Raw genomic sequence first — 144,179 nt, forward strand, 5'->3', positions numbered from 1 at the left:
ATTCATTTTTCTGTGTGCTAGCTTACACACTGCGGTATTTATTTTAACTTGCATGACTTTTAAGAAAAACCTGCCTCTGTTATGAGAAGAAAGACTGCCCTGTATTTTTTTCAGTCCAGACCCTTCTGATTGCATTTGTGCTTCCTCTGCATTGAAGACAACTGATGCAGAAGTTTTTTTGGTCTGGGTACCCGAGACTAACTCAAAAGGTACCAGCGAAAGAAACACAGCCTGCAGGATACGGCCTTCGCCTTGATGCACGCTTCTCCCCTCCTGTTATCTGACTCAGAGTGTGTTAGCTGAAGTGGATGGAAGATGGGACTCTAACTCCTCGGCACACAAAACCAACCAGAGAGGGAGGGAAGCCGTGAATACACAGCACAGACTTCCCAACAGTCAAGCATTTATTAGGCCCCTCACATATAACAGAATTCAAAACCTTGGAAAAACGGAGCTCCAGCATTCATTCATTGGCTGCTCTTACAAAGGATATAGTGGCAAAAGATGTGCCAAAAACGTTGACCTCAACTTTTCTTGTTTTCCACTGGTGTCACATATCATTAGTACCCTGGTATTTAAGTAACCTACTGATATATGGGGGCCAGCTGTACTCTACGTTGGAAAGACAGCCTATCCTTCTGGTTTAGGAGTTTAAAAAATAGAGAGCAAGACGTAAGCATGCAGTGTAGACCCCACCAGCAGTAAAAGCCATTATAGATCGTGTTTTTAAAGACTAATTCACACATCTCTTCCCGTTCCTTCGTAAGCCTGTGTTTCTGCTGTATGCTCGTGTAACACCTCACACAATCGCACCATCACGAGCAAGCCTGGTTAAGCTCCTCAGTGCTACAGCAACACAAACCACAAGCAGCTTCTGCATGCCAGGCAGGCACCCCTAAAGGAAAAGTCCACTAAGAAAAGAAAGCACTTGGCTATAACGAGTGGGCATTGCTTTACACATTGCATGGCTATTATTTATCCGTATATTAGCTTCGAATTCCAAATCCTTGCCTGTAAGAATTACTCACCATGCTCAAAACTGACCAAAAAGCTGCAGCCATGTTTGCAAAAGGGACAATGAGCATATTTGATGGGCAGTCTTCAAAATCGAAGCAGCATACCAAGGGAACTAAATCCCAGCAGCTGCTATAGCTCCACAGAGCATTTGCTGAACAACCCGGTACTAAGCTCCCTCTAAAAATTCTTGCTTATACAGCTGTGCAATATAGCAAGCATATTTTATAGATGTATATATATAGCATGTATAACGGGCAGAGATCTTTAAAACCTTAGAAAAGTTGGGAAGCCTGAATATACGCTACTCCACCCTTTGTAAACAACCTCTTGTCATGAATTTACTTCCATATGTGTGTGAAGCTCTGCCTACATAAAATAGGCTTTCAAAATAGTGGCTTAGCACTGAAAACGTATGTTTTCCACCCATCAGTTCGAAGAGAATGCAAGCAAGATAAAATCCCAAGAGTGAAAAAGCACCGATTCATCACGTCACCGAAAAGTAAGTTTATTACTTGTTGGATATTTTATTATAGTTTTAGATTCAAAGGCTGTCTCATTGGCATGTACCAGTATTTGGGCAGGGAAAAAAAGAAAAAAAAGAAAAAAAAAACCACCTCTAGAGAGGAGTCATAAACACAGACAGAAATTAGGTGACTCAACACATGCCTGACCAAAAGGCAACCCAAAACAATCAGCCTGAATGTTCTCCACACCAGCCCGCAGTGGTGCACAATCACTGTGTCCCCAGGGAGGCAGCACTCTCCCGTCGCTGGTTTTCAGTGGGATGCTGGAGCATCTCCATTCTCTTCTGATGCTGCATCAGCACCCATCACAGGGAAGGCTCTGCTCCTGGGACAGCTGCCCTGCCTGTCGCTGGTTACCACAGCTTGCTGCCCCTCTCCGCTTAGCTTTTGAAGCGCTGACGTTACCCTCCTGGGCACCCAGAGACAATTTCCCACTCCTCTGTCCAGATGAAGGTTTATGCTGGCATCACTTGCACGTGCCCCTCCATAAAAGTTGTTCCAAGCATTTATCCTGAGCGCGCAGGTTTTTGTATGCAAGTAGAGGAACGAGAGGAGGCATTCTACAGCATCGGGTCTCAAATTTCTATCATCACCATGCAAGAAACTTAACTTCTTCAGCTGGGGACTATTCCAACTGAATAATTTCTGTTTTACTAAGTGACGCCCTACATATCAGCACAATCTGTTAAAGCAAAGTACCAGCCACAGGGAGCTTTACTGCTTTTTCTACATACCCTTCTGTATTACTGGGTGGCTGCTGGTTGTTTTATTATTAATTCATTTGGTTTTAGGTGTGAAGAGGGACTTGCTTCCAAAGGAGCACTGTTACCTCCCAGATTTTCTGGAGGTCAGTGCAAGATCTTTAACTCTTCCATGGCGCTAAGCAGAAGGGAGCAGCACCCAAAGTCTCAGTTTAGAGAAATGCTTATAACATAGTGCTTGAGTGTCGCGCTGGATATAAGAGAAGTCTCTGGTGTGAATTTTTCAACCTACGAATTTCCTACCAGAATCAAGGCAGAGTAAAGTGAAACGTAGATGTTATGAAGAAAAACATACCATATTACAAAGGAATGTCACTGTTATAGCCAAATTAAAGTAGTGAAATTAAGAAAAAATAAACTAAAATCTAATCAGAAAACGACAACAAAAAAACAAGCCTCCACACTAGCTCTGAAAAGCATACTCCTCACTCCCACCACAAAGGAGTACTTACATCTTTTAAAACATGTGAACAGCACTGGCATAGGATAAGGTTTCTTTCAAAATGCTTTTCATATTATAATGAATTTTTGTGATGCATAGAGAACCACTTACACTTAATATTTCTGGAAATCTAAAAAGATCTCTCTTTTTTTCCAAAGAAGCAAACATCTTAAGTGAGATAATTTACATGAAAGCGATAAATTTCTTAGCACTAGAATTCTATTTGGAAGAATTATGCACAAAATGAAGAGCTGGGAAGTCTTTAGTCTTCATTAAAACTGATCACTATTGAGCTGAACTCAATACCTTCACCAACCAAGTGTGGTAAATCTTATTAGCGATGGTGCTCATCTCAGAAGCTCTTGTAGGGAGCCACCAGGTTTCCATACATAAAAACTTCAAGTGCTTTTCACCCCAGCTGTCCCAGGGATCAGGAAATAATTATGCCAAACATTTCTTAGTTTCTGACAGAAGTTAAGAGAAACTCCTTAAGCAAGTGCTCAGCGACTTGCTTGTGATCTGTTTCGTGATGGGGGAGATGTTTGGTAACCTTCCCATCTCCCAGACAGTGTAAAGTAGCTCAGGGAATCTTCCTTCCCAACTGGCAGATTTCAGGAGATTTGTCAGATCATGGTGCTAATGCCAAATCCTTTTTTTCCTTCCTCTCCAAAGATGGATCTTGTTGTTATCCCAGCTGATGGAACCAAGACAAAATAAATACAGACATCAAGGACTGAAACAATGATAGACTGTCTTGAGAAGGCATTTAGGGGCCCTCAGTTATCCAAAGAGTAACAAGTTAAAAAAGCAAGTACTTCTTTTTATTGCCCACACCCTGTTGTAGTGCTTGAAAAAAAAAATAAAAAAACAACCAACAACACACAAACCCTATGGATTTCTACCCATCAGTAATTACTGAAATAACAAAGAATAGGAAAAAAAAAAAGTATTTCCAAAGCCTGATGCTATTACTGAGCTGCCAATGAAAAAACTCCCACTAACACCTCCCAAATCTATCCTCCTGCACTCCTAATCTGAACACAAAGGGTTGGGTTTAAACCCCCACCACCCCGGGATTAAAACCGCCTGCAGTTTTCAGCTTCAGGCCAGCAATGACAATACTTTAAATCCTTGGCTACTTGCTTCATGAAGATGCAGCCTACAGACAGTCCCAAAAGTTCTTTGAAATGTTAAATACAAAGCAGGAGGAGGTCATAAAGGAAATATTCCTTATAAAAGGAACAGATATCATATGCAGACTTTTCAAACACGTTCCTCAATTGCTTTGCTTTCAGCCACCGTATTCTCAATTCTGCATTGTCTGAAGCTTTTGAAATAAAATTCAGGAGCAAAATGAAACACACAAATTAATGCTGAACACAGCTGCCAATATATGCATGTGTTACCTTTTAGCACTCATAAATCTCTCAAATGTAAATGGTATCCTAGTCCTTATCTGGAAAGACTAATTATTTACCTAATAAATAGTCCTACAGCAATTACCAAAAACCCAGCCACTTAAAAGTAACATATAGGTTTTATCACATAATCTTCTGTACCATCTACCCCATTATTTCAATACGAACCAGCATGGCTCCCTGCTGCATTGGAAATCCAGCTATCTTTCTGCCAAAAGCTTTCCAATGCATACAAAAGGAATGAGGATTGAGAGACTTGTTTTATCCCCTCTTTTCCCGTAAACTAACAAGCCTTTTCTCAAGCAATTTTTCTCAATAAGTGCAGGTAGTTAGGTAGAAGGATGGGACTTTTGAGGTAGGAGAAAAAAAATCAGTTTAGCATGCCAGGTTTGCCAAGAAATGCTGTCAGTTTTAAACTATGAGGGGAGCAGGCAAAACAAAATGGTACCCTGCTGCCGAGCTGGAAGCAAAGAGTGAAGCTTTGTAGTGCAGGACTGCTGGTAGGTGGTCAAGTTTTCCTGCCCACCTGCATTGACCTGGAGGTAAGCGGGATGGCAGGAGTATTATTTCTGGCCCCTGCCCCACCCCAGACACTCAGTGTCTGGCCTTCCTCATTTGGGTACCTTAAGCTCAACTTAAACTAATTGAAAAATGAGCTTTACATTCATTTTGAGAATGTGTGTTTGCTTTGCTTATCTTGTAGGGTCTCGCAAACCCAATTCATGTTAGCTTCTGGCTAGATGCTCCACCAGACATCCCTAGAAACATCCCTGCCCAGATTTACAGATCATGTAATTGAGGGGGAACGTAACCAGCTGCCACGGTGATGCCCACAGTCTGAGGAGCATTCAGACTTCAGTCTCATGGAAGGTACCAAGGGTTAACAGAACCTTTAATTAGATGAAGTGGTTAATGGAAGCAAGTGCTCCAGCCAGCAGCAAACGCGTGGCTAATTCATCGGTGATCCTGAAGAACCAGGCTGCTGCGGTTTGAAGTTATTCAGGCTGTTTAATGTTGGGTTATTTGCAAATTAGTGTAGCCCAGCCTACAGAAACTGCCATCGCTGTGACTAGCTGCATGCTTGACAAGATGCCCTCCTCTGCTTCTAGACATAAGTACGTTATTTGGGCACCTTCACATGTCTGTTCACAGAAATATTCGAGCTACAGGAAAGACTGAAAGGTGATAGCAAGCTCAGGAACATCACATGGTTTGGGCAAGGTGGGAGGGAGGAGGACGGTAGGTTTGATTTTTTTATTTTTATTTTTTTGACTGAAGCACACTGTAGAGCAGGCTCTGCTGGACATAGCCCTGGCAGACAAAAATCCTCACTCCTCCTGGCAGGATGCAAGGCAAAGTACCCGGTGACCTCTGCCTGCTGTGCGGTCTGGTGGGCTCCTTCCCCCAACAAAACAAGCAAGAACAAACTCCAAGCAGTTGTAACCTGCACCTAGGCTACAGCAAGGTGTGAAGCTAAAAACATGCTCCTAGAGGAACCACAAAGGTAGCTCTACCTTAGTGTTGGAGGACATCAGGTCCGGAGAATTTGCCAGGAGGTGGGAGCAATGATTCAGAGGCACAGATCAGCCTTGCCTTGACTCACACTGCTTGCAATATGAACTAGAGCCTGATTTGTGCAAGAGCAAAAAAAAAAAATTCACTACAACACAAAACTATTAGCACTCTCTGTCCCACTAAACCCACCCATCTGCCTCAAAATAATTTTGATGGTTCCAATATTTATTTTAAAAATCACATATTTCTGATGAGTAGCCCTTTTGATTTCTTAACAATGTAAATGATATAAATGCCAATAACATTATAAAAGTATGGTTTTTTTCATAACTGTATTGCATCCACAACTCATTTAAATTTTTAGTATTGCTTCTTGTTTCAGTGTAACCAACTAGATGAGTTTACAACACATCTTACTTTTTCCTATTCGAAGGACAAAGAAACCCAAACAGCAACACTGATCTCTGAGCACATGGCTGCAATAATGCCGAATCCTCTTTTAGCAAGTTGAGATGTTGAGCAGGCCACTTCAAAAGTGATAAGACCTCGATTCACAGGGTGTCTGAACAGATTCCTATTTATCTGTGCCACTTCAGAAAACCACGTTCTCCCTGATTGCTAAGTCTTGAAAGTTAGTGTGAAACTTGGTGATTTGAGAACAGACCGAGAGAAGACACAGCCAGAAACACAAATCTCACCGTATCTGCCTTCCAATAGCAATATTCCACCACCCCTGGTATGGTCAGGTAAGTAATTCAAACCTCCTAAGTCATAACATAATGTTCAGGAGAAAAAACCTGGGTTTACCAACTGTGAGAAATTCCAGGATTCCAAAACCAGAACAAATCCAGAGACTTTCTTTGCCATCTCAAATTAAAAAAGGGGACATGGAACACCTTTAATGGAAGGAACTTCAAAAGTCCTTACCAAAACTGGATGCAAAGTTTTAGTGCCAGTTATGGAGACAACAACACGAACACAAATTATTACAGGTACTATGAGCAGGGACATCTTCCAACTGATGGAAGCCACTTACTGGTACTGAATGCTCCTAGGAAAACTTAATTCTGTTTACCCATCTTTGAACTAATCCCTGCACAAGCCAGGGCTCCATATTTGTGGAAACCTTTAGATTAAAAATAAACAAATCCAGTAGCAAAATAGTTATTCTGACAAACTGAGTAAGTCACATTCATAATTCATGCATGAGTTCACGGTTTGCTTGGCTTTCTTAGAAGTCAGCTTTTTTTTGGATACCATGACTCTCATGGCCAGAAGCAAACCGTATCACACCCCATTCCCCAGGATGACCACAACAACTGAGCCGTCTGAAGATGGCGGGCTGAAGCTCTCTGTGATGTATTTTTGTATTCGAAAAGCAGGCAATGAAAACAATGTCGCAGAGAGAAGCAGATGGCCAATGAGTTATCACTCTCGGTCTGATGACTTATGTGGGCTGAACTTGTTTATTTACTCACATATTTGCAGAAACGAAGCGTTCCTTATGTTGGCAGCAGCTCTGTTATATGGCCCTCAGGTGGCCGCAGCTACACCGCACATACCGCTACCTACACGCAACACTGAGGGATTAGGCACATACCTTCAAATCACCTCTCGTTTTCCTACAATGACAAAAGTCACTGTTGACCCTTCCCCGGGCCACGGAGTTAAGCGACAAGTATTTCTAACAGTGGAGCTCTTGCTGGCCCGTTTGGAGGAACGAAGCCGCAGCACTGGGACGCCAGGATCAAGGCAGCAGCAGCAGCCCCTGGCCGCCCCGCCTGGGCTTCCCATCCACGGGGAGCAGGGCAATGTGAGCTGCTTGATAACAGTGCTCACCGCTTTAAGTCGGTCTTACCAACTGTTTGTCTGTGTCTTTTTGAAAAGGAGTGCCCTTTGGCTTCAGGTCGCTGAGGGTCCAAAAGAGGCACCTGAGAAGTGGATCATCATCACTTTCAAAGCACGCTCTGGAAAGAACATTTACACGGAAGAAACATTTCTTTGAAAGAGACCAACAACTTCTTCACTTCTTTGCCCATCTTCTCCTCTGGTATTTCTGACAAACAGAAATAATGCTATTCTAACGCTACCACACTTTCTCTCTTCCTTTTCTCCTAGCATCTTCATGCTAGGAGATGAGCAATTGAGATGTTAAGTTGAACAATTTCTTGTCATGCTAAAACCACCGTCATTCAGCGTGCAGGCATGTGCCGTGACGTTGTTCCCTGGCCACAACAGCTTTGCAGGAAACTTTTTTAGGCTGTTCTTGCCTAAACTGTTGATGCAAACCCTGTGCTCACCCAGTATGATGCATGATGAAACTGCCGTCATATGGGTGTGAAGCAAAAAGCACAATTTGTGTGTCAGCGAGCCCTGTCATATGAACCATCCCGGAGAATACAGATTCTTCTTAGATCATCTCACCCCCTCTTCAGAATTGTTCTCATTATCTTCTCTTTGATTGTTCTCATTACCTTCTGGGTATATAAAAATAATGCAGCCTTTATAAGCACATAACAACCAATTATGTATAAATACAGTATTAAGAAAATAACTCAGATATTTTTGCCAACAAATTAGCTGCTGAAAATAAGCGAAAAAATGTCATTGTATGACCATTTAACCCACTGAAAATCATCAGAAACAATCTTCTGTCTGCAGTTACAATAATGCCACTGCCCTCAACTACAGCTAGCAACCAGCCTTACTATTGTAAAGGTCACAGACCTAAGACCTAAAACCCTAATGGCCTGGGTTTTCTGGACAAGGAGCTTCTACGTTATTTTCCCCCTAGCATAAGTTTCACCACGTTCCTGTACCACACCTGAAGCGACTAAAGGCTTAAAAGCAGTCAGCGTGATTTACGTACTGGCAAGAGTACTGGAACTAGATCAAGCCATCCTTGAGGGTTCAGTGGGTCCTTTGAATCACCAGGACGTGGATGTGCCACTGGAGGTGCTCATCGGTGCCCTCGCAGACCCGTACGCTCCGAAAACATGCAGGATGGCCGCATGGGCCCGCCAGTTAGGGATCAGACCCTCTTCACACGCCCGGTACAAGGCAGCCCCTCGCTGCATCTCGTGCAGCATCCGAGCCCCAGCGCCAGTGCAGAGAAGTCTGCCCCCAGCTCTCCGCCCACCCAGCGGTGTGGGAAGTGTTACACAGAGAGACTCATGAACGCCATCTGCTCAGCTGTGGAGTCTGACTTTTTTTTTTCCCCTGGCGTATAACAGTCGGTGACAGTATAAAGTAGACTAATACAATCTTACATCTTCCATTTCTATACGCAGTGAAGAAAAAACAAAGTCCAAATGTACTTTCCATCTCCCACAATATTGCTCTTAGTTTTCTAACTGAATTTGCTTGTAGTGTTTCTTTAAAAAAAAAGGAAAAAATCAGTGGGTGCTTGAAGTTTAGCTAGAAGAAATTCTTATTCCAATAAAAAGTAAGAGGCGTAAATATGCACAGTACTGACACCTGTACAGGAACATCAAGTCTACAGAGGAAACAACCTTTTCAGCGGTGTCTTTATTCATTCTACTATGAAGAAAGAACGCTAAATTTCACACATTAATGCAAATGCAATGAAAACTTCAATGCAGACATGGAAAAAAAAAACACTCCCTTCAAAATACGTGAAAACACTACACATCTTTTTCCTATTCTTCACATCCACCAGTAAGCAATCAATCTTTTTTTTTTTTTTTTCAAACTATCCAAGTACCTGGGTTATCAGATCAGTGGGGCTGATTACCCCACACAACAGTGTGGTCTCTGTTAATTACAGTGTATGTTACTTGCATCATTTCTGTGGCTTGGAATACCAATAACCCAAATAGCCTCCCAGCTCTCTGGAAGATATGGCAGCTAGTTAGAGGCACACAGCCCAGTACTCCCCATTTTTAAAAGCTGTCCAGTGTGCTTTTTCTTGCTTCACCTTTCCTAGTGAAAAAGCTGATGTTTCTAATTTTTTTATTATTATTTTTGTTTTGCCCACAGAAGACCCTCAATTGCAAATGCAGCCACTTGCCTCTCATGGGGTTTCCCGGGGAATAAAAAAATATATAAAAATAATAATTAAAAAAAAAAAACAAACAGGGAGAAAACCAGTTCCCAGCGGGCTGCAACTGAGTGTCCCCAAAGAGGAAGATCCCAGCTGACTCTCAAGAGCATCACAGGGAGCTCGCCCTGCACCACGCAGGGAGCAGAGGTAGAAACAGCACTGACATCTCCTGAGCACCAGCCCTGCATCCTAACAAGAGAACCAACAGATGTTCCTCAGGCATGTATTACCTATGGGCTACACATCAGCTTTCCCTAGACTGATGAGCAGATAGAAGGACATGAGACATGCAGATACAAATGATCCCAAACTTTCCTCTGTCTTTAATGCTAAATGATCTGTACAATGTCCCCTAAAAATAATAGGAAAGGATTTTATTTTTTTTTCTCAACTTCATTAAAAAAGAGTTGTTTTGTTTGTTTTGGGGGGGAATGGCAGAAGAAAAAAAAATGTTTTTAATGGAGCAGTGATTTAGGGCAGGAAGGAGAGAGGAGGCTGTTCACAGGGCTCATTAACACACCAAAACCTTTCACCTTTAAGAGTAAGCCCCACCAGCCCCAGGCTCATGCTGTGATCAGCTTACATCCAAAAACTAGTTCTGCTCCTCCTCAGCCCAGTTCCCAGTGGGCATGCATCCGCGCGCCTCTAGATGATCCCACCATTTCCACAACTGGCAGTCTCTCTGCTCAGAGCTAGACAAAAAGGGCAGGCAAGAGGATTTGAAGTGCTGATGCTTATCTGAAACTGTATCCACAAATAAGCAAAAGGCCGACTCCAACCAAGGGGGTTGTTTCTGACTCCTGCAAGACACAGCAGCTACCAAATATGAAACTATTGAACCAAATGCAAAAGGGTGGCACAGTTTGACACTTACAAAGCATTTGCTTGCGTACAGGACTGGCCTGTTGGGGATGATTAAAGCAAACTAGATCAAACCTAGGAGCACACACTCCTGAGCGCTCTCCCAGGCGGCCAAGTCTGGGCAGGCTGCAGCAAAGCCCAGCCGAGGGAAAAGCCATCCCTTCAGAGGCTGGCAAAAATTCGGCACGCACCGCCCGCCAGGAGCCAGGCATCCGCAGCACCACCGTACCCCCGGCATTTCCACACCTCGCTCAGGGAGCATGAGCCCCACCTGGGGAGGGGAACATCCCTCGCCACTCAGAGGGGCTGTGCCACAACCAGCTGGGCTCCCTCGCTCCACAAAACCCCTTGGCACAGGGCGAGGAGGATTAGGCATTGCTCAGAGGCTGTGGCTAAGGGAAAGACTCCCTGCAAAGGTGTGGAGAGAGGCCTTTGATGCCAGCGATGCTCTGCTGGACGGAGATGCAGCGAGCGCAGTAAGCGCATCCGCAGTGACCTGCTAGGGTTGGCTGCTTGCTACCAGAAGACAAGCCCGGGCTTACTGCTGTGGCTGTGGGACTCCTACAACAAACACACATTAACTTCATCCAGTAGTCTACGTTTTTAATCACTTGAATAGCAGATGGCATTTGTAACCTGCTCAAATACATCGGCTCTCAAGACGACACGAAGACATTAAATAAAGCAACTAATTCAACTTACTGCTCCAGCATCTTGCAAATTAGAGATCTATTTGTGGAACTGACGGAACATGGGAGGTGGGGGGAGGAAATGTTAATAGCACAATTATGCAGTTAATACCATTTTAGTAAGTTATTCAACAAAAAAAAATGAGAAAGCGGCATTTGAAAACATTTAGCAAAACACATTCTTAAGTGAGGATCGAAAGCCATCTGAATAAACTCGGCAGAAGTCTTCCACAGGCGTGGGTTTATAACTATGATTTATGTTCTGATAGCCAGGCAATGAATGCAGTTTGTCAGGCACCTGAGACAGCTTTACATTTATGATTCATTTGCACAAGAAATGCTTTCAACAGCTTCATTTTTTTTAATTTGTATTGTAAGGCTATTACATTATAAGAAAGGCCACAGCCAACCCAAATACGCATCTAGCCTAATATTCGGTCTCCTAAAGTGGCCAACAGTGCAGAGCCAGGGAAGAATATGGAGGCAACTGTACCGGCCCGTAACACTCTGCTGTCTCCCACCACTTGCAGCTCAAGGGACTTGTGCCCGCTGGGAGCCCTCTCTTGAGTTGCCTCCATACGTGAGCGCAGATTTGTACAACATTATTGGCCTTGCCTGATTTGGTAGGAAAGCAGCTACTGGGCACTTGAAACAGTTTTATTTTTTGAGGATAGCACCACTCTCAATATAGAAATAATTCAGTACAGGCATTACTGAACACTGGAATATGTACTCCAGGTTGCATGCACAAACATGCATGGATGACAAAAGTCTGACCACAGTTTGCTCTTTCTTTAGGGAAGAAGCAGTTCACCTCCTCGTGTCTTACAGAGAAGAAAGTTTTCATCCCTGATGTATTGCATTTAAATACAACGAACTCTTGCCTTATTTTAATTTATTTTTTGAACCAGGAAAGCTGAATGCACTAAAAAGACGGTAGTGATATACACTACTTTTTAGTGTAGGGTGATGAAACTTGTAATGAACCATCCCACACACTTTTTATATCAGACGGCTTCCAGAAAAGTTATTTTAGATTATTTTTCTGTTGAAAAGTGGTTATGGCATTGTGAAAAATAGCCTACCCGTAGAAATCATCAAAATACTTAAGTCCCCAATCTTTCAGTCAGCTCTAGACTGGCAAATTATTCAAACTCTAACCTTGTTTTTCAAGGAATTCACCTACACCTCCATTGCAGGATCAGGCACCTCATCACAGGGATCTGCCTAGGTCTTCCCCAGTTTCATCATTATTGTGCTTGGATACTTAGGAGGAGTCATAGTGACAAGGATGACTGAGGATTAACAAAAAAATTGTGTAATTTTTGATTTTTTTTCAAAATGCAAACCACTGTCAGACTGCCTTTGCATGGGCCAGCTCCCTAGATTTTATAAAGACATAATGGAAAGGATCTGGCAAAGCGCACACAAAAAAATGTACTAGACGGAGACCGAGACGCACAAGAAGTATTTTTAAAGCAGCTCTCTGGGTAATGAAGACAAACATGCAGAATTTTGCTGTACTCTAACCTAAGCACCACGCAGTGCCCCCTGCTGCATACACAAGACAACAGGCGAAACACCACCGAACAATGACATTATCTGATATTAAACAAGATATGCTGTATGCATGAGTAATATTTATTTCCTTGATTACTCTTGTTTTCTAAAAATACTAATAAATTATGCAAACATCTTCAGTACTGGCTCAGAGCAGATGTTTTGCACGCTCCCTCTTCCCATCCAGCCTCCTGGCGTTGTGTCTGTGAGCAAGCTGTCACCTTACCTCCCACCACCGAGCAGTGGGAAATTCGTGCTGAGAGGGAGCCGAGACGCTGGGCGGCCGGACAGGGGGAGCATCCGGTGCCGTTACCATGAGATTTAATCACAAGACACTCATCGGGGCTAAACAGCACAGTGCGGCATGGCCTATGTGCTGCCCTTGTCCTAAATACCTAGAGTAAGACATATATTCGGGAAGTGACGAACGCAAGTGAAGTGCCCATCTCTCTGTACTCTGAGCTAGAAGAAACAAAACAAAGAGAAACAAACATAAGGGAAGGTCAAGCGTTTGATGTAGTTTCCAACTTCCAAATAAACGGGCATTAACAGCCTATAAAAGGTCCCTCACACGCAACATGAAAGGGGTAAATGCAGACTGAGGAACCGTGAGCCTGAAGAGGATTTATCGATCGTCAGACAGAGCCAGGGAGGTCTCCTAATGTGGAACACAAACATTTAATCTGATTCTGAAATCTTATCTGCTGCCCTTAAGAAGATTAACATAAATTCTCTTTCAGCAGACTATGAATTTCTGATCTATTGCATGAACTAGAAATCATCAAGAAATTATCAAGAAGCAAGACTTTAGCATTTTAACCATTTTATTAGCATTCTACTCAAAATCAAATTCAACAGAGGTGGTCAAAGTTCAAATCAGTTCAAGGAAATTACATCACACAAATGTTATTTGCATGCATACGTGTTGCATGATGCAGACATGTTGCATCCATACACAGAGATGAAATCATAAGGAAGTTGTTCAAGATCGCCATTCTTGAACAACAACAAAAAAATAATAATCAGGCATGAAGATGTTACAGCAGGAAAGTTCTTTCTAAAAAAAAAAAAAAAAAAGTTAAAAAAGTCCCGAACTGGTAATATCTGCACTAGCCTGGAATGAAAGGAGATATTTAAGAGAAGAAGCTATATTCAGGGGGAGGAATCCATACACACACCCTTTTTTCTGCCGTACACAGACTGAGTACAAGGCAGACTGCTACCATCATGGCTGTGCACTGGTAGGCTCTGGTCTATGAATCCACATAACTAGCCGGGTTTTAGGCTTGTCCTTGACATTTCCTTTCCCCCAAGTGGAAAGGGATGGGAGGAACAGCCATGCCGCAGAAAACTTGCTCCCCTGGAGCAACCCTTCTCATTTCTCTCATTTCTGCCCATAAGCTCAGCTGGCAAAGGGCCAGATAGCCGAGTCAAAAGCTTGTAATGTGTATTTGCTAGAAATCTGAGGTCCCCAGTATGGTTGGTCTGAAGTAAGAAAAACATGGTGGATGCCACAGTGGAGGAGGCGGGAGGCTCCACAACCCTGGTCGAATTCAGCCTCTTCCTGTCCAAAAGGAGCTGACCTTCAACACTACGTAGGGTTTCAGGTGGGATCAGTCAACACGATGAAGCCAACCCAGCAGCACACGTACTGACATTCCTGCTTTTTTCCTCAATAGTCAATTCATACTCGAGCCACCAGGCCACAGCCAAGCATTATCTCTGTGCTATTAGCCCTGGGGCTTTTACCTGTGATGTAAAGCAAGTCAAATAGCCTTGCGTTTGTCATGAGCAACGAGTCTGCACACAGTTGCAGCACCTCACCTAACTGGAGCTGAGCCTTTCATCTAGCCTTGACCCAAGGGCAACCCAAACGAGTCCTCAAGTACCATGCTGTGTGGGCTTCTGCTTGCAAATTTCGAGGCAATGTAATGAATGGCATATGTACATGCGAACGTTTGCATTTTCCCTGTAGTCAATAAAAAATTATAGTTTCATGATGAAGAACAAAATGCATTACCATTCTCAGGCTCTATACTAATTCTTTTTACTATCTAGAGCAGAAATACTTGTCTTTCAAAGAAAACAGCACAGGATCACAGAGAGAAGTTGTTTCCTTCCTAGCCCACTGGAAGCCCACATGGCTGAGGCCTGCTCTTCAGCAGGGCACAGCAAATACCTCTTTGTTCTTGCTTTTGCACATAATAGCTGCAGTCACAAAATGAGTCTCCCCTCAAAAGTGTGCAACAAGGATCCTTGCATAATTTCAGGCCGAGCATTTTAATTTCCCTGCATCTTCTTCCAGAGGTACCTAGTTAGCGAGAAGATGTATGAACACCTGAGGCAACGCAATAATGTCACAGGTCAGACAAGTCCACTGACATAGGACACCTTTTCTAGTACAGCAGGCTAAATTCAAGTGGCCATTACTGTATTTTCCTCATATACCTACTGTGCAGCTAGTATGAAGCAGAAGTCCTGTGGAAAGCCACAGTATACGATCACATATTCTCTCCTGCTCTCAGCTGTAAAACGGCAACAGCAATACATCCTTCCCTCAAAGAGTTTCTGTCATCACAGAAATGGAAAACCATCATACATGTTCTGGTATGGAAATAGTGAGGCCCACATACCTACCCCAATGGAACCTCAGTCCATCATAATCCAGAGGCAAAACAGTGTCAAAAGTTAAGTTTGTACCAGAAATCATAGATTTGCCATTTCTTAAGCTGTGAACACTTGCCTTGTGAGCTTTTAACTTTAGGTTTTAGCACATAAATTCCTGAGGTACCTTAAGGAAAATAGAAAAACTGCTAATTCCACGTGCACACACACGCACACACGCACATTATATGTGTACAACCCTGGATTATCTGCTTTCTTACATTGTGAAAGCCATTATTCCAGAAAGTACTACCCTGGTGGGCCTCATTACTGAAGGCTAATCTAGTGTTGCCGCTACCGCTCCTGCCACCAGGAGTACTTAATGCCAAGAATACAAGCTTATATAAAACTTTAAAAGTTTTTCTTCCTTCTTTTTTATCTGCAGCCAAAACACTAATTTTCTGTGCAATATACCCAGTAATACATATGCAGAAAACTTATTGGCACCAGCTACTACTGCCTTATGCTCATCACAAACTTAAACTAGTCCAAAAAACTCCACGTGAGGCAGGTTGCATTGGACACTGCCTGTTGGACTTGATCCTGAGCTTCAGCACGCATGTTCTTCACTTGAGCAACATCAGATGATAGGGAAAGACTGTGGTTGCTTTGGGAGGAAGCAGGAACAAGAAAGCGATGCATCACTAGCACCAAATGCAGGGCCCGGGGGCGCTCCGGCCAACTCCCAGCTGGAAGATGAGAGACTCGTTTATCAGCTGGTGCCCTTCAGCAAGGTGCTCGGGGTAGGAGCTGGGCGATGGGAAGCTATTCTCAGTCTCGCAATTTCCTAGGCAATCCCAGAGCTGTTCTGGATGCTGCTTTGAAGGCTGTGTGGTGAGACAGAATACATATTTTCTGGCACACCTCAAGTTTTCTCAGGGGATAGAGACCACAGTAAGAAAATTTTCAATTTCTAGCCTTCCCTTGGTAAAAGCAGAACTTCATGAATTGAAGAAAAGATGCTCCCCTGAGCCAAAGGCACCTCCCCAGGTGGAATTTATAAGCCTGCCACAAACAAAACCAGTTTTAGAGCTCCTCTCCCCCACTCCCTGCTTTTCCTAAAACGGGGGAAAATAAGTCTTTCATAACACCGTGCATTTGGTGGCCTAAATATAGGTGCTACCAGATGCCCCGCTGACGCAAGGGGGTCAGAATTTGAGAACGCGAGAAAATGACTCAGTTTCCATAAGAAAAGTCGACCTGGCACAATTAGCCTGAGAGCGGCACCGGGACGATGTTCCAAAACACTCATTTCTAAGGCATGCTTCTACTGGGAGAAGTTAGGCAGTTCAGGACTGCCGAGGGTCAGTTCTCACATTTACACCTGACAGAATTAATTCGTTTGGACATGAAACACCCTCAGAGCCCATCTGAAAAAACAACGCCTTTCTGCTGTGACATCCTGATGTCATTTCCTAATCTCCTTATTCAGATGCTAAGAGTAACACACCACCACATCCAGCCTTATTGGCATCTGCCCCCAGTACAGAGAAAGGAAAACTTTGTTACATGCTTGCAAAACCATCGAGCTCCTTTGAGAAACATCCCCATTTGCCAGGATGCTTCTCACGTGGGCACCCGATGGCCACACACCCCTCCTGATCATCTTTCCAAGTTCTGATGCACTTCAAAATGCTTTTCACAACTACAAGCAGTTTAACACTTTTTCCCTTAAATGTGAGAAGTAAAACACCATACTGTGTTCTGTCCTTCCATAAAACTGCCCACACAGCTTCGTCTGACCCAAGAATGCTTTTCCTCCCTCCCATTTTTCTCCGCAAGCCCACACACATAAGGCAAACTTACATTACTTGATTTTTATGATTAGCCGCCTGCTGGACCTCTATTAGAGCAGATAAACACGAGCGCATGAAAAAATTACAAACAGAAGGAAGAGGGGCATATAAACGGGCTCTCACTAACCTTTCGCCAGGGTGGGGGAGCTGGGAAGGTTGGATCCAAGGGGGCCCAACCCGGGCAGCAAATTCGCTCCCGTCGGCGGACGAGCAAGTGAGCAGGCAGGGAGAGCTGGTGGCTGGGCGGGGAGGAGGAGCGTACCCGGGCAGACGAGTGGTTAGCAGCTACGTTAGGGAGTAAGCAGCCAGGAACTGCAAATAACTGTCAGCTGCCTGGGAAGCAGCGAGGAAGGAGTGGATGTTCGCTGCCAAACTGCCCTGAGCTGTCAAGTAGATGCTCCCCTCGCTCTGCGCGGGGCTAACCCTAACCCTAACCCTAACCAACCCTAACCCTAACCCCTATGCCACCAGCAGGCTTCTCCGCAGCTCCCTTGCTGGGAATGACGGGCAGTCAGCAGGGAACAAGCACATGCATCTGAGAGTTGCTATCACTTTTGGGCACGACCTGCTCCTGCAAGCTTTCCTCCACACCAGCTTTAAGGCTTTGTATTGCCGAGGTAGCCGAGAAGTTGCCGAAACGCTGAGATTGCCACAGATGCCTTGATGGCCTCAAAAGGTCTCCAAAAGCCCAAAGCGAGGCAGGCATGGCTAGTCTCCATAATAAAATTTCCAAATATTACTCTGGTGTGGAATAGCAAGCAAACAACAACAAAAAAAACCTCACAACCTCTGACCTACAGCATTGCTACCCAATTTTCTGTTAGAACATACCTCTGATGATTGTAACGCTCATAACTACAAAGCTGAATGCGTTTTCATCATGGATGGATTGTTGTGGGTGAAGTAGCTTTTGGAAGCCAAATGACTAAAGATCTTTCGCAACCACAATCTCAGAGCAGACATCATTTGAAAACCCAAGAGGATTCAGGTCCAAGCCCACAAACTCAAACCTCAATGAGATCGAGCTGAAGCCAAAATAGCAAAGACCTTAATTTTCCAGCCAGGATGCAACAAAGCCCTCATATAGGAGAGGAGATCCTGGGGGTTGCCACTGGGGATAACAACCTCTCCATAGCTCTCAACACACTTCTGGTTTAAAATAATCAAATTCTTGTGAGAATAATCAGCTATTATTTACAGCGTTTTTGACCAAAGACTTTGCAGGATGCGTTCACAAGATTTCAATGTCACTGAAGCATATAAAACATGGTCTTACCTCCAGCCCACATGAAAATATATTATCTCTTAGTAAAAAAGAGCCTTTACAGCACCACATCCGATTTTGACTCTCGTTTCGTTCGCGTTTCCACACCTAGAAGTGATACTTAATCATCTTTTTCAACAGACTTTCTGCCTTGTTTTCCGTAAACATAATTTGCGTCAAAATGCATTACAAGGGAACAGGTCAGAGCATCACCACACCTCGCTGCCTTTTCTCCAGCGGCATGCTCGGCCCTGCATTGTACACAGAGACAAAATTGTTGTGTGGTGGTTAGTATTGAGCTTTCATGTTAATGGCCAGCCTATAGCACTGATAGTCTTCAGCGTATTGTGCAGGTCTAGCAAATAATTATGCCTTCAGTGTTTCTGGCTATTTTGATGCAGCTTTGGTTGATCCTAAGATTCAAGTTCCTTTCAACTAGCAGAAATGCAAATACACGTTAGAGAAAAATGCATCCTTTGCATTATAATTTCTACTTATGCAATCTCCTACTGGTGGTTCCACAAGTTTCTGCTTCACAGGCTCTTTGTAACTGAAATTTACCTTCAGACGCCTATAGTTGTAGCACAAACACACTGAAGAGGTTTCTAACACCCATTCCTGAACAGTTTTTGATGGCAAAAGTGTTACACCCAGCCTGGCACACCTTCCATCTGCAGCACACCTATCCTGTGAACAGTAAGGGGGACTTTGCCTTCGAGTCCAGCCAAACGGATACATTTAAACAAGTGAAGAGCAAAAAAATAAGAGAGGAATAGTTCTACAACATAATTGCATACTTATAAATAGCATGTTTTCCACGTGTGTCAGATATCAAATAGCTTAATGACAACTGATAACTGGCTGATTTCTGCAATCTGCCATCAGCTGCTATTTTCAAGAGAACACGAGCTATTCCTAATACCGCAGTACAACTCCACTTAGTTGTGTAGGAAGCTTACATTTTTCAACCAGATGGCAGGTATATACTATTTTAACCAAAATCCTGTTTTAAGAACACTGGTCGATATAATGACAGTGCTTGACAAGCCAAGAGGCAGATGAAAGCAGATAACTACATAATACCATTTAGTATCGCCCTTTAAAAAAAAATCATACTTATGAACAGCAACAGATGGGCTGGGCAAACAGGCTGCATGACCTCATTTACTGAAAAAAAAAAAAAAGTGTTTTTTTGTTTGTTTGGATGTGTATTTTTAATTAAACTTCAGCCTTTATTTCCAAAATACACTTTGCAAAACTTGGATGTGATTTTTTTCTCAATCCAAAGGCTCTGTTCCCAAGTCCCTTGGAACAGAGCTGTTCTGCTATACTGCAGCGTGATTAATGCACACAACTGCCTTAACACCCAGCAAGGGAAAAAAGCCCAAGATGCACAGCCACCTCTAGAATACAGGGCTTGATACGATACAAATAATCTGTTGTAAAAGCTCTCTGTCATTACAGCAATGTCTACTAATTAGCAAATAAATTATTTACACTGGCATTTCTATTGCAGCAGAAGCCCATTATCCTGTTCTGTCTCATTGGCATCTCTTAAATAGCAACAGCAAACAGGAGCTGTGAGATACAGATTACATCTTGCAGAAGCGAAATAACTCAGCATTTTTAATAGGCAGGAATTCAGAACTGCCTTAGCCTGGACACATTTCCTCTTCTTTCTCAGCCCCTTTCCATGCCTGACCAACCGCAGCCCCATATTCCTCCCTTTAGCGCGGGACGTGGTTTGCCCTCCCATACTCACACGGTGCCTGGGGTCCTTCCTTCAAACGCAGGCGCTGGCTCAAGAAGAGAAGCAGGCGCAGGTGAAACAGCCCAGGTGATCCCCGCAGCTTCTCCTCTCCTCGGTGGCACACCCTCCCTTATACGCAAAGGTAATCTGAGCGGAGAAGACCTGATGTCCTACCAGTCACATACACTGAGCCTTTGGGTTCTCTAAAGCCATACCGAAGCACTTAGGAATAGCTGTCTGTATATTTACTTTTGTCTTTTTTTTTTTTTCCCCCCTTGGATGTATGCCTAAGTGAGAAGGAAGCAAACTCTCTCCATATTTCACACCCATTCACACTGCATTTTTTTAAGGGTGTTGCTTAGAAAAAAAAAAATTTACAAGCTCGTTCAGCTCCAAATGTCCAACCAGACAGTCATGTATTTTCCTCTGGTTATACTGACTCGGTTATTTTCCCACACACTCCTGATGCAGCAAAGGACTTGTCTGAGCAAGCAAGACAACGCTTTAGGCAGCAGATTAGAAAATACAAATGCTCGTGGAGCCTAGCACTGTGTCCCGTCCGGCAAGGCTTGGCTTTCCATCAGCAGCCAAGGCATCGGGAGGTGCACAACTCTCTGAAGGCTTACACCATGGATACATGCTTGAGGTTCAGGCAACCACCAGTGCAGGCCCCAGGAAAACCAAGGGGCTGTGTGGGCTCCATGCAGGCACTGAGGGAGCGCCATTAACAAAAAGATTCTCAGGAACATCTGTAAAGTGAGGGAATGAACAGCACATTATAAAGAATGTCCTGGAGCATGTTTCCCAGCGAGGCTGTGCTGTCTGAGACCTTGGAGGCTCTCAAAACCTGACTGGATCGAGCCCTGAGCAAGCTGGTCTGATCTCAAAGCTGAACTTGTCCAGAGCAGGTGGCTGGCCTAGAGACCTCCTGAGGTCCCTTCCCATCTGAGTTTTCTTCTGGTCTTCTTGTGTCTGATGTCCTCACTCATTCCTGGCCTCATTCTCCCAGGTCACCTAGCATTTCAGCATTGCAGATCAATGCACTGCTGACCATGTACTACCCAGGCCAGCAAGCTCTCACGAGTCCAGCACCCTCACAAGAATTTCAAGGCCCATTCACTACAAAGGCATAGCAAGGCACTCTCCTCCAGCCACGAAGGTCTCAGGCCCAAGATTTCCCTCATGGCCCTCACTGAAGAGGTCTTGGTTGACCCAGTCCCCAGAATGACCAAAAGCTGGCTGTCCAGCTAGCCCGATAAACCATCCCAACCACCAGTCCCTCAGGAATGGTTTCCAGTAGGTCCACAGCAACTTTTTCTGGGAAAGAAGCAGAGAACTGAGCTCCCATTTTGAGAAAAGGATGGTTCTGGGAATTACATTAGAGGTCAAGTCCTCAAAATTTTTCTAAAATGCCTGAAGGCCTTACAAAATCTTTGTGAAGCCATTCCCATAGCTGTGTAGAAAACCTGGGAAAATGTAGCCATACACTAGTTTAACTGAAGTGGTGTCATGTAGTCGTGGGGCAAATGCAGTCCAGACAATGGGTTTGCCCCCATAACCCTTGGCCTGGGCAATGCAACTGATAGTTTGTCTTTCTCAGCTCATTTTCTTAGTAGACAGATCTTCAGAAACAGTCAGTTCATCAGAAAAGGAAGCCAAGTTAATCTCTGTAATTTCAGGTATTTGGAACTACTTTTAGGCGCACACCCCAACACACAACACGCAGGGGGTTAGGAGCCAAGAAATGCAGAGATAAATAATGTCTCAGCTCCAAGGAAGGATTTTCTAGATTTCTCTGTAAGCTTGTACTACTCACTTTTTTTTTTTTTTTTCATTGAAAGAAAATCTGCATGAATCTAGCAAGAATAAAGACATCACTAGAGTAACTGAAAATTTGTGTCACGTTAAAATCTTAACTGGAATCAGGAGTGAATCTTATAGGTGGCAATAATGAAACAATGCTGAGAAGTAGCACCCTGACACCTCTTTTCACAGGCTCTTTGCTTGAAATTGCAATTACAGTAAGTAGGAAGACAATTCTGACATTAAAAAAAGTGACGTTGTAACAAAAGAAAATGCTGTTTTCAGCTAGAGAGGAGATCCTGAATCACAGGCATGGCTTTACGATGGAGTACAACCCACTGGCTGCTGAGGCCCCAGCAGATCATGCAGGGAGGGTTGGGCAGAGTTGTCTCCAAGTTACTGGCTCGTGCTGTGCTCAAGAGCATGGCCAAGGTGCCTGGGACCACATCCCACCGGTCAGCAGCACAGAACAACTCGATTTTGTCTCCAGTCACTTATGGGAGCACTGGTGGTCTCCTGCAATGCCACTCACAGAAAAGGGCTGGGCTGGTGGTCCCACCGTGAGCTCTGAGCTGCAACCTCCTTGCAGGCAGACGTGTGGTTAGGGACAACGTCCAGTTGAGAGCATGTACCAGTTCTGCTGCACAGACATCCCAAGAGTTGAGCACCTCACAACACCAAGTCTGGAGGATGCGGAGTCAGGTTGGCTTGCTTCCACACAACGGGACCACAGTTGGTGCATGGCTGTGGAGGGAAGGAAGCTATGTTTCTTCCCCAAGGGAAAGCTTGATTCACACCACAAGGTATACCTGTGTGGATCTCATGAGAGCTACCTACCCGCTCTGACTGTCACTGTGATTTTTCAGCTTTCTTCCAGTGCCTGACCCAATAGCATCAGCGCTTTCGGGGCACAAAAAAAAGAAAAAGAAAATAAATAACTAAATAAAAGGAAGAAGAAGAAAAAAAAAAGTGAAAAAGATGTGTCCACAGAACCCTGAAATGCAGACAGACAGCAGCCCTGCTATCACTGCTGCAGTTCATTTAAAGCTAGTATTTTTCTATGCTTTTCCATGCTGCAATCACATTTCCAGTTCCTTTGCAGACCTACCTGGAGGGTCTGAATAATTTGCATCTATCTTTTCCCAACATTCCACATATTATTTGCATTTATCGTGAATGGGTGGAGAATAATAGTGCTTAGTGCAAGAAATAAATACATTTAAAAAACAAATCAGTCAGTGCTGCCAGTCAGACAGATGCAAAAGTTGACATAATATAGCCTTTCATTATTTTTTCATTCCAAGCAATGCACAAAATACATGAAATATAAAAGAGTGCCTCACATAGATTTTTTCCAGCTGAATGGAGCTTTGACAGTCAAGAACACTGCATTTTTCACATAATAAAATGTGATTTTCCATCAATTGTACCGGTAATGAAAATGTAACATACAGCACAATCCCTTGAAAGCCAAGGAGTCTATGCCAAGGGTGAGACTGAAAGTTGCAAAACCAGGAGCCTCAAGGCAAGAGAAGCAGGGGAGAAAGAAGAATGGGTCCTCCACCACTCATTTACTTTTCTACCAGTCCTTCCCCTAAAGGGCTCCCCCTTCTCCCTTTCCTTCTGTTGGGTAGGAGGGGCAGCCTGAGCAAAACCATCCATCTGGTTCCCATCACAGGAAAGACTGCCTATTCTAGCTCCTGCCAAAGCCTGTCATTAGCAATCAGCATAAGAGAGAGCATGAGAAAACACAGTACAGCTAAGACAACAAACCTAATACTTTTAATACACTAATCATAACAGCAGTACTCAACTTCGTTCTTTATAAAAATATCACAGGAGTCAGGTGGGTCATCCTGGTAGCCTCGTTTTATCAGAGAAACTAATTTAGCAGGCAATGCAAATGACATTTTCTTCTGCCACAGCACACCCATCAGCGCCTATCAGAAGCATCTGCAAGAGTGAAATACGGAAAAGAAGGATAATTTGATTAAGCGGATGCAAAACCTCGCTACCCATTAATATACTTTGTCTCCTTCTAGCTACAACAGAATAGACACGGTGTTTAAATCCTGAAGCAGCCGTTATATCCCAGACCTAGTGTTTTATGAAAGCTTGGAGAGATGACCACCAAACTTCCTGTGAAGGAGTCTTTTAATTACCTATCTGAGCTAATTAAACCTGACTGGGGTCAAAAGTGATCTGCCAGCAGGGGACAGAGAAAGCGGGCAAGCTCTAATCCTCTGCTATTCACTGAAGCAGCCTCAAGGCTCAAACCAGAACCCATGAGAGCTCCTTCTCCTCCCTGCAAGCAACGCAGATGTCTTGCTTGGGGCTTTTGTCCAGTCTCTACGAGCAGCGTTTTTCCCCGTCCTTTTGACAAGAGTGGCACCTGCTCCAGTTGGCTCAACCCCACAGCCCCGGAGGAGCACATCCATCAGGTGAACACCCTGAGATCTCCAGGAGAGCAATCTTTGCTCCACAACTCCTCCCTTCAGTTCCTTGCACAGAGCAGCACCAACATCACCACTGACACATGCAATTAGTTTCTTTTTAAAGACTTCCCTTCCCTCCAGTGCTCTGTACTGGGGGCAGGGGGCAGAGATAAGAAGTGGGGAAGAAACCTCCTTCAAGAGGAACCACCACATCTCCATGCAAGGATGACATGCCTCCAGCTCCTTAGGACTCTCCCCATCAACATCCCTGCCACCTGGCTTGCCTCTTGCCAGCTTCCTCCTTTTGTTAGGATGTTCCCACGCAGATCTAATAATAGCCTCAACAGACGAGTGAATACGAGTAACAGCTCTTTCTGCCTACTTTCAGGAAACTATTCCCCCCGTTTGTTTCTCTCATTTTCCTGCTGCGGTATTTAGCTCCAAATTTTAATGGCCCATTTAACAAGGGGAAAGCGTCTTCTAGGAATAACTTGCCCTGGGCTATTCCATGGGCTGCTCAGAAGTGAAATCTGATCATTTATACTCCCTTCAGTAGAAGAGGACCATCCTCTGAACCCAAATAAAGCACAAATAGACACAGAGATGGAAAGCGAGAGTATTTTTTTTCCCATTCTCCCTCTCATGCCCCTTTTGCCATGTTTGTTATCGAAGTGCTTTAGAAAGTAAACATCACTGGGAGGCCAGAGCTGAGCTAAGTCTGCTAAGTCTGCTCTGACTTCAGGTGGAATAATAAATAAGAAATGTTACAAAAAGTCATTAATTTTTGTGGGGCAGGGCATTTATTTCTCAGCCCACAGTGGTGAAGTGACACTGCACTCTTGTGTGCTGGTTGGTGACACGCCTCGTGCTGGTGTGACTACTTCAGGTTGCTCGCTGGATGCTGGGGATCAGTCTGCCACCCAGGAACGAGGTGCACAACCATGGGAGAATGGTATGGAGAAGTCTGTGGTACGGAGAAGTCCTTGGGCCAGCAACGGGGAGGTGCTTGTCCATGGGAGCTAAGGAGGACAGAATGGAGAATGGGGACAGACAGCTCTGTGAAAAGCCAGAGGGGCAGCTTTGAAGGAAGACATGTGGTAGAAATGGAAGTTGGTGCCAAAAAAAAAAAAAATAGAATGAAAAATGCTGTGTAAGAGCAACCAAGTTGCCGAAGGTCAACCAGTTAGGACAGGGAAAGAAGCAACCGGGCTACTGCTGATGGATGAAAGTTCAATTTCTTCCCCAGAAGATGGGAAAATTACTCTCCCATCTTAAAAAGAATAGATAAAAGGGTAAATAAAAGCCCTCAGGAATCAGACAAAGCCAGAATCAAGGACGGGGAGGACCAAAAGAGGAAATACCCCCAGCAGTACTGGAAGATGAGATAAGGAGAGGAAGGTGAGGCAAGCCCTTGGGCAGGAGAAAGCACTGAGACTGTGGGATAGGAATGGGGGAGTGATAGGTAATGAAGATGGAGAGAGAGAAGGACCAGGGATAACAGGGAATAGAGCAAGTGGAGGGAGGTGGAAGAAACATGACTACAACAGCAGGAGGAGGGAGAAAAAAGGAAAAAATGATGAGGGCTGAACAACCAGAAAGACCTGGGAAGGAAGATGTGGGAGGAATGGAAATTGCAGCACCTGACCAAATTTTTCCCTATTGATCTCCCCAGGGTGCTCGACAGAAGTCTGTGCTGCGATTCCCCTCCCCAAAGGTCACGTGTTTTAAAATGATTACTGGGAGGCGTAGGAACTCCAAAAGCAGCATTACTCCTTCCGGACAGCCCGCGGCCCACCTCTTTCACTCCTGTGACCCACACAGAAGCAGGGCTCAGGCCCCCATTTCACTTTTTACCTGCTACCACCTCACACCAGATACACCTTTTACACTGTAAAGGGCATGTAAATGTAAACTTTATACCAAAATTAATGCAACTGCATAGAGGAAAACAAATTCCTCTATAGAATTCAAAAAGGAGCCCAGGATAAAATAAATATTTTACATGCAAGCCACTGCTATTCAGGGCATCCTATTCCAGCCACAGAGAGATGTATTTTGTAGGAAAGTGAGCTAGTAGAAATTCATCTTTATCTTTTAAAAGTTACAGATCTTGAAGGCTTTGCTTCCCTTTCACCATTATTCTAGGTTCCTAAACATTTTTGCTGCTGTTTTTCACTTTGGAAACATTTACTCTTAAATAGCAGAAGATACTATGCATACGAAGCCTGTGAATTTTTAAGAGTCACTCAGACCTGAGCAATACAAAGAGAAAAGAAGTGAAGGGTTGGAGACGGGCAGACGGTGAGCTGTGCAGACAAGCACTGCAGCCGCAGTGTTATTGCAACATGCTAAAGCATGGCTTGCCAGAACTTCTAACTCCTATTTTTACAAGCTTAAAAATGCAAATACAAAGTCTCACTGTAAGGCTGAAAGTTGGGAGCTCAAGTTTCAGCTAAAAAGTACATTCCTCGTGCTGTCAGTACTTAAGATTATGAAAGAATTGCACGCATATTGAAAAACCTGATTTGGTGTGTCTCTAAATTAGAAAAAAAAAAAAAAAAAGAAAGCTTACTTTGTAATGATTTTGGAAAGGTAAAGAAAGGGATGAACAGCATGAAAGGTGCTTTTCATCAGTTGATTACATATGTTTGTTTTAAAGTGATTGTATAGGTATCGTTTTCACAAAAGTGCTCACCCGAACTTCAATAGAGGTTTTGAATGTGAAGGAGTACATCAGTGCTGCTGGGTTACCCTGTATTTGAAAAAATAGCTTTGGACATTTTTTAAATGCATAATGCTTACTATTATATACACACGACATACACTTTCTATACTATAGTTACAGGACAGAACCTGGTAACACTTCCCCAAATACCCTGAGCACCCAAGCAGCTCTGGCTTGGGTCTCTGAGCTGCCCTCCCTGCATCTCAAACCATGTCAAGGCGACCGGGCTGTGATGAACTATCCTCATTAACAGTGAACTTCTGTGTTTTGATGAGGTAAATGAATAACTATGTTTCCTCCCTAAGTGGTCTATAAATCATCAAGGCATTTAGCCACTTAGCTGTGTGCTGTCAAATATACTTTGCAATGGCCAAACACAATCCATATGATGAACTTACACAGCTGGAATTTTCTGAGCACCGGTAACTTCTTCCCTCATGACTGAAAACAAAAAAAATTGGATGAGAAGCAAAGCTACACCAGTACTTTGTTGTCCACCTGAATCCACAAGCAGCCTGACCCCAAGATGCTGTAGGATGTCAAAGGTGTGAACTGTAGGAAAGGAAGAAAAAAAAGAAGTAGGAAACTCACAGAGAAAGAAAAGAGGGGGGAAAAAAGGAAGAAAATAGATAATAAAGGAAGTATCAGTGACCCAAGGAGGCACAGATTTCCTGCATAATGTGCAAAGTAGAGGCAGAATAAAATAATCTATAGCTAAAAGGCAGAGATAATATTCACCACAGCTTTCGTGCACTGTCACACTGTGTGTCAGCAGAAAGACCAGTGTTCACAGATACACTAGAGTCAGATTTGGAAACAGAGCTGCCCCTGTCCGCTGCTGGGGCCGGACTCGTGCCATTCTCTGCCATTTCAGCTCAGCTCGACTTTGCCTGTGGGACCGCCATAGTGATGTGGTGGACACAGAAGCATAGAGTTAGAATGCATCTCCTCTGCCTTCCTTTCTGCTGAACTGATTTTAACCTAAAATAAATGGGGTGTGGGGGGTGTGGGGGATAAAGGATCTGACTGTGCTTGACCTTTTTGCCTCTGGCAGCACAGTGAGCGGAGCCTGGGGGCAGAAGGATGAGCAGAATGCTTCCGAATCTCTGACACAGACATGCAGCGTCGCCCAATTCACCTGGTCCTGCCAGAGCAGCAGCCAACCTGCCTCCCTCGTGCTTGTTCAGACCCATCGACCCCAGGGGCTGCTAAAAGCGGAAGGATGTATTTTCCCTCACATTAATTAAATATATATATATATCTGCACCCTTTGTGCATTCAGTTAAAAATTACACACTGAAAATCCCAGAGGGCTCACAAAAGGGAAGGAGTCCGCTTGCCTTCAGGCTAACCCCGCTAACCCATGGCAGATGAACGCGGCCCGAGCCCCATCCCCACCCCACTGGGGTGGCTGCCCCCAGGCCCCAGGCGTGAGGCCCGCAGGCCCCCGCCATGTCGCGCCCAGGCCGGCCGGCCGCCATCCCCTCGCCTGGAGGGGCCCCTAGCGGCACCGTCCCGTCCCCGGGAGCGGAGGCCTCTCTCTGCTGCCTTTCTAAAGCTGTGTATGTATCGCAGGTGTTCGTCTGTACTCGAGACATACTCACAAGCTTCACTTCGACCTGGGGCCCCGTGAGAGCACAAGCACAAACGCAAAGGGGCGCGGACAGACAGCCCACGAACCCTTCCCGTGATCGCTGGTGGGGATGTGATTAGGCAGGCAGAAGTCAACCAGAAACAGAATCGCCCACTAACACCAAGTTTAGCAGTCGCCACGGAGTCTCTACAGGTCCCACAGAAGTGGGACACCAAAGGCCACCGGCTCAGGCCACGTGCATTTGGCTCCCCTCCAGAGGCGATGTATTAGGGGAAGTCACTAAATAAGGTTGATGAGGTGGTGACGGACCTCGGGAGGTCTCCAGCCCAGCCTCCTGCTCCAGCAGGACCAGCCCTGACTGCACATGGAGTTGTATAGGGCTTGGTCCAGCTGGGCATTGAAAACCTCCAAGGACAGAGCACCCGCAGCCCCTCTGGGCAACTTGTCAGTGTTTAATTATCCTCACAGAGATTTACTTTTTTCTAATAGTTGCTCAGAAAATCCCATTTCAGTTTGCAACAATTGTCCCTTGGAGGCTGGCTCCATCTTTTATTTAACATCCCCATAGGTACAGGCAGGCTGCTTTAAGGTCACCCCAAAGCTGCCTCTTCTCCAGCCCCTGTCCCTCAGCCTCCTCCACAGGGCATGCTCTCCGGGTCCCTGGCCATCAGAAAACCTAGGACTCTGACTGGTATACATGATTAGCTACTGCCATATAAACCGGCATAAATGCTAAGATGTATATATGTGAAGCCACAGCTGGAATATTAGATAGTTGTCTAGCACAACAGCAACAAACTTCACAACTACACATCTGTTGAAATGAAAGGCTGGCAGCAGAGATCGTGTATGGTTTAATAAAAGGGCAAACCTCTGTCAGGGCAGCAGAGGGAACCTAGTTACCATTTTTCACAAGGCATGACTCACTATGAAATGCACATGAATATGCTAAATGCCTTTAAAACTTAATGCTTTCAGTATGAGTCATGCTCCAAAATGCTAGTGTGTTTTATACCAAGAGAGCCCTCTGATTCACATACCAAAGAGGAGCATAATGATAATTCGATGCAGGTAAATTATTTGTAGCAAGACAGACGTCACACTAGACAAATACGAGCTGCAGTCCAAGAAACCGTGCTCAGTGCCTCACACTTGGGGAAAACTAGAGGAATGATTGGCACCTTCGTATACATTGCTGGGAGTAGCAATAATTAAAAGAGCATTAGTGGGAGAAGCATACCTCTTCCAGGAATTTTGGCTCAAACTTGAAGCCTGCATGACCACAGGCACTTAGCATCTGATGACAAAACACTTTGAGAAAATGTGGAGCTCTGACAGACTGCAGGAGACCCCTTCCCTTTGTACACCATCAAAACCCACCTCTAGCAGAGAAAGGAGGCCTGAATAAATCTCAGAGTCAAAGGAAACACAGGAGGTGGATCTGGGCACCCTGGGTGGTTCTCTGGGAGCAGCTCTCCTCTGCTGTGGCCAGGAGCCACATCCCTGGGCAGAGGCAGAGCAGTGCTGCACCCAAGCTGGTCCCTCGCACTCATTCAGGTGCCCTGGCAAGTCACTGATGCGTACATGGCAAATTCAACCCCTGTGCAAAACGACCTCAGTACACCCAGTAAGCTGACAAGGTCAAGAGCTGCTGCACAGAAGTAGGCACAAACTCAGTACCCTGGCTCAGGGACACTGAATAAAAGTCACAGATTCAGCTTCTGCAACCTGTGAAGACAGCATCAAAACCACCCAGTCAGACTGGTTAGCTGGCCACTCCACTCCCCTGCACTGGAATCAGGATTTCCAACTTGCTCCCCAAGGGAGCTGGAAAAATAAGTCGTCACCATTACAGAACTGCACCAAGACATGAGGAGATCAGCAGCAAGACTCCCACTGACACAGGTAAACTCAACCAGGTACCCCAACAGGCTCCAAAGAAACTTGACCCAGAAAAAAGAAAACTAACTGCTATTCTGAATGGGGGAAAAAATAAAAATGGGGAACAAAAAGGAAAAAAAAAAAGGAAAAAAAAGTACTTCTTATCCTTTCTTTTTCCTTCCATTTCTTCCATTTACAAGCTTGTCTCTGCCTAGCAGCTAATCACTCATTTGTCTATGTTTCTAAGGGAAAAGTATTCAACATGCCCAGAACAAGAGAGTATCAGAACGGTCAGTGCAGTCTGCCCGTGAGCTGCAGAGCCATTGATCTCAGAGACACAGAGACACACATATTTCTTCTTTCAGCTGCCATTGATCACTATTTTTTCAGACTAACCAATGCAGAAAAAACACCATGAACGTTCAGCATGCCAAAGCATACTTGAACTGCTCCGACACGTTACGCTGGAATTAAAACAAAGAGTTATTTCTGGTTTGTTTTATTTCCTCGCTAGTGTGTCAACTGTTTCAAGATCCCTTGCCGACAGCAACTACCCTTTGCTGAGAGCTAATGAAGTTAACTTCAAAAGTAGCCGTGTCCTGGGCTAGACCTGATGCTGGGGATCAGGCGTAGGCTACCTGGTAGTACGAGGTATTGCGCCCAGCACCAATGTGCTGCTTAAAGTACGGACAGGATGCTATGGATTGTGAACTCACCAGAAGTGAATCAAAACCTTAATACATCTGGGGGGTCTCTGAACAAGACAGGCTTCCCTGCCACTGCAGCAGGGAGAGGGTCTGCACACTTGTCCCGGCTTGAGGACACTCGCGGCACAAGAGCATCCCACCAGAGCTGGGGCTCAGCTACAAAGGGCTGGCAGCCAAGGTGCTAATTCATAATGTATCCATAAACACTTTTATTTTTCTGGAGCTACATCAAGGTCTGGAAGCAGAAAAAACAGTTACTCCAAACCAAAACTTGGCACTGTGACCCTGCTTGTGATTATTTCAAAGCCAGCAAATTCCCAGGATAGTTAATAGCATAGTGCTCTGCTTAGTAGGGAGAAAATCCACAAAAACAAAAGTGGAATAAATGGAGAGGCAGTGGTACCTCTGAGACACCAAAAATACAGAGGGCTGCAAACCAACCAAGGGTCAACAACACACAGCTTTTGCAAAGACCACCAAGGCACACGCTTAGAGGAAAGCGCAGACACATCTTGAGAGGTAGCTACTTCTCTCTGCTCAGCCGCAGTGAGGCTTCAGATGGAAGACTTTGCCCAGCCTGGGAAATAACCCTTGCAGAAAAAGGTGGGCACATTTGGGATAGCGTCCAAGAAGCAAGCAACATGTTTAGAAGAATGATCTATAGGTAAAAGCTCAGAAGACTGAGTGGGGAGAAGGCAACAGAGGTGACAAATACATCCCAAGATGTATTGAGACCAGATAACAGTATGAAAAGGGCAGTTATCAGTTCTGCAAGCAGGAAAAACAAACAAACAAACAAAAAAACTTCCTCTACATTTAATAAGTAATAAAGTAAGTAAAAGTAAATTTAATAAGTAATAAGTAATTTTAAGTAGAGGGTAGTAGGAAAATTCTTTTTGACTGCACGGAGAATAAAAGCCTGGCATGTTTTGTGTTTTTTTTTTAAGGTTGTGAAATCACCCTCATCAGAGGTTTTGAAGATAAATATCTATCCTTCTTGGGGGCAAGGAGATGGACTAGGAGATATCTTGAAGTCCCTTCTGGCCCTAAATTTCTAGAAGTACTCCAGTTGCACTATTATACCCTTCCTTGTCAGTAGGCTCCTACAACAAGCCTTAAATAAAAATAAATAAATAAATAAAAGTGCCCTTAATTTAGTTCCATAAAGATGATTCTCATCTTCCCCCTTGCTTTGATTTTATTGAGTCATCAGCCCATACCTCTGGGTCACACCTCGCTGAACAGAAGAACCTCTGGTGCTCTCCCATGCCATAAACATGGTGGATGCAAAACCCATCAGCTCTGGCAGCTTTATGACAAGATGATGTCATAATGTCAGCTTTATGACTACGTGGCAGCATAACCCCGGGTCTTGCACCATACCCACAGATAATGGCTTATTGAATATACTGAATTTCACCAAGGAGCGGAAAGCAAGTCAGAGGTGAGGGGCAGGAACGGATAATTGAAAGATTTAAAACAAATATGTAATAGTCATATCTGCTTCCTGTTTCCAGAGTTAAAGGAATTTCCTGTTTCCAGAACCAGCTATTTAAGGAAAATACTGACAACAGAGGGTGTTTTTTTTTTCCCCTCAATACCGCCAAATAAAATAAGTTAATAGGGCCAGTGTTCCTGAGCACATTCTTTGGGGAGGAGTGGCTGCTCGTTTGCAAGCTGCGCAGATCAACGCATCCCTGGTGGACGAGCCACCAGCCTGCCCAGCCACCATGCGTGGTGGCCACCTGGAGAAGAAGAACGAGGAGAGCTTAGAGAGCACCTGCAGCCCCTGCACGAAGAGGGTTCTGCCTCTCGGCTCCTTCTTTCAACCCGTGACACTCTCACCTGCAATTAATATTGGGGTCAATCCAGACTGAGTGGAATATCTGCACCGGTAAGGTGGGACCCTGGGTCAGAGGGCCAAGGTCTGCACAACAGCCCCAGCAAGGAAAAACGTGACAGCTTCAGTGGTAGGTGCACAGAAAACCAGGCTGGATGAATGCAACCTAAAGGCACACAGTATGTTCAGCTCCAGTTCAGCTCCATCTCTATCTTCTCTATATTGATATTATCTTTAAATTGAAAAAAAAAATAAAAATAAAAGTGGCACAATAGAATAGAACAGAATAGTTCAGTTGGAAGAGACCTAGGAAGATCATCTAGTCCAGCTGAGTGACCACCTCAGGGCCAAACAAAAGATAGAGCACGTTATGGAGGGCATTATCCAAGTGCCTCCTGAACACTGACAGCATCGGCATCAACGATCAGACGGGTGGGAGCTCCTTTATCACTCAGTGTTGGATATTAGCACAAGTACGTATTTTCCAAACAGCCTACAATACGCATCCAGTGGAAACTAGTACTCTGGTGGAAGGCAAGACAAAAAGAAGCAACGATTTCCATTCTGCAAGAGGAAAATGACTGCAGTAACAAGGGTGGCCGGAGCACCAGGGGTAGGTGCTGCAAGAGGGGGATCTCCGAGGGGAGCCCGCTGCCATCCCCAGGGCCACCCACACCGACAGACGGGGAGAGCCAGCATGGGCGAGGGGCCCCACAACCAGCCCCGGCTCTCTGCTCCTGCGATTACTCGGCAAAATACCCGAAGACTTATTTTCTCCGAGGATGAAGCCGGATGCCTTTCATTCCAGCTGTTTTTACAGATTAGTCAGTCAAGGAGACACAAAAGAAATCCTAGATTGCTCACTTGTGTAGTATTGCTGTCATGCTGTAATTTTAGTAGTTTCCATCTCCGCTTCAGGGCAGCTCAGACATGTAAAAGGAAAAAAGAGTGGGGTACCTTCAGTTTACAATAGCAGCTGAATGTTTGCAAACTGCTTTAATGTAATGTTTAGCGAGGCATTAGAGAGAACCATTTGCTCACGTTTAAGTGACTTAAAGGTATATCCCTGCTGACAAATGCAGTAGGGCCCTGACCTCCCCAGAAATATATACCCAAAAAAAAGTTTGTAAGCAGGGCTTCATACCTGTTTATGAACGAAAAACAGATAGATGGGGTTGGTGAAGGGTTTGCTGGGCTTTCATGCGGGAGGCTGTGCAGGCAGAGGGGAGCTGGCGCTGCTTTATGGGGGGACAGAGGTGGGTCGCGTGCCCGCCGCCACCCGGTGCTCGTGGCATGGGGCCCTTCCAGGGTGGCAGTGCGTAAAAGACGCGATGAAGCATTTCTGCTGGTACAGCAACAGCAGCCTGTGAGCAGCCTTCTCCTCCCGTCCTCCAGGGTCTGCCGCTCTCCTCCGTACCTCACACGGCATGGGGCTTAGCCCTAGCCTCGATCTTGATCAACAAGTCTTCCAACACAAAAATGTTAGGGCTCTGCCATCGTCCCGATCTCAAAGCAGAAAGCGGAGCCTGAGAAGTCGCACCAGGCTTCATAATTCAGGAGTTTCCTGATGGTCTTCTTCCTGCCTCCGCAGGAATCCACGGGCTTATCCATCTGCAGTTACGCAAAGCACATTTAAGCAGGCGCAAATTCGGGGGAAAGGAGGCGAAGGGAGTTGGACGGGATTGCCGCTACCCTTGCATCACTCCCGTGATTAACCGGAAAGATTTGTTATGGGGAAATGCACCAAATGGGGGGAGCAGAAGGCAAAGACAAAGGCTTGGCAATGGTCAGTTTGGGTGTGAGAAACACACAAAAAATGTTGCTTCAGATTTTTGCAGTATTTAAATGAAATGTTCTTGTGTTATTGATACTTTTGTCCGTGAAATATTTGGGGTGCTTGAGTTAATACACAGACAGGTGTCCAAGCGATCTCTCAATCCCATTTCCTGCCATTTTGCACCAGCAAACACAATGCTGGATGGAAACACGCCTGTTTGCCCCAGCTGCCAAACCACATATGCATATTGCACAAATCTGGCGTGTTTTTCCTGGACACTTTTTCCACCTGTTTCCTGGAAGGTAACGACAGTCAGCAGGGAAAGAGCAGCGTTTAAGGGTCAAGGTGCTGTCAGCAGCCACACAAATGGGTGCAAAATCCATACGCCAGCTCTATTCCCTTGGGGACGCCTTCACCCCATTGCACTCCCTGTGTGGTTTTCTGGAGGGGGTGAAACACAAATCCTCCCGTTTCTCCCCTCAGGCCCATCCCCTGCCCCTCATCCCAGGCAGCGGGAGCTGTGTGGAGCTCAGGTAGGTGAACGGGTGCTGTAGGGCGTTCCTGTGGCCAGCACCGTGGTGGGCTTGCACAGAGACCTCCAACAGCAGGCTGTGGCACTACCAGCTTGCAGAGCCGGCTCAGCGACAGCCCACTGATGGCACGGTCAATCTGGGCAGCAAGGAAGCTCCCAGGGCTGATGTGAAACCTTCCTTCTCACGTGCCCTACAGCCCAACACTTCTCCTGGGCTACGTTTCAGAGAGGGTCAGGCACAATCAGGCTCCGGGAAGCCACGAAGATCCCCTACAAGTCCCCACACTGCCAGGTGATTTTTTTCCCGCAAGCTAAGGGAACGTCTTGCAGCTTCAAGGGCTTGGCCAGAGCTGTAAAGGCGTTGTGTCCATCTGACCACAGAGTAGCTGCAAATGTTTCGGGATGTGATCAGCAGAGCCTGTTTGCCATGATACCGTGGGATTCCCAGCACGCAGCCACCGCGGCATTCCCGGGATCCCAGGGCCTGAACGTGTGGTGAGCTCAGGACGTGTCCAAACAGCTCCGAAGTGCTAGCTGGTGCTAAAAGGCAAATTCTCACCGCCTCGCTCGCACTCCCCATAGCAGAGCACGGGGCTGGACACACCAGTGCTGCTCTGTGACAGAGCTGCTCTGTCTGCCCCTGACAGCACTGCCGAGAGCTGTGGGAGATGCTTCCTGCAAGAGAAGGACCAAAGTTGCCTCCAGACCAAGCGTCCCGCAGTAACGGAGCACACAGTGCGGCAAGGCTGCAGAGTCGCGCCCAGAAGCCAGGACGATACATCACAAGCAGCAATATGTTACTCAGTGACCTGAAGCACCGAACCTGACGGACCCGCAGTCGTTCAGGAAGCCTGGAAGAAGGCAAACTGGGCTCCGATTTCACAAGCAGCTGAACAAGTGCAAGCTTGACAGCACCTACTCTGTAGCTCCTGACCTTCGGAAGGTATTGGAAAAGGTGTTGAGCAGGGAGAAAAATAAACATAAAAGAAATCAACCCCAGACTGGCTATGCCCCACCATTTCACAGCCGAGCACTCGATGCCATGAGGTGGAGGTGGCTGGCAGGGCTGAGCAAGGAGGGTCCCCAAGGCCGGTGGCGACGACCTGAGTGACGTGACTGGCGAGAGCCACAAGCCGTAAGCCTCGCTTACGAGCTCACTGCCACCTCTGCCAACACCAGCGGGAAGCATCTGCCGAGAAAAACCTGGTGCAGACCGCAGCAAGGCAGGGAGCTGCCTACCGGCCGGGGAACGCAGCCACCAGCGCTTGCGGCTCCGCTTCGCCCTTGCCACACCGGGCTGCGACACCTCGCTTCATTTGGAAGAAACGTATGCACAGGAACCAGATCTTTTTTTTTTTTTTTTTTTTCCTCCCAATGTCAAAATAATAGGCGGCAGCAAGTTTGTCTGCTTTCTTGGCATATGAGCTGTGCCCCAGACAGCACAACCGAGGACACCAACTGAGGGTTTGCTGAACGGGAGCTTTGGTGAGTGATGCGGCAGGGTTTTCCTCCCGCACCAGGCACAGCCAGTGGCCTGGATCCTGCATACTCCTGGCTTTCTGCACTGTGATTTTATGCTACCGTGGCTTCAGTCTGAGTTAGTAAGGCAGCTTGCATACCAAGAAAATATTTCACTAATATTTACGAACAAGTTCTGGGTTTGCATGTTAAGCATAACCAGAAGAGAAAAATTAAAACACTCTGCATAGGCTAGGTGCTTGAAAAAAGTATTGCAAGATATTCTAACACCGTTCCTGTGAAACCTTTGTTATCATGAATTACTCCAAAGCCAGATATCCACAGACCACACACATTAGCAGAATCTAGATGGAAGTTATGCAGAACGTTCAGATAAACGAGCAATTACTTATCGTGTCGAAATCAAGCACAGTCACTTTCCCCTTGTTCTTTTACAGGTAAAATAATTTCATTATATGTACATCATTTTTTATCTTTTAAGTGCTGTTGAGATGCCATTTACATTTACCAACTTGCATTTCACAATGTTTCAGCTACTGGGGGCATACCCCCAGAAATCTCAGGCAATTTTAACTACATTTTACTCCCAGTGAACTAGCAAAAATTGACACAGCAGAAATTCAGGCATTTCTGCACTTGAGTTTGTTCCAAATGGGGGCTGGGACTCCCTGCCACTGGCTTTCACTTCGGTGAAAGCTTATCACAGGGCTCATCGAGAAGAAAAAAAAGGCTTTCAGAGCCATTTTAGGAGGCAAAAAAAAGTTTGGCACATGCAGCATTGGAGACAAAATGGGTTTGCAGGTGAGAGAGTAAAAAGAGCAGACGTGAAAGGTAAATTCAGAGAGGAAGGAGCTGTGGAGGGCGGGCAGCTGGAAGAGACAACAGCAGCGATGCAGGGAGGGAGGGGGGAAGAAGGCGGCTTGCACATGCAGAAGAGAAAATATAATCCTCACCTCCACACAAGAGGAAAGAAAATAGCGATGGAACTGGAAAAGGAAAAAAGTGGTGAAGAAAGGCAAACAGTATGTCAGGTAGTGCATGTGATGCAGGGAAGTGGCTGGACTGGAACAAGCTCACCGACATCGGGAATACCCTGAAACGGGGATTTTCAGACTGCATCCATTAATTTATATTTCACATACCTAGAAGGGAAGTCAAGGCTCTCCGTTCTACCTGACGGACCTGACTTTTTTACTGAAAGATACCACTATTTGCATTAACTGGGTAAGCACAGTGAAATCAAACAAAAGATGCAGCAAGACAAAACCATGAAAAATAGAGAGGATTTCATCAGCTGCTAGACAGCAAAGCACCTTAGGGCTTTTAAAAGCTAGGGGCACGTTGATCTAGTTTTACACTTACTATTCATTTTACCTAACAGCAACTGATGAGAATAACAAAATGTAAGCTCGCAAGATGCAGTCTTACTAGTGGCAGACACAGCAACATGTAGATCTAAGGCTGATTTAACAAATCAAAGCAGGTGACATGGATTTGGTCTAATATATCGATGTCCACACAAACCTCTCGGATCACTATCAACTCCCCAAATTTTTCAGGGAGTAACACACTACTCTAATCAGATTACTCCTTGAAGACATAAAAAATTATGCGACTTTGAAGATCAGCTCAAAACCATGTGAAATGGCCTCATGGATTGTCTGCTGCTTTCAAGCCAAGGAGCCTCGTACTCAGGAGATGGAGGAACTGCTAACAACAGGTCTTGCTTCTCAAAACTGTTGATTCCCACATGCAGTTTCAACAGTGAGATGGGGACACAGCGTATGTGCACTGAATCCAAGGCATCAGCCTTTGCACATAGGCTTTGTACAACTGGTGTAACGCTACAGTGCAACGCAATGCTTTGTGTAATTGCTTCACACTACTTTTTTTTTTCAAAGCCACTGGTTTATTTGCAGGGTTTACACAGTTACTCGTAAATGGAAAGATTTAAAACATACAGATAAATGGAAAGGTTTAAAACATACAGATAGCATCAGCTCACATATACCTATCATCAGACCACAACACATCTGGAAGGCATGCACACTGCTATCAGCGGTCCAGGGGCCTGCTCAGCCTGCCTCCAAAATCTGAAAGTCCCCTTCTAAAGCAGATTCTTCCTGAGATGAGTTTAATCCTTTTTAGCAATGAAAGCATGCCATCTGCATTCACAGTGCGTACCCAAGGGCCCCAAATCTGAAAGGTCAATCGTCTGCCATTCGTTAATGACGAGGAAATCTGTGTAGCCATTCCCCATCCCGTGACCCTCAGGGTGATGGGAGACTTGAACTCGAATTCAGTAGACCTTGTCATGACCCCATGAAGCAGCTTCTTGGGGCTGAAGGATGCGATAGGCACGTGGTAACCACATACCTATCATATATACCTATCACATACCAACAGTTTATATGGATTAGCTGGTTCGACACACTTCTGATCTTTCGAAGTATTAATACAACTTCCTATCACCTAGGAAGCAACTTTCCCCTTGTATTCAGGCTCCCTGGTCAGAAGAGGAAGAACTTTGTTTTATTTAAGATCAAAGCACGCTTTCTCCACCATAAATCCTCGCTCCATTCGCACCCCCCCACTTTGAAGTGGCCAGCTGGCTAACGCCGGGTACCTTTGCCAGTGCTGAAGGTCAGGGCCCAGCTCAGCCGTGGTGCGGTGACGTGGGAAACACAGCGCTCACAGTCACGGGTGTTCCCCGTCCATGGTCAGGCTAATTGAAGTACAAGCAGTCAGCCCAATAATTACATGTCAGGCTCATATTTGGGGCTTTTCATCTGTCTGCTCCGAGTGCATTACGAGAGGAGAGGTGTGTCGTTATTGCTGTGTGCCGCACGGGGAAACTGAGGCACGGAGCGGTGAATCTCCTTACTAAGTTCACTTAGTGGGTTGAAACAAAGCTTGGGAGGGGACCTGTTAGCACAAGTTTGAACCTAAATAGCAAAGAAAATGAAGTTATTATCTGCATTCCATCGAGTGCTGTACCATATGGTTACAGGTGGGCATGAGTCCAAGCTAAGCACCCGAACGGCTCCTTCGGCTCTAGCGAGACAAACAAAACCCAAAACTTGCATCCCCGTATTAATCAGAGCACTTCTTTAAGCTTTCCCGACGTTTCTGCTGACACTGAAGTATGAGGATCCACGTTGAAAATTTAACGAAGGATAAATCCAGCAGATGAGAACAGCCATTAACACGACATGTACCTGATCCTGTCTCCTCAAACGTCTCAGCTTCTGGGAGGATTTTTATTTCTTTTTAACATGACTACAGGCTCTTTCCTTTTCTGGCAAGACAGTATTTGGAAGTAAACTTTAACAAAGCTCTTGCTAAGAGCACCTTGGTTCCTGATTACATCTGTAGCGTGTATCAAGCAGATACACATTAATTATTCTTTAGCAAAATCAGAGATTCTGAGATTTAATAATTCAGTGCTCGTGATACAAGAACTAGCAAGTCTTTCATTATTTAGTAGCGTGCAGCTTCCCAAACAGAAGAAAAAGCAAATGAAAACCGGGTATAAATTGTTTGGCTTTTCTTTGAAAACTGCTTTGTTCTGCTGCCCTGCTGCTTCAAGCACCTGACCTCTCCCACTCCAAACTCGTGTGAGCTTGGGAAAAGGAGGCAGGGGACAAAGGACAGGGCAGGAAAGCCCCCACCTGGGTGCCCTGCGCAGACGGGATGGGCATGCAGAGAGCTTCAGCAGTAAAAGGCTTGGTTTTGGTTTAAAATGATGCTTTCCTGGGTTTCTGCTCTCAGATGTAGGATCAACCCGTTCTGGATTGCACGTTCTCTGCTGCCAGAGGGTTTCCATGGAAAAGCATGGAGAAGACACAGGGTGGTACCACTGCTACTCCCATCACACTAAAATCAGACAACCACATCCAAGCTGGAGCGAATGCAGCAACGCTACACCGTTCCTCACGTTCAGAGGCACTTCCTCCTCTGTATTGTAAAGGCTCGAGCATTTAACCCAAGAACCAGAGCCAGCCTGCTCAGACAGAACAAGGCTGAAAGCCAGGCAGCCCCTCAGCACCGCGCAGGTTCCCGTGCTGCGGGGAGGAAGGGGAGGCACCCTGCTCCGTCTTGTCCCCGCGCATCCCGTGGCTTCGCCAAGGCGCATCTGAAGCACGCAACACCACCACAGATTCAGACAAAGGCCCCCAGTTCCCTTTTAAACAACGGCACTATTTAGGGAAAGGTTTACGTTAAGCAGGGGTGTACACCAAACTGAGAAACAAGCCTAGTGCAGGCTGAAGTGTTCGTTTTCTAGTATCCCTAATTCAATACTTACATCCACCTTCAACTCTGAGCTTTAGTAAGCTCTTAACATCTCTCATACCTCTTTCCCCATAGTAAGATGTCACCAAGCCACTTCTCTAAGAAATCCTACTTTATTTTTATGCCCTCCATAAACTGACAGACAGACACCCTTGGAACTAATTGCCAAAGTGCCAAACTACTTTTTTCTTCTTTTTTTTTTTTTTTAGCATAGAAGGGTCAGTGTAAGAATTTAACCTCACCAACGGGGAATGTCACCCTAGGAATGAGTTGTTAATAAGCATTTCGGTACTGAATAGGATGCTGTGCACTGTCCAGGAGAGGCTGAAATATAAAAGCACCCTTATCTAGATGGGTGCCTGCCTGCCTCAGACAACAGGGGAGCTAACGCAACAACAAAAACAAAGCAGTTAACATGCAGCTGGGTGTTGGAAGGGGGCAGGAGATGCTGAAACAAGGGGATCTCCCCCCTGCAAAGGTTAGGAAGGTATTCAAAGGAGACGAGCACCGAGGGTATTTCGATATGGCACAAGCAAGGCCTGGCCAACCCAGGCAGACACAACCCCCCCTCACCATCCACACGGGGAAGGGGTGACCCGAGGGTGATACCTGGCTCAGCAGACGGCAGGAAAATTAGGCAGAGCCCAGAGCAGCTCAGCAAGGGGTACGGAGAGGCAGCGACAGAGAAGATCCAGCGAGGATGACCCAACAGTTGCCCAGGCTAAAGAGACCCGGGGGAAATGGGGATGCTATATATGTGTACGTGTTCGTATGTGTGCCTGAGTGAGGTAAACCAGAAGGAAGGAGGTCTCAGCGATGACAGTGAAAGATAATTACAGCCTGCGAAGGTCTGAGCTCGTAAAGACGGAAGCAGATTTCCTCGAAAGTTCGCAGCTGAGGATTTGTACACGTAGCCTGGACGCAGGGGATGAACGAGAGGCAGGAGCAGAAGAACTGCTCCCTGCATGCCCAAATGGGATGGGACTGGCAAAGACAGTGAAGGGATTAAGAAAGGGTGTTTGGGAGGGTGTCATGGCCTAGAGGCAGAACATAGGGAAGAGTGAGGGGAGGGGAAAAAAAGAACAGAAAAAAAAAAAACACCTTTGTATATAGTGTTAAAACCAAATCCCCGAAGTGAGGTAGCCCAGAGGTGAAAGGACTCAGGAGCTTATATAGGTGTTTTGCCTCATGCAGACCATGCAGTGCTTCAAACTGAAGACATGTACTTTGCAGGGCACATTTAAAGCCTGCTCACCTCCTCACCTCTCCACAGAGGAAGATAAAAGGCTGGCTGGATCCCTTTTAGTTCATGGTTTCATTTCTCCTTGCACCACAAAGTCTGAAGCAGCGTGGTGACAAGATTCAAAGGGATCTGTGTTTATTTCCACTTATAATGTGCAGTGCAGTCCAGCCAGAACACTAGCAACAATTATTTCCTACAATTATTACCACATTTCACACCCTTTCCTCTGGGTTATGAGAAGCAGCACCCCTTCCTTAACAACAGCTGCAGCCAGCTTCCTTCCTCACCAGAGACCTGCATAGCCCCCATGTGTTTCTGGGTTTGTCCTAATATCCCAGCTCCCCTTCCTCTCCCTAAAGAAACAGTTTTCAGGCCTCTACCAGAAATAACCTGGTCCTGAACTTTGTTGAAGAAACGGATGATGGTTTAAACCTTAAAACTTTCCATCATTTCTAATGCAGTAATTTAGACAGAAGGGCTTCCTCTACCTCTTAGTGCTACTTGGTGCTTGCTCAGTGTCCTCTGCCCAGGATCTTCCAGGGACGTCTAAACAAGGAGCCACAGAGCACCAGCGATTTCAAAGAGCTCCCCATCAATGCCACCGTGAACTTCACTCCTTAACAATGGAAGTGCATGCGACAAGGACTTTATTTTCATTTTATAGATGAAAGAGGTTGAAACAAAGAAATGGTTCACTTCCCAGAGCCCTAAAGAGTCTGTCGCAATTGTGCAGGGTCCTAAAATGCTTCAAGCCAAACACACATTCTGTGCAGGTCATCTTTAAACCCCACATACCTTCTCACCCCTCTGTAAAGAACAATAAGTATTCTTATTAGAGGAAAATACTTTATCTCAGTTAGGCAGCAACACCCCACGCATGGACAGGGTGATGTGAGGAGAGCATTGTAGACGAAATCTACATCAAGTGGCAAAAAACCTCTTCAAATAACAGCACAAATTGGACATTGAGGGAGCAGAAATCTCTTTTTTTTTTCAGTAAGAAAGACACTGTGATGGCTAGAAGACACTTGCACATACTTTCTTTGCAAGATGCTTCCTGTCCGCAGGCCCAAACACATTCTGCCTTAGATCAGTCTCAAGCTCCAGCTTCCTGACCCACCTCCTCTCACTCGTTCCCAGGTAACACACATTTAATTACAACTGAGATAAAACAGCTAAATGGCCACTAGCAGGCTAATAATGACAACACACCTACATGCATAATTTCGGGAGATTACATCAAGCATTCTTAGCTGAGCTGAAACTGCTCGCATAACTGTGGGGGGAAGAGGAACGTGAGCTCACCTTTTCACCAAAACTTGTGGATGTTTTAGGAGAAAAAGCAGGAAGAAGGTCCTGTATCACCTTTAGGAGAGGTCACTGGAGCAAAATATGGGTGGCCAGGTCCTCAGTCTGTGGAAGAGTATTCAGTGGATCTGTTGGGCCCTCTCAAAATCCTGCCCAGGAAAGCACTAGACTTCTGTAGACCAGAAGTAGCTTGGCAAGCAATGAAGATGAAAAAAAAAAAAAAGAAAAAAAAGAAAGAAAGACGGTGTGAATGCTGGATAGTGCTCTGGTATTTGAAGCATTGTGGCTATTTCTTAGACTTCTTTACCTGTCAGAAATGTCTAAAATGCAGCACTGCTTGACAGCAGCACTTAACCATCCTACATTCTTTATCGAGATAATTACACCCATAATAGCTGAACCTCTGCTCTGTACTGCGTCAAAGCGTTTTACCCTTTGTAATATAAACTCAAGAAATGGCTTAGAGCAAAATGAACTACGCTTTACCCACCAGCTAGCAAGATGCACATATCTTAGCTTCCACAGTGCGGCTAATAAGCTGGATGGACAGAAGCAAGAGAGAGTAAAAGCAGTTTGTTTACACAACCTAGTGCAAGATGCCCTTTGCTAGAATGCTGCCCTGTAGTAAAAAGAAGCTCACCAGAAGTAAACATAAAAGCCCTGTTTTATAAAGCTCTGCTACTAGTTTAGGAGCTCAGGGTGAGTACCCATAACGTCAATGGAGCCAAGCGGGGATAAGTCCTCAAAATGTGCACGAGTACTTGGTAGAACAACCCTATGCGACAGCGAGGAAAGCCACTGGATCCCATGCACACACATATCTGATCTGAGCTTTTTAATGGGAATGAAAAGTTTGGAGGGAAAAGAGCTCACTGGTATACTGAAAACCCCATATTCAATCTCTATTCAATCTTACATTAAACTTGTAAACTATTTCTTGATTTTCAAGGGAAAGGGTCCTTTGGACGCTGCTCAGAAGTCCAAAGCACTGCAACCCCAGCCACATCAGGCACACAGCCACAGCACAGCATACACACATACCTGTACAAGGTCCCGAGCATGACGTGCATTGAATTTCTAGTGGGTTTGCTCTTCAAACAAATGCATATTCCATCTGTTCTGTTCACTTTTACTATTTCTGTTCAGTCCCTAACACACTCAACTTCTCTCCCCCAACCCCTACAAGCTGCCAATGCCCCACGTGGGGTGGACCTTACACCCTGACCTTCCTCCCTCCCTTCCTTCTGCTCTCCCCGCTGCTCCTGGAATTTTGGGGGGTGCACATTAAGGAGTTAGCCGAGTACAGACAGAACTATCCAGGCAGCCGGGCTGGGTTTGTTTTCTTCAGGGCCAGCAAATCAAAGCAATTCTTGGAGAGCCCAGTAAAAGCTCATGTCAACACAAGGGAAGTAGCAGGAGCGCACTGCTGGAAGCAGTGGGGAGAGAGGAGATGTCATGAGCTCTTAATTCAGCCGGAATAATTCTTAATTTCCTGTGAAACCACTCCTTGAGCAGATCCACCTAAAAAAGGATGCCCAAGCAACTACCTCTCAAACCACTGCATAAGATGTAAGAAAGGCATCTCTCAAGTGAGCATCTTGCTTCTTGGTGTTCCCTACAGGAGTTACAGAGTGCCCAGCTAGTGCCACCCTTATTATCACCCCTTACATACAGCCCAATACAATAAGAAAAAATATGTAGATCATTCTCATTGCCTGGCCCAAGCTGAAGGAACAACACCAACAGAAGGAAAGCCCACCATGTTTAATGCCACGTAATTTGCCCCAATCAAGTATTCCACCAGGAACATTAAACAAAGCAACAACACACAAACCTATGCAACAACCAGAAAGCGTCAAAAATCCTAAATGAGACCCTGTGTTCCAAAAGAGTTCAACGGGTATGTTTTTACTTGCCAAATAGTTTCACAGCACACAGGTAATCCTTTTTTTTTTTTTAATTTGTTTCTTGGGGGAATTAACAAACTATATTATCTCTGTTCTGCTCATGCTACTCAAAAGAGGTGACAGAAAGAATTCTCCTCACCTCCCTAGATTATGTGTTACCCCAAATCTTTGTACGTTACGGTCACGCTATGGAAAATATTCACATGAGTAATCACACTGAAGTCATTATAACTACCCCTGAGAAGAAGCATTTAATCTCTTTATGCATTTGCTGAGATCAGGACACGAACGTGCTGAACTCATTTTGTGCAATGCACAGCATCTGTAAGTTAAACAGTCCATTTTTAAATGAATACCGTAGTAAAAATCTCCTTTTGTAATGAGTGCCAGACACCAAGAACCCCTGGCTTCACGTAGGCCCTTGCAATCCTATAAGCTCTTGGGAGGTCCCCATGTTTTTCTTTCAGTGTCAGGGGCAAATACCACAGACTCACTCTTCTGGTCCTTGAAACAAATTATCAGATGAAGAAAATGATGTGTCTGTACAAGGAAGATTGTACAATCAGCGGCATACCAGTGCACTGACCCCATTCAGCCCCACAATGGGGAATTGAAGCCCAGCACTTCCAAGCTGGGATCTTTCACTCAATACACCCAGGCTTGGGCTTTCAGCTAGAAGGGTTCCCTATCTCCAATTCCTACTGCCCAGCTTCTCAATGAAGTCAAACCATGGATGGCAAGCCGTAATTGCTCTGAGACCACAGCCAAGACACTTCCCTTTGGCCCCTTGGACTTGATGACCACCTGTGTTACATGGAGCAGAAAGGAAACATCTCCATGTGTGTCATCTCCTGTAACCCAGGAGCCCTCAGTGGCTACAAAAACTAGCTTCACATTTGGCACAGGCGGAACAAGGCAAGAACTGGCCGTACACAAAGAGGTTCTTGTGTATGCTAGATTTTTTGTTCTATGAATGTATCTATTTACTTTTGAACAGAAAAACCTTCAGGGTTTTTTATTATTATTAAGAGAAATGTTTCATAAAGAAACATGGAGTAGGCTAAACGTTTAAAACATGACTTTCTCACTATTTAATTACGTGTTGTGAAAAGGTAGCTCTTTTGTTTGTTTCAAACTTACCTCCTAATAACTTAACTTGCATGCTCCCAAATTCTTACATCAGAAAAGACAGAAGAACATCATCTCCCTATTAATTTTCTCCACAGGACTCATAACTCAACAAGCTCCCACAATATCCCTCCCTCAGACACCTCTCGTCCACGCTGTAGAGTCATGACCTATTCAGCCTTTCCTTGTACTGAAGCTGCTCTGCGCTTTGGAGCACCCTTCTCTTACATCTTTTCCAGTTCTACTTCTTTGTGTGTGTGTGTGTTTTGCATTTTTGTTGTTGTTATTGTTGTTGTTTTGGTGTTTTTCTCCAAGTTGGGGAAACAAACTTCACAAAGTATGCAACAAACCTATGCACCACAGTAGGTATGCACTGGTATAATATCAACTTCAGTTTCATTTTCTATTTCTTATACAATAGCTTTACAGACAGAAAAAAAAATCACAGAATGGTTGAGGATCACACATTACTAGGTTTGAAACAAACTCGTAAAACAGTATAAATGTCAAAAATCAGAGACGAAGCCTAACTTCCTGTCTTAGTTTCCCCAATTCTCCATCTACCTTACTGTTGTCAACTGTATGTTTCTCGAATATTTTTTCTATCCTTTAGGTTGAAGTGCCTGAGTACTTGGGCTGCTGCCTAAAGAAGACTGAGCAAAAGCTCTTGGTCCAGTTGTCTTCTCAGCCAGAATAAGTACGCAAACACTCCTCCAGTGGAAAAGCTGTGACCTTCAACAAACAAACCAACTCCATTTAACAAGGTAGCTCACCCCCTGCAGTTAAACTCCCATACCAAACATGTTCTGATGAAAAAGAACAAAGACATTTGAATTGTGTTTGTAGTGCATCTGTGTTCTCAGCACTGTCCACTCATCATCAGTCATGAGCGTTACGAGCACAGCATGCCCAGTGCCACCACCATCAACTGTAACACACGCTGACACCCAACACAACGTGGGATGGTGAAGGAAAAGAGATTTCATTTAAATATGTGGCAAACACACAGAGAGAAGGAAATAGAAGCTGCACCAACAGCAATCCTTTTGACATAACATCTGTATTTTTCCCTCACATGCTGTTTACGATGCATGGCAATAAATTTCAAAAAGGAGCAACACCACAGCCTGTTCAGGTTTGAAGCTTCCAAAGAAAGAGGACAATGTTTTACTTTCAAGGAGTCGGGAGCTAAGAGTGTGGGATAACTTGCCCAGACACTGCTAGCTAATCAGAAAGGAGAGAAAAAAATAGCTTTAGTGACTTGATCAAAGAATAGACTCCTATCTAATAAAGTGAGGCGTGCCCTTTCCAATATATTAGTCAGAGAGGCACCTCTGGCTTCTACATTTATAAAATCATGTGTATAATTGCCTGGGCTTGCAAATGCCACTATATGTATTTCTAGCAATGCTTTGAGCAGCATATTTTGTATGAGCTCTACCATCAGGAAAGGTATATATTCTCACTCAACTGGCAGCAAACTTTGCTTATACAGAGACACTTTTGTAATGTTTAAATGCAAAAGTGTTCCAGAATAACTGGAATACACAAGGAGAGAATAGTTTGATTTTATTCCACCGTATCTTTTATAATCCACTCAAAACCCGACACTTACAGCACTACAAAGAAAGATACAGTTTGTCCAGAAGACAACAGAAAAATGTATTTATTCTTGCTAGCAACTAAATAACAGGAATATTCAGTTTTATCAGCAGCCTTCAATGTTAGCCTGGAATAACTAAAAAATGTGACCTCTCCTCTCTACTGAGTCCAGTGTGAGTTTGGCTCCAGCACTTACAGAATAGTTTTACCCAGTTGATGTTATTGATATTATCTTCTCAACCATGAGGAGAGCTGTAAATTGTTTCTGAAAGAGCACTCTCATTTCTGGAGACCTAGAAAGTATTTCCTGGCTGGACTCTTAGAAGCTGATCTGTTAATAAATCAACAGAAAAACATATTTTCTTGAGCAAGAAGGAGATAAAATGGATATTGTTTTTAAGAAGAAAAAGACAAAAGAAATCACATAGCCTAGGTTTTCATATATTCTCTCTCCTGTCTTCCTCTTAGCTTGAGGCATCTATATACCTCATTTTTCTGGAAACACAATCGAACTCTTGCTGTCTTGCTACAAATAAAAGTTGTTTGTCTTTTATTCAAGAAGGAGTGAGAAGCTCTAAAGTTACCAAGCTTGCCTCCTCCTGCAGCAACCCAGAAGAGTTTAGGTAACAGCTGCTAAAAGCACATCGGTCAAACACCTAGATGGCTTCTTCCTCTAACTAGTCCCTGTCCAGAAGCTGTGGCGTAGTTGTCTGTATCTGCTAACCAGCACCAAACATAACCAACCTAACCCTGCATCACTAGCAGATGAACAGATCTGTCATATTAGCAATAGCAGCAGATGGGCCAGAAAGCTTACAAACTTTATATGGTTCCTGTATTTTAGTGACATCATGGTCCATGCAAAAATATGTAACTAGGGTTTGAGGTTGTCTTTTTTTTAAATTAATTTATTCAGAAGACAAATGAAGCACTTATTTTCATAGCCGAGAGGGTATCAACCAGGCTGCAGAAACACTGAAATTAAAGCATGAATGGTCAATGTCTCCTCCAACCTGCCTTCAAGGAGACCAACTTCAAGGCCTGTAGCCTCTGTAAAGTGTTTTCCACCCAAAGGCTGAGATAAGAATGAAAGGCAGGAGATAAGAAGGAAATGCTCACTAACAAGAGTAGTTAGTAAGTCTAAAGCCAGACTGAAAGCACGATTTAATGAGCTGAGCAAAGACTGGGGTTGCACAAGAAGCAGGTCAACTGCAGAAAGAAAAGTCACGCAAGAAGTAGAAAATGAAGTTGTAAGACTTAAATAAATAAATAAACTTGGTTAATTTGTTTTCTGGAACTTCCATACACCAAGTCATTACAACCCCCATTTCTCAGCATTTAAAATTAAAGAAAGGTCAGGCTTACTGGCTATTCCAAAAGGTCTACTACAGTTACTTACAGCAGCTATTGCTAGGTTTCTGGCAAAAAAAAAAAGTAAACCATGGAAGTGGCTGACACAAAAAATAATCTTTCCCAAGAACAAGCAGTGTGGTAATAAGTGATCCTCCTCTAATAAGCTGCTGGCAACTATGGCTCTGTCAATCACCTTAAGGTCTGTCAAAACAGACAAGTACGGCTGAGGCAGGCCAACATTTTGTGGTGTTTTTTGCTGTGTTTTGTTTTTCTTTAAAGAATGAGCCCATTGCATCCGAGGGCACTAGCTAACTAATCTTGCTCACATCCCTGTGATTCAAAAAGTTATTCCATTTGTCTCAAAAAAGCGTGTCCAAACAGCGTGGGTGGAACACGCCAGACGGCACTTGGTGCTCCCGGGTCTCCCACTGCACAGAGAAACTTGAGGCTGGAGGACCCAGGGGAACCTGTTATACAGGAGCCAGTTACAAAAGGACCTGGCCACAGCAAAACACACAGGAAACATGGAAATCATCCACCAGATCTGCTGTTAGGTGCCACCACCATATTCAATGGGGCGTTACATCTAGATGGCCTGGCCTACTCTCATGGCTGGCTCTGCTGCAAGCAGAAGGTTGGAAGGTTGGGCCAGAGACCTCTGGAGGCTCCTTATGAGCCTTATGAACTGCCTTACGATCCCACAAATACCTGTTCTCAGACTGTAATTCAGAGAAGATAGGATTGCATGTCCATAAGGATTTATCCAGGTCTCTATCCTATGTTAGGACCTGGCTTACTGTGGGCTCCCATGTCAGAGTGAAGGGGAGAGGAGAGACCTTCACAGTGCTGACCCACGCCAGCTGAAACCATGGTGGCAGTGCAGACCAAGAGGGAGATTTGCTCCTGCTAAAAATGTGAAGAAGGGACTATACTCCTGTAGTCAAACATTTGACCCAAGTGCTTTCCATAGATACCCTATGAGCACCAAAGAAGTCCCCATTTGCTAGGCCCACATGCTGTTTCTCAGCCCAGTTGTTCCCACAGCTGTTTGGCACCACGCCTTGCCTTAACCATCTCATGTTTTTAAGGGTCAAAACCACACTGTTTACAAAACACATGGTCTGACTTCACAGCAAAACACCACCATATCCACTCCGAGAGCCAACTTTTGACAGCTTAGCCCCGGCTAGCACCACCTCCAGCCTAAGACACTTCTGGAAACCACTAGGAGCGACCTGACATCCCAGAGAGAGATGGTGGTTGTAGAAGCAGCTAGAGGAGAGCCAAAGAGAAAAACAACGATTCTGCCAGCAGGGGGGCAGCAGGTAGGCTGGGGAGGGACAAGCTGTTATCCACACTTCATCAGGCTGGTGAGATCCTGGCACAAAGCCACCAGTGGAGAGGAAGATGAGAACCTGCATGACAGCGCAAGCTTTTAGTCGGCAAGACAGCATTAAGAAAAGGTCAGTTACGGATAAAGGTAAAAGCCATGCTTCCTAAGCTGACAGAAAAAGAAATTCAAAAGGCAGGAAGCGGAAAGCCACAAGGAATTCACTGCAACAGCTCAGTTTGGAAAGGAGGGTTGCAGTATCCCAGCACTGAAGTGTAGTCTAAAAAACCTGAGCTAGCTTCCATCCAGGGACTTAAGTCACTTACTGCAGCAGCTCGTCACAGGCTGCCAGAGCAGCAGGATGAGTTAGCCACTGCTGAAGTCCATAATTATTGCTGAAGTTGAGGAATACAAACCAAACCTGAGCTGGCCACTTCGAAACTAGTTCACATACATTTATGTTCAGCTGAAACATGACCAGGAAAAAAATCAAGCAGCCTAATGAGGTAGAAAAGTTTGGTCATCTTGCAAAAGCACTGAGACCTTGACTTGAGGTGCAAATCTCACTTTTTTTTTTTTTTTTAAACAATAATTAGGAAAGAATAAGCTTGCAAGAAAAGCCATATACCTAAAACCTACCTAACATCATGCAACGATCATTACCTTGCCGTTCATTGAAAGAAACACCATATAACCATATAACAGGCTCCAGTTCCCTTCTGCAGCACACTGTGAAATTACTGCTGGTGTTTCTATGGAATATGCTGAGAACACAATACCACAGACTAGAACAGTATGACATGCCTACATCCATGCCTACTGACCCAATGGGCTCTGTACTCATTTCTTAAGTGAACAACCATAGCAAATAAAATACAGATAGCCATTTATGAAGTATTGTGTGTTTATGGCTCCATATTCATGCCAAACATATCTCTAAGTATGTGATTGCAAACTCACCACTGCTCTCTACTAAAGCTTTCAAAAACCTTATGCATGCAACTCATTCATGAGGGAGGCTGAGAGGTGCCACAACAAGTAATTACTACAGCCTAAGCGGTGAGAAACAGGTAAAGCAAATCCAGGCAGGTTTTGAGCAAGAACTCTTTGCCCAGTTGCCTATTTACAGACTACCTCCCATTCACAAGTAACCTCGTATGTGAGTACAATTACCTAATTGTTTGCACTGCAGGAGCACCTACGGACTTCGGCCTTGAGCCCGTGCCCACACACCATCAACCTGACAGAGCCACCACCAAAGACCTTGGCCCCAAAGCATGTGTGTTGTCAAACACAAGCAAGAAACAATGTTTGGACACACCAAAATAGGTGGGAACAAATCAGGAGCTGTGAACTACGAAAAGGCAAATTTTGATGAAATCTGCAGCGTGCTGGGAGTGGAGCACAAGCTTCAGTAGCACAGGTACCTGTGCACTTGGGTGTTAAACACAGGGCTTGGCAAGGTCATCGGTTTTCAACTTGGCATCTGCAGAACCCCAAATGACCTGTGAACTCCTTTCAAAGAGCTTACAGAAAGGTAATAGTGAAAAGCAAGGCTTATATTTGCTGTATTTCTGCTGGAAATAGAAATTAAAGAAAGCTGAGGACCATCTGGTCATTACTCACTGAGACACGAGGCAATGTAAAGGATTCAAAGCCGTGGAAAATCCTCAGGAATTGGAAATAGATGCACAAGCCACTGAGCAAATGTGTTCATCAGCATGGAAACAAGAAAAAATTGGAATAGTGTGTCTCAGTTGTTCAACAACTTCCTAGCTAGTGGAAAAAAAAAAAAGTCAAATTTATTTCCTTTTTACCCTTATCATTTGTCACAAAAATCAACCTTCTGAATTTTATAGCTCACTTTTCTTCCAGTTCACAAGATGATTGGTGTCTAGCGACTCCCAAAAGATAGGATATATTTTGTCCTCTGTCTCAATACAAACATTGGAGACACTGGAAAGGAGGCACTAGAGCTGATTTAAGTAATCACTGAAACCAGAAGTCTAAAAATCGTTTGAGCAGGAAAATGAAAGAGACTAAGGCACTGGGCTACAGATAAATCTGCTTTTCTTCTTTAAGATCAAATATGTCACTGAATGAGGCTAGCTATTGACACAAAAAAAGCAGAACAATGATAGATGTAGTGATTCTGACACTAAAACATTTCACAGCCATGCTGTGCTTGAAATGTAGCCAAGAAGCGTGTCCCTACAGACCTTCCAACAGCTCTTTCGCATCAGCTTCACCAAGGAGCTCTGGCTGTACAACTCTAACAAAAACTAACTACCAAAAAAAAAATACCTTGGAAATAAAAACAAAGGACTTGAATTAATAAGAAATCTATAAACTAAAGGCTACAAGCTATCACCATGAATGAAAAATGACAAGGTGAGAGCTACTAACTCCTGCCCAATGAAAGAAACTGAAAGGATTGTAGGTCAAGCTGCCTCCTTTTTGTTACTTCGTCTTCATTGACAAAGTATTAATTAAGATTTTTGCTTGATACTTTTATTGATAAAGTATTAAGACTTCTGCTTGATGCTTTACCTAAAGGCACTTGGATTAATTCTTCTGCTGTTTATTCTTCAGAGCATTAAACACATCAAAAATAAAAATGGAAAGAATACTAGTTCTGATTTTGCAAGTGTAAATCGCAATTAAAGGGCTCCTGGCTTAGACACAGACAACCCACTCTGGAAATAACCAGACAGACCAACTCCTCAGGTGAACCTCCTAACAACAGTCAGGCAACTACAAGAACATACAACGTGCCTACATATAAAAGTGTGAATCCTCTCACTGAAGTCAGACTTGGGCAGCTACATTCTCATGTGGGCATCGGTGTCTTGCTGAATTTGGACTACTCAGAGAAAAAAAATGGGAAACCTCTGTCCATATAGCTTTTAAAACCCACACATATATACACACCTGCACATACACATCTATATGAAGGTAACAAGAACTCCAGCTGAAAATCACTTTAAGCTTCTACTGGGGGATGCTTCAGGACACAAAATTTCTCTGAGAAAAGCTGCAAAGCTTCACAGCCCTACGAGTCCTACACTCCTCCTTCTACACCTTGCAGGCATCTCCTAGTCAGCTGAAAGATAGGATACGATTGTACGTAGCTAGACCTAAGAAAATGCATGAAATACTACCAAAGTCTCCACTTTTGATAAAAACAGAACAGATCTAACACTATCAGACTTGCTTCCCTACCACAAGAAGCACTGCGTTCAAGATTACCTGTCCATACCACTACAAACCTGGCCAGCCTCCCTCCTCTCTGGGTCTCCCACTCCTTCCAGATGTTCATATTCATAAAGGAGGTTTCTCTACAAGGGTGACACCTGTTCTGAAGATGCTTGTTTGAAAAATACCATACTTGTTTTTAGAGCATCTCAGATTACAGACTGGAAGTTTTAATTTTCACGCTCTCTTTACAGCAACTGTTTACATTACCTCTTCATGACTATTCTTTGCCACTTTTAGCTTCTCACAAAACTAGTGTTTTCCTCTTTAAATGCATAGGTTTTCTCAGCCAGTAGAAAAAAAAAAAAAAAGGAAGTATTTATTTTCAACAAAAAGGAAAACTATGACAAACTAATAGTGTTGTCAGGAAAGCTCAGTCCTCAAAGCTTTCTTCAGCTCCACTTTGAAAACAGTAGGTTAATGTGCTCCTTAAATTCCCTTTTCTTGAAAGAATCTAGGAGCAAAATACACACCCTCTTAAAGAAAAAATAATAATAACCTCGCATGCTATGTTAATAATGCCTAGTGTGTTAGATACCATCTTTGCCTGAAAACAGACCTTAAAATCCTGATTTGCAACTGGTTAAAGACCTACCTAGTGAACAGCAGATGCAAGTCGTTGACCTCCTCACCAGCAGACCACAGCTGCACATAACATGACACCAAGCACCTGAAAAGCTCCATTCAGGCTCATCCAGCCATCATCACTCAGCTGGTAGGTGAGCTGAGCAGGATGCAGGCACCTCACTGGGCTCAGGGAGTACCCAGGCACAACCTCCTGCCGATCAGCTCTGGAAACCTTGTGCATGGGCGCTGGCTTACTTCTGGCTTCAGAAGCCAGAGCACCTTGACAGCACCCTGGGATTAAGCAAGGTGTACGGGTTTCCCTGCGTGGAGATGGTGAAGACAAAGGAGGCCCTTTAGGGAAGCCCAAAGAAAACACCGGGCTTGCTCTTAACGCCAGCTATTGTTATTTCATCTGTCAGTGAGAGGGGAACGTGTCTGGGCACCAACCCTGCTGTACGCGAGCACAGGAGCAAACATTCAACTCTGGCCTGCTGGAGCAAGAGGCAAGGCCGGAGTCTGCTCCCACACAGGCTGAGGAGAGGCTGGCAAGGCTCAGGGGCAGCTGATATATTTATTAGGCTACCAAGTCTTACTCACAATAACGTGGAGAAAGACTTATGCATCCAAAAACCTGTTTCTTTCATATCCACTGCATATAGACAGAAATATTCATGGATGTTGTTACCAAAGTAGAAAATACAACTTGAGTCTGAAAGAGTGAATAATAATTCGCCTATTTTTCTTAAGCTGAGAGTTTCTCTAGATTTTATGTAGGCTTTTTTTTGTTTTTAAAGTACCAAAAAAGTTCCCTTTAAAAAAAAATAGCCCCACAATACCTCGTAAGACTCCGCTGCCATGCCTGAAACACACTGTCAGCAGCCAGCTTCCCCTAATGCTAATAACACATTGTCAGTTTTACAGCCCCAGTGTTAAACACCATCCTTGCAGTCTTACTCTTTTGTTCCTTCTGAGCACCCAGTGAAAATGTACTTTACAGTACGTGCAACTGGAAGGGAGCAGATGAGCAGGAGCTACCACAGCTGTGGTTTCAGGTGAGGATGGACACAGCGATGCTCTGCCCTGCTACCAGTGCAGGGACTGAGCCACTGCTCTGCCACAGTCCAGACCCAGGTCTTCCCCCCAAAACACACCTGCTGTGCTAGTGGGAAAGCCACCGGGACTGATCACCTTCCTTCTCCTCTTTTTTTGGTGGGATTCCCCATACTGGGCCTAGCACTGCGGCCTTTGCTATCTTTGCTCTCCTCCAAAGATAAGTAGCATACAGACCTTCTGAAGCACTAACAGCCAGCAAAAACTGCTTCAAAAATACACCTTCATGAAACTACCCAAACCGAGCTCTTCAGATAGACATTTTTCAGTCACACTGTATAAATTTTGCAAAGAACAAAGCATGGAGTCGTTTCATAGAGTTCAGGTGGTTTGCCTTTCTCAAAAGGCAATCACTGATACACCCTCATTAATCGCTCCATTAATCAGCTGACAGTGGAATTCAAGGTTAAGCTAATACAGCACTGTGTTTGACTGCTTCCAGACTTCTACTTTGGCCTCCCCAGCCCAAGGAACAAGAACAACAAAGTCTCATGTTGCGTGGTTTAGAAGCATGACCAGCTCCAGAAAACACACTACAGAAGTCGCTATATGGTACGCATTTAAGTGCACTGTATAGTAACTTCCTTTCATAAGAAAAAAATCAGAATAGACTTAATAAAGAAGAAGAACCCTTTGATTGCATGCTCTGTTGCTGCTGTGACTCAGAGCAGGAGCCTGATTAAAAAAGAGCTGTGAAGATGTGCTCAGATGTCAACAGGAAAGCACTTTGGTTCATCAAAATATACCTGCTTGTACGTTCTTAGCATTCATATGCTTCTCACCACAGGTCTCAGGTGAAACTCCAGGTCAAACCGAGGGATCAAATACACCGGACAGAAGAAAGCATGTTTATATATTAGGTGAAGGGATTTTATTCCAAGAAGAAAATAATATCCTTAAAAACCTTTCCAGATCTGGCCCACCCAGGGAGTAATTTCAATAGTGGAAACTGGATATTGCAATAACATTTCCAGCAGTCAACATCATTAGAAAACAATCAAAGCATTTATGCTCTATATTTAAAGTAGAAACAAGTTAGAGGGCTTGAAATTTCAGAACCCCATTAAATTTCTGCTGCTGCAGGGATTACTAAGATGTTCCTTCCGTCCCCACATCTCACAGCCACGGTTTCTGTGATGGAAACCACCATCTGGTTGCAGCTTTTCTTTTATTTCCTCCAAACACTTCTGGCTTTCCTTGACTACCAAGAAGGGAGAAGCCCAGCCATCGCGTGTTTGCTGAAGCCAAGGCAGGCGTGGTGCGCTCTGAAGGCAGGCTTGAATGCCAAGAGCCCTGGAGGACACCTGATACTCCCGGGCTGCAACTTTCCTGTTACTCTCCCTAACTAGATGTCGCGAATGCAAACAAGAATGTGGTAAAGCTCTGGCATGCCCTACCTCGGGGACAAGCTGCAATGCTGCTGGCCAGGAGGACAGGTTCGAGATCTGGATGAGTGGCCCAAGGCAACAGCATCAGAACAGCTTGGAGAGAGGGCCGACGTCCCTGCCATCCACTTCACAAAATCACTGAATGAAAAAATCACCAGCCAAGCCCTGGGACAGCAGTGTTTTCATACACAGCTGACTCTTCCTATAACATCTGTGCACTGAAAGCATACTTCTCCGTGAATCCAAACCAACCCATTTAAAGCCAAATTTCAGACTATGGCAACATGCGTACAAGGTCCGAACTCAGCCCACTACAATCCTTACAATCTGATAAATATAAAATTAGGCAATATGCCTCCACAAGCAAATTACAAAGAGAGCTTAACCGTGACACAAAAGGAAATTACTGGCAAGATTTGCAATCAGAGCTTGCTGAAGGTTTAAGCCTGCCTTCGACAGGTTAGGAGAAAATACTCGCCTCCTTCCTGCCGAGTTCCTGCACTGGAAGTTGAAAATGAATAAAAAGGAGCAAAAAAAGCTTGTTTTCCTCTTTTAAAAAAAAAAAAGGTCAGGTGAAGAGCAAGATGGGGCTCATTTGGCATACAACGAAGGCAGCCCAAGAGCCCACTCAAAAAGAGTTTGCTGCTAAAGTCACAGCCACCACCAAGGGCTCTCTACCACACAATGGCACTCTTTGTGGGGGGAAAGGAGGTGGAGAAGGGAGAGAGACAGCACGAGCTGTCCATTAACCTTATAAATCCTTGACTTGAGTTGCACAATGAATACAATATATCAGTGTGTTTGACTTTGCTTCTTCGTGAGGAGTGGGAAGGGAGGGGAGAAAAAGAAATTAAATGAAGTCATATCTTTCCTTCCTGCGTGTTTTTCATTTTCACAGTGCATTTTAGATAAAGGCAGTAACCTGTGTTAGTCTTGCAAAACCATCTGCAGCTTCCTTTAAGAGCAAAACACATTTCCATCTCCAAGGTTTCACGACCAAAACGTGAGCACAAACCCCATACACAGAAATCAGGCACGTTTTATGCAGTCCGTGCTCACTTAGCTCTTGCCCCCCTCTTCCCAGCCTCTAAAGGCTGCTCTAACAAAGTACATCGAAGGCCCAACCCAGCACTTCCGAGCTCTTTACTCAAACTTGGGAGCAAATTCATAAGCACCTCAGTCAAGCCACTAGTTTAAATTTACCCAAATCTTTTTTTTTTTTTTTAGGTTGCAATAGCCGCCTCACAGAAATAAAAGCTGATCTCTAGGCAGCTCTAAGTTGGGGTGGGAGAGAAGAAGAAAAAAAATTGCATTTTGAATCCCCTCAAGTTCCCATGGCAATACTATGAGGCATACAAAAGGTGTAGATGAGTGTGCGGTCAACTCCTCCTCAGAGGTTTTATTACTATGAAACCTAAAACTCCCTTGCTGAAAAGAAATTTTCTTCATTTAAAGGAGATAATTGGGAGGGAAAAAATAGACAATTCATGTTTTATGACTGGCTATAAATGAATAACATTTAATATCCAATAGTCTACGTAGCACCATAATCATCCACTAATGACTGGAGAAAACTCTGTGAAAATTAGTGCACCTAAATTGGTGGAGTGTTAATTTAATTTTTGGTGCCAAGAGGGAACAGGGCAGGGAGAGGGAAGAAAGGGAACACTTAGCTCCAGCTCCCAGCGTGGCAAAAAAAACTCGTCCCCCCCTGCGCCTGGCTGAGCACAAACAATGGGCAGCAGCCCAGCCCCACCGACTTCGCTGAATTATAACTCGTGCTAGTTAGTTTAATTATTGCCCATACATTTCTTGAAAACGCCGATTGAAACATCAGCTTGTAATTGCAGAAATTGCTCTGGGCACAACCACAGGAATATTGCAAAGTTCGGTCACTTCAGTTCAGCTCACTGCTAGAGCAGCCCTTGCAAAAGGGCATGGCCCTTCCACAAAGCATATGAAAACCTCTCAAAGACGCCCATTGTCCAAGACCCAAAACTCAAGCGCAAGAAATACAGCAGGAAGTCCCATCTGCGAACACAAAAGGCGATGGAGACAGGGAAATGAGGTGGAGCACCCTCAAGCCTGCTACACCAGCAGTGCCTTGCTTGGGGAGGCACTGAAGAGCTGAAAACAGTGGGGGGGGAAAAAATCAGCTTCCAGGATGACAAACACTAGTGGGAGCAAATGGAAGGTGTGTCAAAGAAATCCTATTAAAATAATAACGCTCATTAAAGACTTAAGTTACAAAAGCATTGCAAAGTTACAAGAAAGCTTCAAGTCACTCTTAGCAAAGACGACGAGTTTCATCATGGGACCGACAGGATTTACAGACGGGTTCCTCGACCCTCCAAATCAGCAAACTTAGCACATGCTGGCTTTGTGGCTTTGTTTACTCAAAGTCCGCGTGGGCTTCCCAAAGCGTCCCCCTCAGCCAGCTCAAAGCCGAGATACACCCACCAGTTTCCTAACACGCGAGCAACTCCGATCATGGCAAAAACGGAGGCCAAGCAAGCTGTTCCGATGTAGCCCTTTGGTTTCAGGACAGCACCCCAGAAGTGAGTTTTCACGTTACATGCCAAGCACTTTGTTCCCTGTATCCTCAAACCCTGAACTAAAGCAGTCCCTTGACATGCTCATAATTTAGGGGTCACCTGAGCACTTCACCCTGCAGGCACTGCCCTTGTCCACGCACACAAAGGCCATGAGGTGAAGAAGAGGAGGCACCCCCTGCCTTGCCACCCCAGGCAGGTTGGGATGCCTTTAGCAAAGCACTGCCCCGCTTTCTCCCATTGCCCCCCTCAGTTATTTATCAACAGGCAGTAACAGATTGCTGCTCCTCACCTCACCACTGCCGCGTAAAAGCCAAATCTCGTGGGGACTTCTTTTTTGGGGTGCGTGTCCGTAAGCGGCCTGTTCACCACTTCAGCACTACACAGTGGAGAATAAACCATGTGAGGGCTCCTAAGTAAGGCAGAGCCACTTACACCTAATTATGCTGAAAACACAAATACACAGGTTTAAGCATATGCTCATGCCCACAGGCCAGGCCCGTTACTTTGACTCTTCTCTAACTGAGAAACTCCCCTGGTCTCCTTACAGTATGTGCATGTTGAATCTACTTAGATGACCGGCATGATCAGTCTGGCCGTGGAAAAAAGGCAATGAAAGAAAACATAGATCAGTTGTTCCCATCTCGTTTAGTGCAGCTGAGGACACTGCACTACAGGCAAGACTCTGGTGCAAGAAGCAGGTCCCTGCTCTTCTTTCATAGCTTTAATCAAAGACCAAGAGGCACTTTCTATTTTTAAAGTCAAATGAAAACTTTGGGTTTGAGCCTCCTGCAAAGTCACACTGAAGATAACCCGCCAGGAAAGCATATTATTTACACACAAGGCAGCTTACTTATTAACACAAACCCCTAGCAAAAGCTGTATTTCCGTACTTTAAAACGGGCTGCAGAGAGCTGTTTACATTCCTTTCTGCCACCAGCAACGCCAAGGTCTGAGCCCGGCGCCCCACGGCCCTCGTGCACCATGGGCTGAGGAATGTCACCCCTCGGGCAGGGTCCACAACACCCCAAAGATCAAACACCAACCCTTAATCACAGCCAGGTAACAGTGCCCATTCCAGAGCTCCTCCGGAGCCAGAAGGCCCAGGGGAGCTGCCCCACGCAGCCAGCCCTACCCACAGCCTTGTCCCCACGCCTACCACGACACTCTGTTCCCCAAATGAAGGCACGAGCATCTAGCAGCCTTTGGTGGGAAGCACGTGCAGGCTCTCTCCCCTTGCTTGCTGGCTGTGAACAGCAGCTCCGTCCAAACCCCAGCCACAACACAAGCCTGCTACCTGCCAAGCAGTTTTCACGCTCTTCTATACATCGGTGGAACGCAGAAAAACTTTAGTACCCCCATGGTGGATCTGCCACCCATTCTCCAATGCTGTTTGGTTGCCTAGGTTCAGAGGGAATTTCTGTATAATGAGCAAAAAGGGTCTATCCACTCATTTTTAAGTGGGCAGCTTGTCTCGAGCTTCCCCCTCTGCACAGGACAAATCATTGTGTTTGAGCAGATCCCAGGGGGAGACAGCGGGTGGCAGAGAGGTGGCTGGGAGCTGAGCGAGGGACACCACTGCGCCTGTCCTTCTGTGCTGCCCACTCCAGAAGGACAACGACAGCTAAAAACACTCAAAGCCAAGGTCAAAAAACGAAACTGAGAAACACGGAATACTCAGGTTCCACTCTCAGTGCTGCAAGCATTTTTGCTGTCCATGCTAGGATTTATTTTTTTCCCTGAAGGAGTTTCAGGGAGAGCCATGCCACTTCCCAGGCTATACCACAGGCATGCAGGATTGTGAAGGACTCCCCTTGGGGCACAGCACTGTAACTCAAATCTTCAACCAACCGTGGCACGACAGACTTCTCCATTCACCGCTCCAAAAGCCACCTGCCTTACACCTCCCCAGGATTTCCACCCCTCAATCCTCTCGTGCTTCCAACAACTCCGCACCGACACCAGGACACAAGACCAAGCCCCCACAGCATCCCACATTTCTGGCGAGACACCAGCTTGGCCTGAAACACGCAAGACTCCTGCTGGGGACCAAGGGACGAGGGCTGGCACCAGCACCCCACAACACACCCTAAAACCACTCCCGGACCCCTGCCAGCAGCCCGGGGGTGCCCGGGCCGTGTACTGGGGCTGCCTCCTGTGCCCTGCGGTCCCCTCCCGTCCCGTCCCGTCGCGGTGGCACCCACCCAGGCACTTGATGTGGAAGCCGCTGGGGGGCTTGAGGGATCGCCGCGCCCAGCCCTGGCGCAGCACCTCGAGGTGCTCCTCCTTGCCCTGCACCAGCAGCACCTGCTCGTCGATCCAGCCCAGGAAGAAGGTCTCGGCCACCGCCGCCGTGGCCCGCCGGTCCCAGAAGTGCTGCATGTTCTCCCGCTTGAAGTCCGCGAAGATCTCGTAGCCGATGCGGTGGCGACCCAGCTCCGACGATGCTCCCCCCGCACCCGGAGCCGGTCCCGGTCCCGGTCCCGGTCCCGGTCCCGGAGCCGGTCCTGGCCCCTCTCCGCCTCCCCCCGGTCGCCCCCCGGCGCCCAGGACGATGGCCAGGGAGTGCGGGGCGATCTGCAGGCACCGCTCGGCCCTGCGCGGCATGGCCCTGGGGCATGCCCTCCGCACCGGGCACCGCACCGGGCTGCCCCTAGCGCAGCCCCGGCACGGCACGGCTCGGCACGGCTCGGCGCGGCACGGCCGCTCCGCCCTCGGCACACCTCCGGCACGGCTCGGCACGGCTCGGCTGCTCCGCCCCTGCAAGCGGGCCGGGCCGGGCCGGGCGTTATCCTGCCTCCTCCCGGCCAGAAACAGCGCAGCGCATCCCTCAAGGGGTGCTTCCCTGTCCCAGCGCGGAAAGGGTCCCCAAAAAGCGAAGCAAGCCCGCTGCTCAGCCCTGGGTGGTGTCCGATGGTTTCGGGATGGATCCCAGCAAGTCTCCTGTGCGTGGTCTTTGAGCTCCATCCGGACCCCACAAGCCCTGCTGAGTCCATCCATCACCACCTTTGTCACCCGTAATAATCCCAGTTTGTGTCTCGGAGGTACTGAAATCTGGTAGTGATGGGGCAAGTACAAGGTCCTTTTTTCCATCAGTTTAATATTTTGCCTCCTGCACACTCCACATCACCGGCTGCCCACGCAGAGCTCAGCAAAAATGGGCCGGGTGTGAGCAGAAATGGGGGGACCCAGGTCCAAAATGCTGCTCAGCTGCAGGCACTGACAACAAGGTGCCAGTCATGCTTGTCAGAAAACAGATTTAGGAAGCTCACCCCCACCATCTGAAACCCCCAAGACCACAGCAACACATCATGTTTTAGAGGAGGGGGCAGAAGGGGTGAAAGGGAAAGCAGAGGAAAGGGGGACGCAAGGAGAGAGGGGGCAGCAGCCAGCTGAGGAGGCTGCAGCCACCACGCTCTGCATAAGCTGTGATATTTTACCTGTTTCTCCCAAATTCACTCACAGCAGCATCCCTTAGCACTTTTTGCCCCCTCGAGCTATCACCCACTCAGTTCTGACCTTGTTCAGATCCTGTGGCACTCTCCATCTGCTCTCATTCATTGCCTTCCCCGGGGCACTGCCTGCCAGCTCAGGCTCCTCTGATATTTCCATTCCTTGCTTTTTGTTCTCTGGCCAGTGCTGTCTAGAAAATCTGTAAATTTGTAAGGCCAAATTTACCAGCATCCCAAAGAGTTTTACAAGGAGACGTTGTGTGAACCCATGTGTTACCAAAGGGGAAATGAGAGGTCAAATAAATTGTCCAGAACCACAGCGGGTCCTTCAGAGTCAGGAGCAGAGCTTAACAACACCAGCTCACAATTCTGCAGCCCCTGCTTAAGCAGCCAGCACAGCAAGACCTCAGGACCCCCTCGCCTCAGAACCCACCAGTTCTGGTTGTGCTGCTGTCAGCGTGTCCCAGGAGCACTTTCAGATGCTCATTCAGCCCTAAGCGTTGAAAAAGGACCCCCCAGCATCCTTATTGTCCTCCGGGCTGCTTCACAGCATTCACCTGAGCCATTGATTGCCTGTTAAAATAACTAGTCTTAGTGTGTTGAAATTACTGTCATGATCCTGTCATGCTTGTGTTGTTATTACCTGGTGCCTTCCTCCTCTCCCCATTATGCCAGCCTTTTATCTCTCCCATCACACTTCCATTTCAGTTCTGCTGGGCAGGGCTTACCTTTGTGTCGCCTTTGTGCGGAGCACTTCATGCTGACATCTCGGCCACTGATCAGAGTCAATAGGTAACTTCAGGGCTTGGTTGGGCTCTTCTGTTTCTTTATTCCTACCTGCAAGAACAAAGGAGCCAAATTACACCTCTGGACTTTTTTAGGTTTCTGCTCCTGATAGGCACTAAGCGCTAACATCAGGGCCGCCATTTTGTCTACAACCCCAAGGCCCAAGTGCCAGCCACATCCAACACCCTCCTCTCCTCGCAGGGAGCAGCGCATGCCACCGCATTGACCTTACTCTCTCCATTACCTGAGTTTCTTTTCTCACCACCACCACTTTCTGAAGCAACCTGTGTGGTGAAATATGCCACATAATTGTTTCCCTTGCACTTGCAGCAACGCTTGCCTGCTGTCAATGTCTTCCCTGCCCCTGGCTGGTTCTCCCCTAAAGGCTACTCCTCAGCCTGCTGGCCCGCTCCCACCCTGCTTTTATCACCTATTCCCTCACCTTGTTTGCAGAGCTGGTCTTCTCTCCATCGGGCACACACCTTTCCCTGCATATCGCCCAGTTATCCTGGGCGATAAACGCCTGGGCTCGTCATGCCCTGACGTGATATCAGGAGGATGCTGGCGTTTCGTGGGTGCTGGTGGTACCCGCTCTGCTGGTCTGTGGCACCCGAAAGTGAGAGAAGCAGGCAGGACAGGTGGGACGATGCTAGAGGTGGTCCCAATGAGTACATACTGAGTAAACTTCATCATTCCTCATTCCCCCTTCTTTAACCTCTCGTTACTGATTCAATATTTTTTTTCCTCAGAATTTTGGTGGGGGTTGGTTTAACTTTGGTTTATGTACATTTTGTAGCTTCCTGTTTTGGGGTGGAACAGCATCTCCTTCCTTTCCACGCACTCTCAATTCTAGGGACTTCTTCCTTCCAAGCAAGCAATGAAAGCTGACCTGGTGTTTCCCAGTAGGGATACAGGCAAAAAGACAGCCTACAATGTTTTTATAGTTGACTATTGCAAATGGATGAAGTGGCACTTCTAAGTGCCCCTGAAGTGTTTGGAAAGGTAGAAGTTTACCTTGCTGGTGGGAAGAAACCTCTGAAGATCTAGACTGGTCTCTTTGAAATGTATCTGAAGTAGCAGGAGGTCCCCAGCAAACAGCATTATTTATGGTGTTTAAGGGCAGAAAGACAAATCAACCTCAGGGAAAAGAGTATTCCCCTAGAAATCAGCAGGGCCACAGAATGGAAAAGAAATGCTGAGGTAAAATATGTATATTTTAATGGTGGTTGTGCATCTTTCACTTGTTTGCAGTTTTGCAGCGTACGAAGTGTGTTAGCAAGGGATCTGTGTGATGATTTGGGGCAATTTGGAGTTGTCTTCTCTTGCCTCAGCGGAGAGCTACACGTGGGCAGCCAGCATGGCCCTGATGCACACGAAGGGTCAATGTAAGCTGGGTCAGGCTGCTGGCTTTGCAGCAGTGGACGTGTGGAGAAGGGCCAGGAGGAGATGTGCCCACAACATGAAGGCCTGGTGCTCTTCTTGTCATGCCCTGCGAAAAGACATGAGAACTGTGTTTTTTTCAAGTGAATGCCCTAAAACAGCGGAGATGTGAGCACCGATGGCAACTTCTGCCTAAGAAAAGAAAGATCGTGGAAGAGGGCTTCTAGTAGGTGTTTCTTAAAGCTTTTCCCAAACTCGTGACAGCCTTTGTAGGTAAATACAGCTCCATATTCACTTAGTTTGCATCATATGAAAACTGGTTTGCAACCAAGAGTCCACAAGGCAGCACTTTGTTTAGCTTTACCCTTTGGTTTCGGTAACCTGTTTTGTGACATGAGGACAGTAATACTGCTGGCATTTGTGAAGTTCCTTAAAAATCACAACAGGAGTTGCTATTTGATGGTCTCTGCTCTGCCAGGAGCCAAGTGTTTCCACCCTGGGCCCTGGTCTGCCACCCTTCCCGAGAAGCCCTGTGCAGAAGCCCTTACTCAGGCACTTACCCAGTGAAATCCGTGGGCGCCTCCATGTGAGGAGTGATGGGCCAGCCCCAGCCTAAACAGCAGCCAGGAAACAGCTGACTGCTGGCTTTTTAAGCCCTGCACCTCTGCCTGACTCAGCCCTGCTGGCATCACGGATGCCGGGGCAAACCAGGCCGCGGGACACAAGCGGGAAAAGGAATGGAGATTCCCAGCTGTGGCAGCTGTGCCCACCTTCCTCCTCAGGAAAATCCTTGGTGACAGCATTGAGTTTTGGCAATGGGGTAGCTGCCATCTGGGTAGGTGAGCAGGTAGGGTCCAGTTAGCTACTGTCTGCTTAACAATACCCAATGCATACCAGGGAAGTGAGGCTGGCTGGGGTCAGGAAAGTCTTCCTGCTTAGGAAATTACTGGCTGGCAAGGCTAGAGAATTGTTAAGAGAGGAGGAGAAGGGCATTGCTATGTCTTAACCCTCTAAATGTAGTTATCTATAGAAGAGAAACTTGCACGTGCCTTCCAGCCTATAATTGTCTCTTACTTGCTGGGACCTTGGGGCCATTCTGATGGTGGTTTTTAGCCAGATTACAGCCAGGCTTGAGGGTGAGGCTTAGACAACGTATTTGACAGAGGCAGGATTACTGCTTCAAACTATGCAGCTCAGCAATATCGCCGTCATAAAGGACTCATACTTGCAGGTAACATGCAATTTTAATTATGAAAATGGCACACCAGTTTGCCTAAAATATCCGCTTGTCGCTTTGCTTTGCAAAAAAAAAACAACACTAAAAACGCCTTCAGGCAGCTCATGCACTGATATACCGTAACAACTGTGGTGTGTTGTGTTTTTTTTTATGATTCCCCTACCAGTAATGCAAAGAAATTGTGAATGAAACAGCCATTAATTTTCATGAGTGCTCTGGAAGAAAGAGCAATAAAATCCATTTCTCTGCCCATTTCCCTATTTCCTTGCTCAGCCTGTGGCCCGCAGCAGGTGGGCTCTTCTGATCCCTGATCCAGTCAAGCAGAGGCGTGGGGCTGGCACCCGATGGCTCTCACATCGTTGACTTTGTGGCTCCCAATTCAGGCTGGCTGGAAGAGAAGACCTCGAGCAAATACTGAGCCCACAGAGCTACTCCACACCTCCACAAGGAAATTCCCAAATGTTTTTGAGGTGCCCCTGGCACAAGCCTCGTGATGTCACCTGTGCCGTCATAATGTCAGTGAGGTCACTGCCACCTGCACAATGAAGTCCCCAAGTGATCATCGTGACCAGTTCCCATCCTTGGGTCTCCACTGCTCCCACTGCAGCCTGCAAAAGGCATGGCTTGCTCTGAGGGCCATGCGAAGACCCGCAGGTCTCCGGAGGGCCTGCTGTGGGGACTGCCATCTCTCATGGGCATTTTTGGCAGCCATCTTGCTTCCTCCCTTTGCCTCGGCTTGTCAGGATTAGACAGTTTAACCAGTGACCCTAGTTGTCATCAATCTCAATACTGAACACGCCGAGATAATGCAGACAGCTCTCCTCTCTGTGGAGATGGGTGCTTATGAAGTATTTGTGAAACCATTTCAGCTAAAGAAGACAGACAGCTCTATTTGGTGCCTCGTATCGCCTGACAGGCATAGGCACACCCTGGGATAACTCTCTTGTCATCCCGCTCCAAGGTCAAGAGTCTGCACTCGACAGAGAAAATTGCCTTTGGCACTCTGACAGAAAAATGAACACACAGCAGCATCCAGGGCAAAAAGAAAAAAAAATTGAAAAGAAAATCTTTGTAAACCAGGTGTGCCAGATTTCAAGCTTCCCAGAGCTTAATGCCTTTTAAATTTTGTAGCTTCTCTTTGAAGATTATCCATGGACCCAGCACCAGGCTAAACCAGAAAGTTCAGCTTTTGTTCTTACTGGGACAATAGCCATTATCAGCTTATTGTTTTACGAATCTCAGGCACGATTAGCAGTGACTATCAGCGGTGAGCAGAGCACCACAGCACCAACAACCCTTCATAACACACCATCTCTTCATACGGCTTGGTGTGCTGATGGATGTTCACACCGATGCTGAATTTCTGCCCCCCATTTTGTCCCCACTGTGCTCCCCTTCTCTGCTCTGCCCTCTCCTCTCCCTGACACATCTTCATATACCTTTCCCAGACCCATCAGGATGCACGGGGCTGGCTTAAATGGAAACTTTGCCAAGAGCCCCTAGCTCCCTGCACTGTAAACCATACCAGGGATTTTCTGAGCCCTCCTGGGTTAGTTCCTGCTCTCTTGCAAATTTCAGCAGCTAAATCTGAGCCCACTTCACTGGTAAATGTGAAACGCAGGAGGAAATATCTTTTCCTGCTGGGGCAGCAAAGATGACTCTTGCACATGAAATTTCTGTTGATTTTCATGGAAATGTGTATGTCTATTTGTTTACAAAAATGAAGACACTGCTGCTTCATCTTTGTGCAGAAGAGAGGTGTGTGATAACAGCCAAGAACCAGATAATTTCTTTCAAGGAAGAGACAAGAATGAGTAATTTTTACCATGACTGCTATACAGGAGGAGCTTTGCCAGGGCATGTGGTAGAAGTAGAAAAAAATATTTAAGCTTTTCCTTCTCTTTACTCTTGGAAATCCTGCAAGTTACAGAAACTAACAGGTAGCTTTCACATTTCTGCTTCCTGGAGCTGAAAGAGCATATTAAGAGACACCGCAGCTATCGTCTAAACCTGTGCTTGATGTTGCCAGTCCTTTTTGAGGCCAATCCACTGTCACTTTTAAAAGGTGGTACGGCTTCTGGTTGTTCATACTGGCACGGGCTGGAAGGAGGCGTGAGCTTATTGAAACGGGGAGGAAGGAGGAAACCTCCTCCCAGAAAAAAAAAAAATCAGGGGAAATTCCAAGGAAGCCAGCAGCGGAGACGCTGCTCCACCAGCGCTGGTTTAGGTGCCCTTGGGGTTGGTCTTCCAGCCCTACACCTCCCCCTTCCCGGGGCCAGAGGATGCTGCCCCACCAGGAGAAGGGGAGGAAAGAGGTGGCAACAAGGCCAGGGCAGAGGTGGGAAGGCTGGGTCACCCCTCTTGTAGCGGCACAAAGCTCCAGCTGGGGACCGCTTGGGTGCAGGGCAGAGCCCAGGTGGGTGATCCCTGCAGGGCTGACCCCGGTTCTCTTCCCTGTGCTGGTCAAGCTGTGCCATAATGCTCATGAAGGGCTCAGAGCACACAGGAAACTAAATACAATGGGGAAGAAGAAAAATTGCAGTTTGAGATTTATGTAAGTATGAGGGCTTTTCGCCATGCACTGTCTGCTTTTGGCTATGCAATCATGTCGTAACACTAACTGGCTTTTCCAAGGAAAATACCAAGCTGATTTTGAAGCCCAACATGGTCACCAAAACATGATTTCATTATTTTGTGAGTTATTTTGTGGGGTCAGTGCAACGCCCACACAGTAGCACGCAGCGGGAAAGGCGTGCGGGGCAAGCCTGAGCTCCACAGGCTGCAGGTTGGCACGACATCAAATACAAACCCAGAGCACAGATCAAGCGAGCTGGTGCTACAGAGAAAAAGACTTTCTAAAAGCAAGAAAAGGAAGTTTTAACTAAGTATTTACCAAGCGTCAGTAATGCAAATAGAACCGAGAGCTTCTCAGAAAATTGTTTCTCTGAGGCTTAATGATCTCGGTTAGAGCTCAGAGATGTACACCTGAAACCTCCTCCTGAAGTCAGGTGTCTACCTGCTGCCTTTAAAAGAATTTAAATTACAAGGATCAGAAGTTGCCCAGAAGATTTTTTAAGATCTCAGTTCTGGATTTAAGACACGTTTTATTCTACTTTCATTTTGCCATGTATAATTCCTTCCTGGGTCTGCTCTGCGGTCCTGTAGGTAGACTTGGTTGAGGTCTGTTCATTGAGGTCAGCAGGGAGAGGCACAGGCAGACGCTGTGCGTGCTGCAGTCCTGTCCCTCTACCATCCATCCAAACCCTGAGGCAGACCCATGGAAGCAAAATCTTGGGGGGATGCCAAACCTTTCTTCTTCTTTAGAGGGAGAACTGGAGAAAATTTGCAAGTGGATTTGGGCAGAGTCTCCCTACCTTGGGCTCAGCAAGCCTTGTGGAACCCAAGTGGAAAAATACGTCCTTTATTTAACAGTGAAAGCAATGTGAGGAACTGCAGCGTGGCCGGCGGCTGCCCCAGGAAGACGAGCCTGGGGAGCACCCCACACCTTGTTCCCGAGCCACAGTGCGTGATCATGGAGGGAAGCTCCAGCAGATCAAGATCCTGGGTGCAGAAAGCTTTGCGACCGAAGAAGGCAGCTACTTGCAGCAAAGCCATACAGCACTGTTCAAATGGTTTGTTGAACTCCTCACAGAGATAATTAGTAAGACATCAGCTTCATTTACCTAGAAGTTGGACAGCAGTTGCAAGCTAAAGCTTACTACCGTGATTAGCGTTACAGTAACAAACGTGAGGGTTGATTGCAGCCATACATCTACTCATGGCAGATGTTATGCCCTCTCCCCATGGTGGATAGCTCGTCACTGATAGCCAGGGCCCATCAGTCACCCCGTTTCCCCCAGCAGGGAAATCCCAGGTGTGCTGTGGTTGGCAGCACCCAGCCCAAATTGCATCCCCCCTGACTGCAAGCAGGCACCGCTCCTTCATGGCCAGGGGCATTTGCTCACTCCTGCAAAGATCATGGCCCATGGGGACGCACAGCCCACCTGTGACACACACAGGCATTTCTTGTAGCTACCCGTGAGCTCCCAAGTGCCAGGTTAAGGGGGTAACAGCATTCCTGTCTCGCTACTCAAAAACTCCTTCGCTGAGCACATTCATCATCCTTATCAGCATCCCCTTTGGTCTCAGGTATATGCATGTTTGAACCAAAAGCTTCTCAAGTCCAAATCCACTCTGAGTGATCGGCATCTCCAAGGTCATAAACTAACACAGGCGACTGCTATGCTCCTCACGGGAAAGTCCTCATGGAGCGGTGGCCCTGTGAGAGGCCTATGTAGAAGATGACATTCCTCCGCTCTCCCTGCAACCTCCAGGCCAGACAAAGGGCCTACGAACAGCATACTTCATAGTAGAGAGAGAATAAATTAATCTTCTCAGTTATAACAAGCCTGGTAGTTGAAAGCTGCACTAAAATACCTTTGTGTTGCTTTTTGGCTTCCTAAAGTTGGCCCACAGACAAACCGTCACACAGAACCAACCAGTAAACATTAGAATATTTTTAAGCACATTTCCAATTTCCTTCCCCCTGTGATTATCACATAGGCTTTGATATTTGCTGCAGTTGTTTGTCCTGTCAGCTGTACAGTACCCCGACGGAGCACAGCCCTCAGAGCCCGTTACTGATCAGGTATGTTTGGGTACCAGACGGGCTTCCAGGACAGGCTGAGGCACACCGCGATCCCCTGACATCGATCACAGAACAGAGAAGGTATATAATATATATGTATATACACGTGTAGTGTATGCATGCATCTCTAGGGTTTTACTTACCTTTTAGGGGTGAAGCAGACATTTTTAATACCCTCTGGTTGAGGCTTCACAAGGAGCTGCCTGCAGCAGCTGCCCGCACATTTTCCTCACTGTGCCCTTGGGGTAGGGCTGTCAGCAGCAAACAAGGAGCAACCGGGACACCAGAGCTGGGAGCAGAGTGCTTTATGCTTCAGGAGCATCCCTGCACTGCACACCAACCACAGGGCTTTGCCTTTTCCTCTCCTCCCTTACCGTGCCTAATTCTGTAGGCTACAGAGAGAATTTAAGCCCCCTTTTATCACACTACAACACAGCTACCGCTGCTTGGACAACTCAGAAACTGATGGTGGTATTTCTAAGATGGCATCACAAAATCTAAATGATGAAGAGAAATCCAGCTAAGTTCATTCAGTGCTGCAGACTAATGAAGTATTTTCTGTGCAGGTCAGGAAATTCAAATACGGTGTGTGTGCATGTTACTCCTCGTTTGGGTGTTTATTTCACTGATGTACATAGGTGTGTGTACACACACAGATAAGAGCTGCATAAAAAGAACCCTCTGGATTCAATGTATTACACACAATAACTTATTAAAATAGTTTGGGAAATGAATAATTTAAAAAGGAGGTGGTCAAAATTTTATTCACATAGGGAAAAACGAATATTCTTGTAAAAGAAGCTCAAGCTTTTCCTTTAGCTACTTTAAGATATTTGAAAAAACACACAGTAATTGCTAAGGAGTGCAGATAAGGTAGAAATGCCAAACATTTACGTGCAAAATGGTTTAGAGAGAGAAAGTATGTGCACGCTCTGGAGCAGGAAGACTGGTGGATGATGAACAGCTGAACTTCTAGAAAGAATAATTGAAATCTCAGCTTGAAGGTCAGGTTTGAATGTCCCAATGGAATCCGATACTTTTCAGCAACTCCTAAACACAGGAAAAAGAATGCCAGCTACGTGTTTTCACTTACTTTCTAGGGAGAAATTTTTGACTCCCATATTTCCTCATCCCACTGGCAAGTTCAGACTATGGTAAGCAGCATGCATAGTTAACATAGTTTTGCATTGATACAACATATCCTATGAGCATTGCTATATAAACTTGATCACTTTCGCACAGTATCATGTTCTCTAGCAAATCTGGAGATTTGGCATGGAAACTTGACATAATTTTCTTTAAAAAATTAGAATAACATTTACATTCTGTTCAGGTGAGGGAATTTATACTGTCTTGAACAAATCCTTTGGGCATTTTAAAATTGTATTTAAATACATGAGTGTCTGGTTTTAATTATCCAACACTTGCTATCTCTTTGGAAATAAGAAGAAACGGCAACACTGGAAAACAGTTCTGCTTTCCTATATCCCAATCCATCCCCATTTGTATTTGCAGATCTTTTCTCCTCTCCTCCAAAATTAAAACTGCTTCAGGACAGTACGCTTCCTTAAGGCTTGCAAAGAAAAAGGACAAACAATTAATCTAGCCTATTCTTCTCATTCAGCTTATCATGCTCAAGTCTACCTATTTCACATCCTGCAACGTGATCTTGCATTTTGTGAAATTTCACTGGCTACAAGACAAAGCCCTCTGCAGTGAAAGGTGAGGAAGACTCCTTACTCCTAACCTGAGGAACTTCCAGATATATGACCAAAGACACACACGCTAACATGGGAGGCTTTCTAAGCTCTACAGCACACACTTTGGGGTGCAAAAGATGAGGGGATTCAGAAACCAGATAATAAATGAGCAGAGCTCTTAGACAATTTGTCTACTTTCCACCTATCCATGGCAGAGTCAGAATTCCTTATGTTTTTTCCTAGGGGAACCTTGAAATAGAGGAGAAAGTACAAGCATCTATTAAGTGTCCATGCAAACATGCACATGAATAACACACCTTGAAGAAGCTGCGGTTAAATGCTAGGTAACCATCCTCTTCCTGGGAGCTGCTCCCCAGAAGAAAGAAGCGCACTAAGCCAAACGATAGCCATTCAACATCCAGGCTGAAGGGCACAAAATTAAGGTTTGGGAAGAGCTATAGAGATGCTGTGAAAAACGGGGTTTGAGGAGAACAAAAGCTCCTAGTTTTCTGAACCAAGAACTGAAACTGCTTTGTCTTCTGACCCTTTAAGAGTTCAAAGCAATAAAAAACAGTGTGTTGAGTACTTCTAGGACACAGGTAGAGATATCTAGAGATTCATCGGCTGTAACCAGGAAGTAGCTCCCAGAAAAGTTAGAGGACCTCGTGTAGTTCCTCTCTTCGTTCAGACAAACGGGCTGTTTTCTGCAAACAACCCGGTAAAGCAGATTGTGATACACAGGGGGGATGCAGAGCTTGAGAGCTCACGGCCTCAGCGAAATGTAACCTTCTTGGGAATCCAGGAACCTTGCTCCTGCCTACCAGTGAAGGGAAGGAGTTGTCAAATTCCACATGGACAGCACGATTGCTGGTGCAGAGAGATCTCCTGTCTGAGACCTATCTGAGAAGCAGAGCAGAACAGCTGGGATGAGTTTTAACCACTTTGTGTATCTCAGGACCAGTCCATATCTGTATTATCTGAAGTCACCTCTGTGCTTTTCGCAAGTGCACATAAATGTAGCCTACCGTACTAGCTCTTAATTCAAAATGAATTGGATTTGTTACTCCCACCAGGTTTGTTCCTTATCCCCCACTTAAAAAAAAAAAATCTTAGCGTTTACTTTAGCAGAAGCCACAAAGTAGTCAAAACTATGCTTCCATTTCTCCCCATCACCAAGGAGAGCTCCAACAAACCAATTTTCTAAAATTATTTTGTAAACTTCTGTTGAACATTTCTTAATCATAACGGCTAGTTAGGATACATCTTAATTTTTATTGACCACAAAACTCATTTTCAGCAGCACTTCACAGCTATCAAACAACCTGAGTAAAATGCTTTACCCCTCGGTTAGCCCTGAAGCGGTCAGACAGGCAGTTGGACATGATCTTTGTAGGTCCCTTCCAACTGAACTTTTCTACTCTAACCATGTTCTTGGTGTGGTAAGCAGTGTTATAAATGAAGTATTTCATAAACCAGCATAGTGAGGCAACGGGACCAACAGATGAAGGTAGTAGAAGCTGCCTCAGTACCCTATTGAGCCAACTGAGCACAACAGATATCCTGAAAGCTGAGAGATGCCAAGTAACCCACATAAATATCCTGAAATTGAGAAAGCTGAACACGCACATCCTGTGCGGGTCTCCATCCTCCATATCAGTTCCTCAGGTAAAGTGCCTGGTCCTTGAAACAGAGCACAGATTACTACCCTTGTGGTTCTACCAGGGAAGGCAGGTTGGGGTGAGATACCCACATTCACCGTTGCCATCAGCCTGACTTCTTCACTGAAAAGACATGAAGGAGGAGGGGAGGGGTTCTTTGCTTCTTAGAAAACAGCAGCAGAGCAGGCTTAAGGAATGAGGTACCTGAAAAAAATCCATGGTTTGTCTTTTGACAGCTTTTTTCTTCCTACTGTACACGTGGCAACCTCAAACCTGAAGGAGTCAGAGCAATATTTTTACCTAGAAAATCACACTCTCCCAAACAAAGGCTAAGAAAGCATGAAGACATTTTGTTCATTATGACATACAAGGTAGATCTCCAAAACCTCTCTGTAAATCGAAGATTTGAGAAGACATAGTACAAGACCATAAAAATTTACAGGGGATTAGAGCCTTTTAATCCTTTACTTTTCCTAAACTTTGTGTATCTAGAGCTTAGTTAGGCCAGAAAGCAAAGAAAAAATGCCAGAGCTCCTTTCTTGGCTCCAGACGTCACTGTAGGCCAGATCTGAGGTGATGGGACATTTTCTTCCCCTCTCATGCACTTGGTAGCATACAAGGGGAGGAAATAATGTTGCTAGTGCTAAGTTTCCAGTTCAGAAGCAGTCTGAACATGTTGATCTCAGTTTCTTTTTTTCCCTGAAAGTTATTTTTAAACCGTTCTAAAAGTAGCTTCTTTTCTTTGATGCTTAATTAGTTCCAATTAAAATAGACTACATTTAAGTAGTATACATTTAAGTTTAAATAGTGCTCATCAAAATACAGTAAGCAATAAAAAGCTGCACTTATACTTAAGTAAATGCACCCTTTTTATCTCCTCAAGACTTCCAAAGGGATTTGTGTTATGAATCGCAAACATTCCCCCTCAGCATTAGTCCTATGAGTCAGTAAGATACTCATCATTAATCACTTCTCAAGCATTTTTAGCAAGGTGGTTCCTGCTTACGCATGTTTTCATTCACACCAGTCATTTACATAGCATAAAAGGCGTGCCTAGTACTTTACAGACAGCTAAGAAAAATCTTTGCTTTGTAGTGTTCTCAGCTACAGTAAGATCACAACAAAAATCAAGAAAAGATTATCTTCGCAAATGGAAAAAGAATAGGAATTACAACTATAGCAGAGTATTAATTTTTCCTCCATGGGGTAAGGTAAGTTTGCATTTCTGTGTTATTTTTATGCAGCTCCTATTTCTACTACTCACGATTTAAAATAAAAATCTATTTATGCAATTCACTCAAGGCTTTAGTATCACTGTAACCATGAAAGCATTTATGCCCTCCCCTTTCTCGAAGGAATGCGCATTACCATTTTGCTGTTAGGCTGTTTCAGGAGGGGGGGAAAAAGGCACCCTAGTTCTCCAGTAAGTTCTCCACTGTACACTGACATCACTTGCATCAACACGTCTTTTATGAAGCAGCAGCAAAGATTGCAGCAACTCTAGCACCTAATTGGTTACCTGAAACCAAAAAAACACTTCTGGAAATGAAATACTTTTTCCATTCTTGTCTTTTAAATAGAAATAAGATGCCTATTCCACAACTGCCACTTCAGCAAAGAATAAGGAAGGTTTCGTACGTTCCTCCAAGCACGGCTTGTCAGTCTTCTTTTTCCTTCTCTACACTAATGCTTAACCACCTCATAATACAGCTACATCTGCACTCTACAGAAAAGCTATATATGCTCGTGCATATTTTCTCAGGACTGGCAATGAGCCTGCAGTCTTTTCACTGTGTCCTGTGTCCACACTTCTCCAATGCTTTTGTCTGAGTATTAGAGCTGTTATTTTAGACTTCAGTGCCATAGATGTATGTCAGCGCACAAGACAGATCAAAGTTATGATGACAGCTGTGAAAACAATACAGTTAAGGACACTGTTTCAGAAGTACTCTGTTACAAGCTGTTTATTAGAACTTCGCTTTGACAATAAATAAGATATTTTCCAAGCAATCAAAATGTAATTATTCAGAAAGTTAAACAACTGAAGTTTTCTGTTTATTTTTAAATATATACATGATTTACTCTATTTTAAACACCAGTTCATCTGCAGCTGTACAACAGTAGGATTTTTATTTTTAATTTTTTTAAATTCACACACCAGGAGACTATCAAAACACATCTTTAATCTGGAAGCTGCGTGGGTAAAAATAATCCCAAACCACATCAAGTCGAGGCTGGATAGTCCACCTGTTATGAATGAATCTGTTCATTAGACTAGCTGTTGCTGAGTTCAAATCCAGATGTATGGCTTACCCAGACGAAACAGTGCCTTTTAGATTCATGGTTTTAAATGACCAGTAAGCCACTCAATTCCAACAGTACGAGTTAATCATTTGTAGTTTACTATGCTACTGCATAACCTGTGTTCTGTCCTCGACACAAGTGGCACAGAACACATTTCTGTAAAGGATAATAATTTTCAATGTTGTAAATCTCAGTAAAAAGTGCAAACTTAGCACTTTAACTTACTGTTAATTATGAAGATGTATTTTGGTTTTGGTCAAATAAATTTGCATTTCTCCACTTAAACATTCAAGACATTTACTATGCTTATAAAATAATACCTTTAAGAGTTTGACGTACAGTTAACTTCAAAAGAATGTTCCTGTTAAATAAAGCACCAAGTTTTCTCTGTTTCTTCCTTAAAGACAGTCTATGAAAGACTAGATTTTTTTAAACACTAGTTCTGTTAAGAGGTGTAATTTAAAAATAAAATTCTTACGGTTTGATCAAAGCCATGTTTCCAAAGCAAGTTTTACATATTCTGTGCAGCTTCTCCTTTTCTTTAAGTGCAGAGGTACAAGTCTCGAAGTTACGCAGCTGCAATTGAGTTATCATCTGCTTGACGACCCTGAGGCTTTAAGAAAATAACGATAGAGACTTTTAGACTATGCAGAAGACTAAGGCTGTCATGAAACTCACTTTTCAATATATCACGTGGCTCCAATCTTTTACTTCTAATGGTTTCGAGTAGTAGTACAAACATGGAGGATACCCAGCTGAAATATGAGTTTGGCCTAGTGAGTACCTGGTAAAGGGCTCAGCTCCTTACAGCTGTGCCGTTATATATCAAGAGCATCTCCATACACGTTTGAGTAACTCAGCACAAGGCCTGGCTGATCAGAGTTCTGAGTATTATTGCAGTATAAAGAAGTTGTTAATCAATGCACAAAACAGGAATGAGACTGAAAGCTGCTTGTAAGAATTTTGAACAGAATCACTAGAGATGAGAGAGAGCAAGGAAGAAGTTTTAAAGAAAAAAACATCATTCTTACAGAAAGGTTCTTTGAGGTCCTGACAATTTTAAGGCAAAAAAGCAAAGTATTCTGAATCCTGAGAGGTTCAACAGAACCACTGAGAACGCTACGCTTTTGAGAAAATACCCTTTTGTATTGACTTATGAGGACATCTTGACAACCAATCTAGAAGAGCCACTGATTGACACCATACATAAAAACTAAGTTCTGCCTATCTCTTCTGGCTGAAATAAAACTGAAAGAATGCCAGGCCTGTGTCCTGGAAGCAGGATTACATACGTCTGAACAAGTCCAATTCAAGTCATATAAACAAACTCTTCAGGTTCCTTGCTTGCTCATAGTCTGACTAAGAAGTGAATGCAATATTCTGTAGACAGCAGCAGTAGAACAATAAAGCACTGTTTTGGTCAACTGGATTTAAATTACTCTAAAAAAATTTAAAAAGGCACAAGATCTATTTATTGTGATATGATTGAACTGTCTTCAGATCCACACTACTTCAAAAAATCTAGACAGAGTGATTCACAGAGAGCATGTTTTTAGAAGTTATTTAGGGAGTTGTGGGATATTAGTGTTTCTGAACCTAAACTCAAGAGCTGTTACTCAACCCCTATGACTTCAGCCTTTAAACACAAGACACTTCTCAGTCTTACCTTTACAAAAATGTGTGTAGGTATGAATCTTCTGAGCAGCTGATTAGTGAAGTTTGGGAATCGCAGCAAGTTAATATGAAGAGATGGTAACTGTTGATATCCAGCCATCAGAGGATAGAAGTTGTATAACACTTCCTGCTGTGTGCCAGGAAGGATTCTTAATCGGATCTTAGAAAGGAAAGTAAAAAAAAAAAAAAAAGCCACAATCACACACAAGTTCTGTGACCAACTGCAGATTCCTATTTACTTTCTATTTATATTATTTTTACTTTCAGAAGTTGGTAATAACGTAACTACATTTTCTCTACTGGTTAAAACTATTAATTTATACTGAAACACCGTGTTACCTACAAACAACATGACACACAGCTCCTAGGCAGGCTTCCATCTGACCCTTCTTTAAAAGGAATCTGCACGCATGTGTCCTTCCAGACAGGATTTACCATACATTTGCAAACAGTGAGCTTGTCATCACTGCACATCAGTGCAAGTCTAATCAATACATTCTTCACTACCAGAGAAGCCAGGATTAGAAAGTGTGACATTTTTGTACCTGCTTAAGGCCAGAGAACATGAAGGCATCGCTGGGTTCCACTGACACCTCCACATCTTGGACTAAATTAGTCTTATTTTGCAGGTGATATCTGACAGGGAGGGATTCTCGGACTCGACCAAATGAGGGCAGATCTTTGGAAAGAAAGTAAGCCATCTCAAATAAATTGTGTTTTGAAGTTTCATAAATAAAAAAGCAAGTTCAACAAAGAGCACTAAAAAGTTTCAAGAAAAAAGTGACTAGGTATTTAAAGCATTTCTGATGAGGTTAAAAACAGACTAAGGAACAGAACATAACTTCATTAAAGTTTTACAATTGTTTTCCCTCCCTTTCTAGTTTTTCACTCATTCAATACCTAGTTACAAAACCCCTTGACTGTTCACAGTATGCAGGAAGCTAAGAAATCACTTTGTTGCTAGGTATTCTCAGCTTGCCAGCATTTTCAGATATTGTGAGGAAGCTCCTCCAAAATATAACAGGAAAGGTACTGAGATTTTCCATCATCAAGTGAAAACAAACTGAAGAAAGCATAGGAATTGCGTGTTCAGTGAGCTCTGCACTCCTACTCTGCTCTCGTGCAGGTGAAGTGCTAGAAGAGAAACAGTTCACCTGCCCGCAAGCAGCTCCAGTTCTCCAGGCTGTTTCTTTCCTGGGATGTGGCCAGGGCGTGGGTGGATGGAACAATTCTTGCCATAGGCATCTAGAGAAACCTACTGGGAAGGCTGTGTCAGTAGAGGTAACTGTGGTCTCCATGCTGCCACATGCTAACAAAGCTCAGTTGCTTTTAAGAGAACACATTCACATACCTACCTTCCAATTCTTTCTAGATCAGGGGAGTGGGAAGAGGGGCAAGGCAGTTTAAGTGATAATGCAGTGTCTTTCACTACCTCCATAATATCCAGCATTAATTTCCTGTCTTTTGTGACAGTAAATGTAAGCTCCAGATGCTATAAAATTTATCAGCTATTTACTTGGAAGATTTAAAAATTCTAGGCAGCACATACATGTAGCCGAACTAACATTACCCGTGTTAACGTGGAGGGGAATGGTCTCTACAACCACATGAGGCAGAGTGATGACTGTACTAACAACAGGTACACTTTCCACAGGTGAGCTTCTGCAAAAAAATATCATAAACATAACACATTGAGAGTTGCACAGCATTAAGTGAGCATGCCAGAAGAACACCACTTATACGTGACTAAAATAAGATTACAGTAATTTCAATGGTGGGAAAAATTCCCTTGTTTTTTGTTTGAAGTGAGCACAAAAAGTGTCATAGCATGGAGATAAAGCAGCAATAGGCATGTACGAACATTAAACAGCTCTACATCAAAATAAAAATAATTAAAAAAACAAAACAAGACGACATATCTGAGCATTTATTTTTGAAAACTGAGTGAATACATAAACCCATAGTCTAGGGTGATAAAACATTAAGTTTTCCCCATTTTAAAAGTTTTTGTTTGTTTGTTTTTTGCTATCCTAAACTATTCCTTTGACTTGGCTTCAAGGGAAATGTTTTGTGGTTGGAGGAAACAAGAAGAAGGTAAGAGAACAGCTTTGTAATTGACCAAAGATCTTACAAAAAAGAAAGCTTCACGGAATGTTAAGACCATAGCCACATAACATTTACTAAGTAAAATATGTATTTGCTCAAAAGTCTAACCAAGTAATTACTATGATCCAAAGTCTAGACAGTCCTTGTTACAGGAAAACCCGACACCAAAGAAGTCAAAAAACACCATCAGCCCAAAACCAAACCAACTTATCTCCTCTCCCTCTTCAGGCCAAGAGCTGCCTACCTCTTCCACGAAATGACGTAACATCCAGTTGCCACTCCACTAGCATTAGTGACTGGAGGACATCGAAGGCAAAAGCACTCACTGGCACTCTCACCTGTCTGTAAAACAACTATCAGCAAAATTTTGTTTAAAATCAAAGCATAATTGTTACTGCAGAAGCCACCAAGTCTAAAAAGCCAATATTACACAGACACAAATGTTCCAGCAGAAAGGTGTTGAAGTACTTTGCAAACTATATCTACGTAGCACATGAATTCAATACAGACTGTGCAATATCCCAGTACTTGAAAATACAGTTTACTTTCGGAACAGCATTGTGAGGATCTTTCATGTCTATATAGAACAAGCCATTGCACATTTAGAGTTTGTATGCAAAAAAAGGCAAAATAACACCAAATCGAATTCTATACTTCTCTTCCACAGAAGATTCCAACACATCAGCATGTTTTAAATTTAAAATAAAATAAAAATTAAAGCCACCACCGTGGACATTCCTCCTTTCCCACCCCAGTGGATGAGAGATGGGGAAGAGGGGGAACACAAGAAAGATCTACCACGTTTGAATTCTCACTTTTTATTTCAAGTTATTTCAGGTTTTAAAAAAAAGCTAGTATTTTTTTGATTAGAGAGGGATTTTTGAAGAAAACAGCACTAAGAAAATAATTGCTCAGTCATTCAAAATTAAAGTATCTTTAAGTCTTACAAGGAAAAAGAATTAAATTGACAAAAAATGGGCAGCTGAATAGCTTATATTTGAAGTGGTTCATACCTCCTGGCTGTTAGCTCTTTAGAAATAGCAACTGGAAGTCAAGAAGCACAAGGTGCCGGAGCTAAAGATGAAATCTCATACTTTGATGAAAGGACCTGGGAAATCATTGCTTTCTAGGACTATAGCCTTGCAAGCCCTTGAATACATAAGGTGGACAGCTCCCCCACAGTCAGGGAGGCACGTAGGCTGCCTTCTTTATATTTCGAGTTTGAATAGAACACTTGTTTTCCTGTCTCTTAACTCAGCAAATGCAAAGACAACATTTTGTTCAAAGATTTTGAATCAGATCTACTGTGAAGTACTCCATTTGACTTCAAAGCTGATGTACTGGACTCAAAGTTTGAGACTTGTAAAATATATATATTTTTTTTACGTAAGTAATAACCTATTAAGCTTTGTTAATGTTTTAAAAAAACATGTTTACTTTTAATTGATCTTTTTAGCCTACTCTGTCTAGCTTCATATCTTTCAGTTTCATGAATGTGCTATCATGGACGTGGACCACTTTAGCCTTTGGATGTTCCTTCTATAAAGTGATAACTTGTTTGCAATCAACAAAATATACATAGTTCATAAATACCGGAAATATTGAGTAACTTTTCACATGGTTACCTAAGAAGCTGTAGATCAGAAGTACTCTCAGCTGCTTTCCCTTACATCTGTTACATTTAGCATTTTGGTTACCACCTATCAGTCAAGTCTATTTGTTTGATATAGCAAAGCAAAACTACATTTGTAGCCTGTTGTTCTAAATTCTGTTCTGGCAAGCAAATAAGGCGCTAAGCAGCTTGCTTCTACAGTTTGATACGCAAATACCATTTAAAATGTCACCTGCTCTTACTCCCAGATTACACAAAAAGTATCCTCATGATAGAAAGCATAATGTAAGAAAACTCACCGTTCTCCACATAAGATTCCAGCTGATCTACTGGAGTCATGGAAGCCGACAGCTGTAGCTGGCTGGTTACAATAGTGAGGGGCCAAGGAGAGGCACTCAGGATGTCTGTCATTAGTAAAAACGGTATATCTACAAAGACTCTGTCCAAGTGCTCCAGCTGTCAAGACAGAGACAAAATCTGACTATTTCTAACTAAACAGGGTAAGATTATCGAAAGTAATAACTTTTCAAAACACATACCTTTGTGGAGACAAATTTGACAGCAACATCAAAAGGAAACACTGTTTCTATAGTTACAGTTTCATCCTGTATAAGTAATGAAAGGGGTGGGAGGAAGAGGGGAAAAAAATTATATTCAGTTTCAGACCTGTCTACTGATGTCAAAGGTTACCAACATAACATTACTCTTCGTCATCATTTTAACTAAGTTCTTCCGAGAGCAGAATATATCTGTGGTTATTTTGTTTTTAAAATAATAAATATTGAAAACTTCTCTTCCAATTATACTTATGAAGCTGCTCACCCGATATTAGACTACTATACTGCTGATTTTGCATTTTTTTCTACCTACTAGAAATGCTTTTAAGAGACTTGTAACTACATTAATGAAACGCAAGAAATATTTTCAATCTAAAGGCTGCACCAGCTCCAGCAATTGGTGCATCTTAGTACCTTACCCGGTGGCACTTGCAGAGAATTTCTTTCCCCTCAACAGTAGCGTTGATTAAGTAAGAAACATAGACCAGAAACATTCTTGCGCCAACTGTTCCACAACGAATGTATATTGGTTTTTCCATCTGCAAGATAAAGGAAACAATATGAATCAAGACAGACCTAGAATATATTAATTAGGTCTAGGACTGTCCAAAATCTTTTAGATAATCATCTTACTTGGACCAAGAAAGCGATAGTAGAATGGATATTATTTTGACCATAAACAACCTCCTGAACTGCATGATCTTAATCAAATAGTATATGATTTTAATGAGAGTAGCACAGCCTTCTTATTTTATGTCTTCTCTCAGCTGTATCATCAATACCTCAAAAAGAACATGTCCTATTCCCTTGGCCAAAAAGGGGATCTAGCTGAAGGAATGCTAAACTTCAAGTAAACATTAGGCAAACTATACACCAAGCATTTCATTTAGCAGTTCAGATACTGGACACTAAATATAGGCCCTACTATGAGTGTCTTGTTCGCTGATCCCCCCATTTTCTTGACTGTGACACAGAAAGAAGATTGTAAGCTATTACCTTTTCCCCTGGTTGCAAGTCCCCTACAGGGATATCAGGGAGCAATGCAGGAAAGGAGTCATCACATGTGTCTGTTCCATGAAGAGTCACCTGAGTTTTCTGAGTCAGGTTGGCATCTTGCCCTAGGATTAAAGACAGTCTTTGTATCCACATAGGCTTATACTACCGAAGCATGTGAGCAATAACTAAAAATAATAAAATATTCATCTCAGAAAGCTATACACTAGGAATTAACATTGTCATTTGGTTGAGAGATGCTTTCAAAAGCGTAAGCAAGAAAACAGATTAAACAGCACCTGAAGTTTTCTAAACTGTAGGGTTCATGTGCTACAGCTTTTTCACTTAATCCATTTAGGCCACAAGAATCTCAAAAAAATCAGAAGTCCTATCTAGATATTCCCTACCATATAAAACACAATATTGCTACATGATTCAAGTTTTTCTTGGTATTCTATGTGAAATAAAATGCAAATTTCACACTTCTGTGATTCTTATGTTCTCAAAAGCACAGCTTAATGATTTTAAATCCTTTAAAAATTGTTCTTCCAGTTTTCCAATCTTTGTGTTGAAAACAGGTGGAGAAAAAACGTGTAGATGTTAAATGACACTATTCTACAGTCAGGGGTTGACTAGAATAATGACTTTACTGCAATCGCATGGGATAGTTTTCAAAGGAAAACAAGTCACATCTTGCCAAAAAGTTGCAACTGTGGAAAATATATCATCTTTGCTATAAATGAAATGTCAAATTTCAATTGTTTTTACTGTAAAATCAGCAAGCCCAGAATGACCTTGCATATCAAGTGTTAGGACTCATGATCAAGGTGGAGAGGGAAAAAACAAAAACAAACAAACCAACAAACCACGACCAATTATTCCACACTACTTTAGGAGCTAAGCCCAAACATCCAACTAAAGTTTACAGAACACTCAACTGACTTTAAATTAGCTGTACAACTGTATAAGAAATGTGGTTCTATTTCAGAGTACATGGCAAACATTGCATCCTATATGCTAGTTGCTTAAAAATATTTTTGCCTTTTAGGGTAATTGCACCAAATATTATATTCAGTATGCCTATTTGTACTTCACATATGAAAACTGCTACTAATAGCTACATACGGTTAGTTAAAACAAACTATGTATTTTCATTGTTTCCTTTTCATTCAAAGGAATATTCTCTATTCTCCACTGCTCTCCAGATTTCAAGTGGGAAAAATGGGGGGGGAAGAGGGAGAAAATCCACATAAGATTATCCTTAGAACATGTTTATCAAGATCTGACTGATGCTTACAGTAAGAAAAGTAAATAGGTATATCTTTTGGGAAAAAAGTTTAGTTAATGTGCAAATTAAATAAAAGGTTAAGAAAGAATACAAAAACAAAGTCAATTAGGATACTGCTGGATTAAAAGAAAATAACCCCAAATACCTGGCTTTAAACCTGCTGTAAGCTTAACATCTTTGGCCACTGTCTCCTCATGTGACTGGATTGTCACAATCAAACAATACATTTCATTAGTCAGGGCAGGAGGTTCATGACGGAGCTGAACAGAAATGTTTGGCACTCTAGAAATAATCCTTTAAGAAAAAAAGACTCAGTTATTTTATGTTTCTTAATTAATGAGTTTAAATCTCCTTTAAACTGGACTTAGCTTACTGTTCAAAGAGTTCTGACAACGGGTGGGCCATTCAACTAGGAGAGGTGATATTCTTGAAAAGCAGCATGACGACAACAACTCCAAAACTACTGATTGGAAACCCACCAGTAAGCATTAACAGTTCAGATTTTCTGCCAGAAAGAAAAAAGTGCCCCCACCAGCAGCAATCGGATGTAATAATTTTGAATAGATCTAGTTAGTGTTAGCCTACTTATTAATGATTATTTTCCAACACAGTTTCTTGGAGGGGATGGGGGTGGGGAAATGGGGAGAGGTGGCTTTAACAAAAGAACAATAATACCTCCTAGTTTGCACAAAAATCTGGGAAAACTCTAACACAGTTAGGTGAAGGGAAAAACTAAAGCATATTTGGCATGTTTAGAGATCAGTGCAAGAATTTTCTGTACTTCTAGCTATCTGGAAGCTCAGAGGTCACAAAGAATTAAGAAAGGTAACATCTTACCCCAGTTATGGAAAGATAATATAAAAACGTTCCTATTAAAGTAGTCCTAACATTGTTGTCTTTTAGACAGAGTGTGCAGGAGACTCAATACATCATACACATTTTCAAGTTTTTACTTACATAGTGCTTGCCTGAATAGCCAAGCTATCCCAATGAACTTCATTATCTGGAAGCTTAGGTCTTCGCCTGAAGGAACGTGAGGCCTGCAATGCTTCCTGAGATGAAGCAGCATCTCCGCCTCCTCCACGCCAGTTCAGAACCACGCAACGGCCAGATTCACTTCCCAGGACCAAATCCACAGATGTGATCTGACAAAAAAAAATTTGAACACATACTGAGAACTTCTCATCTTGTGTCTTCAGATCACTCACAGTAAGAGCATAGCTTTCCAACATAAGCATCTTTATTGTGCCTGTATATCACACGAAACCCTCTGGCAGCTTCACAGACTGAAGTCACAACAACTCACTGCCACAGAATTTCATTTAAAACTGCACTGGAAAAAGGATCCAAGCTCGAGAGCATGCAATGCACTATTTTCTAGTTTTCTACTCTCCTATACTGTTACACCATTTTTTAAAATGTATCACATTTTAACAAATTGAAGTAATGCAAGTTTTTGTGATAATTCTGAGCTTTGTTATTTTCAATGAAATTTTATGCTCGTTTTTGACATCGTTTCAAAAGTTCAAACATTTGGAACCGCACTGTCATAACTGGTGCCAGATTAGAGATAGCTTTGTAGTTTCAAATTCTTCATAAACGTCAGTAAGAAAGGCGTGAAACAAACTGACAAACCTCAATCTTCTTTCCTACATCTTCAGTTTTTGCAACAAATTTGAAAGTGAACTTTCTTGTTTTACCAGGGACTAAGCACATTGTTCCTTGTGATGACTGTTCTAGAACATCACTTTGTTGATAGGCTTCTTCTACCACACAGTATTGGTTGTAATCCTACAGTGGAAGAGTAGGGAAAAACATTGATAATTTCAGACTTCAGACATCTGTAGAGAGTAATTCTAGTATAACAAACGTTAAGGCTCTGTGCTACTGGATCAAACTATATTGGTTCTTAATGCTTTTCACAGTAATGAAGCTAGACTTAGCAGCTACATTACAATGGAATTTCTTCATAAAAATATCCATTATATTCACTAACATAACTTCATGCAAAAACATCCAGAGAAATAAGACATTAAAGTTTCAGAAGGATCATTTCAGTGTACGGTATCTTTGTTCTTCTGTGAAGATCTCTGACTAATCAAACTGGATTTGGGAAGTTATCATAATATCAATACAGTTGTCAAAAGTGATAGATGATTCAAAAAGAAAAAACACCTTTCCAACTGAACTATTCACGTAGTTTTTGGAAAAGAACTTTTGAACTATTTTTTTTTTGTTTGGAAAGGCTAACAGATACTATTCTACTCTTATTGTAATCTTGTCACTAGGTCAGAAATAGAATGTGGTTACCTGATTATTGAAACTGATGCAGAGCTTAGAAAACCTGATAGGATGAGGACAATCAGCTCTCAAGTATATATCAAATTGCACAGGAACATCAACATGAAAACTTGGAGAAAGAAATTTTGCTTTGCACTGCACTACAATTAAAAAAAAGTTAAATTACAATACTAAATTCCAGAAGCATTCTTCTCTAATAAGAATTATAAAAAAGAACTGTTCTGTGTATACACACAAACACAAGTTAAAGAGTACGTGGGACACATTTGGCTACTGGCACTGTCACAGAAAGTTACTTTTCAGCACTTGGTTGAAACCTTTGCAAAGAGGATGAGAGGCAGACATTCAGCAGAAAAATAAAACCTGGACACTTAACTACACTTCTTCTGTAAGTAATGCTCACTCGTGCCCCCTTTCCAAGGGAGGTACTCCTTTGCATGCTCTGCCTTCTTTCCTCACAGTTCTATTTCAAAGCACACCAGAGAAGAAGTTTGTCAAAAAACAAAGGTTTACTACTTCTACCATATTTAAAGGCACAGGTGGCCTCAGTAGAAGTCAAGAGGGTTTTTTTTTTTCCTCAAATATGATGCTCAAATGACTCTTTTCCAGTAATCCACATTGGGGATAAGAGATCACTGGCTTCTCCCATGATTTCTTAACAACTTAGATGAAGAACAGAGCTGTGCTTACACAACAGTTTGTGTTGCTGGCATTAATATATTCTACATTATATAATGTATGTTTTTTCCTAATTATTTATTTGAAAGATACATCAAAATGTTTAGTTTTGTGTAAGTTTGCTTGAAGCTTTATTACTTACCAAATGGTATAAAATCTTGGACTTCTATTGTAAACACATTACTGCCTGCTAAGGAAACACGGTCAGCCCACAATTTCTGTGACGCTTTCATAGCAGTAGCATCACAATCAGGCTCAGGATCAGGGCTCTCATTCTGTATCCAGATAGAAGATTACAAACAAAAATAAGAAATAGATTATCAGACAACAACTCCTTCTGAAAAATATTTAAAAGGGTAATAGGAGTTTTATCCACTTACCATTAGAACTTTTATCAGATTTTTTTCTATTCGAGATTTCTGATCATCTTTAAGAGTAGATGCTAGCAAACAGAAAAAAAGCATTACAACACAGAAGCAAATCATTTTACTATTTCTTTTAAACTTAAAAACAAACCTTTCCTTTAGCTTGCATCTTTGAAAAAAACATTCTGACAAAAAACCACCTGATTTAACATCCCTCTGACAATGAGAAAGTACTTCAAGTTTCAGAAGTTCCTCCATTCTGTGTGTTCCCTCTTACTTTCTCTGGAACCAAGTAAAATATTGTTTGGATAAGCAAGCATTTCATAACTTATCAGAGGAAACCCCTAAGAGAATGATGTCTCTAGCTTCTTGTTATTGCTGTTTAGAAACAGAAGAAACAATAGAGAACAAAAAAAGTCTGGAACATGCAAAGAGCCAAACTTGGATACGATTAGAAACAGCAGCTCAAAATGGTGAAAAGAAAAAAAAAGGACCAATTAAAATAAGGAGTCTTCTCTTGAAAATGAAAGGTAGTTTTGTCTCATTGACTATTCCTTAACATAAAGCAGGATAGCCTGGTTAGCTAACAGATGAGAAACCATTTTTACCACACCTACTCTAAAAGAGGTATTATTTAGCGAATTAGGGCGTAAAAGGATTTTTTCTGCAATGTCAAGTAACAACCATTATATAAACCAGAGTATTTGCATTTCTACTGTGCAGCTACCTTAAGTCACACTTTGTCTTTAAAAGATACTACTACATGTATATTTCATCAGCAGAGTTCTGGTAAGAAGTTTGAGCTAAGCATATTTGCTATTATAAAGCCTAGGAAAATAGTCGTAGCTCAGTTACTTACCAGGAAAAACATCTTTCCTTTTAGCTATACTAGATTTCTTCCCCCCATCCCCAAAGCTCAAGAAACTGTTATATTATTTGAACTATGCAACTTTCAGTCTGAAATGAAGCTCTGTGCCTCACATATTCTGACACAGTCTATTTGAATTCAATGAATATTATAATAGGAGAGCATGAAAATTCAACTTCCTGCATGCAATAAGAACTCAGCACAGGCATACAGGGTTTTTTTTGTAGTCAACTCATACACAGTACTGTAAGCACCATGGCTGATAATGGTGTGTCACACTTCCAAATACACATACTTTAATTTTTTCTACATAGGTTAACTGAGTATGTTTCCTGAAAAGAATACCTCTACCCAGTAGCTCTAAAGAATATGTTATATAATCCTTTATCTGGGCCATCAGATATGAACACTTGAGAGCTGTCGTCAATATGGAAGTGAGAAGAGTCCACCATCCTTCACTCCGATATTCACACATAACATAATCCAACAGCCTGCAAAGTATGAAAATTGAGAGGAAAAACAAGTTACACACCCCAGTGTTTTAAGAAGTTCACATTTTTTTGGTATCGTTAACACAAAAATTTATCTCAACTAAAACAAGCACTAGATTAAAACCAAGTCGACTGCTTGTACACATGCGCACTATATTGGAATCGCCAAGAAATTATTGTAAAGAAACATTTATTCCATTAATTTGCTATTTCAGGCTAGAGAAACTTTCACAAGAAAACAGGGAAACTCACCTGTCTTTACATAGAGAAGTAAAACAACTGGACAGGAAAGTCTTAGTCCAGCATTGAATTAGAAATACACTTTAGTGTTGTGTATGCTGCAAACTTCAAGGAAAAACTAGAAACCCACAAAAAAAAGCCCCTTTCCAAAGTGAAGAATCTTAAGCATCTCAGCATAAAAAACATTATTTTTCCCTTCTATCTCCTACCTCCTTTTCCCTTCAAGGGTTTCCAAGATCTACAGCCAACGTACGCAACCATCTATATCAGGCAAACTTGGGCACCTTATTGTGGTGTTAACACTGAGCAATTTTCACTTAGTAGTAACAATGCAGAGAATAATTTTTTCTTTTAAAGACAGCAGTTCTTGCCTACCTAAATATAAGCAAGAAGCGCTTTTTTAAACTCACGTTTGTTCATATAAAAATTAGGCTTGATACGAATCGATCTGTTTATTCTACCCTATTTTCTTCTCTTTGTAAATTCCAGTCAGATAACAGTAAACCTCTCTCCCAGCTCAAACATGCTGCCTTTAGAACATGTGATCATGGAAACCTAATTAAGCAGTAGTTCCACAATGTTTTCATTAACATGACCTTGACTCTGTTTCCCCTTAAAAATACAAACTTGAAAAACTAAACACAGGACACCTCCTTCAGAGGAGACAGTAGCTGTACCTCAGGGCTAAACTTTCACAGCTCTGTAGCCATTAGTCGTAGAAAACTGTATCAACAGAAGTAATTCCTTTTGCTAACTCCCTTGCAACATAAGTAAAAATTAATTCAGCTACATTTTTTTCCTCCTTTTTCTGTTTGCTGCATTTTTTTTTAAAGTTTTGTAACTTCAAAGTCTTTAATTCAATGTAATTACATTCTTACTGCAGTAGCAGGGAAGTTTCAGAAATCAATCCTGGGGAAGAGAGACAACACTCCATCAGTGAGCTAAAAATAAACAACAGTAAAGATCTGCCCAATAAGGTAATTTCCCACCATGACTTACATTGTAAAGTCTTCTTACTCTAATAACTGACTCATCATATCTGCTTTGCTTTCTTTAATAGAAATTGAATTGATACACTCCAGAGCTTGCACATTGATTAAATCCAGGTACTAGGAGCATCTTAGATAAGCTTCCAACAGTATTCCATATCAGTAAGACAAGTGGTCTCAGTGAGAACACTAGTGTGCAAAGGAAACAATCAGGGATGGCACTCACTTCAAAGCTTTGGCGTAATCCTTCGCAAAGTAATATTCTTCACCCATCTGAACCACTGATTTAACAAAAATTAACAAGAAAGATGTATCAGATTAATATTGAAAGTATTTGCAAAGTTAATTTTAAAGATGCATCTCATTATCCGTACTCACTCAGATGACTTTTCATTCTTGGACATTTGTATTTCTTGAACTGTGCAACAGCATTACTCAACAAAGTAATTATTAGCTCCTAACAGAAAAACAGTATTGATGTCATTATATATGTAACATTAGGGCAATGTCAGAAAAGATTTTTTGTAGAAAAAAATACTTACTGAGTGAAGAACATTCTTCTCTTTCAACTGAAGGGATAAAATCCCCATCTTCTCCTTTTCAGGATCAGAAAGATCAAAGCCTGCATAAGACAGTGAAAAATCCATGACATTAGAATTTTGTCCAGGCCCAAAGGGAACTAATTCTGTGGTGAAATACTGTAATACAAGCTCCAACTCAAGCACACTCAAATTCTTAAACATTCTGTTTCCTGGGAGATGTATACAACCCTTTAAGAACTCATCTGTCTGTTCTGGAAGACAAATTCTGGAAGAAATACCTTGCTTTTTTGTTTAAAAGAAGTGATCTGAGGCTACTCAAAAATAACAAAACAAAGTAAGTCAACCAGATCTTTAGACTGCATCCGTTAACATTTAAAGCACATATGATAAGACAAATTTGTAGCCTCTTTCCTATATCATCCTAAGTAAGGACTCAAGCTTATGTTTCTCTAGCAGTAGAGAACACCAACATACGACGAACCGCATACAGCTTTAAAAGACTATCAACTCTTGTCTGAACCCAGCATCATAAACATCGTAACAGGTAAAGTTTTGCCGCTTTTTAAACCGTTCAACCTTGGCAGTAGATTCTAAGTTATTTTAGAGCAATAACACTCAAAGGTAAAACAGATCGAACTCACGTATTTACAGCAAACGAAAGGAAGTCTTTAGAAGAGGACAGCGATAAAGTTACAATGCTCAAAGGATATACAGAGAATAAAAAACAGGAGACAACATGGAGAGAGGGAAAGGGAAGGAAGTAAAAAAAAAAAAAATCAGTCATCCACAAAGATCTCAGATCTCTATGCATATTTATATATTGAATCTACAGCTCTGAGCTGTAGATTCAAAGTTTGAATTCCTGATAAAACATCTTTAACAGGAAAAACACAAAACTCCCTTCCTTAGAAGAAAATCTAGTCATGGAAACCTCTCAAACCATTTCAAAATTCAAGAAGTTTTCTCAGAAAAATATCATGAGTTCCCATCTATAGCTGACAAGTATGGATGGAAGGATGAATGTATAGCAATTGCATTCAGGGACACTGTTACTTTTGCTGTGTCCAGTTCTCCAACCTCTCTTTCCAGGAACGCATTCACTGCAGCACATCGCTCACAGGTAGCTCAGGCAGAAATAGAAATGAAGCAGCAGCAGCAGAGCTTCAGTATGGCCCGTGCACTCTGCTGAAGACCTGATTCTGCGTAAGCCAGATATTCCTTTTTCTATTTGTTATAAGGACCAAACACACTTCCTGAGCTTCCAGCTGACACCTGTTCAAGTCCTATCACCAACTAACAACAGAGTAAGGTCTCAGCCCTGTATCTGGCTCTGGAAGACGGATTATATGCTTGTGCTATGAAGCTGGCAGGGTCAGCAACTAAAAAATTTGTCCAAGCTCCACAAATACAAGACACAGAAACATACTTAATGTTCCCTGCCGCCATGGTCTTTGCCCATAGAAGTCAAGCACTCCAGTCTGGGTTTCCAGGGGATCCGGATTGGGATATACCACAGAGGACTGTAAATTCAGCAAATATGGTCATAAAAAAGAGTTTATGTTTTATTTTAAACCATTAAAGTGATCTGATGCTCCAACATGCATGCACTCAAAAGAATGAATTTGCTTTAAATTTATAGCCTTTCAGGCCACCTGTATAAAAATAGTATAGTGCAAGTATAGAGAAACATAATGGAAAAATAACACAGTAAGTTTTCAAGTACCCAGAGGCATAGAACGTATGCTATTTTAAGTATTTTAAAAACATGTCAGAATTATTTGTAATAAAAAAAGCGTTTGTTCAGGGTTAATCTTTTCAATATAAAGCATTACTCTGATTACTTTCAATATAAAGTATTACCTTTATTTCAACATGACTTCATATTGAAATTGTACTTAATATATATTTGAAATTATATTTAATATTTAATTATTAGCAAGCATCAAAAGACGCATACTCTTTCCTTATTAATTATTATTTTAAAACATGTATTAGGGATTTTTACACTACAATTTGAGAATGAAACATCAGCTAATTCACTACCTGGTAACCTGCAAAGCATTTTTTCCCCTCCCAACTTACATCATGGTTACAAAGCATACTTGCTAGTTGTTTCCGCTCCTGTGCGTAGTAGGCTGCTTGCTGGTAATAGAAACCTGGATTCTGAGTTTGAATTGCTGTCAAACCCAGCTTAATCGCTTCATCAAACAAGTCACCAAAAGCCTGAAACCTATAAAAAAGACAGACTTTTTTCTGTAATTAAGATTAGATACGGAACAGCAATATGAACTGAAAGGGGCATTTCAGCTAAAAGTTTTGATTATTCTTAAGACAGAAAATACTTTTACATTTAAGTTCTATGGCTGCATTTCTGTCATACCTTGTTCTTTCCCAGGGAAAAGGTAACAAAAATCAACTTAAAACAGAATGACAGCACGCAGCTTTTAAGATCAAGTGCATCTTTTTCTCAAATAAAGAGCTCAAAATTTATCTTACTCAGATAAACAAAATAATGAGCTTCATAAAGCTATATGGGAGGTAAAACAGAAACAATACTAAGTAAAAACATACTGTTTAGACATCCAGGCAGCATGCTCAAAAGCCAGTTCTGCACTTCCTATTTTTTTCTTGCATAAGTCTATATGTTTCCTGAACTGAGCAATTGCATCCAGTGGAGTATTATGTTGAAAACAGAGGCGACAGATCTAGAATGAATCAAAAATAAATAAAAAGAAAACCCTCACTAACTTTACATACTTCTGAAAAGCTCAAATAGCACAGAAAATAGAAAAAAGGCGTAAAATGTTAACGCACTACCCTTGAAACCATGTGGTCCTCCATTTCATCTAATGTTATTTTTCTTCTTTTCTCCCTCAAATAATTAATGAATGAGTGTAACTCACAGCCAAATTCAGGTTGGAACTGGAGAGCCACTAGAAAGACCATTAACTTTGAAGCCTGCAGTCACTTCAAGAAGGACAATGGAATTTGATGAAGTCCAACTCTGGGATTATTTTAAATGGTACAATAGTATTGTCTCACCTGAAATCCCCCAGAACACCACAAAAGTATGGCCTGATTTTTGAAGCTTTACTTTCCTCCTCCAAACAAGCAGTAATTAAACTATTGTGACATAACAATCAACCCTTCTTTTCATTCCCCCTGCACAGAACAAGAGTTAATGTGTTTAGTCCTCAAGACAACTGCATCTCAAGTTAACTCTAAACCTTCAAGATACACCTAAACTTCAGCTAAGGATCTTTGTGTGGAATTCAGAAGTCTTTTCAAGTCTGAGTGTAACTTGACCCCCATTGATGGCTGTACTAATCTATTTCCTTGAAAGCAAGGTGAAACAGGACATTTAAAACCTTCACACATTAAATATGCATCAACTAATACATTTATTTACTTATTTTAAGTATATGCTGTCAAAGACAAGGAGCACACTTGTTACCTTGTAGTTTATAAATCCTGCCATTGTCTTGATTTCCAGCATGTTTGTTTCATGAGCCCTCAATTCATGTACAAGATTATACGCAGTTCTGTAATTTCTAGGTATAAACACTTAGAGTTAATACATACAAGATAAAATTTAAGAACAGAATTACTGACAGCAGAAAACAGTCTTCTAACTAGTGTACTTCCCAATTAAGAACACACCCCTTCCATATTCAAATAATTTTGCTTTCAGGAAAATATAATGTTCTATGGCTTAGCAATAAATTGGGGTCAAGATGGTTGCAGTTTACACAAGTCTTACTTGAGAGCGTTCTGCGTGTCCTGTTTCAGCTCACTGAAGAATGCTATTTTGAACTGGTGTCTAACAAATAAAAGCTGGAAAACAAAATCAGTACACATCATTCACAAACATCTGAACATGCCTGTTACCCTACAAAGCAGATACAGGTGATAATTTCAGAGGTTTACAGAACAGAGCAGTTGACTTGTAAGACTGACTATGCGACTATTCTCTCCTAGTTCTCTCTGCCACCCTGACACAGCAGTGATCTTTGACAGACTGAATCTATTCCAAGCCTTTCACCCTATGACAGGGGAAAGCCTTCGAAATACCCAAGAATTCCTACACCAACAGTGTTGGTTGCTGGTTCAGAGCTTTCCAGTTGGATTCCCGCTTCCAAAAGAGAGGGAAACTGGCAACTGCAACAGAATGTTGTGCATCTGAGTAAATATTTAATAAATTGAAATGCAAAAGCTAAGAGTCAAATCAAGTTCAAGTTCAAAGCTTGTAAAAGAAGAACTTCTCATAGCTTATTAACGTATTACATTCAAATAGGTTAATACATACAGATAAATAAATAAGAACTTCATTTTTGGGAGCTGTGGTTCTTCCTCCAAGATGTGAGGAAGGCAAACAAACTTTGATTGGTTTTGTTCTAAGTTGCAGAAAATAAAAACAGATTTACTTTCTATAACAAGACAGAAGGAATCTCGAGTTGGATGGGGGCAGCAATAAAATTATAAAATAAATAAGACAAATATATATATAAATAAATGGAATAAATTTAAGCAACAAACAACCCTTATTTTCATGTTTCAACATGAACTGTAACTTGCAAGGTATTTCAAAAATGAAGTAACATTACCTGATGAGTGGTTTTGTTCAAAAATTCCTTGTGAGATTTGACTCTTCGTATTTCTGTATAATAGTATGTCTGTGCATGCTCATAGAATGCATTTTCCAACCTGCAACAAAGTTTAACCAAGTTTCTCTCAAACAAGGAATCTAAATAACTTCAGAATAAGTTACTTTTAATCACGCTTATTTTAAGGTTGGCAAAAATAGCTTGAAATATTACTGAAGTCTTCTGTAAGCTACTATACATGGCAAGAGCAAGCAGATGAAAACACTTCACACAAAGCCTGATGTAGGGGTAGCAAGAAGTAGGTTCAAGAGCATTAACCATTGATTTCTCATACAGCAAACTAATATTTAACTTGAAGTCCAAGGATAAGCTGTCAGAATTTTGCAAGGCAAAAGAAAATGCAGGTGCCTCAGTCAAAGCAAGCAAACCTTGCAGAGGCTCCTGGGATGAGTCTGAACAGGTCAAAATCTTATTTGCCAGGGCTAGGCTGGGGAGGGAGGAGTAGAAACAGTTGTAATAAGTAAGATGCAAGATTACAAGAGCACAGACTAGGTTTCATCATTCTGTCCAAATACCGACAGCTACCTGGGTTACAGAAGCGACAGTCAAATTTGTGTTTGCAAGATAAATAGCCCAATGGCAAGTCACAGGAGAGGAGGAGAAAGAAAGAGGCCCGGAACACTGATTGCAGCATGAGGCTGAAGAGGATCTATGTATATGCTGTACAATCAAGTTACAAAGAGTAAAATCAATTAGAGCAAGAAAAGACCAGAGAACAGGAGAGAAATGCATTCAGTAGCACAGATGCACACAAAATAAAGGGTGAAGTACCAGTTCTGTGATTTGGCCAAGAAGGGATGACTACAGACTGACTAAGGGAGATCACAACTTGTGTCCTACTTACCCCACAACAGAGAGAATGGGGATAAAAACAAAGGAACAGAGCACTGAACAGCAGTTTTTAACTATGAGCTCAGACAGAGAAGGAAAACATGACAAGTTCAATGTCCCTAGCATACTTATTTTAGCACTGTATCGCAACTGTATAAGAAAAGAGAAGCCAGTCCATTGAGGGTAGGGGAGTGTTTAAAAATATATACATATTTTACTACTAAGAAGTCTCAATTAAAAATGTCAAGACTAATATAAGAAATTCTGTACTTGAATATATGCTCAAATTTTTTTTATTTTTATTTTTTTTAAGTGTGCATGAGCAGCTGTAAATTCCTAATGACACAGCCTTATCTGCACAAAGTTGGAGACAGTCACAAAACCCATGCCACAATGCAACTATATGTGGTCTGAAAAGGCTTACAGCAGTTAATGTGCAGCAAACACTCTTCAGCATTGAGCATAAGATGAAAAACTGGAAGTAACAATTTATTTTGATCAATTCCAGTAGCTGTTTATGAGCAGCATGGACACAGTAACAGCACTGATTTTATCTTAAGAATTTTACTGTTTACATATAAATACAAGAGCAAGAGAAGGAAGAACTAGGCTCTCAGACCATGACACCCTCCTCCCCGTATTCAGTATGTCTGGAAAAATCAAAATTTATTTTCGTAAACCACGATTTGCCTTAGTTTGAGCCTGTCTTTTCAGCTCTGCACAAGACAGTCTCCCTCTGCTGTTTTTGAAAAGCCTTGCTAATTTATTTGAAGCTGTACTCCCTGTTACATATCAATAATATTAATAAACAGAAATAACGTAAAAAGTGACAAGGACAGTATTTGCATCCAGATAAATGCCACTTAGCATAAATAGAAAGACATATCTCTACAGCCACAAAGTGGAAGGAAAAAATAAGCAAAGACTTGCTAATAAAGAGTTGCACCTAACAAAACTTGCAGGGAAAAAATTAGAATCAGCACTGACGAAACTACCGTAGAGGTAGAAAAGCCCACTTTGCCCTTATCCGACTTGAGGAGGGGAACATCTTGGGATACCTAACAACGTGTCTTAGGAAGCCCACATAGCAACATCTGTCATTGTAACTCAACCTCACACAGAAAGGTCAGATGTAGGATTGCATCTGGTTGCAGAATAACCTGAAGAATTTCAGCCAACAGATGAAACATTCACTGTTGATCTACCGTGAGCATGCCAGACAGCTGTCATCTCAACCTATCAAATCTCACCATCTCCATTGGCACACAGAGCAAAACAGCGTTTTATGGTCACTTACCTTATAATATAACCAACAAGATGATCCGTGTGTGGAAGCACAAAGAGAGATTTTCCAGAAAGGTCACAAGCATTACATAAAGCTGCTGCCCTCTCCGACGCAATAACATCTTCCCCTAGCGAAGGCAAGAAAAGCACGAGTAAGCACTATGTGGAGCTGCAATGTCAAGCTAACTCTAACAGCTTGATCAGTACAAGGTATGGACAAACTTAATACAAATAAAATTGAGACCACACTCCTTTTTCTTTCTGAATACTACACACTTCATCCAGCTGAACACATAGCAGAAAATAGGAGTGGTTTACCTACCAGCAATGTGTTAGCATGACAATTTTTTTCTTTAAATTTCTGATTTCACACAGAATTAAATATCCTCCCATCTTGCAAAATAATACAGCATTCTGAAAAGACATATGTACACCCAATATGCAGAAAATGATAATAAAAAATGGTTTGCCAGACACTAGAAAGTATGTACCTAGAGCTGAAGCAGTGGTTCTAGAGAAAGGTTAGGTTAAAACAGATCACGTTTCACAGCTCCACTTGACTCGTGTTTTTCCTCTACATTTCCTAATGAGGATCTTGCCACTAAAAGATTTCTTCATTCCTTTATAAAGCATTTGCTTTATATAGCAAATATATATATATAGATTTATAAATATAAATTTTTATTTATTAAAATAGAGTTAAGCTAAACGGTAAGTACAGGTACCCTTCCCTTTAAGTTCTTATTTCTTTTACAGTTTTTCTTCATCTCAACTAAGCTTTAAAATATAACTCACAAAAGGCACATTATGGGTATTACACTAAGGTACCATTTGTGATGTACAGTATCCAAAAAAAAAGGACTGGACCCACGAGTATTTAGTTAACGTTAAGTTTCAGATGCTTAGGGTCGACTGCCCTTAGCACACTTCTTGTGCAGCTATGACGTACTTTGTGTACGTAGATGACATTGTATTAAGAATTGCAGATAATGAGACAAACAATAATCAGCTCAATCAGGTTTTCTGAAAAATGAGATCATCACAACCGCATACAAAGATTTCTAGTACCTGGAGGTAATGGTGTTTTTTTCTGAATCAAAACCACCGCGACTTTTGTATTTCTTCCCTGCAAACTTTGCCTAGAATAAAGATAACATGACACAGTGTAAAGATTTCACTTTGTGAATAATCAGAAGAAAATGACACTTCCGTGTAGATGGAAGCGATTAAAGTATAAGAAAATAAACTGAACACAACAATATGCTGTATCATCTACAGAATGCTGTGCTGTCTTTTTTAAAATGGGACTCAATTATGTTGAGTTTGGCAACACCTCACAAGCGGTTTTCATTTAAATGACTTTTCCAAATAAAGCATTCAAAAAAAGTACTGTCAGTTTTATTTAAAAAACAAAATTCAAGTTCCCCTTTCATTTGTGTCTAAGATACATGTTTGCTTATTTTATAAGTCAGAAATGCCTCTACAATTTACATTTAACCATTAGCTTGGAGCCACTAACAAAGCAAATGGAACAAGGCTACCTGACAATTTCCACCCGAGTGGCACATTCCGACTGTTTCTCTTTCCATTGAGGCTCATCCCAGTCTAGTTCGTAGAACACCACCACAAGCGCAGGAACCAAGTTCAGGTGTTTGTTCATCCAACCAGTCTTCAGGATCCCTTTCGGAATATACCATTCATAGGAGGTCCTCTGAAAATATTGAGGTCGTTAAAGCAAGCTACTAGATCAGTTCACAGTCCTCTTGTGACAAAGGCTGCACGAAGACGAATTGGCTGCCATGGGCAGGGACACCTCCCGCCAGCCCAGGCTGCCCAAAGCCCCATCCAGCCTGGCCTTGAGCACCTCCAGGGATGGGGCATCCACAGCTCCTCTGGGCAGCCTGTGCCAGGGCCTCACCGCCCTCTGAGAGAAGAATTTCTTCCTTATACCTAAATTAAGCCTACCCTCTTAGTTTAAAGCCATTCCCTGTTGTCCTGCCACCACACCCCCTGACAGAGTCCCTCCCCATCATTCCCGCAGCCCCCGTTAGGCACTGGAGGGCCACCGTAAGGTGTCCCCGGAGCCTTCTCTTCCCCAGGCTGACCAGCCCCAGCCCCCTCAGCCTTCCCTCACCGCCCCCCGGTACCTTGGTGCGGCACTTGGGGTACTCGTGGTCGCCGGGCAGCACCTTGAAGGAGATGGGCACGCGGTCGGCGCGGCGGTTGGCGCAGAAGGCGTCCCACACGGCGCGGTGCACGGCGTTGTACACCACGTCCAGGCCCGTCAGCGTGACGAAGGCCATGGGGCGGCAGCACAGCTCCACCGGGAAGTCCCACTGGCTGGGGGTCATCCTGCGGGGCGGCTCGGCTCGGCTCGGCTCGGCTCGGCTCGGCACGGCTCCGCTCCGCTCCCCCCCCCCCGGCCTGAGGCGCGGCACCGGCACCGGTGGGCTCAGACAACTGAAAGGGAGGGGCAGGAGCCGCCCCGGGCAAGGAGTGCCGGCCCTCCCTCTGACGGGCGGTGGGAGGAGCCAATCGGCGGCCAGGCTGCAGCCCAGCGGGCCAGTCAGAGAGAGGCCCGCCCCCCGAGTCAGAGGGGGAGGGGGTCGGGCGGCGCGTGCGCGGCAGCCCCGGCTGAGGCGGGGGCGGGAGGGAGGGAGGGGGGTGCGCGCGTGGCGCGCGCGCCATGGCGGCCAACGAGGACCAGGAGGTGAGGGGATTGGGGGGGGGGGGGGGGGGGGGAGGCTGCCCGCATGCCCCCGGCCGCCATCTTAGGGCCGGGGCACCCCCGTCCCGCCGGTCACCCTGAGGCGGGTGTGGGGAGATGGAGGAGGAGGAAAGGGGGTTTGGGGGTGCTGCGGTCGGTAACGCCGTGCTCTGCCCGCCCCGCAGATGGAGCTGGAGGCGCTGCGCTCCATCTACGAAGGAGACGGCTGCTTCAGGGAGCTCAGCCCCGTGTCCTTCCAGTACCGGGTAAGGCAGCGCGGGGCTCGGCGTCTCCTCACAGCGCTTGTGCTAGCGGGGCCGGGGGTGTGGCGGTGCTGGGGGCCGTGACAAGTAGCGGGCGGGTTACCGGTGTCCGCGGGAGCCGGCCTGCGGGGGGGGGGGGTGACTGGAGCCGGCCCAAAGTGGCGGTAAGGCTCCCAACCCAGCCGGGTACTCCGTTACCAGGTGTCTGTCCCCTGCCCAGAGGTGGCTGACGTGCCTCGTCACGCCACTAAGGAGAAAATGCACTGAAAGCTTTGGGTATCTGCTCAGGAGGGATGTACCGGGACCTCTGAGCTTGAGATTTGCAGTTAGGTTCTTGCCAGCTTAAATTCAGAGAATCATAGAATATCCTGAGCTGGAAGGGACGCACAAGGTTCATCGAGTCCAACTCCTGGCCCCACACAGGACCGCCCAAAAATCAGTCCATGTGTCTGAGAGCGTTGTCCAAATGCTCCTTGAACCCTGACAGGTTCAGTGCCATGACTGCTTCCCTGGGGAGCCTGCCCCAGTGCCCAGCCACCCTCCCGGTGAAGAACCTCCTTCCAGCATCCAGCCTGAACCTCCCCTGTTGCAGCTTCATGCTGTTTTAAAAAAAAAAAAAAGTGCTAGATACCAAAATAAAAACTTAAAAATAATTGCACTTTATTTAGAGAAAATGTAGAACAATCTATTCCTATCTTAGAATTCTTCCTTACTAAAATCTCATGAGCTGTAAGGAAAAACCTTGGCAATGTGTTGATCAGGTATTCTGTTGATCAAATATTTACTGTTAGATGCCCCTGGAGTACAAAACTCAAGTCCACGTAAATTGCCTTATGAGTATAAACTAATCTCTGGAAGACAACTCTAAAACAGCTTCTGTTTTAAAACAAATTATATACTCAACTTTCTCAAATTTGAAAACCTGGAAGTTGTTCTGGGCAAGGACAGAGGCAGGTCTTTGTGCTGCCATGGAGCTTTGCAGAGACGCCTGAAAACGCTCTGCATTTGTGCTTCCCACTGTAGGGGGGAGAAAGCATCTAAAGTCACCTTTTTGTAACTCTCAAGTAACTTCAGAATGAAGTTGGTAACTGTAGCAAGTTAGGTCGATCTAGTAAATAGCACCTGAATCCCGTTTTGTTTAAGTGCAGCATTGGTTCGCTGATAGGACTGGTCTAAGTAAACTTAGTTTTCTCAAAAGAGCGATTGTGACCTGCCTGTAAGTTTACAGGGTATCGTTCTACATTTTGCTAGATTTATTTGTTAGTAATTTTTTTAAAAATGTCAAAAATTAGGAGAACTCAATTGAAATACCATGAAGCTTAGTGTCAGATGAAGGCAGTAACACATTCCTGTGAAAGAAAACTTGTGTTATGAAAAGGCATAGTGCAAGTAAATGCATGACAAGGTCAAAGAATTAATATGCCATTTTTCTGAGCCTTATCTGTCTCAAATTTGTCTCACACATAAAGGTGTTTTGTAATCATTGTGCTAAGAAATTGAGATTAAAGAAAGACTTTTTCAAATACTGGGAAAATGTAGTTACATCATTTGAAGTAAGGCTACTCCGTTTTTAGGTTGCGTTGACAGGAGCAGCATGGACATGCAGCTTTCTGTATGGATTTGCTCAGTGCACAGACAGTGCTTTCCTGAGAAAGGGAGAACTCTGTAAATCATACTACCAGTTTTCTTCTTGATACCAGTAGGAACTGGGCAGCATCAGTGTAGGTGATGTCTTGATAAATGCTGCAGATGCCTGACTTAAAGTTTTATTTATTTGACCTCTAAAGTAGGTGCTGCAAAATGTCAATTTAGTTCATTCTGCTGGCACATACATGTGACTGAAATAACTTTATATATATATATGAGAGAGAGAGAGAGAGAGAGAGAGAGAGAGAGAGAGTTAATTTGCTTTTCCTAGGGTAAAAAACTGTAGGTTAGAGACTAATGTTCAAATCATAAGTTTAATACTTTTTCTGGATGAAAGTTTTATTTTCTAACTGGTAACTTTATGAAAAGAGTTGTTACCTTAAATAATTCAGTTGGTCTTAGAGAAGTGAGAGACTTGTGTATTGGCATTGCAGTCTTTAATGAGTGACTGGAAACTGTTGATTTCTGATTTTTTTTTCTTTTTCTTTCAGATAGGTGAAAATGGAGATCCGAAAGCCTTTCTAATAGAAGTTTCTTGGCCAGAAACGTATCCACAAACAGCACCAATCTTATCAATGGATGCTTTTTTCAACAACACAATGTAAGTACTTATGACAGCTCCACTCCCTAGTCTTTTATGTGAGGGCTTTTTGGTTGACGAGCTTTTCTTCTTCTTTCTAGATCATCATTGAGTTTTATGATTTCTTTCAGATCTTCAGCTATTAAACAAAGCATATTGGATAAATTGATGGTAGAAGTTGAAGCTAATCTTGGAACTGCTATGACTTACACACTTTTTGAATATGCCAAAGATAATAAAGAGCTGTTCATGGAAAATCAGCCTGTTAACACTGTGGTGAGTAAACTTAGATTTTAATCTCTTGCTTTTAAAACCGCAAAAATGGTTATTCCAACTCTGAATGCTTCATTGCTCTATCTTTAAGGTGTTAGTACATCAGGTATAAACATGTTAGGGGATAAGCAGTGGCACATAGTGTGGTAGGGTGCCACAATGCTCAGTGGTCTTAATTGTTATGCTTAATTGTTACTTTGCTGTCGCAGCAAATGTGTATGAGCTGTAGTTCTGTCTTACAAAGTGACATAAAAATGGAGGCATGGAGCAGAAGCAAAGCTAAAGAGAGCTGGAGCAGATGAAAGGTGTCTGCCTGGGGGCAAATTATTGAAAGCTTCCTGGGAAGTCACGGATTGCATAAAGGCACCTCTAGGGTCTTCAGTGAGTCAGGCTGAGTCTATTTGTGGTTTCTGTGTTTTCCTTCTCATATTGCATCCTGATGTGTAAGGACATTATTTGCCATTGTGGTGCTGCAGACTTGCTTTGAGGAAGAAGGAATGGTTTTCCTATTTTGGAAATCTAAATCCATTCAGATCAAGCTCCATGATCAAATTTACAAAGTGTAAAAAGTGCCCCTCGCAGCTGTGAAAGGAAATAATTCCGGTCTCCTCCATGTGGTTCTGACTGTCATGATTGTGTGTTGATTAAAAGCTGCTGACAGCTGATGGCATTGCTTCTTTTTTGACAGTCAAGACATTTTAGTATGTCAGATTCAGTAATCACACACACAGAGAGGAATCTGTGTTCTTACTCTGTATTATTACTGGCTTCTGAAGTACGATAGGTGAACTAACATACAGAATACTAACAACAATTTTCATCCTTCTCAGACTTCAGTAAGCAATAGTGTTGCAATTGGAACTCCCGATGTGCCAGCGAGTAAGAAAAAGGACAAAAAGGAGCAGTTATCCAAAACACAGAAACGAAAGCTAGCTGACAAAACAGGTTTGTCTGCTATAGTATTGTTTTGTTTGAGCAGTATGAGAGTCCAAATTTTATAGCAGTGGCATCTTCGTAGAGTCAGAATCGGTATTTATTTGCATATAGGATTAACTGCTTTAAATCTGTGGTCTCTGTTTTGTTTGTTTTAGATTAATTATTCTTGCCCAAGATGTTTGTTCTGGGTAAAGCAACCTCCTGTACAGTAGGGACTTCAAGATGTTGTTGATTCATTTTATTTTTTATTTCAATTTGTGACAAAAGTGAAATTTTCAAACATACTTTTTGGGACATCTAAAAATTCCCTTTCAACAAAAGGCATATATTTTGTTGATGGGTCCAGATAAATAACTCACGTTATTAAAAATGTAATTTCTAAATGTAAATGTGTGCTTTGTAACTCAAAATAAAATCTTTAGCTTGTATCTTCAAAATAGAGGTGTTTTTGTAGACACTTTCTGCTTTCAGTGAAACGTTGCATTTCTGACAGAAAATGTTCAGTATTTTGACAAGTCCTGCTGATGACTTTTATGTGTTCAAACTTAATTTTTGATAATGATTGGGATAATGTTATATTATTGCAGCAATAAATTATACCCCATGATAGTCATTTCTGTGTATCATTTACCTAATGTGAATGCATAATTGGCATTTTTAAAACTGACCTTATAAAGGAAAATCTTTGTAAAAATTTTTTTCTTTTTCAGAATGTATCACCGGTAGTTAACCCAGCTTGTTTTAGAGTTGCCTTATAAATCAGGTGGACTGCCTTGAGTCATTTTTATTTAAACAGAATTACTTTGAAGAACAAAATATGTTTAAGACATTGACATGTTTTTTTTGTCTTCATGGCTTTGTAATGGAGAAATTAAGATTTCTGGCTCTTTAGAATTTTGTGTTGATCTTAAAGAAAGATAAAGATTAGCTTGTGTGTTGAAAATAAAACCTTCTTGTTCTGCAGATCACAAAGGGGAGCTCCCTCGAGGATGGAACTGGGTGGATGTAATTAAGGTAATGTGACTTTATGGTATGCAGTATTATGAAAATACTGCCTATGTATATTAAAAATAATGTGTACTTATATCTGAAGAAAACTTATCTGATTTTTTTCTTCCTTTTCTTCCTAACTTTGTTGGGATTTGACTGCGGTGTCTGATTTGTTTCTATATACATCCAGCATGTAAGTATTTTCAAGTTATCTTTTTAATATTAAAAAGATTTACAAGAAACAGTAAGAACTACTGCCCATTTTAGGTTCTAATTCATGTATTCCTCATGCTCTATATTGGTTTTCCTTGTTCATTGGAAACCAGTGTAGCTTCTTGACAATTTTGATAACAAACTATTTTATTTCGTACAAATATAATTAATTGTCAGCATAAAGGCCTAACACCACTTCTAGTTGTTAAATAACATTGAGCAAATGATGATGGTGGTTTTAGGTAGAGTTCTCCCAAGTTAAAAGAGGCTATTTGTAGTGAGTGTTTTGGATTCCAGATACATTTCTCGATAGGTGCACTACATTTAGTAATTATAAACTTTGATTAAAAAAAAAAAAACAATGCTTTTGTATTGTGCAAATCACCATATGGAATCTCTTCTGGAGATGTGTGGAGATACTTTTTCAGTTACTGCATCTGTTTTCTTTTGGAGAAGAGATGACTAAGTCTTCAAAGTAAATAGATACAGTGCCCTAAAGCTTTCGTGTTGTGGTTTAGATTTTTTTTGGTTTGGTGTGTGTTGGGTTTGTTTTTGTTTTTCTTTTAAATCAATTGCAGCACTTCATTTTGTATTTTTGGAAGTGTTTTGCAAAATACATGAAGATAGTTTCAGGTTCAGGAAATAAGCTTATTTCGTGCTTAAGCTTAAGAAATAACTTGATGCATTTCAACCTCTTGATACAGTAGCACAATCAGTCTGTATTATTAATTAAAAATACATGTGGTCTTTGTAAGGTGGAAATGTTGTTCTTGTTTCTTAATAAATGGAATGGCAGTCTAAACTTTGAACACTTTCTTTTTGTGTCTCTTTTATAGTTAAGCAAAACTGGTTCTAAAGATGATGAATAAAGGACTTTGGTACAAGGAAACTCCACCTTTTAATACAGTGCAATTTTGGGTCACCATCTTTCTCTTAATAACTTTCTTATTTGTTGAAGTAAATATTTTATAAAGCTCAATTTCCTAACTCGTAAACGTAGTCATATAAGTTTATCTAGAGACTGTGGTCGTCTTTGAAAACAAAACTTGCCTTAAACGAAGGTAAAAATGTGACAAAGGATATAGAGAATGAATGTGCCGAAGTGAATAGTGCTATACGCAGTGTTTAATAATTTATATTTTACTCTGTAGTAAAATCCTGTTATAGTGAACCCAGAGATACTGTAAACATTTCCTGATGTTCTTATTCCAATGGAGGAAAAAAACACTATAACAGTTAGTTGCTTGACAGCATAATTCGTCAAAATAAATTATTCCATGGAAAGAAAACCTTTGTCATTTGTTTATCTAACACAAATGTAGAAGGAGAACATAAAAATCGTTGCCTCACAATACTGACTAGAATTTGCAGTTCTGTTTTCACTAGTTATTGGCTGAAATAGCAAATGCTATTGAAAGCAAAGACACATACTCTAGTCCACTCAAAAATGAGTGGTTACAACATGAATGTTTTATCCTCTGCAGCGTGCATCTGTAAGTCTTTCTCCAGTGTGCATCGTTATAGAAGGTCGTGTGTCTTAGGGGAGGGAAGAGTGCTATCTTGTGTGTGTCTCAGTGAGTGGTGGCATTTTGTAGCTCTTTCGTTGGAGAAATGATTATTCTTTGGAGAGGTTTGCTGACGGAATGGTAAAACAGTGGGTCAAGTCAGCACTCTGACAAATGTGTTGGGAAAACTTTTTTTTTTCCTAGTTTGCTCTCTTGTATCAGAAAGAGACGTCATCTTTACCATATGGATGGTTATTGAATACAAGATGCCTTAATGTCCTTTATTATTTTTGTTTGATTTGAGATGAACTTTAATAAATACCTATTTATCTGCTGTGGTATGTGTTCATTTTTTCCTGCTGTACATATTGTACTTCTAAGGCTGCACTTGAATTTGCAAAGGATTTTCTCTTACCAAGAAAGTGTTCCTAACAATTGACAGAACGTTTTCCCTCTTACAGTATATGTTTGTGTTCTTCAGGGTAGCTGTGTTTGTTACTAATAAGAGAATAGTCATCCCACTGAGAAACACAGGAAAACAGCCATCACACCAAGTCCAGCGGCTTTTCGTAATAGTGCAATCCACTGCATGCGCTGTGTACAGCACTTAGTGAAAGGAATGTTGGGCTGGATGCTCCGATCAGTAGTGCTGAGACAAGAGCCTGCGCAGCCAATACAGGATAGTTTACACAGCTGTCAAGTTAGGACTTCAGCTGATGGAGAGGAAGTGTTTTTCCTCCTGCTTAGGTCAAGAGAGCTTATACACAACATACACTCCTACAGCTCTCTTATTCTCTTAAATTCCTTCTTTTATCAGAGGAGGACAGAGTAAATATACTGGAAAATTACTGCTTGTAATTTATATATGATATAAATATAAAGAAAAATTCTATGAGATGTTGTGACTGCAGATGAAGGAAAAAAAATAATTTGTTTTCACTCTTCTGAAGAAACTGTGAAGAGGTCTGGAAGAAATATGGTCTGCGCTGCTCTTGTCCAATAAGAAAGGGTAGTTTTTACTGAAACTGTAAAGATACAGTGAGAAGATGTGTGCTTTTTTTAATAAAGAAAGCTATTGATTCTTAACAAATGCGTGATTTTTGGAATATCTGGTTACGTTTTGAACTCCAATCACATTTAGTAAAGCCTAGTAAAGTACACAAGGTAGGACTTTATCCAAATGTTGTGGTCTTGTGTTTGACCTAGACCGGAGGCTCATGGCTGCAACCCGAGCAAGAGTGTTTGGGAATAACGCTGCAGGGAGAAGTTGGTGTGGCCTGTGATCCGGCAACAGGGAAGGGCGTTTCGGTTTTATCTCCACCAGCATCAGAATGGGTACGGCTTTCGCTATTCAAGTTCTCTCCACAGGGAATTTACTTGTCTTTGCTAGTATCCTTGGTGTCTAAATGGAGTTGCCATGACAATTTGTCTGAATAGATTAGTTAGGGAGCATGGGGGAAGGACAAAATAAGAACCATATCTTGCTTTTACAAAGCTGCCATGTGTATCAGTAAACTTGTTAACCTTGTGAAATTTCAGCTTTTTCTCTGCTTTTAAATCACATGCTCTTAGGAAGATGCGATAGCAATCTCCTTTGGTTCTGTTAGCAGGGATTTAGAACGTGTGTTCGGAAGTCTACTTTCAGGCCAGTCATTTTGCATTGGGAATATTTGTGTCAGTTCTTCCTTTCTGTGTAAACTTTGAAAGGTAATTTTTGTTTAACCATTTTATATTATGACATGATAGCTGGAAGCGGGCCACAAAAAAATCTAGGTACTTGGTGTGACGGAGAAGCCTGTGCACTGGAAACTGAGGGGAGGGAAAATGATGATTTTTATTAAGAAAGACACATCAGTGTCTCTTAAAGTGAGACACCTATAAATAGAGAACGTGACTAGGGAGTGACCGAGTTTTAAACACTGTTGGAAAATACCTTGTTCCCCTTTTTAAAGTAAACTAATGTCGCTGGCAGTGGAAAAACAGTGATTTGTACTTCATTTCTGTAGGGCAAGAGTCGCTTAGATTATAGGGTTACACCATTTATTTAATTTTTTTGGTTTTGTAGTAGAGCTTTGGTTGGAGTGGGAAGATGAATGTCAATACTAGTAGCAGTAAAGTAGAAGTAGTAGGGTCCAAGGCACAGGATGATTAAAAAGGAATTTGTCAGTTTGGAAATTTTCCATAATGCACATACACTACTTGTTTTACTGACGCGTTAGAGGCGTTAGTTGAAGGGACTTCAAAAATAATAGTAATTCTTATGCGTGGTGGTATTGCAGTAAGCACTTGGCAAAGACCTTCTGCTTAAGCAAAGAAAAAAAATGTAAGCTTCCCGCATTTTCTCAAATAAATCTCAAAGTTTTTCCTCAGAAAGACTTGGTGCAGAAAATGGAGGTGGTGCTTAAATGAAGTTTTTAATCTTTTAAACTGAAATCTAACTTAAAATACCCCTTTCCCTCTCAAGCCTTTCAGCATATATTTGAATTAGCTAATATTCCTAATGCTTTGGGAAGCTGTTGTTTTGTGATCAATTCATTCCCTGTTGAACAAGGATTAAATTTTAAGAATTTCCTGTTGTAGTTCTGTCTTAACACCTAGAATGATTTAAATGAATTTGCTAAGTTTTCCAACTCAAATGTTCTGGTTCTTAGAGTTTAAACTACGTATACTTCTAAAACTTTTCAAACCCCACCATTTTGTGGTTTGTTTGCTATTTAGAAGGGGGATGTCCCTTCTTAAATGTCATTTCCCCCCACCCATTTCTTTTCTTGTTTTTCTGTCAGTCCTTACAGAAGGTAGTGCATGTGGCAGTCTCAAGTTAAAGGAGCTGTTAGCATAGGGTGTTACGCAGTTTTTGTTGTGGTTTGATCAGTGCCTCTGAAACACGGTGACCTCTTTTCTAAAATCTGACCAGCTTTTCCTGTTTATGGTTATGGGCATTTGAAAAACAAGAAGTCCATGGTAGGGATACAAGAGCTGTCACTGTCACACTGGAACCTTATCTTTGTCTCTTTGGGTGAAACTTCAAAGTGATCTTTAGTCTTATTTGTGATGTTAAATATAAGTTGTGATGTTAAATATAAGTTCATTCAGTGCTGCCAGTACCAAAACCAAAAAATGCACTAATGCATCAAATCCCCTGTAATAAGGCAGGCTGTCTTTAAGTAGGTTGGGTGGAATGCTGACAGCTGTGATTAACCATCAGGATGTAGCCAGCGAATCCTGCTCACCCCTGTAGGCTTACAGAGCTGGTAGTGAGATCAAGGTGCTGCCGTCTGCGGTACCACTGCAACTGGTGGGATGTGGGGTGGGTAGTTAGAGCATACCCAGCTGATGAGCGATGAGATTTTGGTAACTAAAAGAAGGATAAGGGGAACAAATAATAAAATAAAATAAAAAACACAATTTCTTGATGCCCAATGTTTGGTAGAAAAGCAGAGGGAGGAGGCTATCCTCCTTTTAGCTGAGGCAAAACAAGTGGTTCCAGATTGTACGGTGAACTTCGTGCAGTGAAAATCATGTGAGCTGGTCTGCACCAAGAGTAGTTCTCTTCTGGAAATTGTTTCCTTCAGCTACGCTGTGTGGCTTATGGTATGGCACCCTCAGCGCTTGCGCTTAGCGGTAGAATGAAGGGGGAAGGAGATGTTGATTCAACAGATAAAATAACAGAGGTGTGAGAACTCTGGAAGGATTAGAGGAGGAAAGGGAGAAGGGAGGAAGCACACAGGAGATAAATCTTTTTAGTGTTGCAGGGCGATAAAACACAACAAAAGCAAAGCTTACAGTTGTGGAGCTATACACTTCAGAAGGTTGGGATATGGCAGAAGACAAGAGGTTCATAGATTTTCCTATTATTGTCACCTATTCTTTCACCAACGTACCTTTGGCTTTGTCTCAGAATGGGGATGTTAAATGGTTGCGAGAAGAATTTCTCGTCGTCTCACTGCTACACTTTCTGTTACTCTTTCAAGACCATCAAAGTAACCTCTGAAAATCTGCTGTGCTCTTAGTTAAGACAAAACATGTTGACCAGCACTGTAAAAACATGTTAGAATGTTTGACAAGGATGAAAGAATTAACTGTTTTCTCTCTCATTTTCATTAAGAGTAAAGTGAGGAGTGACTCCAAATAGCTGAATTACACAAGACACATGAGAATGCAAATGCTGATACCAGTGTCCTATGTTAGACTGAAAGTTCATCCATCTACTTTAAAGTTTTACGCAGGTATTCCTTGCCACGGTGTCTGAGCGTTCATGCCAGTTGTTCATAGTATGTGTTTTAAGTATTCACATTTACAATATGGCAGAAATCTGAAAACCCTGTGATTGCATACTGCAAGTTGCTAGCTGTGGGATCTGATAAAGTCACACCAGTGACAGACACAGCCGAACTCTATCTGCACAACCTTAGTGGAGGGCATTGGGGTTGTGTGGGTATCTCTGAGGGCATAATTTCACCCCCAGTATCTTTATTACTGGTAATGACCAGTAAAAGGAGTCATTCTGGGATGAGTTTGGAAGATATCTTTCAAGAAAAGATAATATTTCCTTCTAAAACAAGTGCCTGTTACAGTGCCACCAAGAGGCAATAACCATAGTCTTGTATGGAGTCAATGTTCAGAGCAGGATCTTACTTTAAGTCATATAAGTGTCATCAGTAATGCATTTTATGATTTCCTGGAGGAAAAACAAGTGCAATGAAAGCATTACTATCTAAAGAGCTGCTCTCTCCACCACAGGGAACCATTTGATCTCTACTTACAGAAAAACTATGGTTCAGTTGACCTTGAAGAGAGATTTTTATAATAGTACGGGGAAATTGTAGCTTCCCGTTGATAACAGTCTAATGGAAAGTATATAGCTTCAGTAGATGGGTAATACATTTTCACAGCATTATCAGTTTTATATTCTTCTCTGAAGATCAGCGCTAGACTATTACCAAGTTTCAGTTAACTGGCATACAGCATATGGTGATTTTTTCCCCTCATTCCATGTCTTTAGATGATAAAAGTACAGCATGTAGTATAGAAGTTTATTTCCTAGATTAAAATAGTGCTAAAGTTACAAATTCACTCAAAGTGAGGAAATCAGTCTCATTCAGAGGTAAGGACATGCCAAAATTAAAGCTACCCACGTGACGTTTATGTGAAAAAGAATGCACAGAAAGATTTCCTTACGTGACTACGTGCTTCCCACTGCCAGTAGTTTCCAAGCAGATGCTTCATGCTTTGCTTCCTAGTGTTCCTGCTAGTAGGAAAGTATTACAAAGACCTGAGGTTTTTTATGCTTCTAAATTGGAAAAGGAAAGAAGACTTTCACTTTGCAGAAGTAAATAAATTAGCAAAACTGCCCCTGGAAGAAAGTGGACAATTGAAAAAGGATGACCAGGTGCAGAGGCAAATGAGTCTGATTTAATAAAACTGACTGGACCTGAGCAGCATTAGTGTCTGCTTCAGTCCACGTCCATGCAGTGAATCTGTGGCATATAAATGCTTATGGATAAGTTTAGGTTGCTAAATAGGTAGCTATAATCCATGTGATTAAGCATTGCTTTCAGTAAAATTCATGTTATAGCAGTCAGTGTAGATTCAGTATATTCTGTTAATGAGCTCTAGTGGTATCCTCTGCAAAGAAAGAAATGTATGTGTAAGCTGTCCACAAAGGCTACCTGGACGTGGTTAACAGACATCGCAATCAGTACGAAAAAGTTAAAAGGGAGAAATTCTACAAGATGATTGTGGATCCACTATTTTTGGATGTTCCCTTCTTACTTATTTTGATATTTTAAATGTTTTGGGTACAAGCAGATATATTAGCCTATTAGCTAGCCAGTGTGCATGCATGCATGTGTTGAGTGCCTGTTCAGTCAGATGATTTGAAGAGCTGATGAGGAAGAACTTTTCTTCCTTTCCTTTGGTTTCTAGCCTACATTTTTCTATCCTACAGTAGCAAGACTTGTAGAGATTGTATACACTCTTCCTCATGGTTCAAAAGTCTTCTCCCTCTTTGGGTGCAGAGTAGCATTAATGAGATATATGAATATTTGAATCTCTTCTAATAATTCACAGTGATACACATACACTTGGGCTTTATCTCAGGTTCTGCTCAACGTTTTTTTTTTAGTCTCGTATTAATTGGTTCTTTCACCTCCTTGTTTTCTTAGTGAGAATTTACTCAGCCTGGAGGACAGACAGTTTTACAGTACTGCCTTCTTCACACACCTATAGGCAAAGTAGTGCTGGACAATATTTAAACCACAGCAGCCTTTGATAGGCATGTGGTAACCTGTAACCTCGCTGATGTTTTTTAAATGTGTTGGCAGCTGGTAAGGACAGAGTCTGGTTCAACCCACCCACCTCAGGCTGCTTTCACCGCCTCTCAGCAGAATACCCGTGTCTGTGGAAGTTGCACAAATTTTGGTGAGCGTTAGCAGAGGCCCTTGGGTGGATGCCTCCCTCCTTCGCTAACAGCAGCCGTTACTGGAGCAGAACGCCTGTTATTGGTGTTAAGAATGCCTATTATTGGTGTAAGCAAAGAGACAATGTCTATAAACCACCGATAGTGGAATCTGTGTGGGTCGTCGTTCCAAGAAAAAGCGATGGTTGCTTATCTGTATACCACTGGTGGATTTCGTTTGTTTTCACAGCACCTGTTCCTTTTGGCAGAGAACCTCAGAAGTCTGCACATAGCACAGAGCGCTGCTGTGTACAGATCTCCGTTAGCTCTGGGAATTTAGTGTCTGGATTTTTGAGCCCAGACGTATGTGCAGCTACCTGGGGAGTGGATGAATAGAATAGATGTGTTCTTTGGTGCAGGCATTTCATAGAGTGCTCTGGGATGTGTCTACAGTGATTAGCAAACCACATACTGGGTAACTGTGCTCTGTACAGCTCTCAGGTGCTGGACAGACAAAGCTGGGGGAAGGCTGAGGAAGGTCAGCCCTTCTTAGTTACTGGGCGAGGTTAAAAGTTGGGGTATCCAGAATGCAAGCACAGCCACAACATGCACCATTGCCCAAAATATGCCAGTCTGTGCAGTATGGAGGACCAAAAGTGTATGTAATTGATGTGGATAGCATCTTTTTCACAAAACATTGTTGGAGAGTATACAACCATCATTTATACCTTCTTTGCTTGATTGTTATAACCAGAGGCATCGAGTTCAACTCCTTGAACTTTTGATCTCCCCTGTGAGCTCTCCGTATGCTGGAAGAGATTCAAAGCTGCCTGATGTGAGAGAAACTGTCAATAGCCAGAAAATTTGCTCCCGTTGATGTGTGCAATTAGTTGTACATATTAGTTGTCCTTGTCCTACAAGTAGTGGCTCCAACCTGAAGTGAAATTAGAATTAAAAACCAAAATATTTCCAAAAGGTAGGAAATGGTTAATGGTTGTTAACCACAAATGAAGGGTAAAATTTTGCGTATGATTTTTTTCATTTTTTTTTTTCAGTGAATAGCCTAGTAACTGCATACTGAATCACAGAGGTGCAGGCTGGAAAGAACCTCTGGAAGTCGCCTGGTTCGACCTTCCTTTTACAGCAGGGCTGGTGGCGGTGCTGCAGCAGGTCACCAGTGCCTTTTATTTGCCATGTGTTGACATCCTCAAAGAACAGAGATTGCACAGCTGCTCAGGACAGCTTGTTTCCTTGTTACTGCTGCCAGGTGGTACTATTAGGAAGTGAACAGCAACACTGCAGGGAACTCCCAGGGCAGGAACCAATCTCGCATTTTCAGTACCACTCCCTAAGAGTGTGGAAGTATTTTGAAAAAACAGTTACTGTTTTTCTGCTTAATCTGAACAAATGTGCCAAGACCCATTAAACCAAACAATTACTTTCCTGCTTTGAGGTACAGCCTGTTACAAAATAGATGGTAATGTCCATAAATGCAAAGTTCATTTGGGGTAATACAATCTTTGCTGAGTAGAATTTAGTTATCTTTAGAACCCTGCTCATCAATAAGTTACAATTAAGAATTAAAGAAATTATATTTTGGATACTATGTTTCAGTTATGTCCCCCAAGCCGCCCCCCCCCTCCAAAGCACTGTAAGCTTCTAGCTGCCTTGTTGCTGCAAAACTGATGTAATAAGCTGGTATAACAGCATGTTGCTAATGAAGATAGTTTCCCTCTAGAAATACAAGACTTGAAAACGGTTTAGACCAGAGAAAAAGAAGATGTGCTGGAAAACAAAATACTTCTTTTCTATTCTGCTCCCTCCTGTAGAAAAAAAAAATATATATATATGTATATATTTTTCCTGCTGTACTTCTATTTTTTTTTTTTGCTTTTTTCAAATATTGATAGCAATAATTCTTGCTTTTGAGCTCAGTATGTTGAAATCTGTTGTATATTTACCAGAGAAGCCCATGTGTATCAGTGGAGGTGAGAGAGGAAGCGTGAAAGAAATGCTGTAACCTAAGCAAGCAGAGCAAATGAATGTTGCAATGGTATGGAGGTGTTTGAGAACCGTTAATTGCAAAATTCAAGAATCACAACTAAATAGCAGGTGCGTAGATAGTTTTCTTTGCTGTTTGAAGATTGTTGAGAAGCCAGCATAAATAACATCTCATCTCATGGACTCTATATAAATATTGTTCTTCTGTTTTCTTCACAGAATTCAGGACTCCGCATCCTTGGAAGGCTGTAACTAGCTGATACCCACAGAAGAGTAACTTGCATATTTGTGAACAACCCCTACTGTTGTCATTCTATTGATTTATTTTTAATCTTTTTTTCTGAAACGTGCTGCAAGAAATTGTAGAGAGTGTCTCACGTGGAATTTTGTGGTTTCACAATGAAAAAAGGGAAAGCAGTAACATAGGGGAAAACATTGTCAATTAAAAGAAAATGGAAGATTCGAAACTTCTACGTAATTCATCTGCATTGTCATTAAACTCCTCCACAAAAGAAAAAAGTGGGCAGCTTATGGAAAAGTAATTTTTACTCAGAAACTTCTAAGCATGGTAAGAATCTTTAATCTGAGCATATGAATCACATATGATAATATTTGTAAATTTTAGTATACAAAACCGCTCATTCTTAGCTTAGTTATAGGATAGCGTCTGTATGTATACTCATTGTATAAAGTAGGTCATATTGCAGTCACAAAACAGTCAAAATAATTTTTAAGTAGGTGGAGTGCTGTCAAAGAGAGTTATAGACTTTACTATGAAGAAAGTTGTTTACCTGATATGAATGTAATTTTAGAGTATTATGACATTCTGTACTCTAGTCATGTTCTTCAAGAATATAGAGGAACAGCTTTGACTTCAATTTCCAGAAAGTTTCTGGAAAATCTAGTCATAGTAAGGATTCAAACAACATATTAATGAGGCTTTTGCCAAAAGCTATTTGTCATTAATATATATATATTTAAATATATATATTTGTAACTAAAAATAAACTATGCAACACACAGTGAGAAATGGAGTGATTAATGTGGTTCAAAACCTGTGTTGTTGTGTTCTTCCTGTATTTCAGCTCCGTAGGTTGAAATCCTCTCTGCAGTGCTGTCTGCATAACAAATCCACAGCATAATATCAAGGTTCCTCATCAAGTTCTAATATGTGTTTTCACAAAGCCCAGTTCTATTATACACCCATTTTATGGATGGCATTTCTTAGGGGAGTGAAATCTGCTTGCTTACTGCTATGCAAACAACATTGTCTGTCATCCCTAAGGCTGCTGTACTGCTCACTAGAGCAGACCACTAACAAATTTGATCTTTTTATGTAACAACGTATTAGCCAGCACCTGAAAGCTGCTTTTAAATTCATTGTGATACATCGAACATGATTGAAATAACCATTTTCAACTATATTTCTGAAGTTATTATACGAAGTGCAGCAACTGGCCAGGTACATAAAATATATTATGATTTTATCACAAATTGGTCATGTTGGAATTAGATTTGAGCTCCAGATGTCAACCTGAAATAAATTTTTTAAGTCTCCAGAACAATTTTTTTTTTGGATGTGGCAAGATGTGTATTCTCTTTTGATGGAAGAAAGTTTAATGCGGATAAATAGGGATTTATTTTCTATGTGGGAGCTGTGAGTGCTGCAGTTTTTAAAATCAAGCAGCTTTTTTTAATAGCAAAATATATAGGGGCATTATTTATGTTTCTGTATAGAGGAATATAAATATATTTATATTCCTTTTCTTAAAATAAGTGGCTATAAATTAAAGAATTCAAATCGTATGTTGTGGGACACATTTCCATTGCAGGAGTAGTAGTATCCTCAAGAAATTGTGATCTACAGCCTATATAGAACTCTGGCGCATGGTTTGATATTTATGCACCATAGGATAATAAAGAAGAAAATATACATCATTTTTAAGTCATCACTTCTTACTAAATTTACAGTAGCATGCTTTCAGGACATTCACAGACTAATAGACAATGAGCATCAGAAGAGTAGTGAGAGCCGTTCTTGATTGCTTTATTCCTCTTTCATTTCCTGTTGATCAAGGGAATAGTGAACTGTTGGAACATTTTGTTCATTCATGCTAATGATTGTATTTATGCCAATCAGATTATGCACAAAGGGAACGATCAGGAGTTAGTTAACCAATACAAATTCACAGTAGGGGCACCTATTTGAGCAATGGGTTTCTGTAGAACAGTTCAATTTTTATGATTTCAGGATCAAATGTCAGCATAATGTCTTCAGTCTTCATGAGGATACAATGCACATATCTTCAGAAATTATAATTAGACTGTTCAGATTAGAGTGAATTTAGTTCAGTTAGAATTTTTGTAGGTTTGTTGTTAATATATTACTTGCAGAAAATATGACCAGCAACTCCTTGAGTAGCGTAAATGAGGGAGTTTCTGACTTTTGTTGATTATCACTACCTCTACAGACATAATTGCTATTGGCATGTACCCTGCTATAAATGACAAGACAGATGCATATATGAATACCTATTAAATACATATACATATTTATTTAAATGTATTATTTATTATTTATTCTATATATTTATTTAAATAGCTATTTAATACGAATAAATATATTTAATATAAATTAATATATTTTATATATTTATTTAAATACCTATTTAAATATATATATATATATATTGTCCACAATAAGAAACAGTTGTATATTTATCTCCTGTGCATTTTTAAACATCAGATGCAATATTGTCTTGGTCAAAGATTGAACTAACTGATTGAACTGCAAAAATTTCTGGGCGATAAAAATCAGTCAATGCTGAGACATAAACTCCTACTACAAAGGTAAGAAATCAGCCCTAAAAATCATCGTGCAGCTCAAATTTAGTAGAGCCATTCATTAATTCTTTGCAAATAATGTTTAACATGAAATATGAATTTATCAGGTGGATTAATTATAAAAGCTCAAAAATTGAGCTTTTAACTATGGTTATCTTCTTTATCCTAATTTCATGGCATGATGAAAGTTCTCCAACTCCAAAAGTTGTAAGGTTTGGGGAATCTTTTTTTATTTAATGTAGGGGTTCCATTTTTTTCTTTTTTTGTGAGGGTACAGTAAGTGCTGGCTTTACTGTATAAAGAAAGTACATGTTTTAAACCTAGAATATGAAAGAAGAAAGGGGTAATGAAATAAATTCTTAACTGATACACACTCTAAGAAACCTGTTGGATTGGCTTTTGTACTGTATGAAAATCAGGGTTGTATTTGTTCCCTTTGCGTATGTGTTCCTTTTTTTTTCATTACTCAAAGTTTTTTGTTGGGCAAAAACCTGATGATCCTGTCATCACAGGGAGATCATAAAAGGATAATTTATATTAGTTAAAGGTATAATTGAAAGAATACAACTAACTGAAATAAAGAGAATAAAATGCTAAGTGTTACATCTCGTGGGGAGTCAAAAGAGGCACTTTTGACTGAAGAAGCAGTGCAGATGGATGACTAGCAGGCAGATGTTGCTTAACACTTTTTGGGAACTGGCAAATCATCAAAAGAAAATATAACTGAAATGTACTCTAACAAAGAATCAAACTCCAACAGATCCTGCTCATATGAAATGTTTAATGTGTCATCCTCATTCCTTGAGCATAAACCTGCTCGAATATGATGAATAGCTGCAGCTTCTCAACCACCTGTACAGACTGGATAAAGCTTTGTTTCAAGTATTTATAAGTTGCAGCCTTCCAGGTTAGTACTTAGTTCCTTTAGTTCTGAAGTTGTTTGGTAGAGGCATAAATGCTTTTCCTTCCAATCCATTAAGGAGATTATTTTTCATTAGTCTGAAATTGCTTCACTCCTTTAATCATTGGAAGCTTTATTGCTAAGCCCTTGCACGAAAGAAATACTAAGTCTGAAAAGTTTCTTTCAACATTACTGCCTGCAAATGAATAGTAACTTTTTTTCTCTTTATATTATGAAGTGCAATATTAGAAGGTATCATTTAAAGGAAAACTTCTCTTGAATCTTTATTAATAATACCCATAACAAGATCATGAATTAGCCATGTGAGATTTTATCTCCCTTTTTAGAGATGAGGCCCAGGTGAGATATATACTTATTAAAACAGAGGCAGTAGGACTCTATTGCCTATCTGCCAAACTGTGCGGCACCTGCCTGAAGTAACTGCGTTCTTTAATTATGTTTTATGATTAGAGCAGCTTCTTAATTTTCTGGTATGTTCTCCAGCTAGTCTTTTACTCATCTTCACGGCACATTTTACAGGGATGTTTTCAGCAATGATCCTACACACAGGAAGCAAGCTTAGAGCAATCTCAGACAGGAAGAATCCACTAACTTCTTACACAGGTGAGACTAGAAACCCAAAATGAGGAGAAGGTCACAGCTGGAATGTTTAGCAATAGATTATTTCCTAAAAGGAGGAGAAATTTTAATTTCAGTCATAAAATGAGTTAGAGACATCACTTGTTTTGGCACTCTGCAGAAACTTGTGATGGGATAAGCAATACCTAAGTGAGCGTGTTACTGCTGTAATAAATATGTAAAGTAGAACTTCAAAGATGTTAATTCTCCATAACCCTAAATGCCTTTTCCTGTTCAATGTACTGTTCAGTCCATTAAGCGTATGTAACTCCTACAATCTGCAGGCTTCTATTTAGGCCCTACTAGGGGAGCAAAGTGCCTGGACTTTGGCCAAGCAAAATAAAATACATGCTGTGAAATTCTGTTTAACTGCAGAGAATGAAATTACTACTGCAGAATAAGCTTAATAATGCAGTAATAATCTACCAGCAAAAGCTACACTGGGGAGAATCGATGTCATTTTAAATCCTTGAGGAGGCATGATGAGTTAGAGTGATGCTGAAGGCTGAAATCATGTCATCCCTAATTTGTGCTGGATACCCCACTTCACCAGTGATTTCATCAGAAACAGTGGCACTGGCATGAAATTAAGGCAATGCGAATCGAGAATCAAAATCTTATAAGCATTTTTTCATTTATGTTTAATTAAGATCTGTTTCTGATCATTTATTGCTATTAATTCTTTGCATTAGTAACAAACCCAGCTATGTCTCACAAATCTGAAGAAGCCAAGGAGAGTATTAGGTATGGCCTAGAGCAACGTTTAACTGCAGAATGAGATCTGAGTGGACTCATTGGGGTTTCAGGCATGATTTTCTCTTATCTGAACTCACAGACAAAACACTGTATTAATCTGTTGAGAAAAGGTGTAACACAAGATACCATGCATCTAGTTTTGGCTTCACTTTATGTTAATTCCTTCCTTCAATCTTCATCTTAGATCAACTTTCTTGTCTGTGGTATGTGCTCTGGACTTCACAACGTAATTTGTAAAACAACATTATTGAGCACAAACCTGCTCTGTGCTTCTGCCTATCCCACCCCCTTCATCTCCTCTCTTTTATCTCAGTGAAATGGGTTTGCTCATTACTTGTCTCATCCTTCAACTTATTCAAAGTATGCGTGAAGAGATGTTATTTTCTTTTCTTGTTGCAAACCTAAAGCTGTCTGGTAGAAACAGTAGTACTCAAGGTATTATCTAGGGTTGTTAGAAATTAATTTAGTACAACTTGTGCAGAAAGTCTTATTTATCAGTGTACTGGATATAATGCTGACGTTACTTTGTTGTAGCAAGAGTTATCACTGGTTGCCTTTCAGTATGTGGTGATTCAGCTAAATTTCCATGCATGAAAGGTTTGTTCTCTCATTGTATCTTCATTGCACCGGTGTCTATAAGAAAAATGTAAGCTAGAGCAAAGATGGAATCGACCCCATCAACAGCAGATTCCATTCCTCCTACCTTGAATGCCTTTGCAGTGACTTTCGGGCAAAATTGAAATCACCCAATTCCTCTGGTCAGCTCTTGCCAAGAACCTTATTTGAGGGAAAGTAGCAAAGATCAGAAGATACAGGAGCTGCAGACAAAAGGCTGTGCTATAAAGTACTGAAGTACTTCAAAAGTACGGAAAAGTTATACTGGAAAAAAATCCCTTTGTATTTAAGTGCATCTAAAAATGGTCTTGAGGCTACCAAAAGCATGAGCAATTTGCCTAGTATCAGGTGACGGGGTTCGACTCAGCTGGCACAGACAGCAAACTGCTTACTGCTGAGCAAGGATAGCATTTATGACATTTTTTTTTTTAATGAATAAAGAATCGAAGAAGAATTAGAAAATCAGATTATTCCCAGAATCTACCAATCAACCTTTGTATTGAATTTTGCCCTTTCTATTAATTTTGATGTTCCTTTGTCCACACATGATACCTTATACAAGAATATTTTTTGATTTGCACCTACACAGGTCTGTTGGGACCTTCACTAAGTTGGAGACTTTGACCTCTATCTTTGAAAGTGTTTAATGTTAATTAATGCAGTTGAAGATAATGGCATTTTTTCTGCATATTTATGAAGGCCAGTGTCTGCAATTTTATGAAAAATTTGCACGTAAGGCAGCTGGTTTAAAAACTTAGTTTGCATATTAGGTAACTTTCATGTGTACTTCCAATGTCATTATGAAATAATGCTGTTCGGTTTACTGTTCACAAATCATGAAGTGCTATGTATTTCCTTGTAAGACTGCTGGAAGTTTTGCAAATAATGAAAAGGAAAATGTGTTTATCTAAGTCTTTCTCTCTTTCTGTTTACCTAGAAATATCAATTCCAAGTTTTTCTCACAAATATATACTACATGTAGGGAGGAAAAGGCAAGTGTTTACAACTGGGATGGGGAAATTCTGGCACATTTGGCAGTGTCGAGCTCTGTGAGTTCAGCAGCAAGCTGCTGTTTATTTTATGTTTGTCAGCATGAACCTATGTAGAACATGGCATGGTAGAGAGAACTTGGAATGTCTCACCTGTCTGTAAAACTGATGTGTTCTTTTCCTTTTGAGTAATGGTTTCCTGTAATTTTTTAGATCAAGTGCAAATTCCCTTCCCCACTCAGCCCCTACTGTCATCATAACTGTTTTTCTGGATCAGGCAGAATTATACCAGTGTGCTGCTTAATTGGAAATGATCAGTTCGGAAAAGCTCTGGGGCCGTAAGCGATGTCTGAGCCTGAATGAGGCTTTAACATGGCTTCATTGTACCACAGATATTTGTTTACCTTTACTGTCCTTAGCTTTACTGGTTTTGCTTCCTTTTTTGTGCACCCAGCTAAAACCTAGTTGTCCTTCCAGGCACAAAGACCTGCAAATCAGCTGTCCTATTAAACTGATATTGTCAAATATATTGTGAGCAAACGAGTCACACTCTTCTTATCAGACAGGGATGCTGATCACTATGCTAGTGCTGTTCCCAGGCAAAGGAAGGGGCAGGCATTGTTGCCTGTAGAGCTTCGTGTTTTTTTTATCTGCTAGTCAGGGCTCCAAACCAGACTTCTGGGACCAAAGGAAATCAATATTCATATTATTTCAGCTTTTGCAGCTATCATATCTGAGAGACATTCTTCATGTAGGAATTCTGGCTACAGTGTATTGCGTGCTGTGCCTCCGAGAAACCCACACAAGCTGCCATATTTTTCAATATGCCAATATATATTGGCATATTGAAATATATAATATTTATATTTAAATTTTTATATTTATTTATATTCTATATTTATTTATATATATTTATTTATATTTATTTATATTTTAATATATTTAAATATTTATATTTATATAATATTTATATATTGAAATATATAATATTTCCAATCTGCCATATTTTGCACGTGATATGCACAGCCATCAGTGCTGAAAGCAGTCTCAGGTCAAGAGTGCAGGAACTGTCAGAAAGCACTATTTTTCTGTCAAGTGAGCAAGGACTTTTTGTGGAAAGCAAATGAAACCACAGTATTTTTTTCATTTGTAAGCGTCCTTTCCAGTGTTCTTCCATGTGGCTGACCTGAAGGAACCAGGTGGCCTCTCAGATCCCATGCTTGGGAAATGGATGAAAATTGCAAAAGTAATGTACTGCATTCATTCGCCAGGAAAACCTCAAAACTTTAAATGTAAAGAGATGCCATTTCGCAGCTGCTCTGTATTATCACTGGAGTAAGGGTTTTGGTTAGTTTGATTCAGCAACAATTAGTCAAAATCAGTTGCACAGAAAGGTAGTTACATGAACCTACAATTAACGGGCTAGCCTAGAAAAATGTTCATCCCACTTGGCATAGTTTTTCGTGGGGGATTAAACCCCCCAATACATTTGAAGTGAAGTTACAACAAAGAAAGGATATAAAGGGAAATTATGAAGAAGCCTTATTTCAGTGCATGTGGAGCTCTTTCTCTAATTACTCCCTATATTATTTTGGCTCTGTTGTGTCAGATATTTGGAGTAAGTTTCTCTCTGTGTGATGGCAGATTAATCTGTGTTTTTTGACAGAGGAATGGCATTTTTCACAATGTGAAAATAAACTAATTTGGATTTCTTTATACCCTGAGTATGACAGCCTTGTTTGTCAAAGTAGCAGAGGACTTCCCCAAAGACTTGTGACACTCATTCCTGGCCACGTCAATTTTCACTCTTCTGCATGTTTCCCTTTTTTCCTTTCTCATACAGGATTAAATGTTTCATTGGAAGAAAAAAAAAATGGATGACCTAAATAATCAGATAAAAGGTTGATTGTAGAGTAAGCAGAGGTAGTATGGAGTTTACAAATTACTTGGAAAAAGTGGCAAAGGCAACCTCTCTCTAGCTTATGATTGGATTCGTAGGTAAGTTAATTCAGATAAATTGAAACAGAAATGTTTAAAAGAAAAAAAAATTACATTGTTGGGACACTTTTTTTTTTTTTTTAATTATTGTTTACCCAGTCAATTTTGCACTTGTCCTGGTTTTGGCTGGGGTAGAGATAATTTTCTTAATAGTGGCTGGTATGGTGCCATGTTTTGGATTTAGGACAATAATAATGTTGATAACACACGGATGTTTTAGTTGTTACAGGGCAGTGTGAGTCAAGGACTTTTCAGCTTCTTGTGCTTTCCTGCCAGCGAGGAGGCTGGGGGTGCCCAAGGAGCTGGGAGGGGACACAGCCAGGGCAGCTGGCCCAGAGGGATGTCCATCTTGTCCTATGGTGTCACCCTGAACAATGAAACAGGGGGGGTTGGCTGGGAGGGTGGGCAACTGCTCAGGGGCAGGCTGGGCATCAATTGGCTGATGGTAAGCAATTGGATTATGCGTCACTTTTTAAAAATTATTATTATTACTGTTTTCTTCCTCTCCTTAGTAAACTCTCCTTATATTAACCTGTGAGTTCCCACACTTTTACCTTTTTTTGATTGTATCCCCCACCCCACTGGGGACGAGTGAGCAAATGGCTGTGTGGTGCTGAGCTGCCTGCTGGGCTAAACCACAACAGCACTCCTAACATTAAATTATTAGTGCTGGGGGTTTGGGGAATGGATAGTGAAGTCAGCAAGGACCACTAGATATATCAGATTGTATGACCCCCCATTTATTGTGGGACACTGCATTCACAAGGAGACCCCATGTTCAATTTGGTAAGATAAGAGCATTTCCATCCTTGAGAGACTGAACTGTGTGCTGGCAGCAAGAGACACCTGGTGTCACCTGTAGCACCTTAAGAGATGCAGAGAATATCCTGGCCTGATCTCACAGCTGGCCCTCCTTCCAGCAGGAGGTTGGACTAGAGACTTTCCGAGGTCCTTTCCAACCTGAGGTTACCTATGATCATAAGAAGGGACACTCTTTTCAGTGCTGCAGGAGCAAAGGAAAATCCTTAAAAATAATAGCCAGTCTGAGAATGATTTCCTAATATCTAATATTTGTCCCTATAGACAAATATTGTCTATATGCACAAATTCATTGATGGAGTCAGTTATGTACACGAAGGAGAAGCAGCTTTCTCCTCACCTCTGTAGATGAATGCCAGGAGCGTGAGTTTTGTGTGTCTTATTACAGTACTATGAGTGTTATAAGCAGGTTAATAACAATTCCATTCAGTCTCCAGTCCACCCACGAGCAGGGGATTCATAAATTCACCAACTAATTAGCCTGCAGAGACCACAAGGAGGATGCAGTCCCACATGCCTACAAACAAGCCAGTCTGTACTGTACATAACTCACGCCCTAAGAACCTTATGCTAGTTAATATAAGAGGCAAACGTGAAGCACCATAAGGGGAGAGGGAAGTAATTAAATTAACTCTAGGGGAGGTTTCTAGGGTATTTTATTCATTGCTTTGAATTCCAATTAAAACTATGTATCTAGTGAAGAGCTCCTGAGGACAAGTTCTTTATTTGGATCTGGCAGTTGGATGGTTTCCTTTTCTTAAAAGGAGAAAATAATAGGATTGTCTTTTATAGATTCTGCAAGTTTTTTTTGTTTTTGTTTTTTAATCCAGAATGAAAGTTGTGATGTAAAAGGTATGCCTACAATTTAGGTATTTTTAGGTATGATGCAACTCCATAACTAACTTAATGAACAGACTTTGCAGTTGATTCAGTTGGTACTATGCCTGAACAAAATAGGCTTGGTCAATTGAAGACCATCAGTGTACACTGGCAGTCATGAGTTCATGTGACTGTTCTTACTCCAAATGCTCTCATGCTTGATTACTGTTTTCTGATGGGAATGTTGTTTTTCTCCCAGCAAAATATCTGTTAATAAGAAAACATCTGAACTTGTTTCAGATCAACAAGTAAGCTTCTGAAAGGAAAAAAATGTATATGTGTTTTAACATAGGGATGCAAAAGTTATTTGATTTATTGATGCCAGTGGTGAGAGCAAAAACGTGCAATTAATTCCGTTAAGCCTCTGCTACCAGATTGCTGATATCTGTAAAATCTCCATGCACTTTTCTGAGGTAACCAAAATTTCAGTACTGTTTTGTAGCACAGGGGTTACTCGTGTTTATTTTAATATTACAGTTATTACAAATTACCATTATCATAACCCAAGTATTGAAGAAAATGCAATACAGTGTTTGCATCATTCTTGTAGAATGACTTAGAATTGCATCCAAGAATATAAATGATAAAATTTGCTTTAATTTTCAGTTGATTCACCTTGTAAATGTGTAGATGTGTCTTCTGCAGGTAAGATATCTCAGACTTAAAAAGATAATTTCCTTTTCCAGTGGAGCTAAGACTTCTGTAACAAATAAAGAATGATTGTGGTATGAAATTCATGAAACAATTAGTATTTTCTGAATCCTGAGAACAAAGTGTTTTTAAGAAAGGACATCAAACTTTAGCCTTCAAAATATCGGTCAGGAATGGAAATCCATGAAAATGTTATTGTCAGAAACTAAGTGCTTAACAAGCTTCTTATTTTATTTTAATGGACATTAGATGCTGAAAACAGATTTCCACCTGTGACAAACCCTCAATCTCTTTGTTTTTTTCCTCTGAATTTGAAGAGAGTTCAGTTCTAACAAGAATCTTGCATCTCCTCTTTTCAACGCAAATGTCTTGAGTCATAGTTTAAAGCTCAGATCTCAGATCATTGCTCTGTTGGTGTATTTCTGTGTATTTGAAGAAGACTTTGGCAGCCTGAATGTTACTTTGTTCTGTTTCAGGGCTGTTACCTGGACCAGTACTACTCTGCTGTTCTCTGCAGTAAGCATTACCCACCAGAGGGAGCCGAAGCCAAGAACTGTCAGATTTTGATCTGCCTTCCAGTTCTCGGAGCGTTCCCTACTGCAGGTATTCTCTTCCACTTTGCAGGAGTTTGGATTCAGATCTCTGTCCTCAGGTTAGCGTGGGAGCAGGTGAGAACTGTGTGGGAAATCAGAACTCAGGTTGCTCTTTGACACAACCATGCTCCCTCAATATTGGGACAATAGAAAAGCAGGGCTATACTTGACTCCTTCTGAGAGGTTCACTTAAGCATGAGGTCCAGCTGCTGCTAGTGATCTCTAGCAAGAGAAAGAAACCAGCAGCCAGTTTGCTTTGCTCACATTTGCAGAAAGGAGCTGGATTTAGTCCATGGCACACTTTATTTTTCTTTATAAAAATGAGGCCTGTGAGTGTTCTTCAAATCAACGAAGATAAACCATGCTCAAAAAAATAAAGTAACTAAGGTATTCATTCAGTGCCTGCCATCATGGAAAATAATGCCAGAAAAACATTTGTAAAAAGCAGCAAAAATCTTCCCATTTACCTTCCCTGAATCATTCCAGATGCATGACAGTTCTCTGAACTCTACTTTTAGTAAATATGAGTTTGCAGAAAGATTTCATAGCAGTGTGTGGTTGAACTCTGGACTCTGGTGGCTGTCACAAGATTCACAGTGGTTTGTAACTCTGTTGGTGCATGCAAGTTAATCCTTTGTAAGAACATCACATAGTTCTTACAATTCCTGATTAATTTCCCTAAAACTGTTTTAACTCATTGTCATAATGTAAAATGAAAAGTACAGTACAATGGGATAAGCCACAACTAAATACAGAGTACTAAAAACAAAGTGTTAGATACCTACAGTACCTGAAGTGTCTTCTTTTTTCTTTACCTAAAGATTTTAGAGCATGATTTCAAGAGATTTCCTAGTTGCTGGAATTGCTTATAAAGAATACAATGCTGCTGATAAGTCTGGATGGCTTAGATGAGCATTCAGAAGAGTATAGAGCTAATTTTTCCTGGATCTCTCTTGAACTGACAATATAAATGTCATTGTTTCTACATCTACAGGACCAAACAGTAAATCCTGTAGAATGGTGACAATAAAATTTGCATGTCATTATAGTGTATACACTACTAATTGCCATCTGATAGGATGACTCATTTGAATTTTCATTCACTAAAAATGGTGGGCTAAGGCTAGAATTAAGAAAAAAATCATTTAAAAAAGGCATGATATGCTGACACTTACTTAGAATTACAGTGGTGTACTGTCATTATGATTCCCTTGCCACAAAAAAAAAAGAAAAAAGTGCTGTATTTTAACCATCTTAATGTTCGAAATTGAAGTCTTCTGACTTGTTCATATCATTACTTAGAGCATTACATCCATTAGCTTCAGTGGAACTCTGCCTTGAGAAGTATTTTACAGAATAAAGTCATTTATCAAGGAAGGTCCAATCTCACAGCAGTTTAGGCAAGTATCTTCCATTCTTTATAACTTGGGCCCTAGTATTGCAATTAAAATGTTGTGGATCAGTGATACCTGCTCAGATTCCCTGGAATCAATGGAGATCTGTTCAAGAGATCTATTCAGGTAGATCCAGACAAATTTGGAATGATGAACAGATAATAGTTCCATGTGTTTTCTGCACGACTGATTGTGGGTAGACAGCCTGTTAGACCTCCTATGAGATTACTTTTCAAACTCAAAATCTTGTCATACAAAAGCAGTAACAATCAAAATAAATAACCTCAATTTCAACTCATGTTTCTGTTCCTTGACAGCTTTTCAAGCCCCTCAGAGGAAGATACAAGAAAGTTGTTATCAAATTGCTGTCTAATAGAGTTTGCTTTATGGCTTTCTCAGTTAGAAATTGCCATATATACTTAAACATGAAGTTTTAATAGATTTTTTTGTTTTATTCTGTCTGGATTCTATCTAACTTACAAAGGGCTCATTATCCATATTTCAGCATTACAGAAAGGATGACTCATTTATGTGTTTATTTTGCCATCAATTTAGTTAAATAATGACATAACTTCTTGGGATTTTTTATAGGCATTTTCCAACATTTCAATGGGAATTAATCTGTCAAGTGTAGTAAATAGAAAGACAAAAGTAAAGATTTCAGAAAGATTAGCAGGAGACTCCTAAATTTGAAAAACAAAGCAATCCTTCAATTATATAGTTTACAATGGTTCCTCCTCAGCAATGGCTGTTGAATAAATAATAGAGCTATATGACACTTTGAATGTACATTTTAGGATTTTCTTAATTAAAGAAAATAGAAGGAGAGAAAATCTTACAACTATTTTTGGAAGAGAAGATAGGTTGTATTATAATGCCTTTCAGATGCAGTTACCTAGCTATGAAGTGACCCTTCACTTCTTTTAGTTTTCTTAGATTGCTTTTTACTCTTCTAATTATTTTTGACAGCTTTCTTCCTTTGTTTCTGCATTTCATTCACACTGACATTTCAGTTCTCTCATTTGTTTTATTCTTCTCTCTTGCTTTTTGTGGGGGCGATACTTTCATATTCTCTGTTTTCACATTTCACTTCCTTTCCCCTCAGAGTTTTATTGTCTCATATTTTATTCTGAGGCCAGGGAAGAGAAAGGAATATATGGCAGCTGCATGCACAGGAAATATGCTCAGTTCTGTGTTTGAACCTGTACTTTTTTTTGGTTGTTATTTCAGGTTTTGATCAGACTGTCTCATGCCAGTTACTGTATGAAATACACATTTATTCATTAGATCCTCTATACACAGGGATTGCTTCATACTTACATCGAGGAATTCAGTGAAAGATTATATCCTGTGCGCACACAGATTAGTTGAAAATATTTCCCCCCACTGAAAACTTAGGACAAAAAAATCCCTTTTCAGAATTCAACTAAATATGAGACTTCTGTCATCATATTTTTTTTTTTGTTAGATCTGTTCATAATTTCTTTATACTTCCTCCATTGGTCTGTATTTACTGTTTTGTCATTATATAATCCAAATGTTAAAAGGGAATATTATTAAGAGAACATTTTGTAGGTATGAATTCCCTCATCTCCTTATATCATCTGCTCAACAGTCTACTATGTCTTCCATTAATAAAGTGCTAATAGAGATACTTCTTCTGAACATAAGTTGAAGGGCATTCTTTCCTGGTTTGATGTGCCAATCCAGCATGCAGTGTTTGTTGAGATTGTCAAACTGAAGTTTCTGAGAAACGGATTTGTGCTAATGCATGGCAGGAAGTGTTCTCTCGGTGTCCTACCGTTATTCATCATTGCTCTGTGTAAACATTGTAGACACTGACAAATTATAGGTTTTTCCAACTATGACTAGTCCACTTCTCAACATACAACAGTAGAAAAGGGTCATCATAATTCCTTCTGCAGTGTGTTTGACAGGATTAGAATGAGGAAGTCCAGTGTCTGCCACTCATAATTTGATTTTCATTTGCATTGGAAATTTTCTATATTAAAGATAGAAATAGTTTCCAAGGACAAATTCAGTCTCAGGGAGGTAAGACAAAGTGTTAGAAAAATTCCATGGAATAGGATGAAAGAAATACAAAATGGCCATATTTTCAAGATATTATAAAGAGAATAATCCAAAGTGCATATTGATGTATTAAATCCCATATTTTGTCACTGGTACATCTGAAGGGTTTAAATGCTAGATTTGCAGGTGGTAATGACTTTGGGAGCATAGCAAATCATAATGCATGCTGCATGGAGGTTCAGTACAGGCAGAGACAGGGGCAAAACATTTCAAAAGAAGGAAAATCAAACCACAGTAATCCCAGCTACTGTTCATGGTGTTCTTTTTTAGCATTACAATGTGTGGTTAATTAGTATATATGGCAATCCGATTGAATAAAAACCATATTTTTTATTCATGAACAGTCACTGCAAGAATAGTAACATTGCCCTTCCCCTCCTCATCATGTCATAACTGGCATGAAAAGTCCAATCAGGCTGCATCAGAGCTTCTGGGTTTTATTCTGTAATGTACTCGTCTAGTTGATTCTGACAATAGAGACCTGATATTGCCACATACCTCTTGCACTGTGTTGCACATATACATCTGGAATTTGGTCTGCCTTGTATATGTGCTTAGTCTTCAGGTTTTGTTTGGTGATGTGACAAAACAAGGCTACGGATAACTTTTCTGTTTTAATAGACTCTTCTTTTATTTTGGAATGGAGAAGCCATGGTGTTCAGTGCTAGCAAAAGTGATGTGCTTGCTAAGCTTGGTATGCCAAGACTCTGTGACTGCTGTTCAGGGAACAGCAGGGAACTAATGACTACTTCCTTGTGATTTTCAGGAAATGAAGTTTAGAAACTATATTCTTCTCTAGAAAATGAACCTGTGCCCAATTTGGTGGCCTATGATGTCTTCAAGAGCACCTTTTCTAAATTCTTTAGGAGCTTTTTGAAAATCATACTGGCTGCTTTCCAGCAACTTTAGGTACCTAATTCCTTGTAAAAATCTGTGTTTTTATCCCTTTTTTACCCAGCCAAGTTCCAATTGAAGGCAGAAAATTTCAGCAATGACCTTATTTGCACCTGCTTCATTAATCATCTGGGCTCTCATCTCATAGTATTCAGCTATATTCCAAACACTAATACCACTGAGATAATGTTCAAGAATGTGAAGACCATAGGCATTTGACCAAGTTACCTTCAGTTCCTCTTGGAGGTGAGTGGTTTAATTTGTTACCATTCGTTCAATAAAGGAGAATTGTTTCTATGGATCGATTCACTTCTAATAGAGCCATGTAGATGGAAATCTCAAATGACCAATATTGTCATTCCATATTCTTCAGTTACTGCACAGTCTGTGCTAATGTATTTCAATAATCTCTTCTACTTTACCACGATACATTATGTCATTTCCTACTGTTTTGCATGAACATCTCTAACAAGATTGCAATGAAAAAAACACAAATGGAACTGAAGAAATCGTGGCAATGCGCAATTGTCCCAGGCAAGTTCAAAATAGGCAGCTCTCTGATGTCTAAACATTCTTTCAGATTAGACAAGGCATCATGATAGGCACAGTGCTGCATTTGAAAATGACTGAAGCCTTCAAAAGGTGGTTCTGCCATAAAGAACCGACAAAATGTACTAATTCTGTAATTTGTGCCTGAATTGTCTTGCCTGTTTCTGAAGTAGTTTACACATTGCAAAGGGCTAACCCTTTGCAATGGTGCATTCACCACTAGCATAACTGTACACAATGCTAAGCACTGCTGGAATCATCCAACTAAAAACAAGTTTTGGCTAAAGAGCCAAAGGAATCATCCTCACAATGTCTTCCTGTGGAGACTTTTTAGAATCTCTCAGTCAAGTTAAAAAAAAAAAAAACAGAAGAAGAATGTTTTTGTTTGTTTTTGTTTTGTTTTTTATGTTGAAAGCTCAGAACTACAAGAATGAACTCCTGATTTCAGTGAGACCAGGATTTCAGCCTCGTGTTGCAACCAAATGCATATTTATCTGTGCTAGGGAATTAAAGATCAGTGTGATAGGAGTGTTCAGAAGATACACAAATCAGGCCACTTTAAACTTGAAAACATAATAGGGACAACTACGTAAGATGAATAATCACCAGTCATAGATTGGTGCGTGGGTTGCTTTTTTTCTTGATGGTAATGTTATATTCAGGAATAGCAGTGCCATAGTTATTACAGTGTGGAACATAGTAAAATCACAATGCAGTAGTGTTAGAATGAATAAGGGACTTGTAGAAAGCACTGAAATAGTGCTGAGGAGGAATACAAACTCTTTGCCTTTACAGATGAAGAATTGGCCTCTTTTTACAGATTCTCCAAGGCTCATTATACAGGTACAAAATGCAAGTTTATTCAGTAAACTGGGGGAGGAGGGTGTGCATGCTTATGGATTTTTTCTCATTTATGTAAAACCTAATTAAACAGGACATTTAATTAGATAATTTATTATACAAAACAGGCAACATGCTTTCTTTTAAATTTTTACTGGATTCTATTAATTTATCAGCTTTTGAAAAAGAAGTATGCGAAGAAGCAGATGAGTCATTACATTGCTATTTGCCAAAGGAAGGAGTCGACAATTCTTGAGGGAGAACTGCTGCTTGGCCTTCCTGAGACTAGGTACAGACTTTGTGTCTGACACTGCCTCATCCATGAATATAAGTATAGAAAAATCGTATGTTAATTCCCAGCGCAACTAAGTGCTAAATAATTTTAATAGAATAATAGAATATTCTAAATAATAGAATGATTGTTTGGTCAACTGTCAATTTCATTTTTTTTGGAGCCATGATAATCATTAACATCAAAGACATTCTATTAAAATCTATTAGATACTCATGGAAGTGTCTCTAAGCAAAATTAAAAACTGAAAATAAGCAATTCTTTACGGTATATTGTGCATTTGAGTAGAAACTTCAAAGTCTAGTTAAGGTCAACTCCATTTGTTAGTTTCAAAGCTACTGTGGGACCCAAACTGTGAGCTAAGGCTGCCTTCCTTCTCCTTTGAAAATGTCACTTTCTGGGGATAAAACCCTCAAACAGTAATAAAGACTTCACTGGAGCAGGAAGATGCGACTCATTCTTCCCTGTGCCAGTTGGAGTGAATTGGTTTTCCCTAGTGTTTGTGAGGTCTGCGAGAAATGTTTGGATAAGATCTCTTGGTGCTGTTCCCAGAACATGGTTCATGTGATATCAAAGAATCCTATTGTTTTGCCAGAGACCTTTTTGTCATTGGGAATTTGGAGACTGGGTTTGCAAAGGGTCAGCTGAGGCCAGAATACGAAGACAAAGCTCCTGTGCAGTCTATTCTGGCAGGCCATCTTCTGTCAAGGGCCACTGTATTTCTTCATCTACAAGAATTAGTGACCGTAGCTGCCTAAGAAGTGAGAAGTAGGAATTGTGACTATGCTCACTGTGATACCAAGTAGCATCATTGTCTCTCTAGACATCACTCTAGACCAATGGTCTCCAAACATTTTTTCATCTGTAGCCCATAATTTTTCTCTACTGGCAAGACAGTCCTGGGTGAACTGAAGGTAAGCACACTGACAGTTTATCTCGCTACTTTTCATGGACCTCATAAAGTCTAGAGCTGTAAACAGTCTGACTTCTGAGTAAATGCAAGAAATTTATCTTGAATCTACCATTGCTATTCATTGTAATTTAAGATGCAAGCTATCATCACTTGCTTATAATATACAAAAGATGAAAAATAATCAGGTTTTCCAGAAACCTTACAATTGTAGTGACCAACTGGTAAATGATTTGTGTATCCTTCCTTCCAAGGAATTTTGTTTCAATGAATATGGTCAAAAGGTTGTATCAAGTGACAAAAGGCAATATTTATTTTTTTTTCAGAACCTTGGAGACTGGAGAAGGAGGTAAAACAGGAAATGGAAAGACTGCAACTTGCTTGTGAAAAACATAATGCCATTGCTCAGTACTTGCTTAGTGGAGATGAAAAGGTGAGAAACAACATCCTAATATGTCAGGTTTTGCTTTAATTACAACGTGTATGCCTTTTCTTGCAAGTATGATTAATTTATATGAGATGAGGTAAGTGGGATCACTCTGTCTTCTATTTCCATGTATTTATAATTACATCTTTTGAAACGTGTTGCATTCTATGTGCTATAATACAAATAACCAAATGCCATGTCATTATACAATGTGATAAGAAATTATATCACATAATGAAACAAATTATTTCAGCATTTGGTATGATGCAGATCTTTTTTTAAAACAAGACACAAAATTCACAGCATGACAGTTTCTCTCAAATCCCAAGATACTGTTCGGCATGCTGACAGGTATGTTATGCAACACCTGTTAGAATGCTGAGAAACTGTTTTGTCCTACATGATGTTCTTTTTTTTTTTAAAATGTCACTCCTTTCTATCTTGCTCTCAATCCATAGTTTCCATTATGATCTGGTATCAGGAAGTTCTTGATACCAGATTCTTGATTAGGCAAGTGTTTGACAGTCATGGTCATAATTAAGTCCACACCTTGATTGCTTAATTTTCTAAGTGGAAATTCTATTTTTTTCTTTCTAAATATCAAATTTTACATTGTAATAAGAACTTTACAGTCTCATGGTCTTGTAAGCAGAATGACATTTTTCACAAGATTGCAAAGTTTATTAATCATCTTTGCTATTTACCCTCATCTGCGTGTATAAAGTATCCGTGGTGGACTGTGATTGTCTTTAGTATGAACAGTTTCCCATCTGACTGAGTATAGTCTTAGCCCTGTGTTCATTTAACATGTTTTACTCTAATTTTCTCGGTCATTGCTGCAGTGCGTCAACAGATCAGCTGGTGAAGTTACTCACATGTACATATGTGTACATGTACACTAATTCATATGTACACATATGGAGACATGAAAGGCCTCATGCCTGGCGCTGCATTTTAAGGTTCGTTCACCAACACCAATACCACTTAATTACTCATATAAATAAATACACTAAGAATTGAGAAAAGGGTACATATTTTTAGTTAGATATCAAATGAAAATGAAAAGTATTGATACAAATCTGCAGAAAAGGTCTTGAACTTGTGACTGACTTATCAGAGATCTCATACCATGTACACTGTCTCACTGTGTTCAGTTTGCAAGCCCATATTCTTGAAACTAGCACATCCATCCTCTTTCAATACACTACTGTCTTGACTTACATTGGCCACTGTCTGGTGCTTCTCAACTACAGCGACGAAGAGAAAATTGACTGTATCACACTGTTCAACTTAGAAACTGGAATGGTGGGTATTGTGTTTTGTAAGCTTAAATACACTGTTCACATTGAAAAGCGGCTGCTAGATGTGATATTTATAAAAATAACTGAGAGTTTAGAGTGCAGATATTTGCATGAAAGTGCTCAGAATTGATCAGCAAAGTGAGAAGTACTTACTGAACATGTTCTCTTGCTGCTAAAAATTCATGAAGTCATTTTGCCACTCATTTTCCCTTCCACCAAAAATTAGCACTTATCGAAGAAAATACTGTGAAACATTCTTCCTGTGTTTTTTGAATGAGTAGAAACCAAAGCATAGTACCCAGGTTTGCTTCTTAAAATATCTGAACATCTATCACATCTTCTGTGAGCGTGAAGAATATTACTACTTTGTGATTAGTTAATTACATATGCAACAAGAGTTCAGAACTGGAAATCCCTTTAAGAGGTTGTTTATTTCAGCAGATCTCAAATTTATTGTTATAATATTATTTCCCTGGGAAGATAAAGGACAGCCTTCCACATGGACTTTGTACCACTATGGTAACATAACCTCCAACACCGTTCAGCTTTTCCCACTGAAAATTCCCACTTTCAGCTGGGGAACATGAGGAACGTGCAACAAGCGTCCACCCAGCTGGCTACTGGTGATGCTCAAAATGTGTCCTTATGTAGGAGGTATGTATTGGCTCTGCTCCCCTCCTGCACACAGGCAGAGAGCAAATACATTCTTCGAATAGCTTTCAGAGAGAAGTTTTAGGGAAAAAGGTAGGAAGAAGGAGAAAGATAAGACTAAATTCTCCTGGAGCCTTGTCTAGGTCTCCAGCAGTGTGTCAGTGCCTTCCCACAGCTCAAGAACTGCCAATCCAATCCATTTCCCATGCCCATAGGCAGGATCGTGTATAATTAAACCAACGCTGATGTGTTTGTTTAGCCTGTCTTGTAGCATCTTTGTCACTGGAGGTCTTTAGTTTCCAAAGTAATATATTCCCGTGCTTCACTGTCATTATGGTTGGTCAGTTCTTTTTTATTTTTTTTTTCCTAAAGCCTTATTTAAACCTTCAGTGCTCAATCTGAAGGACATGAATTGTTGTACTTCTCACTTAGGTTATCCCTTTCTTCTCACAAGTAAACTTTCACTTAACTGAGGGCTATCATTCACTTCAGTCTTCTTGCTTCTGGGCTTTGTTCTATGTTTCATTAGAAGTCATTGTCTTCTACACCTCTTCTCTTGTTGCTTATTTGAACTCCATCCACCATTAAGTGTGGTTTCCAAAAGTTAGAATAGAATGTCTTAAAACAACTTCCTATTTATTCTTCTTATAAGATTTTGTCTTATTTTTGCAATGGCGCAAAATTAATGCCATGTTTATCCTGTCCTCCTAAAAATATCTTTTTTTAATTATAATTGATTATTGTACTATACTAAATAATCCTTAAAGTGCTATTCCTTAGACTAATATCAAATTAAGGATAATGTTTATCTGACATACTTAAAATGACTGTTTTTCTAAATTTCAGGTTAAAAAATGATTGAAAAATTAACCAACTGTGTACTTCGTGGCAATTACAGATGATCCCATTGGAATTGTTTTTGGAGTCATTATGGAAATCAGGTCATTCCTGAATATGTTTCTGTTTTGTTATTACATGTATGGCACACTATAATCATTAGTTCAAGTTCCTCTAATGAATGACTTGCTGAGACAGGAAAAATGAGGAAGCTGGCTAATGCTGACAAAGTGATTTCACAAAACACAAAAAATAAGCGAGTAGCTCTTGTGCTTCTGCTGGTGAATCAGAGATCAGTGATCTCTAATGGTTTTCGTTTTAAACAGAAATCTGCTTGAAATGATAGACTGAAAGAAAACTATGCCAAAGCTATACAGTCTATATTTTAATGAAGTTGCTTGTATCAGTACCATGTTCAACTGAAACTCATAATACCCTGTTATATAATGTTAATGTAATATAATAAAGGTATGATATTTATTATATCTTCCTATGTTGTTCAAAAGCATGGGGAAAATTGCAATACCACAGTCATTGCTTCGGTTCCTTACCATTGAGTATAAAAACCCTGACCCAGCAGAAGGTTAGCCCTGTTTTAGAGCCTGGAGTTAGATGACTTCAGCTTGGATACCTTAGTTAGATGCTTTCAGTCGATGCACTTAAGCTAAACCTTCAGTGGAAACCTGGGCACTTTGCTGAAAGCACAAACACTATCTTAATGGAACGAGCTTAGTGCCATCTCATTAATCAGTGTTTGCATGGCTGGCTTTAGTTCAGGAGCGTTTACCTAGCGCCTCTCCTCAATTTTGCTATGCAAGGCAAAAATAAAGTTTCAGCATCATTGTGTGTCCGTGGGTTTTTGTTGTGTTTTTTTTTTAAATATTGAACCAGTTTTTGAACAGTCTGCTTTGTGCAAATTCCATATTTTACTGGTGCACAGTTTAAAATTGAACCTCATTCAGTTATTTGTGCTGTTGAATAGGAGCATACGCTGTTGAAAAAGTGTGTAACTACACAACGCTTTTGGAGAAATGGCTGGAGAGGAAAGACACAAGCTGTTAGAAAATGATTATCCGTTTGGAAGTAAAAGGTATTTGAAAGCAGTCAGCCTAGGAGAACTTAGCTTCAGCCATAAAGCCTTGAATGAAAGTATGTCTGTCATTATTATGCTCATTAGATAATTGCATTTAGAAGCTGTGCTTAATTTAGTGAGAAGGAAAAATAGGACTAGAATCTGGGCACATTCTGCTTATCTTTATGGGGATTTACATTGACCATAAGGTTTGAGAAAGAGCCTTACTAAGTGATCTGTTGTTTTGGCAAGCATACAAACCCAATCATAATTTAAAAACTTTTTTTCCTATTGAATTTTTTTAATCAACTTCTGCTTAGAGGCTGTATTCCAAAATACCAAGTTTTTTTTCTTTTCTTTTTTTTTTTTTTAAATCCTTCATCTGGAGACTGAATAGATACAGGAATATTTCTGGTTACAGTCAGCAAGATCCTCCTGTGATGCACTTGCAGGATTTGAAGTATTAGGAAACATTCTAAGCTGCTTTTTTGTTCATTTAATTCTTGTAAGTTTTAGTAGCCTTTTACAGTTGGCAGTTACTGAAGCTGCAGCTGAATCACTCTAGTGCACTCCGCAAAATCAAGCCTTTGAAATTCGTGGGTGCTTTCTTCTCTGCTGTTGCGCCTCATGCCAACAAGTGCAGATGACAAGTCATTAAATACAAGAGAGAGCGTTATCAAAAAAAAATTATTTAATAAGAGACTTATGTCTGACCTGCTTCCCCAAATCAATTCTATCTCCATGGCAACAGTCACAAGTGTGTGACAAAATATTCAGGATTTCTCTAAAGAAAAATTAAAATACTTAAAATGTCACTTTTCATGGAAGCATCATATTTTATCCTTGAACAGGTTTCCAAAGTGCATAGATAGCACGCTTACAGGAAGCTTACAGGAAGAAGAGCCTTTTGGCTCAGTAGAGCTTCATCAGCTAATGCATCAGAGTATATCTCCTCATGACAAACAGGGCCCAGTGCAGCACAGACGTAAGAATTAACACATGCTCTGGTAACTTACCTGATCTGGCGGTGCTTTGAGAATAGGTAGGTATTTCTTCTGAAGTCGACTTTAGAGTACCTCTGGTATGGTAATCATCACGGTTTAGACTACAATTTCGTTATGATGTTCTTTATATTGAAATCACCCAGAAGTACCTTCACAGTTTACCACAAATATTTTAATAGCATAAGAGGGGAAGGACTCGAAATTATTCTCACCTTCTACCACTAAATAAAATGCAATTGTAACATAGATAAATTTGTCACTCTGGTGTACACTGTCATGAGATTACAGATTACTGCACTGGAAATCATAGCCAACAAAAGTAGGTATTTTTATTTAGAAATTGTTCAATGGTCTGTTTGGGTATGATTTCATTTATCACTATTTGACATTTCCAAGTTTTACAAAATTAATACAACATTTCTTCACAGATGCAGAAAATCCAGTGATCTAAACGATATTCAGAAATCCAAGTCTTTTGCCATTTCTAAACTTCTTTAAATGTCTCCCAAAAGCCATTTGCAGCCAGTGTCTCTGCTCCAGTGGCTAACTTATACAAGTTAATGTGTTCAACTGACAATACACTTGTTTGTTAGCATCTCCTTAGCACATTAGATCAATATTAAATCTTTGGGGAAAAAAAATAAAAATTAGGTTTTGCTTTTCTGACAGATTTTACCATCTATACATATTTGAGTACTTTTTACTTTTTTGTTATCCATTCCTAGCATTGAAGTTTTGGATCCATTTGAACACCAGCACAAAGTTATTCCAAGTTATGAAGGCTGTGATCAGCCAAATCCAGCTACTGGAAGAAGGAACAAAAGCAGTCCTGCTTGCAGGTCTGTAAAAATGGTTATTGTACTGGTAATGCTTCTACAATTCTATTTCTCACACTTCTCCAGGAAGTGAAGAAAGATTGTCTGTTAGTGTTAAACATTTAAAAGGCAAAATTCCTAAGTAGGCAATAACGTAGTTATAAAGTGGGCTGCAAATTTAGTTTTATTATTGCGGTTTTATTTTTGAGAAACGATGGGTTCTTTCTCATTTAAAATGGGATATTGAAGACTTAACCTTTGCTATCTGATGAGGCCAAAAGAAGCGTTACAATAATTTCAGGTCTGAACAACTCCAGAAAAGGAGCAGTAGGTGACAGACCAGGGAGCATGCAGCCACTCCAATAAAGGGGTCCACAGACAATTAAAGACACTCTTCAAGGCCTGAAAAGCATGTAGTCCAGAAAGGACAGGGTCAAAACCAGTCAAGGAGCAGAAAAGTCAAACTAAAGAAATAGCAGTACTAGATAATCTCTATGTAAATAGGCAGAAATTTGTTTTTGCTCATTGTTTACCGTAGTTTCCCTTCACTCTAGACTTTTAATGTCCTTTTATATTCATTTCCACCACTCAAATAACCTGTATGTAGTTATAAATACCTCAAGCAGCAAGTAAACAGCGTTTCCATACAAGTCCCAAGGAGCGCACAGCTTCTGTGGCACATTGTACAAACATGAATGATGGGGCACCTGTGGGCAAGCAAATGAATTGTGCAACTTTTGTCCATCTTGCTCCCCATTAAAAAAAACAAAAACAAAAAACCAGGCAATAGCATCCCTCCTGCCAGCAAACGTAGCTGCAGTGTTAACCTTGCTAGTACCCATCTGAGCTGCTGCCTCCCAGGTGAACCTTGTATTTTTCATTGGAATACTACAGTAGCAAGTAAATTCCAGTCTTTTCCCCAGAAGTATGAAACGAATTTGTACACTTAAAACTTGACAGATTTTTGAACTTGTACTGCATGGAGTTAGATAGCATCCTGTTTGGCTCCCACAAAAATCTCCGCCTCACTGAGACCCTGCAGGGGCAGAATAAAGTTTGGGGTGGCATTTGTAATCCTACCATTTCCTGGCATGACTGGTGACCTAAATAAAACTTTCAGTATTAGGTTTTTCCAAGATGTAATTTATACTATGGCTGTCAGGAGTTAAGATAGCAGTTGCCATGGAGCTTTAATCTTTTTTTAGGCCTTAGTCAAAGGAAGCTGGAAGTCTGCATGGTGGGTAGAACCCAGCTCAACCAAGTTTTATTTAAATTGGGACAGGATTTTATCCTAATTTCTCTACTGAAAGTTACTCTCAAGTGTTCTCAAATTCTTTTTAGTCTATTCTATTTTTCAGCAGGAGATGAGAGAGTTTCCTTTTAGGCTTCTTAACTCATGTTACATTCGAGCATAGAAGTACCCTGTTGCTCCCCCCCACTCCAACTATGAACTGTAACTTTCTCCTAGTTCTCTGCACACTTACCGTAGTGAATTCATTTACTGGTTTTACCATTTCAGTGGTAACGGCAAAACTATATGGAGGATTTCATTTTCTGTGTTAAGCACTAATTTCTATGCTGTAAAATAGGCCTTTAGTAAAAGTAATTAGAATTTGAATCGTTGCAAATGCTACTTGTAACTTCCATGATGTATATGTAAGAAAAAAAAAAGTGTGCAGTGCATGAAGCGCATCTCTGAGAAGTATGAAATCGGCTGCAGTAAAGCCTTCTGCTGGAGCAGCACCATCTCCTTCCTTGCTGTTTGCAGCAGAATGGAGATGGACTCCTGTCTAACGTTTGCAGTTAAATTCAAAACATTGCTGACTTTCTTAAATCTGAACTTGCCCTACCAAGTAAACCAAAAGGACACGGGAAAAAAATGTAGAATTTGTCAAAACAAGTTTCTAAAACCCCTTTCCCTACCAAAAATTAGAAAGGATTCAGATGTAATATGAACTTGATTTTAAAAAGAGACTTGGATTTAGAGATAAATGACAGCTTCATTTAATGAAAAAATTGTCAAAGCTTCCACAGAATAGAAAGGTCTACCAGCCAGCTCTAGTGGAAATCCATAATTCTGTAGCAGTTCCAAGGACTGCAGGATAATCAGAACATCATTACAAAGGAGATGATTTCAAGCTCATTGAACTCTCTTGTGACATACCATGCCTCTTTTACAACAAAATAAGAAATGAAACATTTTTTTCTTCTAGGAGATACAAGTCTGTGGAACTTGATCAGTTGTATCATGTTTTTACCACTGACAGCAAAATCTGTCTAACTAGCACTGGACAGAAAAAACAATTCTTGTGGGTTTGAGTTACAACCTCTCTCTCAGCATCTTAAGAAGAGCAGATGCAAAACCAACCATCAATTCCACTGAAAAAAGACTTCTTTGAACAAGAATCCACTAGCAGTGAGGAAGACCTTAAGAAGAATTAGACTGTCCAATGATTAAAAACATAAGGAGTATCTCAGATCTCTTAAGACCAGCTATTCAAAGAGACTTAACTGTTCGCTATGCCCAAGAAAAGCTATGCATTGTAAATAGGATTTAGAAAGCCATTTCTCAAGGAAACAGCTTAAAGTAACTCAGAAGTTTTGAGAAGGGAGGTGAATAGGCTATGAGGTGCTTATCTTCAAGATCAGATGCTTTACTCTGAATTGCAGAGCGATACACACCTCCATTCGAGGTTTTTTTAACCTTTCTTCAGTTAGGCTTCTATAGAAAAGTCTAAAGAAAAACAGCAAGTGCAACTACTTTTGTAACCTCACCTCGCTAGTCTAGTGGGAACTTCCCAACATACATCTCAGTTTCTCCAGTTGCATTTCCACAGGTGAAAACACCCTTGCCCTGCCTCAGATTTCTTCCACAGGGACTAACCAGGCTTGCTAGTCCTGATGGAGAAAGATATAGATATTCTGCTTCTAAGCTATTGCATGGACAAGTTGTTTTTTTATTGCCGGCCCATGATACTGTATTTTTTTTTCCTGACTACATAGGTACCTTTCAGGACTAACATAACCAGACACTTGAGTTTAACGCAGGACTTTAAGCAGATAGTATTAGCTTTGACATACGCAATAGAAGGATTTCAGACATACTGCCTGACATGATAAAAGTA

General features: G+C 41.7%; 3 protein-coding genes and 3 long non-coding RNA genes across 13 annotated transcripts; 4 read left to right on the top strand and 2 right to left on the bottom strand.

Moving 5' to 3' along the window:
* Positions 1 to 2,722: 2,722 nt before the first annotated feature.
* On the bottom strand, positions 2,723 to 62,818 carry LOC118253499 (storkhead-box protein 1-like). Of its 4 annotated transcripts, none has more exons than XM_035557924.2 (2): positions 62,338 to 62,818; positions 2,723 to 3,438 (listed from the first exon to the last, which is right to left on the bottom strand). In XM_035557924.2, the coding sequence occupies exons 1-2, from the start codon at positions 62,738 to 62,740 to the stop codon at positions 3,368 to 3,370; spliced, it is 474 nt and encodes a 157-aa protein (XP_035413817.1). In that variant the 5' UTR covers positions 62,741 to 62,818; the 3' UTR covers positions 2,723 to 3,367. The 4 variants fall into 4 exon arrangements, with proteins under 4 accessions (XP_035413817.1, XP_035413818.1, XP_050566195.1 ...); XM_035557925.2 differs by lacking the exon at positions 2,723 to 3,438 and adding an exon at positions 23,944 to 24,080; XM_050710238.1 differs by lacking the exon at positions 2,723 to 3,438 and adding an exon at positions 23,968 to 24,080 and having other exon boundaries at positions 62,441 to 62,818.
* Positions 62,819 to 76,108: 13,290 nt separating this feature from the next.
* Positions 76,109 to 95,437, top strand: LOC118253473 (uncharacterized). Of its 3 annotated transcripts, none has more exons than XR_004780440.1 (7): positions 76,109 to 76,205; positions 91,355 to 91,448; positions 92,065 to 92,336; positions 92,456 to 92,546; positions 93,092 to 93,205; positions 94,908 to 95,070; positions 95,173 to 95,437. It is a non-coding gene; the product is annotated as an uncharacterized LOC118253473 (long non-coding RNA). The 3 variants fall into 3 exon arrangements; XR_007708248.1 differs by having other exon boundaries at positions 92,459 to 92,546; XR_004780442.1 differs by lacking the exon at positions 93,092 to 93,205 and having other exon boundaries at positions 92,459 to 92,546.
* Positions 76,941 to 101,295, bottom strand: TRAPPC11 (trafficking protein particle complex subunit 11). Its single transcript, XM_035557882.2, has 29 exons — positions 100,929 to 101,295; positions 100,323 to 100,492; positions 99,850 to 99,920; positions 98,795 to 98,909; positions 96,607 to 96,706; positions 95,763 to 95,836; positions 95,457 to 95,553; positions 94,574 to 94,707; positions 94,085 to 94,232; positions 93,429 to 93,522; positions 92,003 to 92,082; positions 91,839 to 91,917; positions 91,687 to 91,741; positions 90,086 to 90,231; positions 88,888 to 88,949; positions 88,650 to 88,782; positions 87,839 to 87,969; positions 87,164 to 87,319; positions 86,486 to 86,673; positions 85,674 to 85,822; positions 84,244 to 84,365; positions 83,667 to 83,786; positions 83,230 to 83,295; positions 82,990 to 83,146; positions 81,323 to 81,431; positions 80,543 to 80,634; positions 79,518 to 79,651; positions 78,965 to 79,132; positions 76,941 to 77,911 (listed from the first exon to the last, which is right to left on the bottom strand). The coding sequence occupies exons 1-29, from the start codon at positions 101,130 to 101,132 to the stop codon at positions 77,867 to 77,869; spliced, it is 3,399 nt and encodes a 1,132-aa protein (XP_035413775.1). The 5' UTR covers positions 101,133 to 101,295; the 3' UTR covers positions 76,941 to 77,866.
* A 112-nt stretch (positions 101,296 to 101,407) lies between these two features.
* On the top strand, positions 101,408 to 108,232 carry RWDD4 (RWD domain containing 4). The gene is made up of 7 exons (XM_050710514.1): positions 101,408 to 101,491; positions 101,674 to 101,754; positions 103,890 to 103,999; positions 104,110 to 104,254; positions 105,082 to 105,196; positions 106,152 to 106,201; positions 106,368 to 108,232. Exons 1-7 carry the CDS (start codon positions 101,468 to 101,470, stop codon positions 106,395 to 106,397), a joined length of 555 nt encoding a protein of 184 aa, XP_050566471.1. The 5' UTR covers positions 101,408 to 101,467; the 3' UTR covers positions 106,398 to 108,232.
* Positions 108,233 to 109,101: 869 nt separating this feature from the next.
* Positions 109,102 to 120,037, top strand: LOC118253470 (uncharacterized). 2 transcript variants are annotated; one of them, XR_004780439.2, is made up of 5 exons: positions 109,102 to 109,230; positions 116,257 to 116,404; positions 116,513 to 116,861; positions 119,040 to 119,143; positions 119,898 to 120,037. It is a non-coding gene; the product is annotated as an uncharacterized LOC118253470 (long non-coding RNA). The 2 variants fall into 2 exon arrangements; XR_004780438.1 differs by lacking the exons at positions 119,040 to 119,143; positions 119,898 to 120,037 and having other exon boundaries at positions 116,513 to 117,243.
* A 13,499-nt stretch (positions 120,038 to 133,536) lies between these two features.
* Positions 133,537 to 138,936, top strand: LOC118253469 (uncharacterized). 2 transcript variants are annotated; one of them, XR_004780436.2, is made up of 4 exons: positions 133,537 to 133,748; positions 133,922 to 134,034; positions 135,274 to 135,380; positions 138,173 to 138,936. It is a non-coding gene; the product is annotated as an uncharacterized LOC118253469 (long non-coding RNA). The 2 variants fall into 2 exon arrangements; XR_004780437.2 differs by lacking the exons at positions 133,537 to 133,748; positions 133,922 to 134,034 and adding an exon at positions 134,815 to 134,951.
* Positions 138,937 to 144,179: the final 5,243 nt, after the last annotated feature.

This window comes from Cygnus atratus, chromosome 4, assembly GCF_013377495.2.
Source record: "Cygnus atratus isolate AKBS03 ecotype Queensland, Australia chromosome 4, CAtr_DNAZoo_HiC_assembly, whole genome shotgun sequence".
NCBI classification, from domain to species: Eukaryota; Metazoa; Chordata; class Aves; order Anseriformes; family Anatidae; genus Cygnus; species Cygnus atratus.

What these genes read in the sequence shown, in the direction of transcription:
- LOC118253499 (XM_035557924.2), bottom strand. Translation starts at nt 62,740, where the DNA reads ATGCCGCGCAGGGCCGAGCGGTGCCTGCAGATCGCCCCGCACTCCCTG. An exon ending in CTTCCACATCAAGTGCCTGG is followed by an intron (nt 3,439 to 62,337) that starts GTGGGTGCCACC and finishes TGGTTCCATCAG; the next exon opens with CTGGGATAACAACAAGATCC.
- RWDD4 (XM_050710514.1), top strand. Translation starts at nt 101,468, where the DNA reads ATGGCGGCCAACGAGGACCAGGAG. An exon ending in CGGCCAACGAGGACCAGGAG is followed by an intron (nt 101,492 to 101,673) that starts GTGAGGGGATTG and finishes CCCGCCCCGCAG; the next exon opens with ATGGAGCTGGAGGCGCTGCG. An exon ending in GCTTTTTTCAACAACACAAT is followed by an intron (nt 104,000 to 104,109) that starts GTAAGTACTTAT and finishes GATTTCTTTCAG; the next exon opens with ATCTTCAGCTATTAAACAAA.
- TRAPPC11 (XM_035557882.2), bottom strand. Translation starts at nt 101,132, where the DNA reads ATGACCCCCAGCCAGTGGGACTTCCCGGTGGAGCTGTGCTGCCGCCCC. An exon ending in GCTGCCTGGATGTCTAAACA is followed by an intron (nt 94,233 to 94,573) that starts GTATGTTTTTAC and finishes TCTTTTTTATAG; the next exon opens with GTTTCAGGCTTTTGGTGACT. An exon ending in GCATCAGTTTCAATAATCAG is followed by an intron (nt 87,320 to 87,838) that starts GTAACCACATTC and finishes CTTCCACTGTAG; the next exon opens with GATTACAACCAATACTGTGT.